A 144179-nucleotide genomic window follows, 5' to 3' on the forward strand; every position below is an offset into this window, starting at 1 on the left:
AGGTGAATATTTCATTATAACTTAATACATACATAATTTGAAAAAGAAAATTCTTTGCAGCAGCTAAAAACTTTTTTCTCCCCAGAATTAAAGATTATACTTCTTTTTTGCTCTTAATTTTATCTAGATCATATTAAAGCTTTGCAAAAATTTTTCTGAATAGTACACTTAGGTGATAGAAATGGGCAAATAACTCTTTATTTACTAAAACATCTTTGAAACATACCCTCACATAGTTTTTGGTGTAATCTGGCAAGATTTTTTAACTGAAAATAAGGAAAAGAATATACGCAGATTTTCTTCTTTCAGAAATTATTTTATTCCAAAATAAGAAGAGTTGCCAGTATAAGAAAAAAATTTTGTCATTTATGTTAGAAGGCTATAAAGCATATTCAAAGTACATGAAATAATTTCTGTCATAAAAATGAGATGTTTTATATGTATTAGTATTGCTGCATCTTGGCTATACAATATGTAAGCAAAATACCATCATGTATTAATATAAATCCAAGGATGAGCCTATTATTTTAGAAACTAAGTATGTATCTTGAGATGAACGTTTTAAATATTCTAGCTCTGTCACCTCTACCCTAACTTAAGTATTTTACCTACAGCATTTAAATTCTTCTTACATCAGTCAGATAGATCTGCATCTATTCCATCTTCCTACATTGTCTTTGCGTTAAGGAGGGAAAAGAAAAAGAACCGCATTTCTAGATTCCCCCTGCTTTATCTCAATATAATAATAATTGGATTTTATTTCTGTTAACTAGTTAGAGTAATATAATAATAAAAAGGTTATTTTTATTTCTTTAGAAAGACTATGGAAAATAGTAAGCAGGTAACTAGTAACTAGGTATTATCCTGTCCCCTTATCTGGATATTTAGATATCTGTGGTAAATGTTCTCCGTATTTAGCGTAGTTTAGTATTGGTTATTAATTGTTTTTAGGCATTGAACTCTCAGTCAAAATTAATACCTGATTTAGGCTGAAAACACTTAGAATCATCTTAGTAGTTTAGCACTTTAGCCTGGAGTCAGAGTACTGAATTTATTTTCAAGTTACATAGAATTCTACGTAGATCAAATATTATTCTACTCATTGAAAAGCATACCGTGGAAGCCCTTTAGATGGAATGATCCGAAGGCTCACCTTCAGTACTCAGAGCTGAAAATGACTCGGGAGCAGGTTCCAGAAGGTATATTTGAGGGTAAGTCCCAAGTTCTTTAAAATATTTTGTGTGTTTTACAAGGGAGTGAAAAGGGAACGTTTATATTCTGGGAAACCTCTTTTGATCACTGTGTTTTGCATATATGAATATAGTTGATATTTTTGGCCACCAACTCTTCCTGCCCCCTGTGCTGGTCTTCAGGCAGTGAGAGTCTAGTACTTCATTACAACGCCATTTGATTACGGTTCATGGATGCCTGAAGATGTCCTGGTTAAACATACAATAGCAGAGACTTTCCAAGGTTGAAGTGTGAACAGAAATATAGACAAACCGAAGATATAAATTGTGTTGCTAAGAAGTTAAATTATAAGGCCTAAGAAAAATGCCTGTAGAGGAATCTCCAAAGAGCTAAGTATTTCTGTAGAAGAGAAAGGAGGTCAAATAAATAAGGCAATACTCTTGCAAACTTTGGATAACTTTTTTTGGTCCCTGTTTATCTTCACTTGGTTTTTGTTACTTTTATCATAGATTTTTTTATAAATACATGTGCTGAAAAGAGTCATAAGTGAAATGGGATGGAAGTTTTATTTCTTCAGGCTTTTTGAGGACTTTAGAGTGCCATTATTGTGTTTAGTATGTTGATAATTTTGTGCAACATAAAGTGCACTTTTAAAATAAGCAGTTGAGGGGCGCCGGGGTGGTGCAGTTGGTTGAGTGTCTGACTCTTGATTTCGGCTCAGGTCTTGATCTTAGTGTTGTGAGATGGAGCCCCATGTAGGGCTCCAGGCTCAGTGCAGGGCCTGCTTGGGAGACTCTCTCTTCCTCTCCCTCTCAAATAAATAAATCTTTAAAAAAAAAGAATAACACAAACATTTGAAAAATTAGTAGATATATTTTTGGACCTTTGTAATTTCTTCTTAAGAAAAGCACGTGTGTGTCTGTGTCTGTCTGTCTGCCGTAGCCTAGGTTGCTGTACCAGAAGATTGTAGACCGGGCGGCTGAAACAACAAACTTTCCTCATACCTCTATAGCATGGGAAGTCCCACGATTGAGGTGCCAGCAGATTTGATGTCTGGTGAGAGCCCTCTTTCTGGTTTGCAGACAGCTGACTTCTTGCTGTGTCTTCGCATGGGCAGGAGAGAGATCATCTTTTCTCAGTCTCTCTCATAAGGGCACTGATCTGGTTCATGAGGGCTCCACCTTGCCTAATTACCTTCCAAAGGGCTCCACTTGCAAATACCATTACACTGGGAACTAGGGCTTTAATATGTGAATTTGGGAAGACACATTTTCAGTCTACAGCAGTGTGTAAAATAGCAGGTTGTACATTTTCAATTTAGATGTGGAATAACTCCCATTTTTTCTTGACTTTAATTGAAGTTAGAAAGTTAAGTGAAGGAAGCACAGTTCACTCTGCTCTTCCCTTAAATTCATCTGTTAGGATTAATGTGACGTGTGTCTACCTTTGGTATGTTAGTGATAGAGACTGTTAAGCCCTGCAGATACTTGCAGGAACAAGGAAATAGTCTGAATTTCGGCCAGCTGGATAGATAACTCTTAGCGACTATTGCCCCAAAGGTAGGCCTGGCGAACTTTTTCACTGGGTGAACTTCTCTGAAACTTAATGTATTAATCAAGAGGACCTGTGAACAAATTGGGAAATAGGATGGTCTTTGAAGTCCATGATAAGACATTTAAACCCGTGGTTGATGTTTAACAAAATACTAAATTGTAATGAATCTAATCCGAATTTTATAGATAGAAGGTATCTTCTAATGCTTCTTAAATAATTTTAGATTTTGCTAGCTTAGAGAACCACATTAATATTTTTCATCCAGGCTACTAAGCATAATTTCAGGGAGTTACAGTTTCGGGCTTTTTTTCTAGATGTGTGATGAGCCTTTTGTGCTCAGAAGAGGTATCCTCAGAGACAGTTACAGAACGTGTTTTATTTTGTCAAGAATAACTAGTCCAGCACTGCTCACCTCTTCCCTCTTTTTTGCCCCTCCCTCCAATTGCAGGGCTACGTATTGAGCTTTCTGTTAAGTGCTCTTTGTAAGCAGCCTTTACAACCAAGGATGTAAGCAAGGATGTATGTTAAAGGAGTGAGCATAATTCCTTATAATTTCAGTGTCCGAGTCAGGCCTGTCCAATAGGACTGTCTGTGTTGCTGGGTGCGGTCTATCTCCACTGTCCACTATGGCAGCACAAGTGGCTACCAAATATTTCAAATGTGGCTAGTGATACAAAGGAACAGAGTTTTAAATTTTACTTAATTTTAATTACTTTAAATTTTAAAAGCTACACATGACTCATGATGGTCTTATCTATGAAGAGAATAATGTTAGCATGTATTTAGTCTGAAAATAGTAAACTTTGAAATCATGTGTATGAGTTCTTCTGATGAACTTTTATGGATACAATTTAAGTATATACAAATATTGGTGTAATTTTATCGAGTAAATCATTGTCGATTTCTTTTTTCACTATTTGTATTTTGAGGAAGATAAATTTAAGTTGCTTTATAATTGCATTATTTCCTCAGGTAACTCTTGTCCTTAAATGTGAGGGCCCTGTTAATAACAAATCGCATTTCATTTTGTTAGTGTAATCATCTGCAGCTTTCAGAATGAATACATCCAACTTTAAATCTTACTCTCTCAAAGAATAGATTTATGGTACGTGACCAAGGACATGTGGAGAACTGCCAGACCCGCAGACAGTAGACACCATGTGCGCTAGAAGGTTCCCTGAAGAAGTGCCTTTGGTCGCAGGCCTCTAGAGTTGTCCAGCATTTCCAGTCTATTCCAGCACACATTCGACATCCTGCCAGAGCAAATGTAGATTGCAGATTTGGGCAAAAAACCCCAGAAAACAAAGAGCGCAATGAGCATTATTAGTACAGCCAGTTTAAAATGATGAGGTGTTAACCACATTTGTATAAATAACAGTTTCTCTAACCCCTGAATCATTATCCTGCATTTGAAATGCAATCGGTTCATAAACATCAAAGCAAGAACACCAAATTTGTATGGGGTCAGGACCAACTGGGGCTCTGAATGGAGAGACAGCTGAGAGCTGTGTCCTTAACGCGTGGGTGGCCTTGCAGCTGTTGATTCACCCTCAGGCTACTAGACAGTTGCCTTTTTGCGCTTGCAGAACCAGACTTCAATCTGAGGTAAAAATGTATCCCCTCCCATGGAATGGACATAAACAATAGATTGACATCAGCTCTCAAAACATCAGCGGGGCAGCCAGACACAGCAGTCACCCTGAAATTCTGCGTATTACTAAGCATAACATCAGGGGTGTTTCTACATAATATTTGTCTTTGTACAATAACACTGGGCTCTCTTAAATGTATTACAAATATGAAAGCTCATAGTTGAAAAGATTCAAGGTGATATTTTCCTTCTCTGCAAACACTAGGAATAGCTAGATTGTGTGACCCACAACTGCCATATTTTGGTTCTTCCCCGGACTCCCAAATAACACTTGATGATAGCTGAAGTTATGTATCACTCACATATAAATGAGGCATAGGCATACGCTTATTCATATAGTAAGAATTGGAATAGTGTACCCGCAGTGTCTGTCTAGCCCAGCGCCTGCTGTGTGGTAGGGAGGGTCTCAGGAAAGGTTCTCTGTTACGCGTTTGGAGGACCAGGTGCTGTGCGTGTAGCTTGTCATTCATTTCTGATCTATGTAATTATAAATGTTTCTCCCCACAAAAGTTTACCGTCTGCAGATGGTAGATACATATTGAGACCCAGTAACCCTACTTCTAGAAACCCTCCTCAGGAAAAGACCCTGATTACAAAAATGCTGTGTGAACAGTGTTATATCATAGCATTGTTTTTAATGGCAAGAAATTTTGGACAAACTACAGCTTCACTGATAAGAGATCATTTACATAAACTTTGGTACTTCTCCTTTTCTGTTGCCATTTAGAATGATGGCTGTGAAGACCAATGAAAACACATGTCAATAACATAATATGTTAACTGAAAAGGTAAAATTTAAAAAATGGATAGGATAAGTAAGTTTTTTAAATGCCAAAAAATTCATCAGACGAGTATAAGAATACATTCTTTATTAAAGAAGATAATTTTGACAGTTTGCAAGACAAGTCTCACACTGAGTAAAAAGATCCTGACGTTTACTGAGATATTAAAACATTTCTTGCCTACTTAGACTGTTCCAGAACTCAGACTCTAAATACTGTCTTACCTAGGACACTCTAAGGGGTTGATACGGAGAAGTGCCGAGGTAACTATATCAAGAGTCCTGTTTGCTAGAATCCTACTTTTTCTTTTTTTATTTTATTTTATTTTTTTAAAGATTTTATTTATTTATTTAACAGAGAGAGAGAGCATAAGTAGAGCAGTAGGCAGAGGGAAAGGGAGAAGCAGGCTCCGCACTGAGCAGAGAGCCCAATGTGGGGCTCGATGCCAGGACCCTGGGATCATGACCTGAACCGAGGGCAGATGCTTCACCGACTGAGCCACCCAGGTGTGCCCTACTTTTAAAAATTTTAATAGTTAACCTTGCTTTGAACATTGAACATGAAAAATTTGACTCTTTCTCCCTTGTGTCACTTTGTGTCTCTCAATTAATAGAAATTTATTTTGAAATGAGAATATTTCCTTGATTTATTTTTAAAATGTTGCCTTTTCATGCTCAATCATTTTATTTTGATAGTCCAATCCATCATTCAAGTTTAGGTTGAAACAGAACAAGTAATAATAACAATAAACAATTTATACAGTAATTATTATGTGCCAGATACTATTTAAGTGTTTTATAATGCCCTTAGCTCACACAGTCTTCCTGTAACCCCATGAAGTAGGTGCTGTTATTGTCCCTAATAAACAGTTGAGGGAACACGCAGTAGAGTCAATAACTTGCCAAGGTCACACGGCTAATACAGTCAAGTCCAAGCTTGAATCAACAGAGCTGCTATACACAACAATAATTCCCTACGTTTTAGGTGATATTAATGTCTTACAGAAAATGAGATTCTAAAAAAAAAAAGAAAATGAGATTCTAGAAATTGAACTTTGCTCTGGAAAAATAAATGGACATGTTCTATTTTTTGAGTCTCTTTTACTTAGGACATAAACCTAGGGCCTGGGGAAGGTAAAGGGGACAACATGTATCAAAAGGTGACAATCTTCCTGGCAGTGGCAAGTTAAGAGTTTCAAGTAGCCTGTCTTCTCGAGCTTCGTTTTGGTTGCTGCTCTCTGTTCGTTATACCAGGTACCGTTGGAGAATCTATTTTAGGTTTCAGATCTAGCTGTAATTAAAATGTTTTAATTACCTGGTTTCTGCTGAAATGCATCTGCGTTACTACTGGAGTGGGATCCTATAGTTTTGTCTCTTAGAACACAGCTCTGTTGCTCCCATTATTTAGTGACGTTTCTATGGTTGATAAAAATATAAGTGCTGACATTTTTGCTATTAAGAATTTAGATATTTAAATTATGCTTTATACATGAAGACTAGATTTTAGCTTAGGATGTTACTGGCTAGGAGATAACTAGAATTATGGAAGTTCCATTGTTACTGACCCAAGATCTTTCCTGAGAATGCGTATTTTCAGTAGTCAAATTGTAGCTTTCATTTTACGCAGTAGTTTTTGTTATATAGTGCTCTTCCTCTGGAAATGAAACAACAAATCAATGGGAAATATTCTTGAGGTGACACTGTTGATTAGTTTTTTTTAAAGATTTTACGGCAAAATGATAATCGTATGATTGTTTAATAAGCTGTGGTGAGAATCCTCAGAAAATTGAGCACCTTTGTTTTCTACAAATAGGAAGTTGTGAGAAATACCACTGTTCTCCTCTAGGTGGCATGATTTAGGCTATCATTGAATTAACTGACACAATTTTTTTTCCCCTTTAACCAGATGAGTGCCTAGTCTCTGAACAATCAATACGACTGTGGCATTGATTAGATTTAATTTTTACAACTCTTCAAATAACTAGGTTGACCTTGTCATTGTTGTTTAATAACCTTAATAACGTTAAAAGACAAAGATCTCTGAAAGAAGCAAAATCCAAAATCTTATCTGTACTGACCAGGCAACCAAAATCCTGTTTGTGTATTGCTGAAGTCTTTCTTGGGTCATAGCACACACCCATTTTATTTAATTACACACCCATTTTAATTTATTAATTGGTTGGTTGGTTGGTTTAGGGTAAATAGCCTGCCATTGATAGAAACTGTAAAAATAACTGCCTTTGTAAAGGGGCAGTAGGTATAACTGAAAAAATCTAAGGAGAAAGCAGAAATTGTAGGAATTTTGATCACAGCAGTGTTCAAGGTAACAGGAAAACAACCCTTTCAGTTGAGTGAAGTTCTGGTTTTGTGAAGCTATTACTAATTAAACAGGGAGGATAACACATAAAAAAGTCAGCATTAGGTGACCCATAAGCACGGGGTGACATTCTTTTTTCTGTACACCAAAATGAGAAGAAGACAGGATTCATTCTTAGTTTTCAAATTCTTTTATCCATTGTTCATTTTCCAAAATTTAAAAACAAATTTATGCACAGGATACATGAAATGCTTGTTAATCCCTATTATTAATATCTTTTATCTTCTTCCTTTCCATGTGAGAGACTGGCTTTCATGGAGCTCAAAAGAATCTTGACCAAGTACCTCTTAAAGCCTTCAGTTTTGGGGTGATGCATGTTTATAACAATGCTAGAGCTGTACAAGGAAGCATTTTCAAATTTTAGCTCTGATAATTAGAATGAAGCACAGACAAAGGGGAAAAAAAAGCTTGGAGAGATGCAAAATATATCACTATGGTAACCTAGAACAGGTGAATGTCTGACATTACCGATTCAGATTTTAAAGTGGCTTCCATTTTAAAACAGGGTGACTATCTGGGACAGTCCCGGTTTCCCCCTTATGTCTTATAATGTATTTATGACTACCATCCTCTTCAGTCTTGAAAGTGCTCAGGTTTGTGTAATAAATTATATGGTCATCCTAGTTGTAAGAGCTTACTTTTCTAAGACTTAAACATCAGGAAAAGTTTGGCCATGAGTCTCCACTTTTATACTTTGCTTTTTAAAATATCTATTAAGTATACTTTGCTTTTTAAAATATGTATTTACTAGTTTTTCCTTCTAACATAAAAAGCTACACCCAGCTTTTCTTTTAATGTGCAATTACTATCCTCTCTTGTTTTCATTTTTTAATTGCAGGGTAATTGAGGCAACAGAAAGGCAAGGTTGTTCAAACTATAGGTTGGTAACTTTGCTAATGAAAATGTACACATTCAGAATTTCACACAGTGATACCCTCTGAGATGGTGACAAATTCATTAAAAGAATACGTATGTTAAAAAATGAAAATTTCGCTTTACATTGTGATAGTCATTTTTAAAAATTATCAGCATATAATCATATCTTTATCATTTGCCTTCTCTTTTTCCCTACTCATCTTTTATTTGTATTTTTGCTTTGTTGAAATACTTCTCTCTCTGCCTTTCTCCCCAGCAACCTAATTTTGGCTTCTTGCTTTGTGTAGTGTGTCTGGACTGCTGCGGTGCTGGAGTAAGGGAAGTAGTAGAGACTGTGTCAGGGCCAGGAGCAAACACATACCCTGACTAAGGAAGATCCTGCTGCTGGCTTCCCTTTATCAACATTAGCATTTTATGAAGCATGTATCCATTTTATACTCGATGACAACTGTCCCCATATGTTCATTTATTTATATCAGTCACTAAATGCTATTTTGGTGGATGACTTTCACCAGAGGCAAGAAACCAGATTTCAGTAGACCCTGGGGCTGACAAAGCCCAGGCCACTGAGAGACTGCTTCCCAAAGAAAGACTTCCTCCCCTTGGAACTCTCAAAGCAGAAAAGTAGTGATATGTAGAGATGTTAAGTGCCCCAAAGCCACAGGCAGTAATCCATCAGCTAATCATAATTCCAAAGGGTAAGACAAATGTTCCCACAGAGTATCATTAAAGTGTGAGTTTATCTCTGCTATGCTCTGTTTTTCTCTAGTCCTTATCTCTCGAGTTGATCCCTTTATCTCTTACCACCTCTGATCTTCTCTTTAAGCATTCTCCTCCCTGCCCATTGTCCCCTCCTTATCACTTCTGTCTTAGATTAACCTACAGATACAAAATGGAGATAGTAATTGGATTATTTTTCAGGGGGAAATCACTAACCTTTCCATTTCATTATTCTACAGCAGAAGTTTGTTTAGCTATAGAAATGCATACAGAACGTGAGACAAAAATTTTTATAGACCAAACAGTGTTTTTGAATTACATCAAATATAAAATTAGAAGAACCTAAAAGGCTTTAATGTATTTTCACATTAAAGGGTTATTTTGCATTTAGCAAGTGTCACTAATTCTATAGATTCCTTTTTCCTACCTCTTGGTTTTTATTGCTTGAAACCCTTGTGGGAAGCTTTCAAAGTTGTTGCAAATGAAGTTATTCTTTTTTTAGAGTCAGGAAGGACCTATTACATCATCAACTCTTGCCTAGGATCCACAGGGTAAAACCCCGGACAGGGATGAGTAGTTTTGATATCAGACATTTGTTTAGCATCTTGTAGGAATTCCACATGACTTAAGTGAATAGACCCATTAACGAACAGAGAAGGGCTGGTGGTTGAAACAGCTGCACCCTCTGCCTCTCTGATCTGGAAAACAAAGAAGTCCATTTTAGGGTGTTAAATAAGAGACCTTAATCTTGAATTTCTACTGAACTGGGCTTCTGCCATTTAGAGTTCTGTTCACCAGAAGTATATGTTCTTGTCCTTTCTTCCTACAATTCATGGGAGCAAAATACCAGACTGTTTAACGTAACTGAGTGGGAATGTATGTATAAAAACTGCTAGGAGGCATAACCATGAAGCAAAGTCTTACTCTCATCTTCCCTGGCTTTTTCATATCTGAGAAAGAGTAGAGGCCACATGTGTCTTTTTACACAATCTCTGACAAAAATGAAGACGTGAAAGGGTATAAAAATGGTGGGTAACATTTAATGAGCACATATTAACTGCCAGGTTTGTTGGAAGTGTTTTGTGTACCTTGTGTAATTCAGTCGTCAATAATCTTGTTGGTACTGTGTGTTATCCCCTTTTCACAGATGAAGAAACTAACACAGTATTTGAGTAACTTGGCCAGGATCACAAAACCAGAAAGTGACCGAAATTTGAACCCAAGAAAACTTGACCCTGGAGTCTGTCCTTTAAACACTATGTTCTCCTGCCTCCTTGAGGTAGTCAAGATGGTTTATATAGGTTAAGTACCTTTTCAAGGTAATCAAGATGGCCTATCTGAGTTAAATACCCTTTTACCGTGAAGACTGTCTGAAGTCCCTCCCACATAATAAGATCTCAGTAAATTTAGCAAATATTTACTTCTTGAATATAGAGATGGAAAGGCTCCAAATGAGTTATTTAATAGAAGAAAGGACCCCAGGGAGGCATCTCTTATGGTCTTAACCTGTTTACATCTTCAAAGTGTTCCTACCTGAGAGGTAGAAAGGGATGCTCCACTCCTGCTAGCCCTGAGTTCTATACTTGCCCACGCCACATTTCACCACCTCCTCCCCCGTCCTACCTTCCTGGGCTTTGGGGAAATTAGAAGTAGTCTCTTATGAATAGGCCAGGCTATGTAAGGGGTTGTTAAGTTAGCAATAAGTGTTCAACAAACTAAGTATTATGGACATAAGTGTGTATGTTTATGTTGGGAAGGGTTGTCAGAAGAGTTTAAATTGCTTACATTGTTTTCCTAGAAGTGATGTAGATGGACTTTGGCTAATCTCTCCATACTCTAATCTGAATCCACTTAACCTCAGGTGAGTTTGTGTCTATACCAAGAAGGTACACCTCATGATGGAGGTAACCAGCCATACTCCAAAGCAACGTCTTTAGTTACTAGCTTTAGTATGCAAGCCCTGTTCTACATTCTAGAATTGCCCCAGGTATACGAATGTTCACTTTTCCCCCTTGCTGTAGAGCTGATTTTTGGAGTTCTCAAACTAAACTCGAAGGGGTAGCAGTTTGATGAGTTTGGGGAAAAACTAGCCCCACAGTAGCTCCTCTTAATTGTATTTTGCTTTGGCTATTAGAATGGCAGCTGGTTGTCCAAGTCTTTTCAAGCCACTTCAGTTTGAAACTGGCCTCAAGGAAAGGAAACTGATAATGCTGATTTATCCATAACTTTCAGAAGTATTCAGAAGTGGATTGGAACAATCTCTTTATTTCAGAGTTTTCCAATGTGCCCTAATTGATAAAGAATTCCATGTTCAAGGGAATTCAGAATATGCTAGAGCTGAACAGTTTTTTGTTTTTTTTTCCCTGCAAGATTTTCAGAGCCTTTAACGTGATGATGGGAATTGTGAATCTGCAAGAAGCAACAGGGACCCATTATCTCCCAAACTTACTTCACTATGGCCTCCGTGTTTGTCAGACATGTTCTGGTTCCAGTTTACATAGGGCATCTTAGAAGTCCACAGGATCCACATTGGATCCTGACTGTAAAGTGCAGCTCTACCACTTATTATGGAAAAGAAACATCTGAACTAGGGGATAATATAGAGGCTTTGAGTTTGGGGGAAAACTCAACAGAATTTCCACTTTAAATCATCTGTCCAGTCAGTATGGCCATAGTCATGATGAAATGAAAATGTTGACTTTGAGTAACCTTTAAAAGTAAAATAAAAGACAAAGGGGAAAGTGAACGGTGGCAAGAATCATTCTTGGACTCATCTAATTGAGACTAGGTTGAAATAGAAAATGTCAAGTAATGTGTAGTGCATAACAGTAGACATCACTTTAAAATTCCAGCTTCCTGGGTATATGCTATGGAAAGAATGAAGTTGGTTGCTAATGTCTAGATGGGGAAGAAGGTGAGGAAGAGAAAGCCATATGAAGAAGTGGCATAGGCAGCAAATTAAGAAGGTATTCATTAATTCATTCAAACAGCGAAACAAGTAAGTGTACTTCGTTCTCTAGATAAAAAGGATGGGGCTCTGTTTTCATGTTTTCATGCAGTTCACAGTCAAATGTGAACTTAACAAACCATAGTAAGATAAGCTTTAAGATAGAGGTACTAGCCTAATGTTACGGGATCTCAGAAAATGATTCCACTAAAAAGGTAGGAGGTGAATCTTAGATTGCAAGCATGTCTCAGGGCTGGGGGGATCCTGAGTAAACTACTTGACGCTCATTCACATGAGAGAGAAAGAGAGTACAATACAGAAGGGAAGACTTTCTAGAGCAAGTGATTCAGTTTGGGAGGCTGTGAGTGAGCCACACTAAGTAAAAACGGGAGGCTTGATAGCTTGTCCTTCAACAGACGGGTCCAAAATGACTATATAAAGTAAATACCATAAATCACTGTTGTCAGGGCGCACACTCCACGTCCTCCCTCCCTTCCCCACAGCCGTCCTCATTTCCACACCCCCTCAACGGTTCAGGGAGAGCTCGTGGTCTAAGTAAACGAGAGGACTTCTGACTGTAATCCTAGCACGTCACTTTGTTGAAGGCAAACACGTGGTTCAGAGAGAACTTATAAATCTCTCCTCCCGGGCAAGATCGTGATGTTATCTGGTGGCAGCAGAAGGTTCGCTCCGAGGGGAGCTCCAGAACCTCCCGACGAGAGAGAAAGAGGGGAGAGAAAGGCAGACAGGAGAGGTAGCGAGAGGCAGAAAAAGGAATACAGAGAAGAGCAGGAATGCAAGTGACGGAGACACGGGGAAAGGGATGGAGAACATAGTATAACGGTCTAGGGAGCCATTCGGGAGCGAAGTGAGGGGTTGCCCGGCTGCACAAAGTGCAGAAAGGCAAAGGAGAGGGTCTGTTGCAGGGTGCCAAGTGCCCACCTACCCACCGCGAGAAAGTCCGAGTAGAAGAGAAACCAGGAGAGGGTGGGAAAGGGTGGGAGTCCAAGGTACCCCGTTGCAGCCCCCGTAGGAATAACACTCCCTAGGCAGCGCGTCCCCGGGGCTGAAGGCAACGGCGGCAGCTGGTCGTCTGTTGCCGGGTTGGCGTCTGGAGCGAGAGCAGAAGGAGGAGCAGGAGAAGGAGGGAGGTGGAGGCTGGACGCGTCTGCGAGCGGCGGCACAACGTGGAGTAGCCGGGCGGGTCGGCGCGCGCCGGCCGGGGTGTCGGCCACCGCGCGCAGCTCCGGGAGCAGGATCGTCGCCGCCTCTGCCGCCGCTGCCGCGGCCCGCGCAGGACCCGACCGAGTCCCGAGCGCCCTGCGGAGCGCAGCCACCTCCCCGCGGCGCGCCGGGCTCGCCCCCAGCGCGCGCACACGCGCGCGCGCACACACACTCGCTCACACACTCACACGCTCACACACGTGTGCCCTCTCGGCTCCGGAGCCGCGGCTGCTCCTGCTCTCAGCGCCGCAGTGGAAGGCAGGGCCGAACCGCTCCTTCTTTAAATACCTAAATTACCGCCCGGCCAGCCTCGGCGGCCCCCCGCACAGCGCTCCCGGCGCCCCTCCCGCCAGCTCGCCAGCTGCCAGCCCCGGGACCTTTTCATCTCTTCCCTTTTGGCTGGAGGAGCCGAGTTCAGATCCGCCACTCCGCACCCGAAACTGACACACTGAACTCCGTTTCCTCCTCTTAAATTTATTCCTGCCTAATAGCCACTCGTCTCTTTTTTTCCCCCCATCTCGTCGCTCCAAGAAAACTTTTTCTTACTCCCCATAGTTAGGGTTCCCCCTGCCCATCGTGTATTAATATTTCCACTTTTGGAACGACTTGCATTTTCTTTTTAAAGGAATTCAAGCAAGATACCTTTTTCTATTGGACGTTGACTCTCGATTGTTTGCAAAAGTTTCGCATTAAAAAAAAAATCTACCTGATCTGTACTTGAGAGTTGTTGGGGATTTTTTCTTAGTTTTTTTTTACCTTTTTTTTTTTTTTTTAACTTTTTCCACCTTTAAAAAAAATGCACTACTGTGTGCTGAGCGCTTTTCTGTTCCTGCATCTGGTCACGGCCGCGCTCAGCCTGTCTACCTGCAGCACGCTCGATATGGACCAGTTCATGCGCAAGAGGATCGAGGCGATCCGCGGGCAGATTCTGAGCAAGCTGAAGCTCACCAGCCCCCCAGAAGACTATCCCGAACCCGAGGAAGTCCCCCCGGAGGTGATTTCCATCTACAACAGCACCAGGGACTTGCTCCAGGAGAAGGCGAGCCGGAGGGCGGCCGCTTGCGAGCGCGAGAGGAGCGACGAGGAGTACTACGCCAAGGAGGTTTACAAAATAGACATGCCGCCCTTCTTCCCCTCGGAAAGTAAGTACTCTTTTTTCGTTTCCATTCCCTGAGGCTTAGCGCTGCCCGAGGCTCTCGGAGCCGCCACGACTCCAGGGACGGCCCTTCCCGCTCCGGGTCCGGGTCTGCGTTCCCCCTCTCCGGTCCTCCGTCCCACCCACCTCTTTGCCAGTTGTGTGCCTGAGAACGCTAGACTTGCAGTTGGCGACTTTCGACTTGATTTTCTCCATGTCTCCCTTCCCCCAACGCCTCGGTCCCGTACGAGGCGTTAATGCTCTCCTGGCCCCTGAAAGTCTCTTCCCGGCCACCAGCCAGGACTCAGCCCCCCACCTCTGTCAAACGAGAGGCGCTCCCTAGGGCCGAGTTAAACCGGGACGTCTCGGTGGGCTTGTTTTCTTTGCTGCGGGCGGCGTGGAGCCCGCCGAATTGGCGCACGAAGGGTTAAAAAAAAGTGGCTCAAAGCTAGCCTCTCCGGAAGGCGCCCCTTTCCGGGGCCGACCTATCAGCGGGTTCCCCAAGCCTTCCCTATTGTCTCTAAGGCCCCTAAAAATGTCAGCATCGCCAAGACAAAACCCGATTTGGAGACCCCTCGAAAAATACCTCGGAACCCTCAATTTTTGCATCTCTTGCCACAGCTGGGTGTTTACACTCCCCAAAGGCGAGATCTTGTCACCACGTCCCCCTTTGATTTCACCTGGAGTGGTAGAAAGGGCAACGTCGTTTCTGACGATGTTAAAAAGTGTTTTACTTCGCGTTATTTTTCAGAATTCCCTCAGACCTGTCTTCTTAAGATCGCTGGTGGAGCAGATCATTCTTCTACGGGTTTACCGTATCTTTCTTACTCTTGAGCCCTCGGCTCCCCGAGCTTTCTTAGGCTTCCTTGCAGTTATTTCCGTGCTTTCCTAAATCTCACAGAGTAGAAGACAGCCCGGTTTTGTTTTTTTTTTTTTGAACTGGCTAATCTGAGGGCAGCGTCCTCAAAACCAGCTGGCATACAGTAGCAGCGGGAGTGAAGTGATTGATCGTGCAGTTCCTCTGGGGGGAAGGGAAGAGGACAGTTAGCTGAGAATGATTTCCAAGTTCTTAAGGGGGGAAAAAAAAAGAAAGAAAGAAAGAAAGAAAGAGAGAGAGAGAGAGAGAGAGAGAGAGAGAGAAAGAAAGAGAGAGAAAGAAAGAAAGAAAGAAAGAAGAAGCAGCAGCATCCAGTGATACCTGAGAGGGTTAAATACCAGGAAGAAGAAGAAGAAAAAAAGCTTCAACATTTGCTATTCCAAATCCCAAGTCATAAACTTTTCATTGGTTGCCCATTTCTCTCCTCCCCTTTCCATGCCCTATATACTTGCTGGCTGCCTTCACAGAGTCTCTGTGTCTTGCCTAAATAGATAATATGGCCATCTTAGTAGTTTTATCCTAGAGGTTCTAATTGCAGGGTGGTGCTCTTCTTTTTTAATATTTATTTTTAGTTTGACAAATCCTAGTTCTGTGACTTGCCATGTCTTGTACTTGACAGTGTTAGAATGTCAGCCCCTGAATCTCCCGCCAGTCTTCCTGGCCACCTTTCTTTTTGCTGCACCTTCTCTGTCCACAAGCAGAGCAGATGTGGGAGATCCTGGCAAGCAGGATGGTTTCATTATTGTAATTAGGCACCGTCCACAACAGGGGTGATAAATACACACAGCCCTGGTTATTCCCCTTGGGAAGTAAAGTTTTCTCCCTGGGGTGGAGCCAAGAAGACATTAGGAAAGCAAGTTCACTGTAATTGGTCCAGAATGATTGAGACCAAACAGAGAGTTGAGTCAGTTTGCTTTCTCAAGCACGTGTATCCGTTCTACTGGTATTTGGGCAGGCGAGCAAGTAAAGTAGGTTATATAGAAGCTGAACCATGTTTACGTGCAGAGGAAGTTCAAATGAATTGCCAGTACTTTTATAACAGACAGGAGGTCTGATCTCTTCCTCATCATTAGACAGGTGTGGAGAGAGCTAGTTACCCAAGAGGGCATTGATTCTTTGTTCTTTCCAGCACACCTGAGTCCAAAGAGCCCAGATGATCCAACCCGGGATAATGATCATCCCCAAACCGGAAACATTCTCAGAATGTTAGGATTTCAGAGGATGATATTTAAGATCAGTGTGTGGATTCTCTACTCCATCCCACCTCCAGCCACCAAATAGATTAAAAGATCTGATCAGTGCTGTATAAAAGAAGTATGCTCTCCGTTTTCATACAAAGAATACCGGCTTCTATGGAAGTTTAGGGGCAGAAAAGCATAGTAAGAGCAGGTTGGGTACTACTGTGCAAGAACTGTGGATAATTTTATAGAAAGTAGGTTAACTGATTTTCCAGCACTTTCTAGTTATACTGGAATATAGTGAACCCTTCCAAAAAAAAGGAAGAAAGAAGAAATCACTCCACCATATTTTTAAAGAGCAAACTGAAAGTACAGCATTGGCTTATATACCAGCTTTCCCTCTTTAGGACTTTTCCGCCCAACTTTTAACTCAGGCATCTCTGAAGTGGCTGAAGGGAGGGAGTGTGCCTGTCATTTCTTGCAGTGAATCTGGCAAGGGTCATAAGCCTCAGAGATGAAGGCATGGGAAAGATCACTGGTTCATTTTTTACCACCAGCTTATTAGTGTTCAGGGAGTGACTTCAGCTCAAATATTACAAATATGCTCTAATTATACTCAATGAGCTATATATCATTACAGATCGCTGATAGCCCTTTGTGGGACATTTTATACAGTTCAGACTACATATTTTTAGCAATGTGGAGATTTAAAAGTAAAAATATAAGAGATATTGTATATGCCCTTAGGCATATTTTGTTTTAAATATTATCCTTGGCCCGGTATACTGTATAAATACAGTAAATATGAATAGAACTGGCCAGGTGCCAATCTTGCAGGATGAATTTTAGTCAAGAAGGTATTTATGGGATATAAATAATACTGTGTCAACATTTAAAGAAGGGGTCTGATTAGTTTTGAATTTATTCCTATTGATCTTTTCACATGCTGTTAGTTTAAGGCTCAAAGTGGAGTTATGCTAAGGTTTACTGATAGCTTACCCAGTGGGAATTAGTGGACGCCCTAGTCCTTTTGACAAGCCATCTGAAGTTCAGGGTACATCTGTTTGAAAGACACTGCACAAAGCTTGAGAAATCTCGAGAGTGATTCCATTCACTAAAGTGAGAATCCCGATGATGGACAGTTAATATCTGTAGAGGCTTGGACAATCAAAAAAAAGAAAGAAAGAAGGAGACAAAGTTTCATTTTCTATCTTTCCTCTCACTTGTTTTCATTATAACAAACCAGGCAGTGTTGGGGTTCTAACAGGTGGTGATTTTGCCCTCGCCCCCACCTCCCAGGGAACCTGTGGCGATGTCTGGCTGTCATGTCTGGTAGGGAAGGCGTGCCACTGGCATGTCGTGGGGAGAGGCCAGGGACGGGTGCTACCCATCCTCGAATGTACGGGACAGTTACCCTCCACTCATCACTACCAGCATACACATCAAAGAATTGTCAGTAATGTGCATGTTGAGAAACCCTGTAACCCTGGTATCTATTTTAGGTTACCAAATTATTGCGAGGAGTATCATTTTAAAAGTAATACCCTAAGAATCAAATATCTGTATGATCAAAAGGAGATTAAAATGAGAGCATTGGATAGAAAGATAATCGGAAAGTTATCTTCATTAGATGGGAGTATGAATTGGACCATTTTGTGTGGTGTATACTTTATTATTGTGATTTTCAAGCACCTACATTGGAGACCTCAAAACTTCCCATTCATTTATTTAGCCTAGTAATGATGTTGTTGCCCCACCCATCAGTAACTTCAGTCAGCAGCAATGTGATGTTAGTCAGAACAGAGAAAAAAGAAGTGAGGAATTGTCTTGGATTTTCCTTGCAAGGAAAATAAGCAGTTCATGTAAACAAGGAGTGGGGTCTCCAACCTAGACAACTGAAGAAAGTAAATAATTGTATTGGTTTATTCTATCATATTGAATTAGATGAACCAAAATATACAGCCTGAAACATCACAATGAGGTCTCCTTTGTAATTGTTTCACACGACTATTAAACCTTTAATAGCTAGCAATCTCCTTTTGTATTTCCCCTGTAATTTTGCAAGTGAAATCATGGAATGTAGAATGAGTACCAATAGCCCTATGGTTTTTAGGGAATTCGACTTAAGATTCTATTCATGGACATGTCCTTCCGTATACAGACTGCTGGACTATTGGCCAGTTGCCCAATGAAGGAAAATATTAGGAATTGCTGGAACATAGTAGTATTTTTGCTTTATATCCAGGGATTTTATTTTTTAAGATTCTCTGTTTGAGGATGTGTGAGAAAAAAAGAGAAAGAGAAAAATCAGAGACAATCAGATTTGACCCCTTGACTTCTACAATGATTGAGTTATTAATACACAACAGACCAAACTTCAACTTCTGCAGTTTTATTATATCATTGCTTGTACTAACTCTAGTGCCTAACTGTGGTTCCAGTAAACTTGGGTCACATTCTTCTTTCAGTATTTCCTCTCCTTTCCTTCTTATACTTTTCAAAGACTAGGAGAAGGATACTGTTTATAACTGAAGCAGTTGGGCAGGCTTTGTTGCCAAGTGAGAGCAGCTCAATGCAAGCCTCTCCTGAGGAGTCCCCCTCCGGCGGAGCCTGGGCGTTGTGCGGCTAGAGGGGCAGGTGGGGACCCCTTGACCTGGCCCAGGGACCTGGAGCCCTCTGTGTCTCCACAGCGACCCCTGGGGTCTACTCACGGAGCTGCACTCTGTCAATTCCGACTTTTCCCTGGTGAGAAGACGCTGATGTAACCTAGTCGCAGCATCTTTCATATAAAGATATGAAAGAATGACAGATCATTTTTCCTAGAGGAAACGGAGACGCGAAAAAAAGGGCTAATGACTCACTGTTGATCCCACATCAAATCTGGGTTAGCACCGAGGAGGTCACTGACTCTTAGGCCTTCGCCCAGAGATGACAACACACTGCAGGCTGCATTTTTAGAAGGTTAGGGAAACAAGAGTGGAGGAGCCCAGCCCTGGGCGACCGTGCGCGCGACCACCGACCACCGGGTGGGACTCAGTCCGACTCCGCCCTCCCCGGCCGCCCCTCCCCCGCCCCCCTTTCTGGTCTGGGCGGTAAGGTGGAGACTGCGTGCAGGAGCTCTGAGAACAGCCGGTTCAGCGGTCTTGATGCCGCATTTCCGGCCCTGCCGGATCCGGAGAGAGGCTCTGGAGTGGCCAGATGTGCTCGCTCTCCGCAGGCAGCCCTTGTGCTGCGGGCGCTGTTCTCCTCTGCGGATTCGGAGCAGCTTGATGCGATGTGCCTCTGGCCCAGATACACATGTTTCCATTGTCATTGTGAAACCATATGGCGTGCTTTTTTTTTTTTTAATATTCTTTAAACAAAGATAGTTTTAAACCTAGGAATTCAGTGTTCTCCAGGTATTTTAAATTCAATAGCATGCTAAGGATTCTTCGATGGGTTTGGTTAGGCTGAAAGCTGGCCTCGGTCATTTGTTGAGAAAGCCGCCTCGCGCTGCAAGCGCGGCGGGGTTTTGTTTGGTCATTTGTTTTCTTTCCTAACCTCTGATACCCGCAAGTGGGTGTGGAGCTGGCCCGCACCGTGACCTCCACCTTGCGCCCCGGTGACCTCCACCTTGTGCCCTGGTCGGTTGGGTGGCCTTGGCTCTGCATCAGACTCCGGCTTGACCTCTTCCCCCACAGTCTCCGAATTGCCTTTTCTTCACTGTTCTAGAATATCTGCACGCATGGCAGTTCGCCTCACTGAACCCGGCTTCATCCAGTTCACTTAAAGATGGGGAAGGTACCTGTTTCCTAGGGTTGTAAAGGATCGAGGATGACAGGAGTAAAGAAGCACCTGGCTCTGCATGTGGCACTCGGTAGGCCATCTTGGCAGCTGTTATTCACTGAATCTCAAGCAGCACTGATTTTAAGATGCGCCATTATTTTGTGTGCCACTAAATAAGGAATATCAGTGATAATTATAACATGCCATCGATTGTAAGACACATTAAAGAGAGGTGATTTAGAGATAGTAGAATGGGATTAAAAGTGATGCTCTGAGAACCACGACTACCGGCCTGGAGTCAGAAGGCACTTCATTCTTTTCTCTGGAGGTGCTACTCAGTGGATCTATTTCCCTTGCTCCCTTGGACTGGTCTTTAGGAGACCTTTGCCACTTAGGGGACTGGAAGCATAGACTGGAAGGGCTGGCCACCCACCATGTCTAGTCCTGTCTGCTCATATAAGAAGACCTTGGGAATTCAGACTTCTTAGGTAAGATTTCAGGTTTCTTAGACAACATCCAAGACCTGTCTGGCCCCTCCTTGTTCAGCCCCACCTCCTGCTAAATCCCACTCGTGCGACACTCCAGCCACATCACCTTCTTTACCTTTATCCAAATGGCTCATTTATTTTTGTGCCTCCAGGCCTTTGTCTCTGCTGTTTCTTCCATTGAAGATCCATCTTTTAACACCTTTAAACATCCTTTGAGGTTTCGTCAGATGCCAAAACCTTTGGTTTTCCCAGTCATGTGAATCAGTTCATCCTCTGCATTCCCCCAAGACTGATACTCATCTCTAAAGCAGCCTCTTTTCTTCTGCTGTCGGTAAAATCTAGCCGTGCTCCAGCTGTCTTCTTCGCTGGTTTGTAAATTGCCTCGGAACAGGAGCGGACTGTCATAGAAACTAGTGCATTGTATTTGCTCATACATACCTCATAACTGAATGAGCGCTTCCCTTTAGAGAATAAGAGGGAACCACCGGACGAAGGCTCTGTGGTTCCTAAGCATCAGGACCAGGAGCTGTAGAGAGATGACATCGACTCACCTTCGTTATCAGGGAGAATGTACCTGGTGGATCATATCGCTGTGGTTACAGCAACACTGGGTTTCTCACACCCCTCCATTTCCTGTTTCCAGTTTAACAGACAATGAAGAGAGTCACGGTGAGGATAATGATGGCAGCTAACCTTCGCTAGGTACTGACTGTGTCAAGCATAGTCTTAAATATTATCCCTGCTTGTCTTCATTGATCCTCAGAAGCAACCCTGTAGAGGCCACACTAGCACTTTCCCTGTGACATGTGAGGACATGGACACAGCTATTTCAATCGGGGATGGCTTATTGAAGGTAAGGCTCTTAGTTACCACAAATAATCGAGGCCCTAAAATAGAGACCAGGAAACGGAGAGCACGAGTCTCCTTGTCCTCTGGCAAAATGCTGTAGTGCATCCATGTAAGAATGGTGTCGCTCCTCTCCTACCAGGAGTTACACCCTTACGCTCTGAATTCTTTCCCTCAGAAGGCGATATACCTCTGAAGGCTTGGATACCACCCTGGGTCTCTTTCCCTGCCTTGAACACAGGCAACTTTCCTCACTCTATTTGGTTGGTACAAAAATTTTGATTTATCAGATCCCTGGTTTGGTCGTTAACTGCAACCATTTCTTCACAAGAGTTTTGATAAGTTTGCTTGATGGGGGATTCCTCCTATCTCTTTCAGACAATTAATTTATTTGGGAAGGCAGGCTGGTAGTGGCGCAATGAGCATGGGCTTTGGACGCAATAAGGAAAAGAAGGAGTATAAATAAAACAGAATGGCACCAAAAGAGTCTCAGAGACTGAAGGGGAAGACGTAGCACCAAAGACAAGAAACCCTGCTCCAGGCCTATGGCGGTTGTTCAAAAGTGGTTTTGTTTTAGTTAGTAGAGAGGATCTATATTTCAGCGATATTAAAACATGCATATGACTCACACAACAGTCACCTTTTTATCTTTCTCGGTTATAAGGTTTGAAATCCAGCAAAGGAAGGAGGGGATGTTGTTCCTAACAGGCTAACGTGCAGAGGGTGCTTCTGGGTAATGTGCTTCTGGGCCTGGCTCAGCCCTTCTCACAGGTTTTCTGTCCCCGCCCCCCCCCCCCCAACCTCCTCCAGTGAGAGTCTGTGGAGAAAGAAGCCAGGCCATTTGGAGTTAAGGCTGAGCCAGGTCAGGCAGCCAAAGTTAGACTGTGGTGGACCTCATTTCACCTCCATAACCAAGCACTGGCCACAACAGTTTGTTAGCTGTCAGGTGATTCATTTTAAAAAAAGACCTTAGCAACAAAATGACATGAGGGAGTAGAAGTCTCAAAGAGGAAGATGGATGACAGGAAGAGGAGAACGTGGTCAAGTGTCACCGCAAAGGATCTGAGGAGGAAATGAAAACGTGGGAGGTGATAGCGGAGAGGAGAGGCCGCACCAGGCCCTGGGTGGTTGTTAACAGTGCAAGACGTTCTCTGTGTGAGGTAGCGTCCAGCTTTCCTGGGGCGGCCGAGTGAGGCCATTCACTGGTGTGAGAAAACATCGCTCTCCAAGAGGAGTTGAGTTTACTGGATTTCGCATCTGTTAGAAGGAGGGAAAGCCTCCTGGTGCTGAGAAAGCGATTATTTGTGGGCCAGGACCATCCCTTCATTCTCTCAAATGAGCCCTTGGATATGTTACTGCCTGACAAGTTGGAAACGTGGGGCTTAGATACTCCTTTAACCACAAGGATTTGAGGAACTCAGGCAAATGGAAAATGCTTTCTGGAGGTTGTGAAGCTCAAACCTTCTGAAAATAGTCTGAATGCATTTCAGAGCTCCCCAGGCAGCTGTTTGCCCTTCTGCTGGCATGTTCCCCACGTTTCACGGGGAGAGTGCCCCTCTTCCTTCAGGCCCTGCTTGCTGCCTACGTGTGGGGGATTGGGAAGCAGGCTATTCCTGGAGGGAACACACTGGGTTTCTGAAAGAAGAGCCTTAGGGCCGCTATTTGAGACTATGACTGCTTTTTTTTGGAGATGTTGTTTGTTTCAGGAAATACTGTAGCATCTTTCCAGTCTCCTGAAAGAAAAAGAAAAATGTTGTGACTTAGACCTTGGCTCTGTTCATTTGGCTTTCTCTATCTAACCCACACCACACTGACAAATACCACATCTGTCTTGACAAGCTAGTTCACAAATAACTACTCATTCATAACTTGAAGCTGTTGTAAGAGTCCTTATTTGTTACTTCATCTTGGTGAGCGGGAATGCAAAGTTTGCTTTTTGAGAAAGACACTGAAATGACCGCAGGTCCAGTGGCCTTTGCAGATCTATATGGAAGCACCATCTAGAAGAGAACACTGTGCATTTTTTTCGTGTCTTTTGAGAGCACGAAAATATTGATGGTTGTCAAAACCTAAGTGGGAATTTTTGGGAAAGTATCATTTAATGTTTCAGTTTTGGATACATTTCAGTGTTAATAATTAAATGCTTTTTTAGACAAAGTTCATCAGCGGTTATTCTCTCTATACCAGATGCAGCAGGGACTCTTGTCATTCCTTCCATTCCTTCCACCTGGGGGTTTGGTTCTTCTTTGGTCATTTATTTTCCTATCCATTGGCTTAATCTCATTTTCACTTCTGCTTTGACATCTTAATGACCATACCATAGAAGTTGTTGCTCTTTGCTTTATAATAAACTCTTGCAAGTAAGATGCTGGCTGACCAAGCCCCCAAAAAAGTGGATGACTTACTCAGATTCCACTTCAGAAGGAGGGGGAAAAAAAAAATCACAGGTGGAGGACTTTTTTTTTTTTTCTTTCAGAAGATAGGTGATTTGCTAAAGAAATTGTCCCCTCTGAGGTCTGTTTGGACTTTCTGAGGGGAAATGTTTCCACATCCAAGCTCATACCTTGGCATTTGGGGCTCTGGATGTTAATGAGAAAGGAACAGAGGTAGGAGCGAGCGGAGTTCCTGGCTTTAGCCGGAAGTAGCTAAGCAGAACCAGAGCTCAATTTTGGCCGGCTCTTCAGGTTCTGAAGCATCCGTTCTCACCTTTAGATATGTCTGCTAAAAAATCATGGTGACTTGAATAGTAAGTTAGTAAGTTAGTCATTCATTTGTACCTCCTTGCAGTAGAAAACCTTTGGCTGTTAAGGGCGTTAATGGTCAGACCTATGAACTCAATCCTGAGCTGCTGCTGTTTCACCCACTAAACTTGTGCTTTTCTCCCCCATAGAATGAGGTGACTGGTGCTAGTGTGTCTTAGAGAGAGATATTTCAGAAGAATTCCAGTGTCACAAAATATCACCATCAGCAATGAAACTATGTGTAGAGAGTCATGTCTAATTTCATTAATTCTTGGCACTAGTGTCCAGGTTCTAGAAGGGAGATCTTGAGCCAAGCTGACCCCGAGTCATTATGTATTTGGGATCACCAGCTTGCCTGTTCTCAGTAACATTTGCTGGGAATTCTCCAAGTAAAGTAGAAACTCACTGGAGTATGTGTTGGGAGGAAATGATAGGACCCCCTGATGGACCTGCTACCATCCCGAGAGAAATGTCTGTAGGGAAGGTTTGGAGGGATTAAGGAAGGGGACTAATCCGACACAGAGTTTACTGGAGCATTTGTAATGGCATTTAATTATGTTTACGATATTGTAGCAGCGAGAAAGACTTTCTCTCTATCTTATAGACACTTTCACATTACACAAAACCCCTGCTTACTCCGAACAATCCACCTGGTTGGATAGTCTTGAGGTCAAGTGAGATTTTGTAAAAGGCCTTTTTAAAAAATATTTTATTTTATTTTATTTAAATCCAGTTAATTAGCATATAGTGTCTTATTAGTTTCAGATGTAGAGTTCAGTGATTCATCAGTTGCATATAACACTCAGTGCTCATTCCATCACATGCCCTCCTTAATGTCCATCACCCCGTTACCCCAGCCCCCTACCACCTACCCTCCGGCAACCCTCAGTTTGTTCCCTAGTTAAGAGTCTCTTATGCTTTGTCTCATTCTCTGATTTCATCTTAATAAAAGGCCTTTTTGAAGCTGTAAGTCACAAAAGCCTATACCAAAGCTTCTCAAATTTTACCATGCAAAGGAATTCCCTATATCATCAGTAGTGCTTATTATAAATGCAGATTCCCAAATCTTTGTCTCCTACCCTCCATCCCGATTATGATTCAGTAGTTTTCAGGTGGGCCTTGATGAGAAGGCCAGGTGATTCTTTGGCAGGAATTCAGAAAGACACTCTGGAAACACTGTGCATTTTTGTTTTGTTTCCTTGCTTTATTTCTTAGCTGTGTTATCCCAGGCAAAGTGAACCTCAGAACTTATATAGTTAATATCATAGTCTTTTAGACATTTTGTAAGTGACCCATGCAAAGTTTTAGTTCCAGGAGCATTTCTGTCTTATGACTTTTGTGACTGATAGCCCTCCATGATCAGTTAGTGAATGCCCAAGTACTTTCTAAAAAGGATTATTTCTCTAAAACTAATTGTCTTGGATTTTCATAGGTTTTCACATTTTATCAAGCATTTCACATATACCAAAGCCTCACTGATCTAAAAAAGTGTATTCCTACCACAATGCCACTTGACTCCTGTAGATTGTTGAAATTGATTTTTGAAAACACCACGGATTGCTTTTCTTTGGTCTAAATAATCACTGTAGCATCACTTATCTCTACCCAATTCATGGTCTTTACTTCCGAGGCCCTGGATCAGCATCAGAGCGCGCTGTCTTTTTTGGCATTGCTTAACAACAAACAGACAAACAAAACCAAAAAAGAAAGTAAGGAAAGAATGGATTTTAATACTACAGCTTTATGGCATAGTAAAAGTAAACCAAAGGGGCATACTTGAGGACTGCTTGCTGGAAATTGCAAATGACAGTAGTTACCTTGCTGTGGTCCCACCCAGACTTCCTTTGACCTGGGTGACCCGGAGCAATTTCAGGGATCTGGATTCTGTTACTAGAACTGTCCCTCTTCTGCACCACAACATCCACTGGCCTGAAGAAGGTGCTGTTTCCCAGGAAAAGGAGTTAAATCCCCCCAAGAACAGCACGGGGCCATAGTCTGAAGAAAAAGTATTGCTAACCAAGCGACTTCTTCTGCGTATTCTGCCTTTCCCTGGTTACATTCTTTGAGATTTTTATTTAAGATAACTTTCAGCATCTCTTGTTAGAGGTCAGATATGAATGAGAAGATTTTGTTTGACTTGCTAATCTTGTGACAAACAGTTTATACCCAGTGTAGCTTCCTGTCTTTGCTGACTGGTTCTTTGAGGGAATTTTCTCCGGGTTAAGGCTGTGGAGAGCCTCTAAAAATAAACAACATGGTTGCTTCTTGGTGAGAACATATGTGAGCAGATGGCAGCTGGTAACGGCATATGGTGGCAACATGAGAGCAGCATGTTGCAGAAAACTACGAGGGGACCTTCCTCGTCCATGCCTCTGCGGGCCATCCAGTGCCCCATAATCCCAATGACACAGAGTTCTGACTGGGAGGTGTGTCCCACAGAAGCATGAAAGCATGTCACGGGGGGCTTGTTAGTGGGCTGAATGTTGGAGACGGTAAGTCACAGGGTATGGAAAAGGGCTTCCTTGTCCATTTTCAAATCAAGAGATAAAAGGCACAGATATGGAAAAAAAAAATTTGAGAGAGGATTCCACAAGGCCCTTTGTCTTTTGTCAAAAGCAGTTCTCAAGTCTGGTCTGCAGAGTGACAAGGCTACTTCTGGAAGACATGCCCTAGGTGAACGGCAGGTACCTGGATGTTAAATCCACGTAAAGAGCTAGGAAAGAAGTGTATTCACCCCCGGCCTGGAAGCCAGTCAGGGATTCGTCTATCAAAGAAGTTACATAACTAATATTATTACCTCCCTAGATCACCTTCTATTTGCCAGTGTCTTAAATATGTTGTCTCATCGTGATCTTCTAAGAACCCTCAGAGGGAGCATGATGTTTGCTTCATTTAGAGAAACTGAGGCTTGGGTGAATCCCGGCACTTGCTCAAAGATTCACAGGAAACCGGTGACAGAGCAGGGGTTTCAACCTACATCTTCTTATGCAAAAATCCTATATCTGTCACTGACTCGACCCCAGATAAAACACTCAGCAGTGTTTTCTCTTCCATTGGAGGTATTTTTTGGTGTATATTTTTTTTTTTATAAGAATATGGCGGGCAATATACCAGATGTCGTTGCTGTTACTTCAAAGAAATAAAAATTCAAAATTTCACGATGTCATAACTATCATGGAAGATAATGTTTAATCCATCCTGAGCAGCCCTAGATTTTTAAACTGTAGCTGGGCAGCACCAAACTTGTATTTTTGACTTATTTAAGGACTTTTCATCTGCAGGTTAGAAATGATGATGTGTGTTTTAAGGAAACTGAAATCTAGGCCAACCAAACGAAACATTGAGTTTTATTCATAATAGGTAGGCTGTCTTTTGTCAAAGGAGGTCAAAGCCTTTCCTGTTCATCTTTGACATAAGTCACAGTATTTATTTTACCATTTCCGTGTATAAACTGTACATTGTGATTTTGACGCTAGACCGTGTTAAAGGGAAAACGGAATTTAGGAGCCTGACTGCTGGTTAAGGGATGCCAAGAGATCTGGGACCAGAATCCCTCCTGGATCCTTGGTCCCCAAGTAGCGGGGACCTTATATGTGTGGGGGAATAAGTACATTCAGAGAGCCCTCTTGGACTTTGAATCTTTGTATAGCTCTGTACAAGGCATCGCCTCAGTAAAATAGCTAATGACTGTGCTTTTTAAAACTCCTAGCTGTCTGCCCAGTTGTTACAACACCCTCTGGCTCAGTGGGCAGCTTGTGCTCCAGACAGTCCCAGGTGCTCTGTGGGTACCTTGGTGAGTACACTTGTCTGCTTTATACCTCATTTGACATAGTGATATCAAGTCCATCTTTAGTGTCTGTCTCCTGTGGGGGAACTTGTCAGAGGCCAAAGAGAGTTCTGGAATGCAGCCTTGTAGCTGAACAGTCACAAAGATGCCCCCGATGTTTAGTCTGTAAATGATGACTCGATGGCCATATGTGCAAGAATGGGTTGTGGGTACATGAGAGCTGTGCTCCGGGGGTGACACAGTGGTCTGAAATACAGATCTGCTGACTCCCATGGACGATGCTCTCTGGAGGGTTGAGCAGTATGGCCAGAATATCGGGGGTCCTTTTTGGGTGTCTCTTTTATATCTGTGTTCTTATGCCTGGCATACAGTAGTTGCTCAATTAATGTTTCTTGTACTGAACTGAAGGGGAAGAAGGAGCTTTTCTTTCTGTGGAAGTTCTGGAGGGAGGCCTGTGGGGAAGTTGCCATTATTTGTGACCTTCCTATTGTCATTTCTGGGTTGCATGAGAATGGATTGTCATGGATCAAGCCTTTGGCTGACTCGCCCTGGGAGCTTGCCACTGAGCCCTGACCCTCAGAGTAAGTGCACACCCCTCAGAGCCAGTGCCACGTGTCCGGCCGTGGAGCACTGAAGCCCGAGGTCTCAGTGCTTTCTGATTTGGAACATTAATCAATTCAGTCAGCTTTTATTGAGAGCCTACTGTATGCTGGGCAGTGAGATCCCAGCAAAGAATAGGACTTAGGTGATCCTGATAGTTAAGAACTCAGGGGCCCCGTTGTCCCTGATCCATGTTCAGGAAGAACATTGTGAAATAGACTCACAATCCTGGCATTGGTTCACTCACATTTTTGAGACCCCAAGAAGGTTTGTATTATACTGATGCGAAGTGTGGGCAGGGGTCCCAGATAGGGACAAAAGAAATGTTTTTGTTACCTTAGTAGAGATCTGGTTCACTGGTGTATCCTGCTCTGCAGTTTACCATGCCTAACCTTGCTTCTTAGGAATCAAGGAATGAAGGATTAAAGTAGTTTATTTACAGTGGGTTACACTGGGTTTCCTCAAAAAAGAACGGATTCTATTGAGACTATACGTTTATTTTCATGTACAAAAGTGGCTAGAAGCTGCCATGTGAATAAAGAGTAAAAGGTTTAATCCATGCTTTTAAATTTCCCTTTCGTGAGACAGATTATATTTTGTTTTCAACCTCTACATTTGTATTTTATTTCACTATCTAAACCAAGGATTTAATTGTGTGATGTTTTTCCCACTAGCTTTTTGGAAAAGAAAAGGGAAGGGAATAAGAGAAGGAAAACATTTGTTGAATCCCTCCTCTGTCCCTGGCACTTAGAGATGCAACGTCCTGATCCTCCCCCCCCCCCTCCGTGTTAGTGGGTTGGGGAGGGCCGGGATGACCATCCCCACGTGTCAGGAAACTGTGGCTTGGAGAGGAAAATACCTTGTCCTCGGTCATAGCACTCGCGGGGGGCAGAGCCAGAATCCGAATTCAGGTCTGGCCTCGCTGCCCTCCGCCAGACCACAGAGCCCCCAGACTTTCTAGCCTTCCTTTTGCTTTCCCTTGGCCATCCTGTCCCATTAATTTTTATAATTGTCTTAGTGACTACTTTGGATTAATTTCCTTTTCATCTTTTCTTCCCATAGTAAACAAGTTGAGAGGCCTACCCTGGTTCTCTGTGTGGTTTTTCTTCTCAGACACTCCTCGCTTGGGGTTATTTTCGGTCATTTAATGGCTGCAGGCCTCCTTCTTTCTTTGGTGAAAACACACTGGAAACCCACCCTGCTCTTCAGTGAGTCTGGGAAAATCAGGAGTGTCTCCGAGGGTGTGGAAGGGAGATAGGCACAAACTCCACGGAGATTCTGGGTAGTGGGAGGCCTCCACCCCACCCAGCTTCCAGGCCTGTGCGAAAACCCTGCGGACCCCTTTCAGACCTTTCACAGAAGACTGCTGAGCAGTGGGGCTCTGCATTTTTTTTTTTTTTTTTTTTGTCTCTGTTCTTAGAAATAGTAATTGAGTAAAAATGTAAGTGAGTGGATGCCAGGGGGCAAGTGTCCAGGGTCAGGGTGAATTTCTCCATCCTGAGTGTGATTCTGAGCACTCGTTAAGTGGAGGCCGGCCTGTGCCAAGCAGCTCGAGGGCCATCCCTGTCACCTTGTGTGACCCGCCTCTCCATTCCAAGGAGATGTTGGGAGCGGCTGGAGGGAGCACAGGGCCCGTGGCGCCTCTCGCTGTTCTCACTCTCTAACCTGGGTGTAGTTGATAACTCCGTGTTCTGACACCCCTGATTGGACTGGCTGCTCGGATGCGGCATCAGCTTTCACTAAAATTCTCTGGAGGAAGAAATGGTCCTTGCTCCGCACAGCCCATGTGGCTGCTGAATCATTTTTCTCTTTTTCAATTCGTTAGCCCCCCAAATCTTGGGTAAGATAACGTTAGCCTGCCTGAAGCTTTTCCTGCTGAGATCTGAGACTCCAGAAGGTCAGCAACGGAGACAGTCTCTCTGTGAATAAATGGATTAAAAGTTGTGAAGGCGAATTCAGGCGGGTTTTGGTTTTGGTTTCGTCTTTTTTCAAGTCTTTATTGAGTAAGAAGCTTGGAAGTAGCTCTGTGGAGGTTGAAAGGCGGTGTTTCTCCAGACATGGCCTGCATGTGTGTCTCCTGACATGTCCTAAAGAGCAGATTCCCCGGCCCTGGCCCAGAGCCACAGAGTCCGAGTGGCCGGGGTGGGTGGAGCGGACGCTCGTGCACCTGCAAGCGGGACCTTGCTAGCGTCTGCGGCCCCTCAAGGCAGTGGAAACTCTGATTATGCAGGTCTGTTTACTCGGTCTTCTAGCACGGAAGGATCCAGATGAAGCAGGGCCTCTGTGTGGTCAACTGGTTCTGCAAGTGTGGGACCCTTCACCCACAGCACAGCAGAGTCTTGGCCCCGTGCTGTCCTTTTTCCCAAGTGCATACAGAGATCAAGGTAGACCTGTTGTCTGCAGGATCACACGTATCCCCTGCTCGCTGTCCACCGTGGGGCGGGCAGTGAGCGTGTAAGCAAACAAATTAGTCACATGGGGTAATGGAGGCTGAGTTTGGAAATTATGCCTGGGAGTGAATTCTTCCACTCAGGTGCCTTCGGCTGGGCCGCTGTGAGTGGGAAGGGGATTTTGAAAACTAATGGATGATGTGTAAGTGACATGTATAATGTATAAGTCGATGTGTAAGATTTAATTCCTTGAGGTTGTGTTTGGTTGAAGCACTGCCGACCTCTTCATGGCCTGAATCCTGTTCTCAGACATTCCGCGGGGTAAGGATCTGGCCGACAATGGAATGTAAACTCTGCTCTCTCGGCCAGACTCAGCTTTGAGTAACAGCGGTTTTCTGCTTCCAAATGATGTTTTTCTCAGGTGCAAATCTGATCAGCTTTTAAAAAGAAAAGTTAATAATGAACTGCTTGGCGCATGTGCAGTGCTGTGCCGCCTGCTATCCTGATGTTATTTTGGTTATTTTGGAACCATGCGTATTTTGAATCCAGCCCCACGGTGTGGATATTCTATATACTGTAGGATTTTCGCCGTCAGACTATTTAGAGAAATATCCAGTTCTGCATGGTCTGTATCTCTCACCCTCCCACTCGGCTACCGAAGTATGAAAAGAATGATGGGTAGTGTCAATTCTACTTCCCCCAAAGCCTTTAATGACAAGATCTCTACATTAATTACAAATATAGATTTAGTTTTAAGATAAATGGCAAATGCATGCAGAGATGGTGGGAGGACACAGGTAAAAACAGGACGTTCTCAGGATACATTAGTTCATTCAGCGGGATTTCCTGCATGTTTGCTCTGCGTCAGGCACCGGTCTAGGCACTAGTGATGCCATCAGTGAATAAAACAGCAAAAAAACCTTGGTCCTTAGATCCATGCGTTAGAAGAAGATAAAGAATTCATTTTAAAAAGTAAATAAGGGGCGCCTGGGTGGCACAGCGGTTGAGCGTCTGCTTTCGGCTCAGGGCGTGGTCCCAACGTTATGGGATCGAGTCCCACATCGGGCTCCTCCGCTGTGAGCCTGCTTCTTCCTCTCCCACTCCCCCTGCTTGTGTTCCCTCTCTCGCTGGCTGTCTCTATCTCTGTCAAATAAATAAATAAAATCTTTTAAAAGAAAAAAAGTAAATAAGAATGACAGAATTTGAAAATGTTAGAGGGGAAAACAGAGCAGGGGTGGGGATGGAGAGGGGAGTTGCAATTTAAAGGAGCCGGACGTGGGAGGGTGCAGGAAGAGGGTGGCATCTCAGCAGAGGCTTGAAGGAGGTCAGGGAGGAGCCTGGGGCTCTCTGGGAAAGAACATTTTTGGCAGAGGGAACAGCTGGTGCTGCTCCTGACATGTTCAAGGATTATCAGGAGTGTCCTAGGAGATGAGATTAGGGAGAGAGCATGTCGGACGGGTCAGGTAGCGCCTTGTAGGCCAACATAAAGTCTGTGGCTTTTCCTCTGAATGAGATAGGAGGAAGGGTGGGTTTACTCAAGGTCGTTCTGGTGGCTGGTAAGGTGAGACTAGTACACTGGGTGACTCATGGCGGAGTGAGAAGTCCAGTGAGGAGGTCTTTGTAATGGCATTTTGCAGCTGCCTATCCAGGTGAAACTTCGCTCTCTCAAGAATTTCAAATACTGCTGAGTTCTTTCTTTGTTAATCATTTGATAGACAAGCTCCAGTAGGTTCTGTATATAGAATAGTGGTTTTTGAAAGTTTTTAAAATTCATATTCCTGAGTTATTGTTGACTCACCCCTTTTCCTTTCTAGAAGGGAGCTATCTGTGTTTTTAAAATAACTCCCGGGGTTTCCCATCTGTGCGGACAGGTGTCCTTGCTGTAATGCCTTCTCACAGCGTCTTTGACTTGGTAGGCAGGGACACGTGCCACTAAGCTCACTGGTGACCATGTGTTGGCCTAGGAGAATGACAGACTACCTTTCCCTGTGGAAACTAGAAAGTTGGGCTTCAAAGAGTATTTGGATCTGTCCAGATGTGCCTAGTGCCTTTGCCTAAGCTTTGAAATGAAGTTAGAAGCCAGGGAATTTGTAAAACTATGTCTCTTATTCGTCGGGAAGCATTTCTGTTGGACCAGAGTTTGCTTTCTAACTTTTAAGTTTTGAACAGGAAGACTGGAATGTGGATTTTAGTCCTTCCTTCATCCGTACAAGAAATACCTATCGAGTCTACTGCGTGCTGGGTGTTGTGCTGGGTCAGCCAATAGATGGAGGAATGGAGTGCAGACCCTGTCTTCAGGGAGCCTGCAGCGAAGTGAGGAAGTCAGGCAGACCAAACCAACCAAACAAAACCAAAAAGCCAATACCATGTAGTTGATTCTAAGTGAGAGTCTTGACAGGTTAGAAGAATTGTTGAACTTGTCCTGGAGAGGTGAAGGAGGCCTTCCTGGGGGAGGTGGTATCTGCTCCTTGAAAGCCAGCCTTTGCCATTGCAGTTTGCCCGTCCTTAAGCAGCCAGAGGAAGCTGCTTATGCTTTCCGGAAGGAGAAGATTTGTCCTTTGCGTTGTTTCCTTCCTCTCTGATCTTGCATGACTACCATCATGAGGAATCGTGAAACAGCAGAGGCACTTAGTGTGGTCTTTGAAAAAATTGATGTATTCCTTCAGGAGACCCACTCTGAAATACTGAGGCTGGAGGGTAAGATCTTTATGTCGAGTATTTGTTATTCAGAGTTGTTACATTCAGAAGCCATAATTTGTCTGTTGCATGTAAAATCCATTATACTGGGAAGGGCCCTGGTGTAATGGGACCCTGTGGAATATGGCATTATTTTACAAGCTCAAGGTCACTATCTAGAGCTTTTTTCTTCCTCTCAATGGCATACCACAAAAATTCATCTCTCACTCCTATTCTATGGGTTTGTGGGGTGGCTGTGGCTTCGTTCCATGACATCCTCATTCTGGGACCCAGGTAAAGGAGCAGCCTCTAACCCGGGCATGCTGATTTCATGGCCAGACCATGAGATGTGGCAGTTTTCCCGGCCCACATTCCATCGGCCACACCTGGTTTCAATAGGACAGGAAGGGAGAACAAAGGTGGGGGTCAGGTGGCAATGGGCCCAGGAGAGAGGAACAGACATTTTGCACAGAGGACACAGTTTACCGCAGTGTATGTGGCAGAGTTGGGGAAGGCAGAAAGACTTCATCCATGTTAAACACTTTCTATGTCGTGTGTTTGATATGGCTGGGTCTACTCTGTTGCTTTGTTGATGGAATTACGGGGAGCTTTATAATGGATATTTACTGAATAATTAGTAGGCTGACTTTATAACAGATGTAAATGTCATTCTCCATTTCTTATATTTGACTGGCTTCTCCAACAGAGACAAGTTTATCTGGTGTAAATGGCACAGTTGGTAGTACTGGGTTTCTGAAGGAAGTCCTGACACGTTACGTGAAATTTATGTCTGTCACGGACACTCTGAATCTCAGGCTTACCCCCAGACACATAGCGACATCCCTTAGCCTTAGGGTCTCCGATTGCCACCAGGGTCCTGACATGCCCAGCCATATCTGATAGATGTCTCCAGGAACAACCACGCTAAGTTCCAGGACAGTAGAGGTCTGCAGATGCTTCACTGTTTGCTGCAGGGAGCGTGAGTTTCCTATTTCTTCTGTCTCTTGTGTGAGTTCTATGCCAGTTTAACAAGCTAAGCATCACGTGCCACGTAGTTCCCTAGAATCCTATCTAACCTGAACCTTGGTCTCCTGACAGTGACGTGCCAGGTAGGCTGCTTAGACTCATGCTCCTTCCTGCTGTGTTCAGGGAGCAAATGGAGAGAAGCCCTGCTGGCGTGGGGCATCCCCTGTGGGACTCTCCACGCAGTGACAGCCACCCGTCCGTGCTGATGGCTCCTGAGCGGGCTCGGTGGCTTGGTCTCGCGAGCTCGCAGTCATCTCCACGGCCTCTTGCTTAGTATCCTTAGTAGCTGCCGATGCTGAGCTTTTCCATCCTGCCCTTGAGGTCAGTGGTGGGAAGGAGCAGAAAAAATGAAAGCATTGTTTTGCACATGGCTGGACATCTGTGTTTCTGAATCGGCCTGCTGTGTGCATGATGCAACTGCTGGAGCTGTTCTGCTGAATGTGAACTTTGTCCACTGACTGGAGTCAAAATTGGTTTTGGATCCTCTGAAATCTAAATGGTCAGACCACGTTTTTCTAATATGCAGTTGGATCGGACCTTAGCTCTGAAGTGGAGCTGACTCGTTTGTGTTTACGCGGCAGCCCGGCTTGCTTCTCTGTTTTCCTGGTCCGTGTTGCTTGTTTTCCCAGGGCTGCGACTTACCTCGTCCACTGCCCGCATTCAGGAGAGCAGGAGGGCAGCTCCCTGTGGGACTGCGGCCACGGAGCCTTCAGGGCTTGTTGACTTGAGTGTAAGTGTTAGGGAGAGAGACTTTTCAGAGACGGATCAGGGGAAGCACCAAGAACAGCTAACTTACAGGTACGCTGGCACGGCGGCAGGGACTTGGACTCGGGCTGCAGATACCGCCGTGCTCAGACCCCTTATTGGAAGCGTGGGCACTTTGGTGGGCTCTGGGGCCGAGATTCTCAATCCCACTGTGCATCGAGCTGCCTGGGGGGGCATTTAACATGCTGGGGTCCACCTCCAGAATTTCGACTCAGTTGGTGGGGAGCAAGGAAGGAGGGCGGGTGGCATCTTTCGTTTTCAAAAAAGCCCCAGGTGATTCTCATGTTCGGCTCGAGTTGAGAACCTCTGTTTTGGGGGTTTCCATAGCTTTTGTTAAAACTATGATTTTCTGTCCAGCTATCCTTATTATAATATGAGCGAACTTCTGTATGAAGAAAAGGTATATATTTGAGCGGGGGTGTTGGGAGAGATGGGATTCTGTCTTCAGTAATAATAAATTAAAAATACGGATAATGCTAGTCAACCGTTATTGAATAGTTATATTAGGCACTGTGCTAATCTCTATAGTAGGCTTATAAGATAAATATAATTATTATTCACTGTTTCATAGATGAGGAAACCATCTTACCAACATCCTGTAATTTCCCCATGGTCATGTAGCTCATAAGTAGGAGAGCCAGAACTTGAACTTGAAGTCTGTCTGACTTCAGAGCTCATCCTACCAGTCGGACCTCTAAGATGATAAACTTAAACATGAAATTTTGGATGAAGGGATGAGATGTCAGAAGAGAATGCACTGAGAATAATATGTATCTGTATTATTAGGAAATCATTCTATTCTGAAAAAAGAAAAAAAATGGTATGTTTGGATGTCTTTCTTTTTTTCTCTTAAATACAGTATCTCGCTCCCCAAAACCCAGGAAAGTTCAAGGCAGGCAGCAGAACCCAAGGGCTTGCACAGGGATGTGGGAAGGAGGCAGCGACTTCTGAGTTTAGCTCGTCTGTGTTCTGTGTTCCCCATTTGAGGAATGGAAATGGTTTCTTATGTGAACCGACACAAAGCGTGGTGCCTCCTTGCAGTTTATTCTCTTGTTCAAACTGTGTAGTCACTGGAGCGTGTAATACAAAATCCAGGTGTTTCTCATTTTGTTCCCTGGATAGGAACAACCTTTTTGTTGTTGTTGTTTGTGTCTCTGCAAGCTGGTATATCTGAGTACTTACTCCAACTACTGCATTAGTCCTTTAATGCCTGTTAAAAGTCCAGAACCGTCCCAGGCTAAGGCCCTAGAAGTTCCACCGCCCGTTCCTGGCAGTCCTATCTATCCCCGTACATATGAAAGAATGTTGCAGATCGAGGCACCCGGTAAATATTTGTTAAATGAGGGCGTGAATGAATTTTGCAAATACGGGCCATGATTGAAATAGTGCCTTGCATGTTGCTAAGGATTTTTTGGGAACTGAGAAAGGTCTTAGTTAATTGGTAAGCTCCCAGTTTCTGCCTGGGGCCACATCGTCTGTTCGCCAACTCCTAATTGCCTACCTGGGAGACCTTTCTGTACGCAAAACATAACCGTATTAATAGGCTTTCAAAAAACCCCAGGTCACCAACCTCTACTTATCTCTCTTAGCCTTGATGAAAGGATCCTGACTTTTTCTTCGCTCGAAGTAGCATTTTTCATATTATAAGCTAGAAACAGTGCAGAGTCCCCAGAGCACACGAGGAGCAGGAAGGGAAGCTCCTTGCCAGCCCGTGTGAAAGAGGAGAAGCCCCACTTTGATGCAGTCTGGCCACGGAGAGTCTTACGGGGACACCTGGATAGCTCCCTGCTCCCTCTGTGAGTTCAAACGACTGTCACTGGAGTTACAAAGGGACAGTAAGGCCTGTGTTCTTGGGTCCTTAGCCAGACAGCCCAAGTCTTTTTAGGGCTCTCCTTGTCCCAATCTGATTTCTGCTTGAGACTTGAACACATGCAGGCTGCCCTGGAACGGCTTTGAAACTACTCTCAGGGTAGTGGAGGAAAGTTGCATCAGCACTGCAGCCTTTAAGCAGGGTTTGTTTTCTTTCTTTTTTTTCCTTTTTTTTTTCTTTCTTTCTTTCGTTCTTTTTCTTTCTTTCTTCTTTTTTTTTATTGCTAAATATCCAACAGGCTGAATGGAGGAAATTCAAGTCTAACCCTGGAGGGACCCCTGTTTAGTCATCTGTCTAGACAGACGGGTTCATATAATGGGCCTCTCTGTTTCTTTTGCTTTGTTATAACAGACGGTGGTCCCTTCCTTTAAAGTTGTGAAGATGTCAGCCTTTGGTTTTTTGATCCTAACCTGCTGTTGATAAGCCAAGAAAGTGACTCACACATGAGCCAAAGATGACTCTGGAGTGTGACACTCAGTCTATGATATAATAGAAAGAAAATACAGGCTTTGCCCAAAGGAGCCCCAGATAAAATCCTGATTGTAACACCGGGCAAGTCAGCTACCTTCCCTGAACCTCATCTTTCTCTTCTCTAAAATGAGAACTAATTAGGGGCACCTGGGTGGCTCAGTCGGTGAAGCGTCTGATTTCAGCTCAGGTCATGATCTCAGGGTCCTGGGATGGAGCCCAACCTCCTTGCTCAGAGCAGAGTCTGCTTCTCCCTCTCCCTTTGCCCCTCCCCCATCCCTCCCTCCTGCCTGGGCTTGCAGTCTAATGCTCTCTCTCAAGTAAATAAATAAAATCTTTAAAACCAAAATGAGAACTAATTTTAAAAAATCTCCTGCTTAACGGTCCTTTCCAAAAAAGAAATTAATACATACAAATGCCTGGCACATGGCAGGGGCTAAATAAACCATCATCCATCCATCCATCCATCCATTCGTTCATTTCAGGGTGATCGGTCAAGTCTTTAACTTTCTAGCTTTTGTATACGGAGAATTATAGGGAAACCGGAAATTCTGGCCCATGTGTTTAATATCAAATTTCCATACATCAACAAAAGCAAGTGACTTTTTTTTAAAGCCCAGGAGAACATTTAAAAAGTACTACCAATTTTTGTAAGAGGAAACAATATCAGAGATATTGTTTAAAAATCGATGGAAGAGTGTAAGGCAGAATGACGTTTTTTGTCTTCTCTGGAGGGCTTGAAACTCTCAGAACTGGCCTAAAAGGACTATGTGTGTTGGTAACTATTGCTGCAACTAAGTGGGTCCCTCTGCCTCCCATGATCTGTCTCTTTAATCCCTGCCTGGCTTGTCCCTGGAAATCCTGATGTGGAAAATTTTTTTATTCAGTTTAATTCAGTAAGTATTTACTGAGCACATATTGCCTCCAGGGTGTGGTGTCTGAACCACACAGGTGGATAAGAAATGAGATAAGTAGGCATGGGTCCCTCCTGGAAGAGGCCATGTAGACAGCTCAGAGAAAGGCGCTGGGATCACACAACCCGGATATAGTCGAGGTGGCGCGATTTCTCGTTCCATATGTGGGATTGGCCATGTTTCCTTTTTAAGCCTCAGTTTCTTATCTTCCACCAAAATGGAATAATCCTGGTAGGTACAGGACAGATGCTAATGCCCCTCGAAGCAAGTCACGTTGCTTTGGTTGTTTTAATTGTTTTATCGTTACGGGTATATAGTCCCTGCCCTCAAGTAGCTTATAGCCTACCTTGGAGACAGATTTGTAAACGAACAATCCTGTACAAAGGAGAATCATAGAAAATTGCCAAATGATATTTACGAGCAAAAGACAAAGGGAGCACCAAGGCATGGTGGTTGTGGAACGAAACCACCTTTTAAGAGAAGCGATCCATAACGTGCACCGAACAGTGTGTGCACCTGAGCCGTGAATGACCATGGCCTTCCAGTGAAAAGGGAAATAGAAAAATCAGCCTATTCTCGAGCTGCTAAAGGACAGAAGCAAAGGATGTCTCTGTTGATAGCAAAGCTTTTCAGGTTTCATAGTACAGTTCGTGACATTCTCCGACACTGAAATTCCATTAGAACCCAGTGCTATACGTGGCTTGGGATACGGTATGTCTGAGTCATGTCTCTTTCAATACAACTGCAATCAATAAAAACCCCAGTAAAATGTGGTTAACCACAAGGACATCCCTCCCCACCAACCCCACCCCCAAATCAGCACTGTGATTCATTCAATTCAGTGCTCCTCCCCCTCATATACTTTATATGGAGAGAGACTCATGCTTCTCAAGTACAGAGAACAGAACTCCTGTTCTGGTGCTGGGTGCCTGCCCCTTTATGGTATAGCTTGCCCCCACTGACCACCCCCACCCCCGGGGAAGCCCAGTCCTCTGCTGCACCTTGAGTGGCCCTGGCCAAGGAGAAATTCTGCCCCAGGTCCTGGGGATGCAAGGTCGATGCCTTCAAAGGTTGTAGTCGGAGGCCCCAGAGGGTCTTCCTTTATAAAAATTCTTTCCGTCTCTCTCACTGCTATGACTGGCTTCTTCCTGTACCTTCTGTAAAGGGAATCCTGAGAGGAGGCCCCTCTGTTAGCCACCATGTCCTTAGTTCTAATTCATTATGCATGTTGTAGTGCTTTTTCCTTCTTTTTCTGACCCAGAAGGGACCTAAGGGAACAGCCAGCGTTGTGGATGCAAGGGAGGGGGGAAGGGGGGGAAGGGTGAGAGAGAAACAGGTGTAGAAAGGGCACCAAGGTAGCCCTCACCTGCTTGGTGTCTGGGCCTGCGGCCATCACCCAGTGAAGTGGCACCTTCCAGGGCCCGCGAGCCAGAGGGGTGTCTGCCAGCAGGCTCTAGCTGTCATCCCAGCTGTCCTTGAAACATGACCTCCTGTCACCCACAGGGGAAGTGGGGCCTCACTATTACCTTTAATTGTAAAAGCAGACCAGGAGAGTATGCTGCATTTCTGTGCTTCTTAGGAAAATGTGGCCCCTTTCTTTGTTCCTACCTGCCTGTCCAAGTCTCGCTCCCAAATGCTTTCTCAAAGTTCGTCTGGGAGGAGCTTTCCTTGAAAAGTTCTGAGGTTAGCTCTCTGGAAGACAAGAGGAAGCTCATTGAAAATGGTATTTTTTTTTTCTGTTCTTGTGACCGAAAGAAGTTCCATCCTGACATTTGAATTGGTTGAGTCCTAATTTAAATCACTGGCTGCAAGATAATCTAATTTTACCACGTTCCTCTCTATGTGCTCTGAGTTCGTGGAGAAAGGTGGGCCTGAATAAGTCCAATTACATTTCGCTTCTATGGAAGGAACAAGTCACCCTTTGCTAAGGACCGTCACCTACTGTCTTGTATTTACACTTGGTATTTGGTCCATAACAACAGTAATATTTATTACTTATACTTGTGTAGTGCTTCTTAGACTCTAGGGACTTTTCTAGGCACTACAGAGGTATTGGTTCATTTGATCCTGGCAATAATAGGTATTGTTACTGCCTTTATTTCACATATGAGGAAATCCAGGCACAGAGAGAGATTAACTCGCTTGCCCAAGATCCGTGGCTCTTCAAAGGTGGAGCCAGGACACACAGGCCCACATAGCTGTCATCCCCCTTCACTGGAAGCTCAGGTCAGTCACCGGTTCTGTGACACAAACACAGCAGGGTGACAGACACAAACTCTGGAATGAAAATTGCTTAGGTTCTGTTTGTTTGGGGAAAGGCAGTCCACTCTGGCCTAAAGTACACACATCGTTTGCACAGATTAGAAACCTATGTGGCGTGCAGATAGGTCGTGCTCCTCAGGTTCCATACAGAAGAGAGCCATCAGCATGCCAGGTTCTCTTCAGATGGCTTTAAAAAAAAAAAGAACCCCTTTGATTAGCAAACAGTACAAATGTTTATAGACCTGGAGGATTTTTAATATCTTTATTTGAATTGCACAAAGCAGCCAAATGTAGTTTGGCCCTGGGCTGCAGCATATATGTGTCTGGGTGCCAAGAAGCAATTGCACTCCGCCTGAGATGCCAAGCATTCCAGACCTGTTACCTTGTAAGTGTAATATTTACCAGATTTTTGCTTCATCTGGAGAGGAAGAGCCGAGCTGAGCAGAGTGGAGGTGGGCCGGGCCGCTGGGAAGGGAGCTCAGCGTTCGGCAGAATCTCTGAATGAGTAGGTAGCTGGGAAGGTGAACAAGCATTCGCCAGAAGCGGCCCTTTAGCTGGCACCCGGGGATCTGGGAGGAAGGAGCCGTGGCCAGCACGTCGGGGTGCTCGCCCTGTGTCAGGCGCGATGCTCGCTGCTCTGGCCTTCACCGTGCCGTTACCCTCCCAGCGCTCGGAGGGAGACGCTGTGTCATCGCCATTGTACAGATGGGGAAAGTGGGGTGTCAAGGCTTAAGTGGTTTTCCCCAGGTTCTGTTCCAAGGTCGGGCTGTGATTTTACTTTCGTGAGACTGGTATGGAGCGAGGGAGGGGGGCAGCCGAGCGGGGCCCCACGGGCCAGAGCGCTCCCCGTCTCCTCCCTTGACTCTCACTTCCTCTGACCCTCACAATCACACTGCTCTGGGGGAGGGGGCTAGTCACATCTTCCAAACGAGGAAACTGAGGCGCACTAGACGAGGAGCTTTTCCCGAGGCCCGCTTGCCCGCGGCAAAGCCAGGAGTCGACTGTGAGCTCTGCTGAATCACAGGCCTGACGTCGCCGTGTGTGGAAGCGGGAGTCTTCACCGGGCCCCCCGGGCCAGGATGACAAACAAAACCGAGCCCTGGTGCTGCGGGCAAGCACGGCTGTCTGTGATGGTCCTGAAAGAGAAGGGGCTTGAGGCCGAGCTCGGGACAGCCCGCCCGAGCCCCGTGTGTCGATAAACAGAGCTCGTAAATGAGATAGGTTATTAGGAGTGTGCGTGTGTGTGCGTGTGCACCGGGGGGAGTTGCGGGCTGGAGCAGGGCAGCATTATTCTCAGACTGAAGAGAGCCGCAGTTGGCAGAGAAGTCCGTGTATCATGTCCTGTGCTTTAGTTTCGTTATCACTTCCTCTGATGAGTAAATGGTGACAAGCAAACGGAGGTAGAGAAAGCTGACTCTAGTTCTTTCTGCCCTTAGCAGAGGGGGGCTGCCCTTAGAGCCCCCAGCAGCGCTGTAATTTGGCAGAGGAGGGAGGCGGTCAATGTTTGTGTGTAAATGAAGCCATGGCGAGGAGGGGGGGAGCAGCCCCCCAACTTCACCCCCACTCTGAAGTGCTCAGGGCTGTCTTCCAACAAGGCTGGAAATATAAACAGAAGAGCCTTCTTGCCCCGAGGCCCCTTGCAAGAACCTCCGTTCTGCCACCATGCCTGTTGCTGTGGGGGATTATGCTTTGGTTGAATCTCATTCAAAAAGAAGTATTTTTAGCTGAAGATGGAAAATTATAAAAGCAAAGGTATGACATATACAGCTCTCTGGTGAGCGTTGTCTGGGGAAGAACCGTCATCCCCAGCACGGAGAAAGTGTGCTCAGAGACACACACCGAGCTTTAAGAAGGGCACCCCTTCCTCAAGGTGCTTTGCTGATGCAGGGCTCATATGGGGACGGGCTGGAAGCGCCTGGTTTCACTTCCAAATTCAAGTAGGGAGTCATGTTTTTTCTCTGTGGAAGTTCAGATTTTTGTTTTTTTTTCCCTTTACTGGCTTCCAGTGCCAGTGTGCCCTGCTGGGCATCGGACACAGGAAACTGAATCCTTCATTTGAAATCTAAAAGCAGAAGAGGGTAGAGCAACTTGTCTGTAGCGAAACAGCCAGTGGTAAAGGAGTCAGGATGAGGGAAGCGAGGACTAGGGTTACCAAGCCATGTTCCCCAAACCAGGCTGAGACCATCTGCAAAGGCCACCTCTAGTCCCCTGGGGAGCTCGTGTGGTTGTGGGTATTCCTTTCCAAGCACTGGTGGTGGGTGCAGGTATGACGCGCTGTTTCTCTTTTGGTCACTCACTCGGTTTTTGAAAAATAAATGTTTATGGGGCTGAGGAGGTTTTTCTATGACACAAACCTGCTGTAAATTGCTTTTCGAGTTTTCTTGGAAGTAATTGTTTTTTTTTTTTTAATTAAACATTAGATGATAAAGAAGGGCTACAGGGAAGAATAAAAAGCAAAAGGAAAGGCAAGCCTCAACCAGGAGGAAAGAAAACTATGACAGAGTCCTAAACTTTTGGGTTCTGCCCTTGGATATTACAGGAAAGCTACAGAACTGGGTTTATGGTGTAAACAGAGGTTTAATTGGAACACTGTGAGCACAAATGAACCCACGTTTAGACAGAATCTGAAATCCCTGTTTTTTTCAGTATAATCCTCCTGGGATTTGTAAACCATTTTTAGGAGGTTCCAAAATGCAAGACTGGAAAGCATGTGTCTTTTTGAGAAAGGTATCATCTATTGTAAATAGAAATCGACATTAAGAAAAACACAAGAACTTTTGAAATGCACTAACAAGGGTGTTAATTTCGTCGGGGGGGTCCCCTTTCTTTTTGAAGGGAAAGCAGGTGGCTTGGGGGAAGGGGAGTCGCTGGCTCCTTTGGGCTTCATAGGCAACTGGGAGTTCCTTGCATAAACGGCTCATCCCTTTAACTAGGATGTTTGGTAACTTTTTTACTGAAGAACTTTAACAAAACTACATGTCCGAGGACTCACAAAATCTGATGATATGTTCCATGAGTCAGGTTTCAAGGAGTTAGAAATTGCAACAAAATTAACCACAAGCTTCTGAAGAAGTTTCCATGAAAGGCATTTTCAAGTAAGAAATGTTGCCTTTGGATTTCCCCACCTAAAAAGGTAGAGAGTCAACACATACTGACAAAAAAGTACCACATTCTGGAGCCTCCCGAAAATTGTGAAATGACCAAGAATGCCTACCCTCCACCCTTTCCTTCATTTTGGCATCAGAGTTTTTGTCACACATGGCAGATTTTGTGGTGGTGTAAGAGTTCTGTAGAGATGAGATCTGGAGAAAGTTTATTTAAATAATATAAGGTAATTCACTGGGGATTCCCCCCCCTTCCAAAACATCTTAATTCATTAAGAAAAAAAAGAAAAAAGGGATTAAATATCATTGGGTACTTTTCTTATTTTTAATGACTGTATCTTATCATTCATTAGTTTATAGGATTCAAAGTTATAATCTTTCTCATGTAGATAATTAATGTCACTGTGTGTTTTAGAACAGAATTAGAATAACCCGAGATGGAAAAGCATTGCAGGGATGTGGGCTATTTGAAAAGCCAAGAAAAGCAAGTACATTAGATACGCCCTTACGAGTTATGAACACGACGTGTGTCGTCTGGGCTGATGTTACCCTTTGAAGTGATGTACTACCCGCAGTCCATCGTAAGACACTTTGGCTCCACCCCTGATGACCTGTGCGACCAGTGACCTAGTATGTAATCTGCCTAAGCCTTAGTCTCCTCATCTGCAAAATGGAATTGAAAATAGGATCTACCTCGTGGATTCCTCGAGAGGCTCAGAGGAGAGAAGCCGGGGAAGGCTCGTAGGTGCTGGCGTTATTATTGGTGCCTTCCATGTTGAGAGGCTGACTTTCCAGGCAGTGGATTGACCATGTGTTTGCTTCACCTTCTTCCTCCTTAAGCTCAGGGGCCATGGCTAGGGTCTGGTCAAAAAGGGACAGAAGGAAAAAACTCAGATCTGTTGAGAATGTTGGTTACATTGACCTGTGACCTGCGAGGGTGACCTGTGAGGCTACTCAGTGAAACTGGGAGAACAGACAAGGGTTGGCTGCAGGTGTGTCGGGCTGCCCAGGTGCATGCCAAGGCAAGTATCATGGGATGGAGGTCATGGGGGTCATGTATAACCATTCCGAGGGTGGCTTGAGTTCTCTGCCTTGAAATCTGCATGAACCCTTCCCAAGTTTGAGGTGATGCAGTGAGTGGGAAGAGCACCTGTCAGGAGTCAGGATTTGGGTTTGATAATGGCTCATTAGTACTCTGGTTACAAGCTCTGAGCCTCAGTTTCCTTTTCTGCCAAGTGAGGGATCTACCTGAAAAGTTATTTCCAGGGGATTAGATAAGGTAATGTAAGCAAATGCTTGTTATCTTTGATGACTTCCTGGGGTGCGTGGGTAGCCTGGTTCTTCTTCTTCAAGGACAGTTGAGAAAGTTTAAGTACAGCTGTGCCACCTTATCCTTGTTCATCGCTTCGCATTGAACAAAAGGCTTTCACAAACATCATCATATTTGAGCCTGACTGGGGCCCCGTGAAGCAGTCACGAGTTGACAAGGCACAGGGAGGTTGTGGGTTCTTCCCCAAGGCAACACAGCTTCAGGGACAAATGGGAATTCTTACTAAGAAGTGATAGTCCTTGGTAGAAGCCGTCCATCCCCTTACCCATCAGGCTTGGGAGTTTTTCCTGACGGGTTTTAATAAAACCACATGTCAAGAGTAAGAGCAGCCTCCTCACTTCACTACGACGGACAGCATCAAATCACAGGCTAGCAAATCACACACCGGACGTGTCGTCCGGTAGCCACATCTTATAGTGACTCCTTCAAAACCTCAGTGAGGCTTTTTATAAGTTCAGTCTCTGAACTCCTGGTGTGTGTGCTCCTTCTCCCTCTGTCCTCTTTAGGAAAATGGAAGGTTCAAACCACTAGAACCAGACTTGTCTGATAAGCTTCAGCACCGTGTCTAGGTCACCACGGTGGTGGCATTTTGAAGGGCATCTAGTTCTGTCCTCTCTCCTTGAATCTGTCGCAAGAGTGCTCCCAGGTTACCAGTTTCTTCTGTGGATAGCTCTGACCCAGAGAAGGCTTAACTGAGCGCGGGCTGTTCTGGGACTTTCCATCCCCTGGTCCTTAAAGTACTACAGAACAAACCTCTATCAGAAGGGGATGTGGGGCTATGGAAAGAGTGAGGACTTGGGAACAGAGAGACGCGGTTTACGCTTTCCAGCCCTTTTCTTTGCTGTCTGCATAAGTGACTTGCCTGCTGTAAACCTCAGTCCTTTCACGTGTACACTGGGAGCTGTAAGGAGAGGGACCGATCTAGCCCAGAGTAGACACTTGACCGCACTCTATGAGATGCCACTAGGTTTAAAAATGAGATTATGTTGAAGAAAGTGCTTTGAAAGTTGTATGTGAATGTGGGTACTTTTAATAATACAATCACTCGAGGTCTCCTTTTGCACTTGGTTTATATGTGAGTAATGCAGTGGGTCAGCAAATCCGGTGGGTCCAAGACTGGTTTTCTAAGACATGTCCTACTGAATCAGGCTCACGTGTGCCTACTGGTTTCTGATTCTAGTAGTTGTAAATTGAGTAACAGAGGCAGATCCAAGGACTGTGCTCTGTGTGTGTGTGTGTGTGTGTGTGTGTGTGTGTGTGTGTGTTTAATTCTGTAAGGCAGAGGAAAGGGTGGCTCCCATCCCCAGGGTTTCAGGCACTCTGCCGTTGTGACATATGGGAACTTTTCTTTGTTCCTGGGTAGAAGAGTCTTACTGACATCAGTCTCTGTGGGTAGGTGCAGCTTTCCCCATCCCACTCCCAGCAGTCATTCGTAATACAACCTCACACTTACTGAGTACCCATGATGTTCATATTCGTTATTTTATCTAACCCTCAGTAGCAATTCTCAGAGGCAAGAGTCGGCATGATCACATTTTATTTTTTTAAAGATTTTATTTATTTATTTATTTATTTGAAAAAGAGAGAGCATGAACGGTGGGGAGGGACAGAGGGAGAAGGAGAAGCAGACTCCCTGCTGAGCAGGGAGCCTGACTCGGGGCCCTATCCCAGGACCCCGAGACCATGACCTAAGCTGAAGGCAGATACTTAACCGAGTGAGCCACCCAGGTACCCCAGCATTATCACATTTTAAACACAGAAATGAGTCTGAGTCCTCGCTCCCATGCTGCCCACACTGATCAGGTAAACCTGTTAAGAGGTGACTGTAATACATATGGTACCTAAGTGCCTTTGGGGCACAAAGAAGGGAGAAACCGACTGTGCTCTGGAAGAGCTGGAAATTTTTCTGAAAAGAGGATGAGTAGAAGGTTGCCAGATGTGGCAGGGGCAGGGGTGTGGTGGTGCGTTGGTACCTGGCAAGTCTGGAAAGAACAGGGTGCACTTAGGCAGACTCCACTGTGGCAGGAGCAGGGCGGCAGGGGTGGAGGGAGATGGCAGAGTGCCCACGAAGCTGGAAAGGTAGGTTGGGGTCACAGCGTACAAAGCAGGACACCTTATGAAGTTGTTTCTTTGAGATGTTTGAAAGTTATTGTGAAGACTTCACTGGTTGGAGGTTAAGAGCTAGGAGATAAGAACGGAAGTGGCCACAGGGGAAGGAAAGGAAAAATAAAAGAAGGTAAAATCAGAGAGGGAGACAATCATAAGAGACTCAGCTGTAGGAAACAAGCTGAGGGTTGCTGGAGGGGAGCGGGATGGGGGGCTGGGGTAATTGGGTGATGGGCATTAAGGAGGGCACATGATGTAATGAGCACTGAGTGTTATATGCAACTGATGAATCACTAAATTCTACCCCCGAGACTAATAATACACTATATGTCAACTAAATTGAACTTAAATAAAAAGTTTTAAAAAATAGTAAAAAAAAAAAAAAAAAAAAAAGAATGGAAGTGGGCTTGCTTAGCACCATGCCACCTAACCTGCTAGAAAAGGCAGCCAAGTTATAGCAGAGTCCATACTTTCTAACCTGAAGCCCAGAAACCTCAGTGGGAGCCGGGGACTCTCCCAGCCTTAGATGGACGCATGGAGTCCAAGGCCAACCTTGTCTTGGGCGTGAGGCAACGGAGGCCTGGAGAGGGCGCTGACCCGCCACATTGAGGACATCTGCGTCTGCAGGGAAACTGTTCCTTCTGCTGTCTTCAGGCTCACTGCTGAAAAGCCCCTCCTGCATCGTGCACCTTAAACCCCTTCATGGCCTCAGTGGCCATAGCCCGAGACCCGTTTCCACTTGACCTTTTCGCTTCCCTTTACCCACCCTGGACTTCACGAGAAAAGGTGGTGTGGTTGACGGCTGGGGGAATAGCACTGACTCCGGGCTGGCTGGCTCTCGCTCTGTAAAGTGCTTTCAGAGTCCTGGGATTCTTCAAGATATTTGAGGGTGCCGAACCTGCCATGAAGTTCACGTCTCTGTCTGTGTTACCCAGCCCCTTATGACCCGCCTGATCCATGTGACTCTTCATAGAAATGGATGGAGCCTGCAAGGCCCACTGAGAGCAGAACCCTGCCTGTGTCTTCCGCGAGATTAGAATCTATAGTTAGAGGACTCAGTGCACCCACAGAGCAGTGGGTGTGGGATTAGACACAGGGTATAATTATAGCAGCGCTCTGGAGAAGCCATGTTGGCCTCTTTGAGCCCCGCCCCCCCCCAGCTTCCTTCCTACAATAGAAGCATAATATACGGTCAGTTGGTTGAAAAAAAAAAAAAGCGAAGGGATCAGCCAGAGTTTGTGGAAGTCCATCTATGTTTGGGCTGCACCGAGTGCCTGTCCGAACAGAATGACCTCAGTGAGGCCATCTTGGAGGGGAAGAGAGGTCACAGCTACGGCTGGTCCTCCACATCCAGAGGGAGAATTGACAAGTGCTGGAAACTCCCAGGCCATGGTGGACCCTGAACGCTGCACAATGGTTTTGTCATTGAGGCTGGTGGTCAAAAGCGCCTCTGAATCCTCGTTATGCCCACGGAGGCAGCTGCCTGTGGTCCAGTGTCTCCCTCCCCCACCTCGGAAGACAGCGGAGGGTTCTAAAGACATCCTGTATCTCCCGCTGAAACTGGGGAGCCTGGCTCTCTCCCTGCTTCTCTCTCTCTGTCTCTCATTTCTAGGTCATTCCTAAAGTACCAGTCACAGAGTTCATAGTAGATCCCTGTCCCCGAGGTGGCTGCCTGAAATGACCATCAATCCCTTTCTCCATTTGGCCCGTCTCTACACTGTCGCCCTCAGGCCGCTGTGCTCGTAGAGGAAGGCATTTCTGCTCGTGGCAGAACAAATAGCTATTCCCAGTAACGATGAAGAGAAACCCCTCACCCCAGAGTCTCGGAGCAGCTGAAAGGACAGTGTGTTTATTTCCACGTTGCTGTATCACTTCAAGTGGGAGTATCACGGAGGTCTCAAAATCATCTTCTCGGCCTGCTGTCCCTCTTTAGTATCCGTGGCTCCTTTATATCGTATGGGGGGGGGGGCAGTTCCTGAGCCTGGTGTCAGGAGATGAGCATTAGATTAGCACTAAGAAGCCCAGAGAACCCTTTAAGTAACACCATTCAGTCTCTTCGTTGTGGTTTCCTCAGCGGTATAATGGGGATAATGTTACCTTGTTTGTAGGCTATTTGGCTCCAGTGATGTAATATATGTGAAAGGGTATCGTGAAACACCAAGTCCTGCGTGGATGTGATTAGCATTCATTGTCATCACGTGACTTAGCTTTTTGAGAAAAGAACGCACTTCCTCCTGCTTTGTGATAGTGAGCACCTATTAATGTGCTCGGTGGTCCTGTCCTGGGTCTGGAGCTAGGACATAGCAGTGGGAAGGCAACAGATCCAGACCCTGTGCTCATGGAAGTTACAAAGGCCCCTCCCCCGATATAGAGCCTGTCCTCACAGTGCCCATCCTCCCAGTGTCTGTGCTCCCAGTACTGTGCTCCCAATGTCTGTCCTTCTCATGCCCGTCCTCCCAGTGCCCATCCTCTTGGTGTCTATGGTCCCAGTGCTACTGCTCCCAACATCTGCCCTTCTCATGCCCATCTTCCCAGTGTCTGTCCTCCTAGTGCTTGTGCTCCTGGGGCTAGTCCAGTGTGTGCCCTGGTCAGGAACTCACCAATGAGCTCATTGGAGAGACAGATGTCTGCAGACCTCTTGCTGGGATCTCTGATCTAGGGCTGCAGAGACGCAATGACACAGCTCACTCCCCACTAAAGAGAATTCTCGAGGTGTTTAAGAGCTCTTGGAACGAATCACCGAGTTTCCCCTGTCCAAGCTCCTCTGACAGTGACTGTCCCCAAGCCAGTGCCCCGCAGGTGCTCCGCCGCACAATGCATACGCTCTGCGTCGGTGGCCTCTCATTCACTTGGACACACAAAAGCTAAGTTAATGTCTTCAGATGAGATTAGGGAAGTGGCTGTTTTCTCACCTTTCTGACACAGGGAAGCCTTTCAGATATGTTGTCTAGCCTTTTAAAATGGTCTAATGAAACAGCTGAAATGAATAGAATATTATATGTCAATTATATCTTAATTTAAAAAAGCAGCCTAGTGAAATCAATGCAAAACCACAAGAAATAGGCATCCAAAAAAGCATTACCTCGCTCACTGTCACATGGCAAAAGTTATTCCACTGATTTAAGGTATACCGGGCTCTATGCCTGTCAGCCCTCTGCTGCCTTTGTGTAAATTCCCATCTCTTGACCTTCCCGTGCTGCTTAGTTTGTTCTGCTTCTGTACCCGGGAAGATACCACTCTGCTTCTCTGGGACTTCTGTTTGCTTTTATCCTAACACGTTTACGAAGCACCGGCTTTTGCTTTTATCCTAACACGTTTACGAAGCACCGGCTTTCTTCAAAGAGCTCCTCTTTAAAGGGGACTCTGTAAATGCTTTCGAGGCAGTGGAGGAGAGCCCCTGCCTGGGACAAAGTAAAAGCATCTGTCCTGTGTCGTGTGCACGCTGGCCCGGGAGAGCATAGTGCTTCCGAAGACAAAGCTTCAGGAACCACCTGAGTTTTGACCCCTTGTCAGAACGACTTCCAAAGGCGTCTGAGGAAAAAACTAGAGAGAGCCGTAGACAGAGCTTACACCTTCCTAAAGAGGAGAAACTCTTTTTTTTTGCTTAAGAATTCTTTGTCTATCCTCAAAATCTCAGCGCCTTCAATCATTGCGGGGGTACACGAGAAAGGGGGACCGGTTGGACTCACTCTTTGTACGTCCTGGCTGCTGTTGTCCTGTCAGTTTTCTATCCCAGCGTCCCTAAGAGCAGATGAAATTTCACCCATTTTACAGCCTCTCTACACCCAACTCATGAGATTGATGCTAAGCCGTCCGGCTTGCTTTCAGATACTTAAATAAAACTAACCATATTCGAACATCTTAAAGGACTCAGCTGTGGTCTAGTTCCGCCATGAAGATTCTTACTTTAAACATTGTTTTTTCTCCTCTCACAAATGGTGGCCCCACCTTGAACGAAAGTTGCTTAGCACCCAAATGAACGTGATTTCTTAAAACAAGCATAACACCCTCGGCTCCATTCCAGAACACGTTCACGCCACAGTTAATCTGGATTCCTATAATTCCTGTATGGTCCCATATCTTAATTGCCCATAGCTGTGTTGCCAGTACAAACAGGATGGGGGAAGAGTACACACCCTTACTGAATACATCTACCAACCCCAGGAAACCACCATCCTTTGAAATGCGAATATTCTTTGCGAAGTACCGAAATGACCATCTACTGAAATGCTAGTAAGAATACCTGCTAACTAAAAATTCCTTCAAAGCAATTCTTACTCCCTACCATCTTTATATTTAAAATTCAGGACTAGTATTCAGTGCAAAGAACAATGCAGACCTTCCATTCAGCTTTTCAAGGAAGCGAATTTGTAAACTGACCCGCAGAGTGTTGATTCATAGAGGATAGGCATTCTGGGATGAGGTGGGTTCCGGAAGCTTCCTCAACCTTGTCCAGTTGGCCATTTTCCTTGATGATTCGCAGTAGGACACAGCTGGCCTGCTGATCTGCTTTAGAAAGGGTGCCACTGGGCAAACAGCAGCCTCACGGTGGCACAAGTATGTAACTGTGCGCAGCGCCAGGGGCCCCTTCCCATGGACGTGGCTGTCCCCATGGAGATGAGGCATGTGGTGGTGCCTGCCAGAGTGGAAACAGCTCAGAGGAAGAAGGTCTAGTATGGCTTCAGGTCTGTGTTCCTCCAAACAAACTTTAGAAACTTGGTTCATGTTCTGTGAGTCTAGGGGATTGAATGAAATGTGTACCAAGGGGCTTTCTGATTTTCAGATTCTGTCCTTTGCAATATTATTTAACAAATGAATGCCCAGGCTTTCAAATCCATCCATCTTAGCATATCTGAAATGAGGAATGATGTCAAATAAGTAGAGGCATTTGAATAGGGGTTGATCATTGTAAAATCTGCACCCTAAAAAGCCTCAAGGTATAAGACGTAAGATAGTAGCGTCTGTAAGATAGTTTGTATGGAAAAGACCTCAGACTTGAAATGTAGTATGCATTCAAAAGACATAGAAAATATGAGTGCAAGGGTGACAAAAGAGAGGGTGAGAATAACTTACTGTCCGGATGCATTAATAAAAGTGTAAGTCCTAAAGTAAGGGAGGTGACAGTGCTACTCCCTTCTGCCTGGGGAATTATGTTCAGACTCGAGGGTCTGATTTTAAGATTGGAGCAAAGAGGATAACGTGAAAGTAAAAGGCTTTCATGAAAATAATGAAAGGAAGTAAGGATGTTTACTTAGGAAAGAAATCGGGGTGGGGAGACATAAGAACTGGCTTCCAAATTTCTGAGCGGGGTCAAGCAGAAGGAGACAAGTCATCCTGTGTTGCAGAACTGGACGGAGTGGGAAGGGCTGCAAGCAGGCCAATCTCAGCGAAGCATAAAGAAGAGCTTTTGTGCAACTGAACCTGAATTTTGAGTTCTCTGTCACTGAGGAGTTCTGGGAGAGACAATTGGGTCTTCTCTTGTTGTAGAGAAGACTGCAATAAGAGGAATTAGATGCCAGTAACCCTGAGAGAGCCCCGGATAGGTGCCAGGCAACGCCTTGATGTGCTCTCAACTCCAAGCACAATGTAGAGTTTCGGAGAGATGGAATGTGGGCTCTATTTGCTCTGCTCTCAAACTGGATAATCCAGACCATCTATTCCTCTTGGTCTTTACTCACTCCCAAGTCATGTATTTAATACGTTCATAATAATAGCCCCTGCCACTTGGTGAGGTTGGTAAATAGCTTGCAACCCTAGCAGGGTGTGCCTTGCTGCTTATTAGCTTAGCTTTAGGGCAGAGCAACAACAGATCAGCACAGTGCCTCCAAGTAATTAGGCAATTGCCTGACAAAGAAGTTAGGCCACAAGCGAGAAGCTTACAGCCAACGCAGGGAAAAGCTCACAGTACCAGACACGCATTGGCCGTTATATGCATCACCGCCATCATTTCAGAGAGATTAGAGGAAGATTTTCAGACTAGTAAAGAGCCACTATGCCCATTAAGCAAGTTGAAAATCCACACCAATCATTCTAGAGCTGCAGGGAAAGTGCAGTAGTTTCTGGAAAGGGGGATTGTTGGAAGTTCGGGGATAAGAATGCTCTCTTTGCAGAGGTGAGCAAAAATGTCTAAGATGGTGCATTTGAAGCTTATTTTGCCAATGTTTGGTGTAATCCTGGGAAGATTCTGCTCCTCGGTTTCTCAATCTATAATAAGAGATTAAAAATGAAGTGTACTTCTAGTCCATTAGTCCATTAAGAGATTAAGGATGACATCCTAAATTTCCATGTTTAACTTGTCAGCAAAGTCAACGCGTATTGCCTTTTTTTCTACTGACCTTGTTGGGAGCCATTGCTCCCAATTCCAGAATAGTTGTATGGATAACTAGTCGTGGGGTCATCGGCCTCTTTAAATGCCATTAGTGGACCCAAATCATGACTGTTTTGCCCCATTAGATACCATAGAGAGACTAAAGTACAAATTGAAGAGAGCAAGAGCAGAGAGAGAAAATGGAGCAAAGGAAGGAGAGAATACAGGAATGGGGAGAGGGAGAGAAAGACAGAAACCCAAGCCAAGAGAGCTTTCTGTGCTTTCAAGAATGAGACAGTGGCAGAGAAGACTGCCTTCAACTTGTTCCAACCATGAGAAGACCCTGCCACTGGGAGGCCGTTGGAAAGGGAGATGCCGCGTTCATGGGGCACCTGGCCATAGAGGAGGGTCCGGGAGCCCTCACCATGCTCACCGTCTGTGACCCTTTCTCAGTTAACCACTGGCCTCTCAGCAGCCGCGCTTGGCCTGCTCCTTTCCCCAACCACAGATTGTGCTGCTAAAACCCAGCCCGCCCTCCACACATCGCCGACCTAGCCCTGAGCGTGATGAGCGAGACACGTTAGAGGAATTGAAACAGATGAGGTGTTTCCATGTAGGTGGGGTTTTATGAGCCCGATGGAAATTTGGGAGCAGACACTAGAAACCCCGTGTCTGTCACAGTTCAAGAAAGCCAACCGCCAGGGGCCAGCCCCACTGTTATTCACCGCGTGTGCTGTGTGCAGAAAGGGGCCCAGACACTCAGGCTGACACTAGGCACAGTCTCAAATAGCAGCGAGACGAAGGCCAAGTCACATAAGCTGATGTTGACACAATTAGCCTCGCAGATGCCAACAGCATGTCAAGTTCGACACTGTCCCCGACTCGGAGACGCCCCCCTTTTCAATGGCAGATGCTCCGGTGCCGTGTGACATTTAATAGGAGGGATGGCCAGAGAGAACATCAGAAACCACTGCTGATGCGCTGTTTATTTCCCAGTCATTTTGGGTTAAATTGCTGTGACTTGAATGTCAGCAGTGTTTGGGATGTGGTAGTGAAATAAAATCCATAGCCCATGTGCCAAGACAAATTTCAGAAAACCCCAAAACACAATTGTCTTGGTTTCTTGCTGGCTGTGTCTCCGCACACACGAATAGAAGCTAGTTTACTGCCCTCCAACCATTCAGTGGGTTGCTTGTCTTGCCACAGTCTGGGGGCTGTCTAATGAACCCCAAACTGCTTCCCTCAGAGCTGGGGATGGCAGGAACGAGGGGCTGCTACCCTCATTAGGCGTGTCAGAAGTCCATGTCAATTACCACAGAGCTGCAGGAAAAGTGGTCATTTCTGGAACAGGAGATGAGAAGTTAGCTCTGTTCATTCGAGGAGCGTGGGGTAGGAGCCAGGGATGCCACTGGGACGAGAGCCACCAGGCACATCTGTGTGGGGGGCGCAGGGTTCTGGACCATACTGATGTTGGCAAAGTGCATCTCATGGGGAAACATCCACACTGAGCAAGCCCCAGATCTCCAAACTGAGGTCATTCTTTCCAGAAGTATCAGCAAAAATACTTGATCTCGCATTTACTCTCTTGAGCATTAAGGCAAGGTCAAGCTGATCCCAAGTTGAGAAGGAGCCACTTCTTTGTGTTGCGTTGTGTGACAGGGCCCAATGCCTGGGTCAGTGTTTCTGCCCTGGGTACTATTCATGCCTTCTGTTCAAGGGGCTCCTTTGTGCAGAAGGCAGGCATTATAGTGAAAAACCAGAGCTTTTGGTTGAAGGACCAAGCTCACCTGACCTTAGCCAAGAGCTAGTTCACTCTCCTTGCTCTTAATTTCCTTATCTGTGAAATGGGGACAAAAACCACCCTCTGAGCAGAAATGAAGTCTGTGAAGCTACTATAAAATGGGAGGGGGTCATGAAGTAGAATTCTGAGTCTGCAGTGACACCAGGCCATTCTTTCTCAGGATGTGGATGGTGGACGGACCTTTTTTATTCTTCCCTGGCTAGTTCATGTTGCCGAGGAACTGGAAGGGAAGCCTCGCCAACTTTGTTGTGGTTGGCCTGGAGTCTAGGGCAGATGCTATCAGACCTGAGTGTAAAACAGAATCATCTGAAATTCACGCAGTAGGTCTGGGATGGAGTCAGGTGATAAGTATATTAATAACCCCCCCCTCCCCGCCCCCAGGTAATTCCCACGCAGGTGGTGAGTGACAACCATCTAATATGGGATTTAGGGGATAAGACCATTTTTGGGAGGTTTCATGAATGGAGAGCATCAAAACAAGAAAGATGAGCTATGAGTGAGCTGGCCCCCTAGTTCTACCTGCCACAAGATTCGGGACACCTCATTGCATCTTTCATCTTGAAATTACATGAATTCTTCCAGCGAAGTGAGCACTCCCAACCTTGAAGCACAGTGTATTTTTTTAAACTCTTCTAAATTATTAGAAAAATTGTTTATATGTTTATCCAAAATATGACTCTTTGGCCCTTTTGGAAAGTGAGAACTTCCCATATGCAAGCCCCTGAAATATTTGGAGTCTCTCTGGTGTCTCGGAGTTGTCTCCTTCTTCAAACCAAGTGTTACCAGTTCCTTTTTTTTTTTTTTTTTTAAAGATTTTATTTATTTATTTGACAGAGATAGAGACAGCCACTGAGAGAGGGAACACAAGCAGGGGGAGTGGGAGAGGAAGAAGCAGGCTCATAGCGGAGGAGCCTGATGTGGGGCTCGATCCCAGAACGCCGGGATCACGCCTTGAGCCGAAGGCAGACGCTTAACCGCTGTGCCACCCAGGCGCCCCTATCAGTTCCTTTTTAAGGGATTGGATTCTGAGGAACTTAAAAAAGTCACTCTCAGTCCAATTAATTAAACAGTCTCTGGGGCTGGGACCCCGGCATTCATATTTGCAAAGTTCTTTACTTTGAAATGTGGAGTCAAGGGAGACAATTAGTGCAAATCATGGGGGAATTCTATTTTTCCATTATCAGAGTCTCGTGTTTCTGTAATTTCATCTTTTCTCTCTCCAACTCTTTTTTTCTATGTATAATGCCTGATCAAAAGTTTAGATGCTTCCAATAATAACTTTCTTTCTTAAAAAAAAAGTTTAGATACTCCTCTGTGTTTTTTTTTTTTTTAATCATTCCTGACTATTTATTGAATGACTGCTATGTTCTGTGTACTTTCCTAGATACTTTGGATACGTCATTGAACAAAACAAAGATTCCTCTGTGGAGTTTATATTCTAGCAGCAGGAGATGGACAATAAAAAAACCAATAGACTAAATAATTAGTATTTTCAATTTTAGTAGTATGTTAGAGAAGTTGATCAGTGCTTTCAAAAAAAAAAAAAAAAGTCTATCGTAGGTGGTTGGACTATGGTCTAGGGCGGATGCTATCAGACCTGAGTGTAAAACAGAATCATCTGAAATTCACCCAGTAGGTCGGGGATGGAGCCAGGTGATAAGTATATTAATAAGCTCCTTTGTCTGTCTTTCTGTGTGGATTTCTTTTCTTCTGTATTTATTTCAGTGGCTCTTAAGCTTTAGGGAATGTACGAGTCACCCAAGGGGTTCGATGAAATGCAGATGACCATTATCCACACCCACGCTTTGGGAACCCCTGCTATGAAGTGTCCACGCATCCACTAATCACCAGGAGCCTGGACTACTTTGTAAGGCTTGTGCAACCTTTCCCCAAGGAGGGAGACTAACTTGTATCGAAGGTTCAGGTGAATGGTGAGTGCCTCAGGCAAGTAGACAAACCTAGTAGAAAATAAGCAACAGATGGATGCGTGAAGCATTGCCTTCCTAAAGGCTGAGCTCTGGACATTCTTGGGGGTATTTCTTTCAGGCCCCCAATCCGCATTCTTCGTCAGAGCTCATCACATACTGGTGATGTTGTCAGACTTTGCTCAGGTTTTGGTTTTTGCTGCCTTTTTGGTAAGTAGTCCTACTATGAGCGTCGTAGTGGGAGGTGGAATAGCTTGACAGAGTCTGGGGAGAAGAAGGAATTCTCTTGGCCCCTTTCTGAGGCAGAATGCTGAAGGCCGGTGGTGGGGAGTCTGCGAGAACTTTGGTTGACTCACAGGTAGAGTCGTTTATAAACTGCCCCAGTACACCTAGCTGCTTCTGCTCCTTCTTGTCTCCTCTTCAAATTAAGTTAGTCAGGCCGTAGAAGAGTCTTGTCTCCCTGAGGATATTCAAGGAAGGCCCGAGGACCACTTGGCAGCCTTTCTGCAGAATGAGAAGGGGGACAGGAAGGGACCTTTCTGAAGGGAAATTAGTGCTAGACCAGTGCTCCAATGTTCCATCTGCTTAGTTATGCAATCCTGACCACACGAGTCAATGCGTATTTTATAAGGAATTATTTAGATCATTGCGTAGGTGGAGAAACAGGCTCAGAAAAGCCAAATTATGTCCCTGTTGCCATACAGCTAGCACCGGATGATTTGGGATTAAAATTCAGATGGCCTTGAAGGTCCCGCGTGGCATTAAGATCCCACAGATTTCACTGTGGTGGGGCTAGCTATAAAATGTGTGGGATGCTTTTCCAAAGGAGAATGTGGGGCCTCTTGTTTAAAAAGCAGGGAACATATACTGTCGAAGATTCTAAAATATAGAACTTTTTCCTTGGTTCCATGATCCCTTTCTCTCTCTCCACTCTCTTGACCTGGTGCAGTGTTTTCATGTGCTCTTTGATGTCATGCCCTTTTGGGTACAGGGACACTTCCAGAGCGGGAGCAGATTCACAGTCCCCGGGGCCCTGCCCTCTACCCTGGGACCGTGCAGCTGGGTGCCCCTTGCTTCCAGCCACCAGACTGACACCACGTTGAGCCTGGCATCTCCCTTCCCATGGGACCACCACTCCGACCCATAGGATTGCAAACTCTGCAGTGGGCTTGGCACCCAGATCAAGAGTGGGCAAGAGTTGCCCTCTGAATGCGTTGCAACACTGCGAGCCTCGGGTGGAAAGAGCTGCCCCCCTGCCCTGCCCTGAGATGGCTCAGTGGTGTGTGCCTGACCCTTACTCCCCCAGGTGAGGCTGCGGGCACCAGAGGGTGAGGGTTAGGGGGCTGAGGACCAATCTTAGGAAGGCCCGCAGGTAACGAGAGATGGACTAGCTCACAAGCCAAGGCTTTATGGCCCCTGCACACATTTCATTCGTCCCATCGGGCTTCCCTTCTAAAGCCTAAAACTCAAAGATGAGATTATGAAGGATTTCAAGATGGTGACCATAGAGCATTAAACTCAAATATGAGACTTTTTTGTGTAACTGCTCTGATCAGACGTCCATGCAGCCAGCCCTGGGCTGCGGAGAACCAGAGAACTGTATGGAAAGATTCCTGGACCAGAGGTGTTTGCTTAGGGAGAAGATAATATGCATTGAGCTATTATTAAATTACTGGAACAGGTAACAGGTCAGTATACAATGTTTATGAAAGTAGCTTATGATTAAGTGCTAAAATTAGGCTTCTGTTCACTGTTACTTCAGAAAGTGATAGCTAGTTAGAATTCCTCATTTTTTTCTCCCTCTTGTCCATTCCCCCAGATTCGATTCAGCAGGGAGGCGTGGCCAGGGTTAAGGAGAGGGAAACACGACCCACTTGATGTCATTCTGGAATCTCCCATGTGCAAGATTTTCCCTGGGAGGCAGGCCCATGGGAGAGAGCACGGGAGGAGGCGCGGAATCAGCCTGGTGGTCTGATCCAATGGCTTGCAGGAAAATCGATTTGAATGAACCCCAAAAAAAAAAAAAAAAGTGGGTCAGAAATGGCGAGGCAGTAGCCAACCAGGATGTGAGTGTGGGTGAGTTGGCAAAGGTCAGGCCCGAGTACCCGACCACCTGGCCATGGAGTGGGAGCTGGGATCGGACTTTAGGGAGAACTCCCATTCCAACGGGGGAAATGAGTTCTTGGAGAAGGCAGAGGAAAAAGCTCCATCCCTCCAGGGCTGAGTGGGTGGATCAGGGCTGCCCAAGCCATTAAGTACCTGCCCTGCCGCTTTGGCGCCCTGAGCCCAGGGAGCGAGCCTGCCGTGTCTGTCCCCGGCCGGGTGTCGATGGGCCGCTGTCGGCTCTCCGCACACCGTGCATCCAACAGCTTTTATGAGGTAAGGGTAGGGTCACAGCCCAGGCCAGAGCAATTTGCTGTGACTCTTTTTTTTTTCCCCCAAATGCAGAAACATTTGCCAAGTCACTCAAGTCCCTCAGCCAGGCAGGGGGCTGGTGACCCATAGCAGATGACAGCAGGGGACAGCTGCAACCGGCCCTTGGAAGCGGTCGTCAGTTCTTTCTGGTCAACAGTCTTTATTGAGTGATCTCCTGCTCCCGGGGGCTGCAGCAGGGGTGGGGGGAGGCTGCGGCTTCCTCCGGGCCCGGCCCCTTCCCTGCGGTTACCAGACCAGAGCAGAGTTGCCGGTAGGGGCTGCGCCGTGGTCCTTCCCCCTCGTGCCTGAGCTCCTTCTGCTTCTAAAGCAAACCACCCCCCAAACACAGATCTGTGTTATCAGGCATTGAAATAGAAGGAGCGGAACGGGTTGTAAGAGCCCGAGGGGAGGAGGGCTGTTCGCCAGGGCACAGGGAGCAGCTGCACTTCACGATCAAGCTACTCCTGTAAATATTTGCAAACGCCCCTTCAAAGCTCAAAAGCCTAGGACAGGATCATTGGACAATTTGCTTAGAAGAAGAAGAAACAAAATTGACCTCATGGTCCGAAGCAGCCATAAAAAGAAAGAGTGAGTTTGGGCAGAAGACCAGAAAGGGGGAAAAAAATCGCTCAAAGTTTAATAAACACAAAAGAGAATAAAAATAAATCTCAAGAGCACTTATTTACAAACCCGATGGAAGGATAAGATTGGGGCGGGTGGGTGTGAAAGATGGGTGTTTGGGGAAGGGAGGACTGGCCTGCGGGGGTTCCGCTGAATGAGGAGGGGAAAGCCCTTGCGAGCTGTTTACTCGGCCTCCTCACAGGAAACGCACGAATGAGCTTTGCGCTTTCAGGATGCTCTTTCAAAGCATGTTTGAAGCTTCTACTGTCTAATGGGGAGGCCATGTGAAGACGAACGCAGCCACTAGGCCTGTGGAAGGTTCTGGCCAAACTCGGGGGTGTAGAAAGCCAGAGAGCCTGGCTCCAGCCTTGCCCAGCTTCTCTGCCTGGGCATCTGGCCTGTTTGCAGCTGAGCTGGTCAGGCCAGGACCCACTTGTCCAATCACCCGGGGTGGGCGCGTTCCAGAGGAGAGAAAGTTCGATTTCTTCCCAGCAGCCCAGCAGCGACCTTTTCAAATTGCTGTGCGTGGGGGGCTCCCAAAATCCTGGCTGCCTGTACGTGCGTCTCTCTGCCTGAAAACCACCGACTCATTCACAGCCGTAATGCGCTGGGCCCTCGCCGTGTCTGCATGAATGCTTTCTTTTCTCTGACACCTGGATGCTTTAGATTTTTGGGGGTTTTTATTTTGTTTGTTTGTTTGTTTCGGAGACGCCTGGCTCACGAGCTACAAAGCTTCCATTCACACAGTCGTTTGTGAAGCCGTCACGGTGCGGAGCGTGGCTGGGAATTCCCGGCTTCCTCGTACGCGGCTTTCTGAGAGTCGCAGGACAGGGGGAGAGGGACGGGGGAAGGCCCCCTCGAGGGAAAAAAGGGCCGAGCTCTTAAGACCAGCGAATGGTGGTGTGTGGCTAGCATTTTTTTTTCAGTCTAATCGTCAGGGCACGGGTTTCCCAAGAAATCACGAAAGGTATTTCTTTCTATTTTAAGATCGGCAGGATGGCTCGTTTATTTAATAAGAAGGTAGTCTTGCCAAGAGCCAGATGGCCGGTCTTTCAAGACTCCCACTGATGACTGACTATGCAAACAGTGGATCGTTGGTGAAGTCCATGTGTGCAGGGCCCTGTCCTAGGGAGGTAGGGGGTGGGGCGGGGGGAAGGAAGACCTGGCAAATCTGGTCTCTGCCCTCAAGATTCTTAAAATTTCATGGGGGGGAAACAAAATAAACAAACATAATGCAGGAGTAATAAAAACACTTGTAAAAAGCCATAAACAACTGTGAATGATTATGTTGTAATGAAGCTACATAGTTGAGAAGAGGGTAGAAAGTTCTGGAGCGACCAGATTTGGACAGAGCATTCCGCAAGAATGAAAGAGAGTTTGCAGAAGATGTGGGAGGAGAATTGTAGAAACATCTGGGACAAGTTCAATAAACCGGTGCCCTATAGGAAGCCCGCGGCTGGGATTAGGACCTGCTTCGGTTTCGTTGGCATAGTTCATTGCTTATCCAAAGGCAGCGGCAGATGACTGCAGAACCCAGCAAACCTCTAGCAACCCATGAACTTGAAATTGTTGTGGACTCTCTGCCTGTCTGTGTTTTACAGGGTTTAGAACAGAAGGAGTTGGGGCTCTTTCCGTTCATTGGCTAGGATAACCAGTATGTGGGTATAGTTGGTTTTTTCTTAATTCAAATTTTCTCACCCTAACTTAATGAGAGGGTGTATTTGGTCATAAATGTGTGTGAAAAACCAAAATATTGAAGCCAAAAAAGATGCAATAAATGAACCTGGATAGAGTAGAGTATTCGGATGCCAAAACTTCAAGGAAAAAAAATACATGGGCAAACTGCTTGCCATTAGGAGCTATTTTCTTGGCACATCTGATTAAAGCGTGTGCAAGCCCGACAGCTCTCTCCAGGCATCAACTGTCACAAACTTGTTCCAATTCTTAACCGTCTAGGATTTTCCACTGCTCTGTCAACTTTCAAAGGATAGGGTTAACTGCATGCCCTCAAATGGAGTTGGAAGTGGTTTGTTAATCTCTATTAATCTGCTACTCCTGTAATCCAATGCACATGTTTATTTATTTTCCCCCCCTCTGGTTAAATGGTTAATGGTATTAAATTGGCCCTTGGAAACGATAATCGTTCTGTAGATATTTCCCTTATGTTTTCTTGAGACTGTCTCGTGCTGCACGGTCTTTTTGAGAGAACAATGGATTTTATCATTTTCAATGATTGCCTTAACTTTTTACAGATGCCATCCCGCCCACTTTCTACAGACCCTACTTCAGAATTGTCCGATTTGACGTCTCGGCGATGGAGAAGAATGCATCCAATTTGGTGAAAGCAGAGTTCAGAGTCTTTCGTTTACAGAACCCGAAAGCCAGGGTGCCGGAACAACGGATCGAACTGTATCAGGTAACTTTTGTGGAGGTTGTGTTGGTGGACAGTCAGTTTGAAGTCTTCGGGTGAAATCCTTTCTGCCGTCGTAGATTTTCTGAGCCGATAGAAGCCATTCTGCACGGTCACAATCATGAGGGACGCTCTCATTTGCTATTACTCTGCCATCGGTAGCTCCTTCCTCAGTCAGGAAGGAAGAACCTTTAGAAGAAAGTGGTGAAGGTCTGAGCACGTTTCTCCGGTGGCGTAAATGGCTGGAGTACCCACCCTTGGGGGGGATGGCATCCAGAAGGCCACCCCCCCAATCTGGAAAGCCAGACAATGTCGGCCTTCCTATTGTCTTCTCTCTGCCTGGAGTTTTCACTCCTTTTCTTCCTCTCTTTGCTATCTCCTGCCTCTTCGCGAGCCTCGTTCTCTCTCCTTTCCTTTTTCTGCTTCTACCCACTCTGTCCAGCAAGCCCCCCGCCCCCGTTGCCTGTCTGCCCCTGCCCTGCGTTATCTTGGGCCGCCCTGACACCTCTTTCATCTCCCAAAGTATAGTTGCTGGGCAGCTGTGTTACAAGATGATGCTTGATGATGGTGACGATGAAGTGCCAAGTCATTGACTTTTCAGAAAGGTTCTTAAAAGCATCTCAAGTGGATCACAGGGCAGTAGGTCAGCCTTATGTAGACGCTGCGGGAAATGCAGAATCTCGGGCCCCATCCCAGACCCACTGAGTCAGAACGCACAACATGGAGAGCAGAATCTATGTTCTTCATGGGACCTTTGGGGGATTCGTATGCACTTGAAAGCACTGCTTTGAAAAGCCCCGAGTCTGAGGAGGGAGGCAGCCCTGTGCGCGGGTGCCTTGCCTGTGGGTCATAGGAGCGGTGTGTGTAGAGAGCAGAGTTGGAGAGATGTCACCAGGGAGTTGACTTCTGAGCAGGGCCTTGAGAAGTATCTGTTCAGACAGGAGGAAGGACGATCATTCTGGACACAGGGGCAACCTGTGCAAAAACAGAGCCTTGAAGGGGCCTGTGGAGGGCACCTCGTGGGTGGTGCGCAGGAGGGACTGGAGGTGAGGGGAGGCTGGGAGAAGCTGGCCCTCCAGGGAGAGCATGTGGAGGGAGACCAAAAAGGGCCAAGAACACACCAGAGAACCACGGTGCTAAGGAAGAGGCCCGGACGACTCTATGACTGAAAAGGGGCCTTACTTGAGGAAAAGAAAGGAATTGACATCAGTATGCAGAAACTTCTAGTTGTTCTGGATTCTAAACATTTGGAAACGTCCGTAATTTGGATGAGAATTTTCTTTGTATTTATTATGAGAATGGGGGTTACTAGACTAACAAATGTTGTGTATAGATTGCAGAGAATAGGTTTTAAAAGTTCTAAAAAGAGTCTCAAGTACTAGTTTACTTGTGTGTTCATGAAAAATAATTCTCATTAAAATGAATCCCCAAGGACCTCTTCTTGGAGAACTTCAAATCTCAGTGCATGTTCTGAGAGCCCTGTGAGGGCAGCCATTGCTTCCGGTCACCCAGGATGGTGTCCGAGTGGGCTTCCTGGGTACCAGAGACTTTGTTAAGTGTGTTGTAAGTATTGTCGCCGTGAATACTTACAACTGTACTGTGAAGCTGGCATGATGAGGTATTCTTTTCTTTTCCAGAAATTACTGAAATATAACTGTAATATTACATGGTGTTAGTTTAAGGTGTACAACATAGTGATTTGATGTATGTATATATTGCAAAATGTTTACCACGATAAGTTCAGTTAACACCCATCACTTCACATAGTTACACATTTCTTTTCTCTGTGGTGAGAACTTTTAAGATGTGCTCTCTGAGCAACTGTCAAGTATATGCTACAGTATTGTGAGCTACTGTCACCATGCTGTACATTACACCCCCAGGACTTATCTATCCTATTACTGGAAGTTTGTACCTTTTTGACCGCATTCACCCACTGAAGGTATTCTTTCTATTACTGTATTCTTCCTCCTTTTCACAGAGAAAGATGCTGAGTCAAAGAGAAAGTTAGTCACTTGGCCAGGATCACACAGCTGGGAAGTGGCAGGGTGGCCATTACCAATCCAGCTGTGTCTCCAGGTGCATGCTCCTCACCACATCCTGTTCTTTCCCTTCCTCTTTGCCTCAGTATCAGCCAGAATAGAAGAAAAATAAGAGACACTAGGCCAGCCAGAGGGTGGATTGATATCTGGGGGGAAAGCAAAGACTGGGTTCTCTGAAAAAGAAGCTAGATCAAAGATACATAATTCAAAGTAATTAAAAAAATAATAAAAACCAAAACATGTTCCATGTTCTCCTTTTTCTTCTTTTTCAATTAAATTGCTTTGATGTGTCTCTTTGTATGGACGATAGCGTCATGGATTGTTCTCACTGGCTCCGTTTCAGTTGTCTGACTTCAGTAAATTGAAGGCAAGATCTCTTACGTCTTGTTGCCTCTAACAAGCTGCCAAGTCACTGTTATTCTTAGGCCACTGATCCTGTGCCCTGGGGGGTGGCCTCTCTAGCAGAATTACTGATCACTTGACTTACTCTCGGAGGCCCTCTCATCACTGGGAAGGGGAGTGTCCCTCGAGGGCCTTTAGTGACTTCTTCCTTAGTGACTTCTTCGTGGCTGTGTACCTTCTTGGATGTAACTGCCACACCCGCTGTCCCATTCAGGAGCAGCAAGATCTGCAGAGATTGGAGTCCCCAGTTGGAAAAGGTACAGCCCAAGATGGGAGCATATTGTATGAAGTGGGTGATCGTGGGCTGGTTCACTGTCACTGAACATAGGAACCCGGAAGAAGAGAATTTTAGAGGGAAAGTAAACAACTCCTTATCGGTCGGGAGCTCAATGAGGCAGCAATCTCCCCTCCTGACACACGACTAGGAAGTAAGTCAGAGGCCCCCGACCAGAAGACACAAAGCACGCACACAGCTGAGTTAGCAGAAAGGTAGCCTTTGGCCCTTTATTCGCTTGTGACCAGGTTGGTCATCTCTAGGACCACGAGAAATTAGAAGCACTGAATTAGAAGGGGAGGGCTAGAGGTAGACACTTGGACAGAAGCAGATGATGCTTTAGACTCGAGATTTTTGCCTGCACATCTCGGTGATGCTAGCCCCCAAAACCAGGTCACAGAATGAACGCCAGGCTTGTTGTGGACACTTTTTCTAAATCTTACCCTGTTTGTAGCTAACCCAGCCCTTAGAGCTGTGGCACCCCACCTGGCTCCTGACGTCTGCTCTGGTGTCTTTATTTGGAGTCCCATTTTTGGCTTGTTCTCCGACTTTCCGCTTGCCTTCAGCAGCCATTTGGCGGTCTTTGCAGCCTTCAGGAATAAACTCCCTCTTCTAGCCCCAGGACGGAAATTGGTGCTTATGATAAGAGCCTTGAATTATGAAGGTGAGGTTAAATTATATTCAGGAAACTGAATATATACAATAGAATTTCAGAGAGTTTCATGTCCGAAATTGCTGAAAAATTATTTTTTGGGGAAAAAAAAAGGCTTGGTGCTTAAATGGGGAGATCTTTAGCTATTTGGAAATCCAGCTCCACTATTGAGAAGAACAAAGCCTCCAAAGCTTCTAGATGCCCTTTGATTACTGTATTACTTGACGTGCAATTGACATTCTACTCCTTAGAAGAAGGGTAGGATGACTGTGAATAGGTTCTCAGGCTGTTCAGATGGCTGAAAGGATAGTTTGTTAGAATTCCTCAGGGCATTGGTTTTAAGCGGGGCGGGGGGGGGGGGAGAACGTGTGTGTGTATATGTGTGTGCACGTGCAAGTTTGTGTGTGGGTGCAGTGTTCCCCCAAGTACGAAAGCCCCATGGGAGCTGCGATAAGGGCTTGTCACAGTCCCTTTCTGTAGATTCTGATTCTCCCTAGAGAAAAAAAGGAGCGCCTCTGGACAGGTGTGGTTTGCAAAGGCTCTCAGATGTTTGGATATGATCATTCTTCATTCTCCATTGGGAATCGCAGATTTCAGGCAGGGGTTGGGGGTCATTCTGTCCCATAAGATGTATGCAGGCACCCTTTCTAGAGTCAGAATACCAGGCTGGAAGGGACTAAGATGGCTTTTCTGTGAGTGAGTTTGGAGTTTGTCTTGCCCAGAGCCATACATCTGTTGATTCTGCTCGCCTGGGAGCGTTAGGACACCCGAGCTTCCACGGAAGTCACATTTAGCTTGGCAGGGGAACTTGGAGTTCTCACTGCTCTCCTCTCTACAGAATAGTCTGTCAGAACTTTGAAGAATGGTGTTAAAGCCTTACTGTCCTCCTGTTCTCTCTGACTTTTGTTATGTTGACAGACTCTAAATAGCATATACTGGTGTGATCATGGAGTGACTTCGAATACACACCAGTATTGGAGGGAATAGGAGAGCGATAAAGCCCTTTGATAGATGAGGACAGAGAAGAGGCTAAAAAAAGGATAAAAAGTGAACTTTTTCCGAATGGGAATGACCCTTACCATGTTTTTTAAAGCTTTATGCCAAAGGCAGCCTTTATCGGAACATGATCAGATAAAGCTTCAGTGCTCTGGGAATGCCTTCGAACCTACAATCTTTAGAATAGCTCTCAGCGCATTTGGAAATTTGAACATACCTTTCTTTGATTAACTTGCTCCTATATTTATGATTAAGATCATGCCGAGAGTTATGCGAGAGAAAGAGAATAGGGAAGAGAGATATTCTTCAAAATGAATATCACCAACATGAGCAAAGCACCTGCCATCTTGGACTAGGGTAAATTCCCAATTTTACAAGGGAAGAAATGAGGCCCCAAGAAATTAATAACTTATTTAAGGGCAGTCATGACTTCATGGCCCCACGAGACCACCAACCAATACTTACGTTAGCTGTACTGACTTCAGAGGACCTTGGAGCTTTCAGATATTTCTAGCTTCCTCTCACTAACTCATACCCTTTTCACACTAACTGCTCATTTCAAACGTTACCACCTCTAGGATAATAAGACTTGTACCCTTGTGACTGTTTTGACAATCTATTTGCTGAATAACAAGCTACCGCCAAGTTTCATGACCTCAAATAACAATCAGTTATTTGACACTGTGTCTCAAAAGTACTGTCTTTCCACTAATAGAGATATACCCAAGGTACTCTTAAAGCAAAAGCTGGAGGATCCAGAGAAATGCCTCAGAATTCATTTCTTCCAGAAAGGGAGTTGTGGCAATTGGGGGGGGGGGAGGCAGCCTGGCCATCTTGGTTGGACTCCTTGGGTGGAGCCATCTGTGTGAATCAAGAGATTCCTTTGAGCCCAACAATATTTACAGCAGGGATATCTGAATAAATCGGATTGAGATCAGAGCAGGTTTGGTTAATTAATATGCACAGCATTTTCTTTAATCACGTTGAAATTACTTTTATTGTGTTTCAATGTGTGCACTAACATCCTGGGATTTGATGACTCCGTCTGTGCTCTCTCTTCACCCTTTATGAGGCAACATGGTGGAGGGTTCAATGGCATGAGCATTGTGACCCACGTTTCCTTAATAATTCCCGATTAGCTTGGTGTTTATTGTAGGGGTGAAACTGCCAGATGGAGAGGGGCACTCGACATATGCTAGCTCGCTTCCTTCCATATCATCTCTTAGATTTTGGCTTCGGACTCTTTGATTCCTCGAAGAGGAAGAGCCCTCGACGGAATTACCTGCCAAAGTCCGTTGCCAGATTATTCTTAAGATTAATTTGTTAGCTTCAGACCATTAATAAAATCACATAAAATAACTCCTGGGGAGACAACGTGATATAATGGGTTCGTACACCATAAAGCATCAGGAGAAAACTGTCATCTTCTTGCACGGCGCTGGTATGAGGCCACTGGCGTTGCTGCCAGAGAGCTTGGTAGAATCCAGTCTGCTGATGAGTCCCTGTTGGTCAGTAGAAGATAAAAGTGGACATGAAATAAGCTCAAGTGGACTTCAGAGGAATTCTGAATTCTGTATATGTAATATATAGAATTTCTGCAAAAGACTTTAAACTATGCGCACCCCTGAGGCTTTGCCATGAAAGTTCAAGGTTGATGGCCTAGGCCTGCTTTTGAAGGGACTGTAATGCTACAGAATGAAGGGTGAGGCTCCTGTCACTGTAGGGAGCATGGCACTAACGGGGTTAATAAAAATTGACCCCTTTTCCGAACCCCCAACACATGCGTACACACACACACACACACACACACACACACACACACAGGGTTCAGCTTTCATTTCTCATATTGCCCAAGGGTGTGTAAAATAAAAAGAGGTCAGCCAAAAAAACTGACTGTCTGTTAAATTAGAATTGCAAAAAGTGCTCCTGAAAAAAAAAAAAAGTTATACTGTGCTCCTGTTGTACAGAGTTTTACAGCACACAACCCCCTAGTGCTGATCCTGACTCCAGCGCCACATCGGAGACGCCCAGTAGAGTAACCCACTTAAAAGAAAAGAAAAGCCATGAGGTATATATAATAAACACTTTGTTTGCACAAGGCTATTAATATCTCAGGTTTTTTGAAGCTGATCGAATAACAGCCTTGCCTCATAAGGAAATCGGATCATTATCATTTGCGTTAAGTTGTGACGTTACGAAGTGTCTGTTAACCTTGAGAGCAGACAGGACCCCAAAAGTCATGCGAACAGTGGTCCTTGCCCACTGTTTTCAAAGAAATGTTGATAGTCATGCAATAGGAACTAATAATTCCATGTTCTTCTTGTGGAATATGATTGTGTAATGATATTGATAATTATCACTAACACAGGTGCACACTCTTTCCTAGGCACTATTTTAAGAGTTTTATATAGATTGATTCGTGCAATCCTCTGAGGTGGGTTCTTATCTTCATTTTACAAACTGAGGCACAGAGAAGTTAAGTAACTTGCCCAGGCCACGCAGAGGCAGAATTCCAACCCGGGCTGTCTAGTCCCAGTGGCCACGCTCTGGACCACTTGCCCATACTAGCAGGAAGAACACAGGCTCTGGAGTGGGGCCAGTGTGAGTTCAAGGTGTGGTTTTGCCCTTCTCTGGAGAGTCTGAGGAAGTCACATCACCGAGCCAATTTCCACATCAGTAAAATGTGGGTAAAAACACCTACTCGGCCAGGACTTTGTAAAGCAAGGAGAGAATGCATGGAAACTGCTAGCACAACGTACTTCTACTCAGGGGTTGCTGTCATTATTATTACTATCGATTCCAAAGCATTGAGTTTGAACTTCGGTAAGAAACAGTCTCTTCAACTTATGATCTGCTCACAATCTCTTAAAAATGAAAACTCACCCCAGCCTCCATTGCTGCGGGGTCAGGATCTCAGGGGCTGCACCGGGAGTTCGCTTCTGAGCCTCCTGAAATACTATTTTCAGCTCAGATCTGCTCCTGGCTGTCTCACTCAGTCGCTGATGAGCAACTCCAGGCGGGAAAGAAGAGAATTTTTGCAGGGGTGGGCAGGGGGGGCTGGGTTCATCTTCTACCTCTTACTTATTAGCGTTTTGGTCTTATAAATCACTCACATATCTGAGCCCCAGTTTTTCATCATGGAATAGAGATACTGGCTCTTGTCTAATGAGTCATGGGGAGGAGAATGCATGTGAAGGGTCTGGCATGTTGGGTGCATAAGGAGTGCATTATTATGGGGGTTTTGCTTCTCATCCAGAACATGGTGTAAATTTCCCCTAGGGATGGCTTGTGATTATAAAACCACTCCGTGATTTTGTCAGTCATCTCTGGTCGGATGAGGGCTCATCCGACCGATTTCCTGTTATGGGTGGGGCAGAGCAGGGCTGTGGGGAGCCCCTGTGGTTTTAGCGCTCTGTGTTTGCTTTATCAAAACTCTCAGGGCACCAGCGGCGGGCTGGGGGCCAGGATGCGTCTTGCTTTTCTTCTCGAATGATGATAGAGTGACCCCAGTGGTGCCTTTTCCCTGATTCCCTGCCCCTGTGACTACCTCTCCCCGCTTCACCACCACATGGATAGGCCTGATATATATGCTTCTTGGATTGATTTTCATAAGGCTCCGTTTTAAAAAATACTGCTCACGTATGCCAGCTCTTCGACAACCTCCACCAGGGCAAAAAGCATTCTGAGGGAGGATGTATGTTTATTTCTTGATACCAACAGCGCACAGAATTTTTTTTGGAACTTCTCTTCTAGAACTGTGTTCAGAGCCTACAAATACATAATTGGGAATTCCTTCAATGGAAACAAAATCCAAACTTCTGAAAGGTGGTGTTAATTTTCAAAAACTGCCAAAGTTCTGGTGGAGAGGAAATTGAAAAGTAATTAATTTTCCTACGTGATAGCTGTTTTTAAAAGATAGATCTGAAATGCAGCCGCTTCTCCTTTCTGCTGCTGCTACTACCCTCGTCCAAAAGGTTTTTGCCTCTTGTTTTCTCAGTGGCCTCCTACCTGGTCCAGCTGTTGCCCCCTGGCCTGGCTGTTGCCCCCGGGCCCCCTTAGAGAGCGTGTGCAGTTAAGAGTGACTCCCGCTAAGATGTTGGTCAGATCTAAATCCCCTGTTCAAAGCCCTGTGATGGCTTCTCATCTCACTTCGCCAAGGAGCAAAAGTCCTTACTGTGCCTGGACCTGTTTCTCACTAGCCCTCCAGCCCCCCAGCCCCCAGGCTTTCTGCCCTCACTCAGGCGCCCCCCCATCACTGGTCTCCTCGCTACACCTCGAACACCTGCGTTCACTCCCTCCTAAACTGTGGCCACTGTACCCTCTTCCCGTATTCTCCTTCTTGCTCTCTTCCTTCCCTCAGGTGCTTCCTCGGATGTCACCCGCTTAGAGAGGCCTTCGTGGTCACCCGAACATCTCAGGCCCCCTCTTCCTAACATTTCCTACCTCCACCCTCCACTGCACGCTGCCCCTGCCCTCTCTTCATCGTTTTGCTGTACTGCCGCATCTCTTTCTGGTTTATAGTCTCCCCTCCCCCCCGGGGACAGATTCCTGGAACGGTGCTTGGTGCATAGTGAGTATTCAACAAATGTTTCCAGTGAATTGAAGAAACATTTCAAAATGAGATTCAAGTACAAGGAAATGTTGTGAAATAAGTGTGCAACATCATGAGGGGACTCTTTTGAGAAATACTTTTCCTTTATTTGGATTTGGAAATTCTTTTACATTTGTTTTAAAGATCTCTAACTATTGAGAAAGAAAGAAACATATATCTACCCATTTTTTTGTTAGTTATTCAGACCTAGTGTTGGTTCAGTGGATAATAATGATGTAGGTAAAAAAAAAAAAAAATTACGTAGAAGAGATTCGAGAAGCTGATATTCTTAGGTAACCCATAAACTCTCTCTGTTTGCAGAAAAACCAGGCTCATGACTTTATTTTTTGACTCATTGCTTTATAATCTCACCCCCTAAATTAAAGTTCTCAGCTGAATATAAGAAGGGACTTAAATCGTAATGTAGGCCATATGTGTAATTGGTAGCCAGGAAGTAGGAAAGGGTGTTGGAAGTGTGGTTTTCAAGTATGTGTGTGTTGGTGTCAGGTCAGACTGGAACTGGAAAGGGAGATTGATTAAGAAAATCAGAAGATACGGCCCCAGGGAGCTTGCAGTCTTGTTGGGGCGCTCCTTCCTCCCATAGCAGGAAACAACCAGAATTACCAAAATCCATAGTACTAGGCTGTGTGGTCCGGCCTCAAGGACGGGTGTGACTTGAGGTCTTGACTCAGTTTCCCTTCAGATGCTGTCGTTGAATGTTGTACTGCATACATCTCTTTCTTGCCTGTACTGATGGGACTTTTGCCCAGTTGAATCTTTTCCTCTCCTGTGTGATTTATAGATGATGGTCTTCTAAATGCTATTGAGCCTGGACATCTGAGAGACTTTCTGTTCACACAAAGGACTCCTTCATTCCTCAGACCTGTGGAAATGAATTTACTTGTTTATGCATATGTGCAGTCAGCACAAAGGCCCATCTGTAGAGGATGAAAAAAAAATGGAAGGAAACAATAGAGAATTATAAGGTGTTTTCATCACAGAGGAAAGGCTTTCCTCTGGGTGTGTGTGTGTGTGTGTGTGTGTGTGTGGCTTGAAGACATATCTGGTGACATTTCCATAAAGGTCATTAAAGATCTGTACATGCCATTCTTTATCATAATTGCACACAGATACATATAATACAGAAACTCTGTACCATAAAGAGACAGACTTAATATAGTGACATAATAATGTAGCTATCTGAGCCCCAGAGAGACTGTACTTTCATGTGCGTCTTTCTTTTGAAGCTGATCTGTACTCCCTGGGAGTCTACCGTGCAGGCTTTCTCGAAGCTCTTGTGAGGTATACATTACGACAGCCTCTTAGAGGGATGCAATTTCAAAGGAGCCAGGGCAATTACAAGACAGGGCGATGGGAGAAGCAAGATAAGTATTGGGTCTGTTGAGCCACTTCTGCAGGATAACCAGGCCGTGTGCCAGTGTGTTCAGCACCCCAGAGTGACCCAGCGTTGTTCAAGGAGGCTGCGGTTCAACAGGAACAGAAAGCTACACAGAGAGCCTCGGGAAGGAAAGCCATTTCGCCTACTTCTGATTCTCTGTGAAGCCCTGCTTTCTTTCTTTTTTTTTTTTTTAAAGATTTTATTTATTTATTCGACAGAGATAGAGACAGCCAGCGAGAGAGGGAACACAAGCAGGGGAGTGGGAGAGGAAGAAGCAGACTCATAGCAAAGGAGCCTGATGTGGGGCTCGATCCCATAACGCCAGGATCACACCCTGAGCCGAAGGCAGACGCTTAACCACTGTGCCACCCAGGCGCCCCGAAGCCCTACTTTCTGTTACTTGAAATTCCCTTTCTTGCTTTTTCTCCCTTATTTTCATTCCACAGTGACATATATTAAATAGAAAGGGTAAATGAAATACGGTATAAAGTTGCCTACACTGGTGATTCTTTCTGTCCTCCTTGTCATATACATATGTATGATAAATACGTACACACACATACATGTATACATCCAACACACACGCCTGCATAACCTCTGTGATGTGTGTGCATGAAATTCCAAATTTATAGTATAAAAGTTGGCTTGTTCAAGGGCTTATCTGTCAGTTGATGGTGTCTGTCTTTCTAATGAAGGCTGCTAGTCAACACGCATTTACTGAGAACGGACTATGCAAATTCAGTGGGAAAGACTTTGTGGAACAATAAGAGTCAGCACAGCCTTTGTTTTGAAGGACTTCATGGTCAGAGCATTTAGAACATACTCAATGCAGTGTAACCTACAAATACCTATTGTTATGGCTTGAATTGCGTTCCCTCAAAAAAAGATTGTGTTAAAGTCCTAATCCCTAGGACCTCAGAATGTGACCTTTCCCGAAAATAGAGTCATTGTAGATACAATTGGTTAAGTCAGAGGGAGGTCGTGCTGTAGTAAGGGGAAGACCCCTCATTCTGTATGGTCCGTGTCCTTATAAGAAGATGACCGTGTAAAGGCAGAGACACAGGGAGAATGCCACGTGAAGACAGAGGCAGAGATCGAAGTAGGTAACTTGCACCCAACGAATGCCAAAGATTACCATTGAAACAGCAGGTGCTGGGAGAGGTAAGGAAGGATCCCCCTTGGGAGGCTTCCCAGGAAACATGGCCCTTGATTCTGATTTCTTGCCCCCAAAACTGTGAGAGGACATTTCTGCTCTTTCAAGGCCCCTAGTTTGTGGTGTTTTGCTCAGGCAGCCCCTGGGAGTCTAACACACTTACGGGGCAAACTCTCCGAAGTTCAAGCTTCCGGTGCTTAGGATGGAGGAAGGAGCCCTGCAGAGAAAGGAAGATGCCATTTATTTGTTCTCTTTTGTAATGAGCCAGCACATGTCTGTGGTCTGGACTGGGTTCTCACGGTGCCCAGGGTCCTTGCCAGCCTTTCCAGATGGCAGTAGTTACCTCTGCACTTTGTGGGTCATTCTCTCCTTGCTCCTGGTCATGGCCTTCATCAGTGGCCTCATTGTGGCCTGTGAACACATGGCTTTCAGTTGTTGTTGGGAGGTCGCGTTCCCTTACTAGAGCGTGGACTCTTTTAAGAACAGGGACCAATTTATTGTGCTGGACAGAAGGGCAGTGCCTTGCTCACAGCAAGTGCTTAACTGCTGAACGAGACTGGGGGAAGTGAGCTACCAAATAAATTGGAACAGGTGAATAAATGAGGACTCAGGCATGTATAAGATGGCCAGCAATTACTCAACAAATGAATGAATAACTAAACCAATGAGCCGAGCATATAAAATAGTTCAGACCGTACAGGCTGGTTTTGGTTTTTGTCAGGTGGGCAAAGGGCACCTCCGCGGTCAGTGCAAGTGATACATTGGAGAATCACCTGGTCCTCCCGCAGAGACGCCGAGAAACACCCTCAGGAGTGTGTTCTGTTTGTCTGTTTGCGTGAGGGGAAAGGTTGATGTTAGCAAGATTTCAACCCAGAGAGACAAATCTCTAAAATGAAATCAATGAATATGTATTCTTTAAGCCTCCGGCGTCAGCAAACTAGAGTACAGGGATTATGGGGATGTAATAAGTTATAAGATGTAATAAGTTATAAGTTATATTTCCCTCTCTCTTTTAGGAGCTTGCTTTTCCCTTGGAAGAAATGGACATTTACGCACGGGCGGGATTACTCTTGAGGCCACTGTATGCGAGGGGCTAAATGCTTGGCACACACAGTGATTGCTGGGGGACCGAGACGGGCAAAGGGCTTTCAGAGTGAAAGTAACCATTTCATTGAAAAGCTGGGCTGAAGAATAGAAAGGTGGTTGTTATTGTTAAGTTTGTTTTTGTTTTTAAGTAAAAATTGGGAGAGTGGGAAAGGCATTTGGACAGGGATACTAGTCTACACACACAGATGGGACACGGAGTATACGTTTTAGGGATGGTGTTTAGATTAGTTTTCTAGGGATGAGAGGCAAGTTTAGGATGATAGATGGGTGGCAAGTTTGTCTTAAATACTAAACTACGGGATCTGGAGTTTATTCACTAGACAGTAGAAGCCTCTGGAAGATTTCGACCAGATAAGCAACGTAAATTATAATAATAATTCACATTTATTGAATGCCAGCAATGTGATAGATCCTTTCCCCCCTCATGTGTTACTTAATTCTCTTAACAACCATAGAAGGTGGGTTTTATTAACCCATTTCATACAGAAGAAAATCACAGCTTCAGTAAGTGCTAGTTTATGTTTGCCTGACTTCAGAGCCTATGAAACTTTTTGCTACATTAACGATTTCCAAAGGCACTTGGCAAGCCCTATGGGGTTCTTCAAAGAAACCTAAGGGACCACAGGATTGGATTGTCAGTTGGCAAAAATGGACAAGACTCCTGGACTAAACTGGGCCTCACACCTCACACCAGTGAAGTTATACTTTTTTCTGCTATATATAACATAACCATGGAGTGTTGATTAAAGAAACAGGGCCAACCAGGAAAGAAGGACCCACGGATCCAGCAACAGGTTATGGTTTTGGCCTTAGGTGACTTAATGCTGTTATCATCATCCTGATGAAGCACGTAGTTGCTGGTCCTATGTGGCTAAGAAGAATAGCGTGTGTGTTGAGTAGCAAACAGGATTCAGAGAGCTCCCGAGAGGCTAAAAACGAAGATGAGGCTCAAATAAGAAGTTCCAAATTAACAGAGATAACGTGTAATTTGCATTTACGTTCAAGAATGAATTGCATAAACATAGACTAGAGCTGTGGTTCGCAGAGTCGACCAGCAAGCTTGTACATCACCTAGGAATATGTTAGAAATGCAAATTCTTGGGCCCCAGTCTCATCCCTATGAGGTCAGAAAGTCTGGGGGCTTAGGGCTCAGCAGGCTGTGTTTTATTTCATAAGCCGTCCACATGTTTCTAATGCAGACTGAAGTTAGAGAACCATGCGGCTAGATAAACCAACCTTCCCTTCCCTTTTGCCTCCCTTCATTTCTTTCTCTTTATTCCATGTCATCCCAGAAAGGATTCGGGATGGAAAATCTGACTTAACAGTTTGTGTCAGGACAAAGGTTTTATTTTATAAGAAGTTTACTCTGACTCCATGGTGTGATGAGGCTGCTGCCAAAAGTAAATAGTTTGCATTAAAAATAGTGACCAGAACGAGGGAAGCAACAGCCGCTCTTTGCCACACGCGGCGCATTCTGTAATATTCCCTACATCCTGCTAGACGGCGTCTGAGGGTGTTGAGGAAGTAATTATAAGAGGAACATCGAAGGGGGCTTGACAAGGACGATGAAGTACCTCAAACCTGGTTCTGAAGGAAGCCGTTGAGAGAAGTCGCCTCTGTGACTGGGGCCTGACGTAGAAGAGAAAGAATTTTAGATCTTGTTCCAGAGAACAAAACACAATATGGGGAAGCTCTCTCTGTTGGGATGAAGGGGGCAGAATGTTAGTCCAGACTTTTCCTACAGGGCTGTGGTCACCCAGGTAAGTATCTCAGGCTTCGTTCCCTTTGGCTGCAGACTGTAGATGACGGGCCGTGATGTCCACCCCGCAGGGTTTTTGTGAAGACCAAAAAACAGGAACGTGTGCAAATATTTGAAAAACCAGAAATGATAGCACAAATATGAGGTAATGATATTATTATTAAGTAAGACTAGCTGGTGAAGACTTTAAATCCAAGAGAAGGCAGGATTACAACATACAAATTATTCAGAAGTGAGAGGGCCTTTCTCAAGAAGTCATGAGTCCGCTGTCACGGGAAGTCTTCAGACACAGACCAAGATGTCAATGAATGAATTGTATGGGTTGGAGCCGATGGCCTTCTAGTGCCTTTCTGACACTGATACTTCATGATAGGGAAGTTAAAGAATGTGGGGTCAGGCACATCTGAGAGAATGTGCTCGTGGCCAACAGAGTAAATGTTTAATTCAGCATCTGCTAATCACTCTGTGCCAGAAACTGCAAACATTTAAATGTTAAGTACATTAAAAACATTGAATGCATTTAAAAACAACAACTAGTTACCCGGGTGTTGGATTTTTCTCTACAGCCCTATTGTTAAATTTACCTTTGCATTAGAAGTAGGGGTTGAATTGGCCCCCTAGTTCTCCTGTAGGTCTGTTGATGTCTGAATATGCAAAGTAAAATGGAATTCTTAATGCTTTCTTATACCTCTTTGCAGTGTCTCATAGGAGAGGACTAGGTATCGCCCCTGGTGTCTAAGCCAAATCCTGAGTTGATTGACAACGCTACTCCTTTAAGACTAAGATTTCCTCTGGCTGTAATTTTGCATCTAGTCTTCTATTTCTTTCTTTCTTTCTCTCTCTCTCTTTTTTTTTTTGCCCTGAACTATTGGGTAACATCAGTGACTTTTGCCTCGATCCACTCCTGATTGGCTGCTTTCCAGTGGCAGAGAGATGAATGGATCCTTTTGTGTAGGGAGTTTTGTAATTCAGTGAAGAGTTTAGAGCCTTGCCAAAGGCAGTATGTGGGTATTTTGCACATATTATAGATAACGTGTGTATATCAATAATGTAACGAAGGTAGGTAGCATTCATACCACTGTGGGTGGCAGCTAAGCGAGAGGCAGCTAAATTTCATTTTCAATATATTAGAGGCTCTCCTTTCTAAGTCAATCAGAAACAGTTGTTGGTCTGTTATTTAAAGAAAAAAGTCAAGGCAGGGGATTATAGAAACAGGAGGGAGTGAGTGGGGGGGAATAAATATTTTAACTTAAAACATATATATGTATATGTATACACACACACACACACTTTACGTGCTGAGTGTTTTATAAAAGACCAAGGACTTTTCTTTGACTATGCCTCTGCCTACTGCCAATCCAGGTAGTATTTTTTGCATGAACCACATCCATTATGTATCATCTACAATTTCTAGTTTTTCATTTCTTTGAAGAAGAAAGAAGTTTCAGGATAATTTGTTGAACAACCTGAGAGCAGGATTCTTCTAGGGTTGTTTTTTGTTTGTTTTTTAATTAATTAATTAATTGATTGATTAGAAAGCAAATGGGGGGTGGGGAGGAGCAGAGGGAGAGGGAGAGAGAGAGAGAGAATCCCAAGCAGACTCCATGCTAAGCATGGAGCCTGACGCGGGGCTCGATTTTATAACCCTGAGATCATGACTTGAGCTGGAATCAAGAGTTGCATGCTTAACCAACTGAGCCACTGAGGCACCCCAGGATCCTTCTAGGTTTTTATGATATTCCTTTTGTTATTTCTTCTATAGCCGTCTCTCTGACATCTGAAATTAGGAAAAGACTTAGGTGTGGTAAAACATATATGAATTTAACCTTTTAACCATTGTTTAGGGATATAATTCAGTGGCATTAAGTACATTTACAGTGTCATACAACCACTACCTCTCACTATTTCCAGAAATTTCCCATCATTCCAAACAGAAACTCTGCACCCATTAGATAGTAACTCCCCGTTTTCCCTACTCACCGCCCCTGGTGACTTCTATTCTACTTTCTATCTCTATGAATTTGCCTATTCTAGGTGCCTCATGGAAGTGAAATCATATATTATTTGTCCTTTGGTATCTGGCTAATTTCACTTAGCATAATGTTTTCAAGATTCATCCGTGTTGTAATGTGTCAGAATTTTGTTCATTTTTATGGCTAAATAATAGTCTGTTATGTGTATATAGTACATTTTATTTATATTGTTTGTATATCTATTGATGAACACTAGGGTTGTTTTCACTTCTCAGCTATGGTGAGTAATGTTGCTGTGACCATTGGGGCGCAAGTATCTGTTTGAGTCCCTGCTTTCAGTTCTTTTGGTTATATACCTAGGAGTGGAATCACTGAATCGAATGGTAATTCTGTGTTTACCTTTTTGAGGAACCGCCAAACCATTTTTTTTTAAAGTGTTTTTAAAGCAACTTGTCTGTAGTGAAGAATTTCCAAAGCATTCAACTTGGTTTTCACAGAAGCAACAGCTCTCTTAACTTTGGCGTCTGTGTTTCATCATTTCTAGACCATTTGATTTCCCTGGATAATTACAATATCAAGTCCAACTATCATACACAGGTTTAGAAACATACACAGTTGATATTTGCTAAGCATACAACTCAATGGGTAAGACCAGAAGTTTTTGGAACATACTAGAGAGTAATTTTCCAGCAATGAACCCCAGCATAAGCCAATATATATTATAGAGCAAATGGAGAATACCTGTTAATCTGACTAGTTAAGTAGAAGCCAGTTAAGAGATCGTCTAGTATTCAGCTAAACTATCTTTGTCATGATATGCGATGTATAGAGGAATTTAGAAGCAACTCTGGTTCTAGAAAAAAACAACAGCTGCAGATCCACGACTGTTCACGTTCAATACACTTGTTGGGAGACTGGAGAAAGATGACAACAAAGGCTAAAATGGAGTGGGAAGTTGACTGATCTAGTCATTTTTGTATAAACTCTTGAATTTAAGGAAGTCCTAATTGATAATAGCAGTGGGTTGATTTTCTTCCCTTCCAGTTTAATTTTGTGTGGGTGATAAATGGAAGATAAACAGGGAATAGGGAGGCTGTGCCTATTCTTAGAAAGAAGATACCTTTCAAGTTAAGATTTCAGACTTTGAGATGTGATTAGAAGGTTTTCTAGCCAGTTCTGAAACAACACCACGAAGTTGTAGGAGGAGTACTTTCATAGAGCACCATTCATCCTAGTTAGTGACCCAAGTGATTAAAGGCTTGGGAAATTGCCCCTCTAAATATGGGCTAAAGGAACAGAGTTTATTTAGCTTAGAGAGAGAGAGTGGGCATGCTGAGGGGGACTTAATAATAGTCTCCAAGAATATGAGGGATAGTCTATGAGTGATGGAAAGCAGCTGTTTCCTGTTTCCACTGAGGACTTGGTAAGAACGAATGGAGTTCGGTTGCAACAAGTGAGTTTAAGAACTCCTTGGCCATAAAGTTTGAGACAGCAAACCCACAAGACCAAAGCCACCTCTCTCTGTTTCAGAATTGTGCAGCTAACTAGCTGTCATTCTTGGGTGGTTTAAATGGGCTTGTTCTTGAACTAGCAAAAAGACATAGAGGACCTATCAGTCAGGTGAGAATATGAAGTTGTCCACTGTCAGAACCTACTGGTGTTTTGTGGCTGAGGAAGCACTTACTAGAAGATGAGATTTAAGAAAGAAAAAAAGTTTTAGAATCTCTTTGCTCCCTTTTGGTCTGCTTTTAAAGCAAGATCATCTAGGATTACCCCTTCTCTCTGAGGTGAAGAATTTCCATAGATTTGCTGGTATGTGTTTTTTCTGCCCATTTGGTCAATACAGTCATTTTAAAAAAATTCTGTGTCTTCGCTGATATTTATATCAGAGATAGATATCATAGACATTTGATATATTTATATATATATATACACACACACAATATGTAATTAATACAACAATGAAAGCAATGTATTGTTCCAGACATTGTGTCGAAGTGTTAGGGATATGAAGATGAATGAGACATATATCGTTCTGATTAGGAGCAGGCAAATATAAAAACATTATGAAATAATGCCTCAGTATAGGAGGTCCACTAGGGGAAGAAATTTAAAATCAGAAAAATGCATGCTGGACTTGCTACTAATTTTTAAGCAGTGAGGCAGATGGAAATGCCTGAAAACTTCTCAACTGTTGTTTTATCCTAGCTTAGGTTAAATATTATACTATTTATTATAAATTGGATACCATTTATTATAGATTGGATATGTGGTGTCTTATTTGCCCAACTGGGAGTGTTTTCAAGGCAAGGTTTAATTTACAGAGGATTGGGCTGCTGTGAAGCTGTATCTTTAAAGTGATGAGTTTATGTCGGCATTAACTGTGTATACATTCCACACATTATATTTCCATCTTGTTCCAACATTTATTTTAATCTTATTAAAAAATCTTTACTTCTATCCCTGAATGTTTTTTTGTCATCTGGAAGGGGGTAGGGATGAAATGTGATTCAAATCTGACCCCCATAACTCTTTGGTCTTCAAAATCCAGCACTGAAGTGGGGAAATTAGGGGATTGCTTGGCATCCTCTCCCTGCGTGTTCACCATAAGGCACTGCGTGGGTTACCGAACCTCCCTGAGTCTCAGTTTTCTCAATCTACTTTACAGAAATGTTTGGAGGATGAAACGAAATGAAATAATGTGTGCCCAGCCCAGAGCCCAGTGTGCCCAGCCCTCAAACCGTGTTTACTTGCTTCTTTTAATTCACCAAGAACGTCTCTTGCCTGTGGTAGGATCATGATTGCCTCTGGATCGTCTTCACTTAGTGGGGTGTGTTGACCCTCAGGGGCAAGACGGTAGAGTAGGTTCTGTCTACAGTCCCTTGAGGGCCCCCCCAAAGTTCCATTGTGAGAATCTCTTCTTTTCTAAACTTAATCTTGCTAGACTTTAAAAAAAAAGTCTACCCTAATGCCAAATATTTTAGGAAGCATTTGTTGCTATTACCTGAAACAAGTCATGTATGCACATGGAAGAAAAGTGCCTTCTAAAATCAGCAGGATGATTATGCTTTTTTGTTTTGCAAGGTTGAAAGGAGAGTAAGTAAGTCTTCTAGATATTCAGATAGTCATTCAATAGACACTGATTAAATTGAGTGCTGTGCCTGGAAATGGTGTCAAACTGAAGACGTGATCACTGCCCTGGGGAAGCTTATGAACTTGTTGGAGACACCAACCCACATGCATGAAACAAGCCCAGAATAGTTAGACTCAACATCAGGAAGGGCAGTAAAAGCCCCTAAGTACTGAGGGAAGGCAAGATACAGTTTTGGGTAGGGATTTAATAGAGCTCTAGGAGACTTTTGAGATCTTGGTTTGACTGGTTCATAAAACACTATCATTTAGAGACAGAGTTTTTAAAAACCACCTAAAGTGTTCACTTCTTATAGAAACCCAAGAACATACTAATGCACTTGCTCTTTACATATTTGAACTAAATGAATCCTTCGAAAGTCTCAGTGTTCAGGCTGATTGGCTTTCAGAGTCTCAGTCACACTGTGCCAGACTGCTCCTGCCCCAATTCATTCTTTGTCTGCAGGAGATGGAATGTCTTTATCAATCATAACAAGTCACATGGAGAGTAAAAATCCCAGCTGGAGACTTACCTCAGAAGCTGAGGTGTGCCACATGTATTAATGTGGGTGGATTTAGGAACCAGGGTTAGGACCTTTTCCTCTTTATTAGAAGGAGATTTATAATTCGGGGCCTTTAGAGCGTGATCATGGGTCCAATCCTCTGGACTGGCCCGCTCCTCCTGTACCTCCCCACCTCCCAGCTCCCCAAATTAAAAAGCAGAACAACAAAACCATTAACCTAATAGCATAGAATTTATGGCTGAAATCTTACAAAGCTTATGTCAGCAAAGTAAAATAATGACTGTCACTTTCTCTTAGACACTTGGCTTTATGGTTCCTGTCACCTTTATCATAACACACAGCTGACTTAGGAGCTCTATTTTTCATGGCACGTGGCCTGGTGTCACGCTTTTACGCACACATGCTGTCAGAGGACGGTACATGGGTGCACCAGAGCGGAGCTCAGTTTAGATAATGAATTGCAATGCTGTTAATGGTTTTGGGTTAGTCATGCTGACCTTATGCCAACTGAGCTTGTTCCCTTTCTCTCTCCTTCTCTAGATTCTCAAATCCAAAGATTTAACGTCTCCAACCCAGCGCTACATTGACAGTAAAGTTGTCAAGACGAGAGCAGAAGGCGAATGGCTTTCCTTTGACGTGACTGACGCCGTCCATGAATGGCTCCACCATAAAGGTTACAGCCGCCCTCTGTCCTCGCCCCTAGATGCTCAGTGGCCCCACGTTACTGTAAGTTGATTGCAGAGTTAAGGCTATTGTCACACATCCATATGACCTCCTTGACTTCATGTTTTCCAGACAGAAACCTGGGATTTAAAATAAGTTTGCACTGTCCCTGCTGCACCTTTGTACCATCTAATAATTACATCATTCCCAATAAAAGCGAAGAGCTAGAAGCAAGATTTGCAGGTAATTGAAACTTGGTCATACGACGTGGGGGAGGGAAGGGCCTATATTGATAATCTCATGGGGGGTGAAGTCGGTTTGCATGTGAAAACGGGATTGTTTGGTGAGACCTGGGGAGCTGTAATTCTTTGGGTAAAGATAAGGTTGGAGAAAGATCTATATAAAGGCAGAAAGGATTGGGACCAAGCAATTGGGACCTGTTTACACTGCTCCATGCCCAGTGAAGACTTGGCAGTCCTAACTGACTCATTCATCAACTTTCCAAACTATTAGTCAGTTAAGCCCTTTATTCTTCATTTAAGCAAGACAACATTCCAGCTATGCTGATATGATAGCAGAAGATAGCGTACATTCAAGGGCATCCATTGATAATGCCCCAAGCGCAATGTCAGGAGGCCTACAACCGTATTTCACTTGGGAATCCCCTCATACCATACCCTCTTTACCTCACCTTGCATGTATCATTGCCCTTGGACTGTGGTCAAAGGCTTCTTCTGTAGTGACCTTCATAACCAACAGCCCTTCCTTGGACACTGAACTGCCTCCTGATAGGCGCCTCAGTGAGAAGCGTTCATTGTCGCCTGTGATTGTCTCCTCCACTGTTTCTAGCTGGTGCCCAGTATTTCCAGTGGCTTCCTGACTGGACTTTTAGAATAGTTTATAAAGACATAAGGAGGCTTTAGTTTTTCCCTGTTCCTGCTCATCTCTCAGTGATTAGCCAAAGGTCAAGGAGAATGAGGAGATGCCAAGGGTTGGAGTTGCTTCCCCGATTAGCTAACCAATTTGGACAATGTGAGGTAAGAGGGAAGCCGGCCGTGTGCTCGTGCCACAGTGACCCCATACCACCTCACCAGGGAGCTGACTCCCCTTCCCCAGCTACCGCCACCCGGGACCTCCATCCACTTGCAGAAGGCTACAGTGGCCCTTGCTCATGGAAAAATACTCCCGGAGGTCCAGAGATTTATTTCAGTCTCTAACCTAGCCATGATTCTCTAGAGTGTGGAGATTAAATGCTTAAACTGGCAGTCTCTTGAGCATGCTTTGGGGAGCTCGAGTTTCTAAATCTCAGAAGGAATCAGGAAAGTGTTGAGGATGCCATAAAATAAATGAAAAAGCCCTTTCTTCACAGCTTCCCCAAATAGCATTAGGTAAGGGTGACTTCTGTTTCACTTGAACCTAATTCACTGCAGTTTCGTGTAAGTCTCGGGTTGTGTTCATGAGGAAAGTCTTTTGAGTTGAGTAGTCTGAGGAAGAGAGGGAACTGGCGGGTGACAAGGCATGTTCTTTTGCTGTGCGTTCAGTCGCTGAGGGGCTGAACACAGCCTGCACTGAGGGTTGACTAAAATAAACTACCTAGGTTGCCCTTGGACTATGGTCAAAGGCTTCTTCTGTAGTGACCTTCATAACCAACAGCCCTGCCTTGGACACTGAACTGCCTCCTGACAGGCGCCTCAGTGAGAAGCGTTCATTGTCGCCTGCGATTGTCTCCTCATGCCATGTCTATTTCCGTGGGGAATGACGGTAGCCAGCTGATGATGCTGTTGTGAGGTCATCACGGCTGTTTGTGACAAGATACAAAGGAAAAAAGAATGGCTGGTTATATTTGATGAAGGTAAAGCTAAATGTTTGTTACCCAAATGCATTTTTTCAAGGTATTGATGGCACCTCCACATATACCAGTGGTGATCAGAAAACTATAAAGTCCACTAGGAAAAAAAACAGTGGGAAGACCCCACATCTCCTGCTAATGTTGTTGCCCTCCTACAGACTTGAGTCACAACAGTCCAACCGGCGGAAGAAGCGTGCTTTGGATGCAGCCTATTGTTTTAGGTAAAGGAAATAAAAATAAAACAAAGTACTTACATCTGTTACCTCTTACACTGCCTTTGTCTTTGTTTATAAGTTGACCTAAACTCCACTCATTGCTTAAGGCCAGGTATAGTACAAGATAGCCGCCATACTTCCTAACGGCATTCTTCCCAGAGGCTTCGAACGGGTTTTCTGTGTGGTATTCCTCAGCCCCTTGCAATGAACCAAGTATGATGTCAGAAAATTATTCCCCTGAAGTTTTTTCCCACATACCTCTGAAGCACTTTGGGGCTGAAGAAGAAAATGAGCTCCCTGCTCCCCCGAGCAAATATAAGGTTACTTGAGGGGTATGATGGCAGATCCTTAACTGGAAAGACTCACCATCTGTATGAAGCCTCACCCCCCACAGTACAGTGCCCATGGCCATACCCTTTTTCACAGAGATGAGAGAAATAGAAGAAGAATGCTATTTATTGTGTCATTAGCTGCAGAATCTGAGAGAGGTGAAAGCAACACAAATTTATTTCCTCCTCCTGTAAGAGTTCATGGAGGAGAGAGTGTGAGTGTTCTCCTGTGGTTTCTTATCAAGCCTCCTAAGAGGAAGTTTCTTTCCTTATTTGGGGAGCTATGGGACAGTGAGGGGTCCTCACTGATAAAGTGCTCCAAGAGTTCATGAGTCAAATGGCTTTTTTTTTGCTCGCCAGAGTCAGAGGTTGCACTGAGCGAGGCTCCACGTGTCTTGATCTCTGGCTCATTCCCGGGTCTAGCGACATGAGATGCAATAATGGATTCATTCTCAAAGGAAAAGGCCTCAGATGGTTCTTTGAAAATAGCTATTGTACTTCATTCGTTTTATATTTGAAAGGGCAATCGAGGCTGACTGGCAAAACTGCCCAGTGTTGGTTGGAAGGGGGGAATTGGTCTCTTCAGCCTCCCCTCTACTTCTATCTGGTCATTCAAGGAAAAGGTTTGATTTTCAAGGTCACAGCCAAGGGACTAGGGGTATAGAATTCCTAAGGGAAAGTAGTCCAGCAGGTCACCATGACATTCCATCGTGAAAGTCATTTGAGATTACTATAAAACCATTGAAACCTAGCCCATGATACTTGCTCATTGGATGCTGTTTGAATGAGTGAAGGAGTCATTTTTCTGGCTTGGAATGAGGGATGGGAGGAAATCAGCTGTAAAATCTCCACTGCTCTTTCTTCTAACAGAAATGTGCAGGATAATTGCTGCCTCCGTCCACTTTACATAGATTTCAAGAGGGATCTTGGGTGGAAATGGATACATGAACCTAAAGGGTACAATGCCAACTTCTGTGCTGGAGCGTGCCCATATTTATGGAGTTCGGACACTCAGCACAGTAGGGTAAGTATTTGCCTCTGTCTCTTCTGAGTTGCTGATGTGTACCTGCCGATAGTATGTCCAGTGAATTCTGATTAGCCTGGTGCCTGTTCAGCATCACACATGAATGGGTCCTGGAGAAATCCTCTTGAGTGGTGAAGAAGAATATGGGGAGTGGGTGAAATCAGAAATAACACTGATCAGTTTGAAGAGTAGGTTTTGCCTTCCCAATTCAATGATAAGCAATCAGAAGGCAGTTTTGGGAATTTTTTTCTTTATTTTATATTGTAAGCAATTGGTAGCTATTGAAAATCTTTTGGAAGCAATATATCACTTGGGGTCATGTACAGCTTGGATGTGAAGGGACCTAGGTCCCCATTTAAAAAAAGGGGCTGTCATCATCTACATCAAGGACTGTCACAGTGGAAAGAACTTTGAGGACCTGGGTTGATGCTTTGGCATAGTGACTCACTAGTGTATGGCAATTAAAAAGTCATTTGACTTCTCGAAATCTCAATACCTCAATTTCTTATCAGTAAAATGGAATGTTTATGTTAAAATGGTCTTTAAAATAACAATGCCAAACTCAAGAGCAGCTATAAAGAGCAAAAAGATGAAATAAGAGAAAATGATTTGAAAATTAGTATTTCCAAGTCTTTTTGAATATCTCTAAAGTACACAAGAATCTAAATATTTTGTCAGATTACTTCAGGGAGGTTAGAAAGCTAATTCAGAGGGCCAGTCCTGGATGGGAGGCCATGGGTTATAGCCCAGATCAGCAAAGACTTTTTCTGTGTCATAATGATGCTTGTCCTAATGCTTTTTCCTGGTACCTCATAATGTAGCATTTTAGAGATAGAAAGGACTTCATAAATTATCTTGTCCAAACATTTCACTTTACTTAAAGAAATTGGGGTCTAGATCGTGTAAATGACTTGGCCAGGATCAAGCAGTTGGTGACAAACCAAAACTTGGAATGCAGGCTTCCTTGTTTTATAACCAAGGACTCCGTTTGCTCTGTCTTACTGAGTCTAATTCCTGAAATGTGGCTACACATTGGGGTTATGCCTCTGTAAATCTCCTTATTAAAGAGGCATTAGAAAAATTGCCTTCACTGCAGGGTAGGAAAATGAGTCTATTGCCAAAAGGATCACATAATGTGCTCGGCTCAATTCAAGAGTTTGGGGGTTATCAATTATTTTAGACAATCTGTCTTATAAAATTCCTCTCTAATTCCTTTGAAAAATCACGTGCTAGTAGAACATGAAGTCTATTTATTTGTACATGCCTACATATGCTAGGCTTTAAATTGGCAACTAGGGCTCTCCTTCCTTCAGCTGTTTTCCCAACTCCCCTGTAGATTTTGGCACTCCAGGCTGACCATGTGCTTGGCCATGTGAGGAAAGCTTGCTCATGCCTGTCCCTTTGTCTGAGCTCTCTGGCCAGGCTGTTTCAACTGGGCCGTGGCAACAGTAGCTATAATGTGGGCAAGGCCCCAGTGCCAAATAGAAACATAATTCCCCTCCCCGATACACAGAGGGAGTGTGTGAAGGCTGAGACCGTGCTTGTTTTTCAAGGAGAGACGAAGAATAACTGTCATGGTCACAAATATGTGGTTTGGACGGCAACCCAAGAAGCCAGAGGTAGCTTAATAAAGTAGTCAGTGTTGCCACACTGAACAGATCTTCTGTCTTAGGCTGAAAAACTCGCAGTGAATCTCGAGGAAAAGGTCACTTGCTGTTTGACTAACACATTAATGGCATCCTTGGAAATGTCTCTTTATCATCACTGGGGAGCCTACATACTTCCATTGGTAAAAGTCCCAAACCCCCTTCGATATAAAACGGAGTTAAGGATATGGGACTAGCTCTAGAACTTTCTCTTCTTTCCACTCTGGGACTGGCTATCTGCCCTCCAACTTAAGCACGACCATTTACCACGTGAAATCTAATGGAGGGGTTGATTATTACTACTGTTGTTGTTTTAAGCAAAATGTAAGAAAGTGAATAATTAAAAATAGAGCTTGCTTTTAGTGTCATTCTTTTTTTTTAAGGATTTTTATTTATTTTTGAGAGAGGGAGAGCACGCACATGAGAGTGAGCACATGTGGGGGGGTGGGGCAGAGGGAGAAGCAGACTCCCTGGTGAGCAGGGAGCCGATGCGGGGCTCGATCCCGGGACCCCAGGATCATGACCTGAGCCAAAGGCAGACGCTTAACCCACTGAACCACGCAGGCGCCCTGGTGTCATTCTTAATTAGCTCTTAACTGCTTAATTCTTACTCATATTTAGGAAGCAATAATAAATGAAAATACTTGTATCTTTTTTCTTTTAAACGAAAATGTAGGTGACATTAAATTGGCCCACAAAGACACAGCACAGAGAGGGTTCACATGCAGACACGTTTCTTTCTATACCTAAGGGTAGATTAAAGCTCTGATGGGAGTTTTAATCAAGCCTGTAATTCTTCTACTTCGTGTATTCACTTCTTCACAGAACACAGCAGTCTCATTTTGCCTTCTTAGGGCTATGAGGTCAAAACAAAGTCCATAGAGTCTCTGAGCTTAAGGGAACTCCAACCTTGGTGGGAATTGGAAATAGACACTCGGTTACAAGGAAGTGTAGACACCGGAGCAAATACTAAGAGGACCAAGTTTTTCGAGGGCCTGGCAAGTGTGTGCGGCAATGCAGTGATCAAAGTCAAGAATTATTGGGGAAACTGTAAAATCTGTTGAATGAGCGATTTTGTGCAATCTGAGCTTTTACAAAATCATTTGTTTACGATGCATGAGGAAAGGATTCTGTAGGAAAATGATGAATTCAGTGATTACTAGGAACACATACCAAGTTGACCATAATTGGGGGTTAAGAGAAGGAAATTGTAAACCCCAACTACTTTAAATTGTCTCCTGAGTGCTGTGACGGATAAGGTAACACCATGGCGCTATGGAATGGTTCTTTTTAAAGTAATTGCGCCCCCCCCCCCTTTTCTGGGTCTTTTCCTACGTTCTCTTTCCTATGTCCTTTCAGGTTCTCAGCCTATATAATACCATAAATCCAGAAGCATCTGCTTCTCCTTGCTGCGTGTCCCAGGATTTAGAACCGCTAACCATTCTCTACTACATTGGCAAAACACCCAAGATTGAACAACTCTCTAATATGATCGTAAAGTCTTGCAAATGCAGCTAAGATTCTTGGAAAAGTGGCAAGATGATAATCCCATGGTGACAATGACCAGGAGGAGGAGGACAAGAACAATGACAATGTTTGTAACAAGAAAACGTAAGAGAGCCTCGCTTCAACAGTGTTAAAAAAAATTTGAAAAAAGCGGTACTAGTTCAAACACTTTGGAAGTCTGTGTTCTGTTTGTTAAAACTGGCATCTGAAACAAAAGAAAACAAAACAAATTGAAGGCTTTATTCTCCATTTCACCTACTCTGTAAGTGAGAGAGACAAGAAGCGAAACCTTTTTTTTTTTTTAAGAAAAAAATAAACACTGGAAGAATTTGTTAGTGTTAATTATGTGAAAGGAAAAAAACCAAACAGGAAAATCCCATTCAGTGGAGTTGCTGTACATACCGTTCCTATCCCATGCCTCACCTGATTTTTCTGTATTGCTATGCAATAGGCACCCTCCCCATTCTTACCGTTAGAGTTAACAGTGAGTTATTTATTGTGTGTTACTATATAATGAACATTTCATTGCCCTTGGAAAATAAAACAGGTGTATAAAGTGGAGACCAAATGCTTTGCCAGGAACTCATGGATGGCTTAAGGAACTTGAACTCAAACGAGCCAGAAAAAAAAGAGGTCATGTTAACGGGATGAAAACCCAAGCGAGTTATTATATGAGCAAGCAAGTCTACGTTAAGATAAAGACCCTGCAAACACATGCTATGTACCAGCTGCGTGAGGAAGCTTCTTGTAAGGTTCAAAACTGAAAAGCCTGTTAATAAAGGAAACTTTCCGTCAGAATAAGTCTGTAAGATTTTTTTTTCTTTTTAATTGTAAATGGCTCTTTGTCAGTTTAGTAAACCAGTGACATGTTGAAATGTTTTGATACGTGTCGGTCCAACTTCAGACCTTAAAGTATTGCTGTATAGGTTTTTCTTCATTTCCGTATATGTAACCATACCTACATTCTTATAATAGATGGGTAGAGAAGCCGCTATAATTGGAAACACATCCGCAGATCTCTTTCGCAAACTATTAAATCAGAACATTAACTACTTTACATGTAATGTGTAAATTTTTACCATATTTTTAATGTTCTGTAATAATGTCAACTATGATTTAGATTGGACTTAAATTGCGGCTCTTTTTAACGATCACTCAGACCTGTGTGTTCCCTTTAGCTGGCCAGGGCTTTGGAGGAAAGCCCCTATAGTTTGTCTTGCACTACAAATATGTGTTTTACAGTAATTTCTCCACTGTGCTTTGTGCATTGTCCAATATTATGACATAAGCTACCTGAGTCCACTTGTCCTTTCGTTTTTCTTTTATAAAAAGGATCGATTCAAGTTCAGTAGTCTTTCTTCATCTAAGCATCGTTACTAATCAATTCAGATGTTAACCAGCTTCTGTGTTAGGAAAATTGGGGACTATGATAGATGTATAGATCACTGAGCTGAAATATTTTCGTTTTAGCAAGGGCCTCAGGATCTGACTGAGACTCAGAATCTTCGTGGCTGAGTGAAGACAGCTTCCTCCAACTTGGTTTAATGGGTAGGTTCACAGAATTCTATGGTTCGTAGAGATCGGACAGTTCATAGGAGACGTCTTTTCCTTTAATCAGGTTTTTCGTGTTCAGGGGGAAATGGAAAGATTGACATTTTAGTTGATTTTTTTTTTTTAAGGGAGAAAAAAAAAAGCCCACTCAGCGTAGTCACTTAGTTGATTCACTAAAGTTGGGGTTTCCATACATGTTCTTGGATGGTTGTTAGAAGTACAAGCCAAATACGCCCATGATCAAGAAATTCTGTTTTTCCCTCTGAATGAGAGTTACCTAGATCTGAGGCTAGAATGTACCTTGCTTTCATAAATGAATGATTTGCCACATCGTTGCAGAGAAGGTAACGTTCCGTCAAGGTCGGTAGGAGGTGTCGGTTTGCCGGTTGTCCCTTCCTTGGCTTGAAGATAAAAAAATTAATAGGTAAAACGATGGCGTATTTGCAGTGTCACCTAGAGGCCAGCATGGTGAGGTGTGGGTCCAAGTGAAGTTGTTTGATTTAGTCCAGTTGTTTGACATTTCCTGACCGTTAGTTAAATGACAAATTGGATTCGCAGGTTTGAAAACTGGAAAAGCAAGAGAGGGGATGCCATGGTAGTAAACGACCCTTGTGTTGGGTATAACCCGATCCCAGAAATGAGTGTGTTGATTTTTTTCCTTCCGTTTTCTTTTAATTCTATGTAAATCACTTTTATTTCTGCAGGCATTTTCCTCTCAGATAGAATGAACTTTTGTTTTGTATTATTTTGTCTTTCCTCATGAATGCACTGATAATATTTTAAATGCTCTATTTTAAGATCTCTTGAATCTTTTTTTTTTTTTTTTTTTTTTTTTTTTTTTAGTTTGGGGGTTCTGTAAGGTCTTTATTTCCCATAAGTAAATATTGCCGTGGGTGGGGAGGGAGGTGGGCGGTAAGGGGAAGATGTTAGTATACGGGTGGGGGGTGGGGCGGTGGTTTTTATATGTTAAGCAGCAGTACAATTTTATGGTTGGCATGGTTTAAAAAAATGGAATATAAGAATAGCTGTTTTGTATTTTGATGACTGATTACGCTGTATTTTAAACATGATGTATGTCTGTTTTGTGGTGCTCTAGTGGTAAATAAATTATTTCAATTGTATGTCGATGCGTTTTTCCTATCACGGGATTATCACTGAGACTAGAGAACACCTCTACTGCCCTGAGAATCATCTCGAGCCGGGAAAGTCCTACATCTTTAAGATTGTGCTTTTATTCTCAAGGATATTCACTCCAGAAATGTCATGTTTTATAGCTCATGAGCCAGGATGTATCTACCAAGGGCTGAAGAAAGCCCTGTGCAGTCTTTTTATTCTCTTGTTTATTGCCATTTGGTAATTGTTTGAGATTTAGTTTCCATCCAGCTTGACTGTCTACCAGAAAAAATGCAGAGAGTTGTTTGAACCATGCCTTGGCTTTCTGGTTCTATGTTCTGCCAACCCCAGGGCCAAAAGAACTGGTCTAGACAGTATCCCCCGTAGCCCCATAACTTGGATGGTTGCTGAGCCAGCCAGATATAACAAGAGCCACGTGCTCTTCGGGATTGGTGCTGGGAGCAGCTACTTCTCTCCGTTCCTCCGGATCCCTGCACCGAAAAACCCCTATTCCCGCAAAGGGCTTTGGCCGTTTCCTTCAAGACCGGCCTTCACAAGTGAGTTGCCAGTCTCGTAATAAATGGAACTAATAAAAAAAGTCGTTGTGGCTCAATCTGGTTGTCTTGCTTTATCTGATGGAAAAACCAGTTTGTGCCCATTGTCGAAACCTCACATAGAAACAACCCATCAATGTAAGTGTTTCGGTGTAATGGAAAATGGTCCCTTTTCTACGATCATCTGTGTTTCATCGTCTATATTAACTCGCAGATAAAGGAAGTGTTTCACTCGCACACAGTGATTTCCTGCCTCTCTGCAAGGTGGCCAGTACCAGGCCTATCGCCCCAGCCCACATCACCTTCGAGTGATGAGTAAGGAAAGGAGGGTAGCAGGTAATGAAGAGAGTCACCTAATACCAACTTGGGCAAGTTTGTCAGCCAGTCTGAGCCTTGTTTCTTTATTTTGTAAAAGAGGAAGAGACTACATGCTTTGCAGGGGGTTGCACGTTTGTTTTTGTGTTCCTGGGGTTAAGTGAATCTACGTATGAGAAGTATTTCCCTTGGCGTTTGGCCCATAGTTGATGATCAGTAAACTGTAGTCTTAATATATTTCTCAACTCGTTCTGGTTTTGGCTTCTTGGCGATTCTATTCTAATGAGCTGTTTGTATTCAGACTGTAACCTGGGCCCGTACTTCCCGGTCTTGAGAGGGAATGTGTAAACCCTCGAGCCTCTTCTTCTCATAAACGGATCAAGCCATCAGTTATTTCTGAGAATATTCTCTAATTCTATTTGTTACACTTTTGGTTCCATGTCTGACAGGAAATTGTTTAAAACAGTGGGGTAGATATTCCTGTAAATCTTTGCTCATGTCTACCAACTAAACCAAAGTTCAAAGTAAAAGAGACAGAGTGGCTATAACTGAATGACCCACTTCCTAAGATGGTGATAGAACTGTGGTTTGCTGAGCTCCTACCAGCTCCTGTTAACCTATTTAACCTCACGTAATACCCTGTGATGTAGGTGGGGTTTTGGGGTTTTTTTTAATTTTGTTGTTTTGGAGTTTTTTGTCCTTGTTTTTGTTTTTTTAATATAGCTCCATTTTGCAGGGAAATAAGCAGGTGCAGAATGGTTAAATCATGTGTGCAAGATCCCTCGGTTTGTAAAGGAAGGGTCTAGAATTTCATTGTCCAGTACATTAGCTGCTAGGCGTATGTGGCTTTCGAGCAGTGGAAATATGTCTAATCTGAGCTGAGATATAACGAAGTGTAAAATGCACAGCAGTTTTCAAAGACCATACCCAAACAAGAATGTAAAATGTCTCATTCATTTTTTATCTTGATTACATGTCTGAATAATACTATTTTGGATATATGGGATTAAATAAAGTATATTATTAAAATTAATTGCACTTGTTTCTTTTACTTTTTTTTAAATATCATTACCATAAAATTTAAAATTACATATGTGGCTTACTTTTGTTACCTTCTGTTCTCTTTCTCCAGCATTTCTTTTGGTTCTTTCTTAGGATTTCCATCTCTCTGCTTACATTGCCCAGCTATCTGTTCTTGCATGCTGTCTACTTTATCCTTTAGAGCCCTTAGCATAGTAATCAAAATTGTTTTAAATTCCCGATCTGGTCATGTCAATATCCCTGCCCAGTCTGATTCTGATGTTTGCTGCCTCTCTTCAAATTGTGTTTTGCCTTTTAGTATGCCTTGTAATTTTTTTCTTGATAGCTAGACATGACGTACTGGTAAAGCTAGAGCCTTTGGTTAATTAGTTTCCCCTGAGGAGGGGGCCATGCTCAGAACAGAGTGCGTGGGTATATTTCAAAATGGCACCTTGCACCCTCTCCCCGCTGGATGTACTACCAGGTGCTTACTCTGGGAATGTGGTAGAGCTCCTGGAGGTAAATCTTCACAATATTGTGGGGGCTCCCCTGTGACTGGGTCCCTCCAGAGTTCTTAACTCTCAGAGTTGTTTGTACTGAGCCTTCTGCAATTCGTCAGTTATGCTTCTGGTTTTCCCACTCCAGCAATGGTTCCTGCACTGGTGCCTGCTTGTGAGTCTCTGGTCTTGGCAGCTGTGGTGGCCTGTATTTGCCTGCAGTTTTCTCCTCTCTCAGGGATCCAAGGAGACTTACTGATTTTTCAGCCTGTTCAGCGTTGTACTAGTTGTGAAGATGAAGTGGCCACTTCCCAGCTCTTTCTATGCAGAACCAGAAACCGGAAGTTCTCTCTCTTATTGGACAGCTCTAGTGTAGAATTTGGAAGCAGCTCTCTTTAGAAACAAAGGCTAAACTCTTCCCATAAGCTATTCGACCAGCTTTTGTTTTTGTAATTAACATACAGTGGAATAATACGAGGCCAGACCCTCTAAAACTGCTTTTGTGGGTCGTAATTTGTTGTATGTTGGCAATTCTCTTGGGTTCAACCTAACGGTTGGCACTGATTTACTAATATGGTCATGAAAATGCAAATATTATACAAGCCCCACCGACAAAACTCTTAAGAAAATCAGCGGTTACATACCAGCAAAGCCACTAGGTGGGACAGTACAACCCACTTCTAGGGTCGTTAGACTATTGTATTAAGTGTTTTCAGTCCATAGAAATCATCACTGATATACCTGTGACAACTTTTCTGCTGTGTTTAAGGGGGAAAACAAATCAAAACACTCATTGTGCTCATTTCAGTTACCAGTCTTGAGAAGACATTACTTTTCTATCTGTAAGTAAGTTGTGCTGAGCTTCCTTTGCTTAGAGGCCTTAGATGGAAACATCAAGGCTTTGGGTTCCAGAAACTCACAGAAGGGTGGACTTGTGTTTTTGTTATGTATATATTTTTTCTTACAAAATCAAAATTACAAATACGAAATTAGATTCAGAGCCTTAGAAAGGGCCCATAAAAATGGGCAAAGCCGGGACATTGTAAATTTTAAGAGCTTCACTGCAAACTTGCCTCTGGGCTTGAAGCTCACACATGCTTTTGTTTCTATCAAAGACTCTTACCTTGTAATTCTGGCTACAACTGAATTTCATCTCTTTATTGCTAATCTGCTAAAAATCGGTTTTAAATCAGTTTAAATCAGTTGCTCTGTTCTCTGTCCTCCCCTTGTCTCTGCAACTGCATTTTATGTGCTGAAAAAAGGAAAATAAGACCCTGGTTTCACTAATATTCCAGGTCAGAGACAATAAAGGAAATGTTATTTTTATACCTCTTTTGAAACATCAAACTAGATCCTGTGAGAGTGGAGAATTGTTAAGATGCATATTTGACCATTGTATCAATAGCTATGAGTAATTTATTAAAGTTATTATCTGAAATTATAAAAAGAATGCTTTTCAATGACCTTCTTTAAATGAAAGAACTGCTTTACTTTTTTTTCCTGATGGTGTCTTTATTTCCCTGAAATACTTTGAGTTGGTTTCTTTATTTCAAGCAAGTAATGGCTGTTTGGAGAAGAGATGAGTGTGTTCCTGTCGTTGGGCTGAGACCTAGTGAAGGGAACAGAATGTACTGAGGGAGACTCTGTACTGTGTGATCAAGACTAGGGAAATCAGTCAGCCTAAGAGAACAGACGTAATTAAAGAGCAAGGCAAGAAATTAGTGGGAAAGAAAAAGGCCCAATATAATCTCTCAGGCTTTTCTCCCAAAGTGGGATTTTCTCTCCTATAGGTGCCAACCCAACTGAAAGAACACAGATGTGTTACTCAGGTGACATCATAAAGGTCTGGCCAGCCCCAGAGATGGAAACCCTCTCCTCAGGCCCAAATCTCCATTCTGAATCATATAGAAAATTCCAAATCTCAGGATGTTGGGAGCAAACAAGCTAAGAAGTTATGTAATCCAATACTGTTCTAAAGGCAATGTGAAGTCATGCAGTTTGGCTTGTCCTCAAATATGGGTGTAACACTAATTTCTTCATTTGAAACAAAATTAAATTAAACAGTACAGAAAACTGAGAACTTTAAATCAAGTGGTGGTGGTTCATTTTGCGACGTATCAAATGTCGCATCATCGTGTGTACGTCTTCCCCTCGCTCATATCCTGGTGTTCCGATAAACCACTGGCCACATTCGGATTCCTACAGAGGTGAGGTAGATAGAAGCTTCTGTGGCAGGCGTGATGGAGCCCCAGGGAGGTCTGGCAATCCCTCTGAGTACTGCCTACTTGTTACAGCCTCTGATGGTCAACAATGAGGAATTATTCCCATACGATTTTTCCCTAAGTGTGTGTGTGTGTGTGTGTGTGTGTGTGTGTGTGTGTGTGTGTGTATTTCAATATTGTCAGTGGTGTGGCACAAGAACCAATTGCAACCCAGAGGTGCTTGGATTGATTTTGATTTATTTACTCTTGATCAGGGATCTGGAACAGTGGTATCAGGGTATACTTTGGGGCACAATGGAAGGGGCAGGGGAGGGGACATGGGAAAAGGGACAGGAAGGGAAGTGAGGGACCCTGAGCACCAACTTCATGAGCAGCTTACATTTAGTCCAAGAGTTTGATGTGTGTGTGTGTGATACCAAAGCAACCGAACAAATGCAGTGAGAAATACAGAACAAATTGGTCAACTGGGCTTAAATTCAAGCAGAAGATTCAAAGGAGAAATCCCACGGTGCTCTTGTCTTTCACTGGGAGTCTTTAAAAGCCAACCTGCTGCTTGCATAAATGATGTGACTGGAAGAAGTGGCCCTTTGTTCTCTGTCTCTGTCCTGCTGCCCTGGGTTTTGGGAATAGTCACATCCCACCCCCAGGGTTCTCCCTCAGAACAGTGAGCCCTCCCAATCCTGTGTTTCCTATTTTGGACCAGTCCTTATTTATCTTGTGTTCCAGCATCTAGTACACAGTTTAGCTCCTAGAAACTTGACAAATGTTTGTTAAATTGAGGAAAGTCCTAGAATAGGGTTGGAGCCCCAGCTCTGCCCCTGAGGTACTATCTGGGACGCCAAGAAATCAGCCTTCTCAGTACATCCTTCTTCAATAAAACAAAAGCATTGAATTAGGTGATTTATAAAGTACTTTGTAATTTTTTTCCCCTGATTTGTAGGTTGCTCTCCTGTGTGTTTCTATGATTGGTACCAGAGAGCAGGAAGCATCATTCATTTGACAGATAATTACCGAGCTTATCCTGCATGCCAGATTCTAAGTTTTACGTTCATAAAAGTGAACAAAACAGGCCATGTCAGTAAACTATGCCCTCAGCAAATTCTGTTTGAGCAGGGATTTCACTCCAGTGAAAACCTGAAAGATGCTAGAATGTGCTCTCACACGGCACCTTCCCTGTTGCCAGCACTGAGACGTGGTTTCCATCTCTGAAGGAGGCAGAATCAGTAGCCACTTCTTTGGCTTGATTTGATAGGTATAGGAGAAAGAAGAGCCCCTACTTCCCGAAATGCTTTCTCCATCAGAGCCTGTCAATGGGCAAAGCCAATCAGAGAAAAGGCTGGAATATAAACCCCTGTGTGAGATAACCCAACACTGCAAATTCATTCGAGAGAATTGATAAACAGCTTTTCATAATGAAGGATGACTGAACAATGTTATCTCTGCAGATGGAGGACCAGCAAACAGGGCTTCTGATGTTTATTCCACTACCTATAATCCTTGAAAGTCAGTGGTAACTAGTTCTGCATCCCAGGAGCTCATAGTTTCGAATGAACCAAATTTTCATTGTCATTAGTTTTGTTGCCCGCCATGCCATCATCTACCAAATCACTACGACTTACAAGCGCGTGTGTCTTGATTTATATTCCCCATGGGTCACTTATTCCATCTAATCCCAGTTCCAGGGATTCTGAGCCAGGAGCAGTTTTGCCCCCTTGCCCCTGGGACATTTGACAAGATCTGGAGACATTTTGGTTGTTACAATTCAGAAAGTCCTCCTTGCTTCTGGTGGGGAAAGGCCAAGGATACAACCAAACATCCTACGATGGATGGGATGGCCTCGCTCCATAAAGAATTCGATGGCCAAAGAATGTCAATATTGCTGTAATTGAGAAACTCTGATCTCAACAAAAACTTCCTCAACATTTGTTAGTTATCAAGGGTTTCATGAGGCAATGAAGAATTCTTAAACAGTGTGTAATAACTGTGATGAGTTTCTAAAATGACCCTCTCGCTGCACAGTAGCCAAAGTGAGAATATTTCTAAAATTTACTCCAACCAGAGGGCCTCTTAAAGCAGATTGTGTGTTAATTTGTGTCTATTATAAAGGCCCCAATGACAACTGCGTTTGGATTTATCATTCCCCATGTGCTCAGAAGTCTTCGGTCTCTGGGAAAGCAGGCTTTAATGGTTTCTTTTCTGCATTCATATTGGTAGTATTTTCCTCAAAGTCTTTAAAAAATTTTGTTTTGGGATCTGTACTTGAAAACAAAGGAAAAGGAATTGTATTGTCATCTTTATTAATAAGAATATTTATTGGAGGCGTATACAGCTGTCCTTCTCTATGACCAAATTGCTCAAATCCTTAAGGAAGGCCACATCTGGACCCCTCAATTTCCGCTATTATAAAAAGACAAACAGGTCTGTCTGTCTCTTATCTTGTTCCCTTGAAAACATTCTTCACAGTTCGGCAAGAAGATCTTTCTCAAGCAATGATCAAATATGTCAGCCCCTGCTTAAAACCCTTCAAAGTGTTGCCATTGCATATAGGGCAAATTTAAAATCCTTAACATGGTAGATGTTCATTTTAAGGCTAAGTATTCAGACGAGAAGAAAGGAATTTTATGTTTCTGTGACTGAATCCACTTAACTTATAAGCCTCTCATTTTGTTCAGGTAGCAGAACAATTAAGCCTGCCAAGTAAAGAGAACTATATTGCTTCATCTTAAAAGCTGTTTCTTTTGGCTAATTATTCAGCATTGGATTTGCTCTGCCCACTCCTCTTCTTTCCCTGGTCCCCAAGTATCATGTGGGTCCTGGAGGAGGCTTATGGGATCTGCAGGAGGCACGTATTTGGACTGTGGTACTCTTTCCTCTTCACTGATCCCCAGAGTGTATCATAACCCATCTTGGACATGGCCTTCTGTATCAGAGGAGGTCAAACAAGAAAATAAAACCACTGGTGTTTGCAGTAGAAATTTGGTATGCAGAACTGGTTGCCCAGGGGAAGGAAGAGATGAGGAACTACATAGGGCCCTTCAAGGCAGCCCAAAGGTTAGCAGCAGCAGAAAGTTAGCATCACCCCTACGCCAGAGGCACAGGTGAGGAAGCAGTGTTACCAGAGCTCAGGCTGCATCCGAGTGGCCTCTCTCTGTTGGGGGCTGGTGCTTTGAAGTGCACACAACCTTTACTGGAAATGTTGTCTGAGGCAAAGTAGGATAGAATTTCCCTAGATTCTTTCTTCCCCTTGCCCTCTGTCCTGTCAGCATCTCCCGTGGTTAAACTCGGTAGGAAGCCAGGTGAGATGGGAATCAGAGAAATGCAACCTGTAAGGATTAGCTTCCCCATGTCAGAGGACAGAGAAAAGGAACAGTGAGGAATGGATTTCAGGGAAAACAGGCCCAGACCCACCATGCCCTCTGTGCTTGCTTTATGTGCTCCTGAGGTCAGAGGACCTGTCGTGTCCTTCTTGTTGTCAGGAAGACACGCTTTACGTTGTTCACATCCCAATCCCCTGTCTCCTGTGGTTGGCTGACTCTCTCATTTCTGTGCCTTTTTCAGAGGGGTTGGAAGCTCTTGCCTGTTTTTCTTGACTCACGCTGAGTTCATAGAACTCTCTGATGCTACCCTAGCTTCATCCTTTCAAACATCTCCTTCAGCCATTGTTTTTCCACAGTTCAGCTCCCATGTTTGCCCCATGAGGCTTACTGTCTGGAAAGTGGGGACAGGGATGCTCCTCAAACCTGACCAAGGTCATGGGATCATGGTCCTCTTGTCATCTTCCACACCCTAATCAAGTTGCCTCTGATCTCCTTCCTACTTAGTTGTGAAACTCTTACCTCCTTCAGGGAAAGAAAGCATATTCTTCCTGCCTTACATTGGACATTGAGTTTATAGGTCTTCAGATCAAGACAAAGAGTACTCAGGATGATGTACCCAAGGATTTTCACCTGAGCTTCATCCATATTTAGATCTTATTTAAATGACAAAATCCTGGACTTCAGGCTTAAGGCATGAGACGTGGAAGTTTTGAAGGAGGGGTTGAGTGTATGTGGCATTTGGGGAGGGATGTGAATCATTGTAGTCAGAGGGCAGACTCTGGTGGATTATATTTTTTTAAAATGGCTGCCACCATATATCCCATCCCACATGCCCATTTTACATCATGAAATGGATACTCTTCCCATTCCTTATGGGGTACATGTCTTGTCCCCCTGGATCTGGCTGGGCTTGGGACTGTAATGGAAGTGATACTACATGATATCCAAGCCTTGATCATAAAAGGTAACAGCTTTTATCTGGTTCTCGTCAGACGCTTGTTCTTGGAAACTGGTTACCATGCTGTAAGGAAATCCAAACCACATGGACAGACCATGTTTGAGTGTTCCAGCCAACAGCCTCAGCTGAGAGCCTAGCTGACAGTCAACAGCAACTGTCACATATATGAGTGAAGAAGGCTTCAGATATTTCCAGAGTCATTGACTTCTTCTGCACAAAGAACCTCAGGCAAATACTACTCAGCTGAGCTCAGTCAATACCCAGAACCATGAAAGGTAATAAAGATAATTACTGCCATTTTAATCCATCAATTAAGGTGATTACAGTAATGATAACAGTAACAATCACTATTTTTGTCTTTGAAATTAAGAAGTTAGCTGCAGGACTTTTAAGTTATTGATACAACAAAGAGCTTCTGTAAGTAAAAAGAAAAAATTAACTAGATGATTTGCATGGATCCTTTTTATTAAAAAAATACTTTTTTAGTGAGTTCAGTCATTCAACAATGTCTCATATTACCAGAAACTGTATAAACTGCTGGAGATTCAGAGATGATAAATTCGCAATCTCCAGCCACAACGTTCTCACAGACTCCGGAAAGAGATCTATAAATAACTAAAATACAAGCTGAAAGTCAAAAGTGATCAAATCATTAAATATTTATTGAGCACCTATGATATGATAAGCACTCTACAGGGATTGGGAATATAGTGGTATGGGTAAGACAGACACCTGGAAATTGTATTAGTGGGTTATAATAATGTATGTGTGAGACGCATTGGAGGTTCATTGAGCTTTTTAGCAACAAACAACAGAAAAATGACTGGCAAAATTATTGGGTTGAACCACATGAAATTGGCTTTTTTGTAGGTCAAAAAAAGATTGACTATTGATAATTTCATATGTTGCTCAAAAAACAGGATTCACGGGGCACCTAGGTGGCTCAGTTGGAAGTGTCTGACTCTTGATTTCGGCTCAGGTCATGATCTCAGGATTGTGAGATCAAGTCCCAAGTTGGGCTCCTCGCTGGACATGCTTAAGATTCTCTCTCTCCCTCTCCCTCTGCCCCACCCCTCTATAAAAACAACAACATCAACAACAACAACAACAACAAGGTTTCAGGGAGACCCATCTTGGGGATTAGCAGGGACCAAGGAAGCTCTGGAAGAACTGGAAGAACTGGAAGAAGGAAGAAGAAACCAACTTTCTGCTGTGGGAACAGCCAGTGGAGGTGCTGCTGAGCTACCCACTGCTGCCACAGAGGCTGCAGAGCTCCCTCATGCTCTCTTCATCCGTGCTTCCCTCCCTCAAGATGCGAAGTCCCGGAAGATGGCATCTGATTGGCTGAGCTTAGGTCATGGGCCAATTCCTTTGCTAGAACATGGGAATTTAGAAGAAAAATCTGGTTCCCTTGGCTTCTATGATGGGGTAGCAAAAGGGAGTTACCCTCCCAGCAAGACTCCTTATACTAGGAAAACATAATTACGCAGGAGAAATGCTACGTTTATTAGGAAGGTAGATGGAGGCTGGGCCACCAAATATTGGCTGATGTTTTTGTGTTCGTTTCCTAAGGCTCCCGTAACAAAGCTCCACAAACTAACTGGGAGGCTTAACAACATAAATTCATTCCCTCACAGTTCTGGAGGCTAGGAGGTCAAAATCAAAGAGTGTTCGCAGGCTTGGTTCATTCTGGGGGCTGCAAGGGAAGGATCTATTCTAAGCAGGCCTCTCTCCTTGGTTTACGGACGGCCATCTTTTTTCTGTGTCTTTTACCATCATCTTTCCTCCAGCGTGTTTATCTCTGGGTCCAAATTTCCCCTTTTAACAAAGACACCAGTCATGTTGGATTAAGGCCCACCCTAATGATCTCATTTTAACTTAATTAGTTCTGTAAAGACCTTGTCTCCAAGTAAGGTCACATTCTGAGATACTGGGAATTAGGATTCCCACGGATCTTTTTTGAGGGGACACAATTCAACCTACAGCCATTTAACTCAGAAGTATGAGGAAAAGACTACTTATTCCTGGGAACGTTCAAGGGATAATAAAGTATATACAAAATGGGCTCCACCAATCCGCTAATGGCTGGATATTTCGGCCAAAAATAGAGAAAGATTTGGACCAATTAGACCAAACTCTGTTATTCAGTCCTCTTTGTAAGACAGTTTGAAAAATCTACAATTGTGGGGTAGAGCAAAACTGTCACACTCCCCTGTGCACAGGCACTCCACCTGCCCCCAGTGGTCCCAAGCCAGGGCACACAACGGTGGCACCCAGAGAGCTTTTAAAATTAAAGATCCCTAGGTGCAAACCTGACCTACGGACTCAGATCACTTTGGGCAAGGGAAAGGGAATTTTATAGTTAAAAAAAAAATCTTCCAGGTAATGATGCAGCATCTAATGCCAGCTTCTGTCAATTACTGTCTAGCCCAGGGGATTCGATTTATGAAAAAGTGTTCGTGAAAACGGAACCATTTCAGGAGACACAGTTTCTAGACCATGCAAATATTTGAAAGACTATCAGTCTGAAAGTAAGTATCAATAATGTCAGGTGGTGACAGACTCACACTCACTTCTCTGGGGATCTCGATTGTTTCTGCCCCATTCTCTACTCTGCTTGCTTATCTCCCCGGCCTTCCAAGAGCAACGTTGTCCTTCTCTAAAAAAAGAAGCATCTTTATCTCCATTCCATTGCACAGTGAGAGTAGGGTTAGGTCTCTTGGGAAAATGTCAAATATCAAACATGAAATGTTTAGAAGACCATAGTTTGTCATTTCCCAAAAAAGATGTATTCCAGGACGAAAAGGAGAATTGTTTCTTCACGTGATGGTGGCTGCAAGAGGTTGAAATGGAAGTTTGGCAAGTGGGGTGGTCTGCGATCCATCATCTCAACTAGACATTTCCTGTGGGTCTGAGTTTTTCTATGGGAACTTTCTGGAGAGTTTCTCTTGTAGAGAGTCCTTCCCTGGTGGCAGCTCTTGATTGTCTCTCTCCAATGGATACAGAGTTCTGGCTTTGCTACTAGTCTCCATTCAACTCACTCTCTCATGACAAAAAGAGCAACTTGATTTTGCTCATTTTTCAGAAACTTAAGTCAGTCAACTAGTAGATTCGTTTTAGGTAGCCAAAATAACTAGGTTCTGTATTTTCAGCAATGCTTTGGTGTCTGTCTAGGTGCCTTTAATCAGGTATATTTCTTTTTTTTTTTTTTAAAGATTTTATTTATTTATTCGACAGAGATAGAGACAGCCAGCGAGAGAGGGAACACAAGCAGGGGGAGTGGGAGAGGAAGAAGCAGGCTCATAGCGGAGGAGCCTGATGTGGGGCTCGATCCCATAACGCCGGGATCACGCCCTGAGCCAAAGGCAGATGCTTAACCGCTGTGCCACCCAGGCGCCCCTAATGAGATATATTTCTAAGGTAAGAGGAATAGCATCTGGGCTTATGACATGGGAAATGAATGTTTTCCCGACTACGTGGTAGTATTTGGTTCAAGCATCTGGTTTTCTCGCCCAGCACCTGTCTGCCAGGTGCAGAGGGAAATAGAGTGAATAAGCAAAGCACTGATTTGTCTGCATGGCCCGATATTTACCGCTTAATTGGTTCACAGGAACCAGATTGCCACAGTTTATTTCTAAAGAAAACAGACACTGCAAGAGAATGTGAGTGCTTGACCTTCAGAGCCCTGAGATAATATTGGCAAAAATGCCAACTCACAGTGCCTGGCACCTCACAGATGCTCCCTCAGCGTCGGTGTTACTTCTCCATCTCCCTAATCACATAGTATCCTGAGCTCATGGCGTCTCTCGTGGTGGCAAATCTCCCCCTGAAGACAGCTTCCACGCTTTCCTCCAACTTGTTCCAGTGAGGTGTGCCTGGCAGCTCTTACCTGCCCATCAGGCAACACTTGGGTAAGCCGCTGACCAATTAGGAGGCTCACCCCAAAGCAAAGCCCAGGCCCATCGATGCCTCATCTGTCTTCACAGCTCTCCAGTTACCCGCTTCTTTTGGAAAGCTGCCCTTGGCGACGACTGTGCCGGAGCGCCTCCGAGCGCAGTCGGCCATTGTCTGATGTCCTGAGAGGGAAGAGGAAGTCTGCTTTTTTAGGGGCCCCAGGGAGGGAGCAGCGTCCTGACACGTGTGGAGACTCCGGCCTCCTGGCCACTTGCTCAGCTGGTAAAGGTTGTCCACCCCTTCCCATGGCAGAACACAATTGCTTTTAAGGAATGTTTGGATAAAACATTTTCCAGGCCACATTTCTTCCTCTGCAGGACTATGTTATATGTGACAACATTCCAATTTTGAGGCACGACTTGTGCCAATCCACACAGGCAATTAGAGCTGACACATTCCATGGGCTATTGGTCAAGTCCTCAGTAGACCAGAAAGAAAACCCACAAAGAAAAACTTTACCAATAAAGGGAACCAATTGGAGTCATGCACGGAGCCTCAGAGCAGAAATTTCTTCCTCAACTTGTACGCTGGGCTCTTTTACCGGGTCACCATTTCTCCTGCCTAAATCCCTCCCCCTCCCCACCCCCCAGGCTGAGTGTGTTGGGTCCTCTGTGACGTGGCTGGTACTTGGACATGACCACCTGAAGTTGAACCTGCAAAACTCGGGGACTGTTCCTCAAGAGCTGAGGACTTTAGAACTTTAAGTCACCTCCAATACTCTCACAATGAGCCCCAAAGCAGCCCTCACCCCACGGAAGTACGCTGTAGGTGGTGTGAAAAGGACCTCCCTATTCCCACCCCCCGTGACTAGACAGTCACTATCAGAAACACCAGTAAGCACACAAATTACAAAGTAAATCCACACCCCCCTTGGAAACTTGTGATGTCATTTCCTAACTATGGGTCTTGTTAACTCTTACTCACAAGTCTCATATACAAAGAAAATGCTATCTTGAGCTCTCAGTGATCTTTTGCAACATAAACCAGCTGTTCAAAAAGGAAGCCTGTTCCATGGATGGTTTTGGAACTTTCTGTATTTCTAGGGGCCTGGTTCTGATCACTGAGCTGTTTTTATCCTCTTGGTATCTATGCAGCTTTAATTACAGAGATGCATTAATAGAGCTGTTTGGATTAATAGAAAATCTAAATGTGAGATGTCATTTAAAAATGCAACATTAATGTTTTCAAGTAGCTGGAGCTTGGCGACTCTGGGAGGAGCAAAGTGTTATATAAAGAGACTTGGGGACTCAATACAAGGACAATACAGATGAGACAGGGAAGAAGTGTCTTTAGTTGTTGTCAGCTTGGGGTACATAGCTTATGAAGAGCTTTCAACTATTCTTAAGCATGTTTAATAAGCTCAGTGCAATCTTGTTTTCAATTTATTTTTTTCAAGTTTTATAAAAAAATTGGTTTTCATATCATAATCAATGTACTATATTCCCCCTATTTTTATGCTTATGTTCTCTTCTCCAGGGGAACAAATTTCATGCATGATCTCTGTTAAAAGAACCAGACTGAGCCCAAGATGGAATCCCTCATGCTAAGCCCCATATCAGCAAACCAAAACTTACCCACCTTTCTATGCTTGGATTTCCCAGAAAAGGAAAGCTTAGGTTAACCAATCAGTGCTTGCCTGCACAAGTTACCTAACAGGGTTCTTCGCTTCATATAAGAAAAGTAATTTTACAATAAGAACCTGTTTGCTTTTGCCCAGAATAACTTCCTTGTTCCTGCTCACTTTGCTCTATAAAAGCTTCTGGAACTATACAACTTTTTTGGAGCTTTGTTCTGTCTGCTGTCCAATGGGGTGCTGCCTGATTCGTGAATCACTGCATAAAGCCAATAAGATCTTTAAATTTCACTCAGCTGAATTTTGTTCTTTAACATCTATCAAGAACCTCTAAGTAGGAATTATATATAGCAGTGAAATGAAATAGTATATTAAAACACACAGACTTATGATAAAGCAACTAAAAGCTGCAAAATCAAGGATAATCTGTTGTATGGCGGTGATTTAAGTTTGTTTTGACAGATAGTATTCAATTTTAAAAGCAAGTAATTATGTACTTGGAGAGCGTGAAGAGAAGACATAAGATGATTGCCAGAAACATCTGTGTTCTGGTAAATATTTAAAATATAATCCCTACTATGTTCTTTTTGGTCCCACATGTAAAAGACCATACAATAATTCCTCTTAAAGTCAACTGCTAATAGAATACAAGTCTTTCCTGATATAATGGGAGGCTTTCTTTAATGAGATGATGAGAGAATATGAGGAATGAATGATCTATTCTTATTCTGTCTGCCAGTGAGCTCAGAGCTCAATTTTATAATCAATCACAGGAGTTTGCACAGGTTGCCAGACAGAATTTCCCCTCCTTCTCCTCTGCTCTCAATTACTGAACCCCTATCTGCTGTCTCTCTTTTTGCTGCAGCCCACCAGTTCTGAAGACTGGTCTTTATGATGACCCTATGATTGCTTCTGTTGTAGTCCCCATTTTTCAGATGAGGAGTGTGGGATGATGAGAAGTCAAATAGATGGGCCAAAGTCACCTAGGGCTCAAGTGGAGGAGCTAATATTAAAGCAGGCAACTGTCTCCAAACCTACGCTCTTAAGCCCTGTGCAATCCAGCCGAGAAATGGACCCATATGCTCATCATTTTTATGCTTGAGAGGTGGGGTACGAGTTCTTACCTCTCCGTGTAGTGAACAGAGAGACAATCTTCTAATCTTCATGTAGTAGACACATACAACTATTGTACTGACAAATCATTCTGATTTGAAAAGCAGAATCATCAAACAGCACCAAAAACCTCAGGCTAATGAACACTGCCTGTTTCACAGAACTCGGTAAGGGTTAGATGTCACGTGCAAGGCCCTCACTTGGTAAAGTAATACAACAGGTTTGCTGGAATTGTTGTCCAGTGCAGGCCCTTGACTTTTTTTTTTTCTTTTTTTTTTCTTTGCTGACTTTCTGAAGAGCCCTGAGGTGGAGAGGACGCTCTGAAAGGAAAGCGTGTGGAGCTTACTTAGGCAGTTGGCCAAAATGGCGGCTTGGCCCGCGCTGCAGCAATGACACGAGAGGGAAGTGGATCTAGGATGTTTGGGGATAGGGTCCAGTCTTTCTAAGTCCCTCGTGTTGAGCCATCGGTCTAGTTCCCTTTTGTCTGTTGCCTGTCATCCGAAAAGGATCTTACTTCTGAAAACCTTTGCTTCATTAAAATAAGCCCCTGTCTCGTCTTGCTGAAAAGCGGTTTCTGACTCTCCCCGTCTCCCCTGGAAGCCCCCCGGGCAAGACAGGAGTGACTGCAGTTTGCGGTACCACGGCGGCAAAGGTGACCTTGTCTGTACGTTGCACAGGTCCTTCCGGGCCACAGAAATGGGATTTCAAACCAGACCCAGTAAAGGCCAGTTGAGGAGCTTCACAAAATCGGAGCAGCGTGTTCAGCCTCATACATAGTTTTGAGATGACTCACGACCAAATGCTTCCTAAAAGAGACTCATTAAGTTACGGTAACATTTTAGAATGGTATTTATAGTGCCAATAGAAAATGGGAGGGGCGAGTTATTTGGCCATGGCCTCTCTCTGTGCACTACCACCCCAGCGATTTCTCTCTTATTCAGTTTTCAAATCTTCTTTGTCCCCTGACCAAAGGCAGAGCCTGCCAGAGGCTGCCTTCTGATGCCCAGGGGGCTCGGCCACGGTCGGCCTCCCTGGGACTCAAGTGTCCGCATTGTATCTGTCCTCCCGAGCCCTCGCCCCAGCCCCTCAAGCTGGACCCTCCGGTCTACTAATGTTCCTTCCAACAGTTCTGTTCTCTGTTTATGAACAATTCAGATGTACTGTCCTGAAATGAGTGGAAATGCCAGAGGTTATTTGTTCTGGTTTCCTTCCACTGTGTATGCTCCGTTTCCGTGGCTGTCTGTTGGTTACCTAGGATATGGACAGGGGAGGCAATGGATTGGCTGGGAGCTTGGATGGATTCCCTGGGAGGCTGTGGAGCAGGCTTAGTGGTCAGTAGGATGCCCTAATTGAGTGCCTGATTAACCACTCAATGACCCCTTGTGGGCTGAGCCCTCAGTGTCTTCTCCAGGGCTCCTGGAGTTCCGCATGCATACCCCTATTTTGACTTGCCCCCAACTGGTTGTATCGATTTACGTAGGCTATGGAATCCTCTAAAGCTAGGATCCTATATTATTCTGTGTTATACCCAGCACAGCTCAAATCACACAAAAGATGCTTGATCTATGGAGGTCAAGTGTATGCTGAAATGAACACGCGTTCTGTTTCTTTGGTGTCTGAAATAAACTCAGCATTTTATATTGCATGAATGGTTTTGTTGAAAAATTAAAACTGACATTTATCAACTACCTATTGTGGCAGGACCCTTTTAGATGTACTAACTTCTTTAACCTTCACAGCAATTCTATGATAAAATAGGTATCATTGTCTATAATTCAGACGTGGTATTACCGAATTCAGGGAGAGTCAGTAATTTTGCGTGAACCCTCTCTCCTAGTAAGTAGTGAAACAAGGATTTGGGCTTCTGGGTGCTTTACTGTTTGCACGGCTTCATAATGCTCCGGACTCCGTTGCCGGCTGTATGGAGGCTTTCACTGTGCCAATGAAACAGGGAAAATGTGCTTTTATGCGAGTCACTCAAAGAGTTGATACTGGAAGATAACTTTTTTAAATAAATAAAGATATTTATTAAAATAAAATTTTAAAATGCTTTTTAGTATGGAAAATTTCAGACATCACAAAAGTAGCACGAATAGTCCCGTAAGCCCTCCTGTACAAGGGTTCCTCTACCTCTAGCTATCAGCGTTTTCTCTACATCTCCACTCACTTTCTTCTTCCCCTCACCGGACTATGTTGAAACAAATCCCAGATACTGTATCAGTTGACTAAGATTATGAAAATCATTAGCATAATGATATTCCTTCCCTAGAACATAAACAGACTCAGACAATTTGGGCCAAGCCAACTAGAAAAGTTGATTCCGTCGAGGTGCCAGGACACATACAGCTGCGGTTCTTTCCCAAAGAATCAGGCAAACAGTTCCCATTATCCTCCGATCCCATTAGTCCTTTAGGGGATGACTTGTGTCCTAGATTAGTGGAAAACAAAAGATCCGTTAACGTGTAGTCTGTATTGCAGAGAGATTCACAGTTTGGGAATAAGCATGTGATTCTGCACGTTCCCTATGAAATCTCCAAAGAGTGCTCTGAATCAGCACAGATGAGTTAAACTTTCAAGTGCTATTACTTTTTTTTCCACTGCGGATTTTATGTGGCATATCACGTAAGAGAGCTTTTCCCATTCTTTTCAATGGTCCCTCCGTCCACGTCTCAGAGACTGGTTGTTGGTAGGAACTACAAGGAAGGATCCCATCCACAGCGTTTTCCCATTACACCCTCAAGCGTTCAAGACTGGTTTGTAGGAATAACTAACATTTTTTTTTAAAAAGATTTTATTTACTTATTTGAGAGAGAGAGAGGAATAACTAATATTTAAATGTGATAGAAAAACTCACAGCTACCCCGGCGTTTTGAAGACAAATTTTAGGAGAAAGCCTTAGTAAAAATGGTCTTTCGTCCGCAGGAAACAACAGTTCAATATTTCTACTCTTCATCATGGTTTGGGTTATGATCAGAACTAGAGATTGTGGCAGTGGGATTTTATGAAGAGGTCCGAGGTGTGTGTACGTGTGTGTGTGTGTTTGCACGTGTCCATCCAGTGCACTGGACCAAGGGGAGATCAGACTGAAGGTGACAGGAGGGCCGGGGGGCATGTCCACTAGGATGAGAACCATTTTGGTATCTGTAGCTTTACACGCTTTGGAATCTCAGGTCTAAAAATAACCCCCGTTTGGAACCCGTGTTGTTTATCTGTATCCTGGGTTTTCCCATTCTTAAAAATACCCTGACATGCATATAAAGACTGCGTTCCAAAGGTTAAGGCTCCTTAATCCTGAAGGGAGTGGTGAGTAAATTCCTTATATATCAATCTAAGAATAGGTCTGGGAGCTATTCTAGTGTATGTCATAATATGAGTGCTTTCTTCTTTTTTTAAAGGAAGCAAATAGTAATGGATGGAAAAGGAGAGGTTTAAAAGGAAGAGATGAATTTCTTTGGACAAGATAAAAATCATCCCTAACATTTATCTAGAGCTTGAAAGAATCATTGCACAGAAATCATTGCTTAGAAATCAGAGTGGAGGGGAAAAAGAAATTGTATGAGAACACTTCCCCACTGTGGCATTTCCAATTGAAGCCTACCCAGAAACCCTGGAAATCAGAGGAAAGTGAGCACTTTTTTTTTTTTTTAAGTGAAGGCTTCCTTTCCACTCTGATTTTCTTTGACCCGAGAGTTTCTGATCGTTTCTTCTGCAGGCAGAGATAACAGGCCTCGCCATGTCCAGCCTGCCTTCTCTACACAGAATCCTGTTCATCTTTCTGGTTCTGACAGAATGTCTGGCAACCAGACTTTCTGAATCAGCGTTGTTTCTGCCCTGCTGCTCCCGAGGTGCTCGTGTCCAGGCAAAGAGTGAAATAGAAAGAATGGACGCTGACTTAACCAGTCGGTTGAGGTTCCAGAAAGATCCTGGCTTCCTCTCCCCTCTGATTGCCCTTTTCCGCGGCTCTGGACGTGCTTTCCACGCACGCGGATTGCCTCTGACCGACCCCCCAACTGTATTTCCTCAAGCAGCTGGTTTTGGGTGAGTTAAAAACAAGCAAAATTTTAAGACGGTGTTCAGCTCTGCAAGTTGGAAAGGTCAACTGGGTTTTTGTGTTTTTTTTTAAAGGACGGATCCCGCACGACTCAAGGCGCCTTCTGGCTTCCTGCTGGAAAGATTACAAAATGAATCCAGGAGACAATGAGCCGGCCCAAGACTTCATGGAATAGTCACAGGCCTGCTCTAGTCTCAGGTGTCCCTTGGCGAGGGGGCCTTTCCCAGGTTCCCCTCCAGGGTCACCAGCACAGTCGCGAATTTCTTGCTCGGAGCTGGCTCGTTCTATGAAGCATTTCAGGAACACCAGCGGCTGCCGATGATGGAGACTTTTGCTCCTATGTAGCCCTGATGGAAAGAAAGCTCCCTGGAAAGGGATTATAGCATGGACTGTAATGACTTTGCTTAGCGTGGTTGTTATTCTGAAATGTGTCCTGGGGTCGTAACATATTTCAGCACTCAGTTTAGATTTCACATTCTCAAGCAAAATCATGTCTAGTAAGGAGGGAGAAGCTCTCGTTCTGCCCCTAGAAGCTCTCGTTCTGATGTCATGCCTACAGTCCTATCCGTTCCTAGAGGTTATTTAAATGTGTCCTGAGATAATGAGTCGCCTGTAGCCAACCCTTCCTTTTATTTGAGGCGTTTTTTTTTTTTTTTAAGATGAATCATATATCAAAAAAAAATCACCAATTCAGAATAAAGGCAGGGACATTTTAAACATTTTTGAAACATCAGTTTAAGGGTAAAAAGGAAATTTCATAACTACAGTTATGTATTATGCTATATCCAGTCCCAGGCCCACGTCTCTTAGATTTCCCCCACTATTGCTGCCTCCCTGATGTTACCTGTTTGCATCCTTGTGTTGTAGGCTCCCATTCGGGATCTGCAGCCTTAACCTCTCCCCTGGGCACTGGTCACCCATCTCTAAGGGTCAGTCGAATAATTCATCTAGGTGAGTGGCTACCTTAACCCCATGGTTCTCAACAGAGGAGCTTTTGAACTCCAAGGGCAATTCAGCAACACGTGGCGATTTTGGGTTGTCACACTTGGTGGGAGGATGCTACTGGCCAGTTGGACAGAGGCCAGAGATGATGCCATATACCTTAAAATGCATGGCGAAGGTCCCCATGCAGCGTCAACAGTGCCTAGACTGAGAAACCTGCCTTCACCTTTGATCAATGTACAGTTTTCCTCCTAAATTCCACTTTTCCAGAAACTCTCTCTGAACCACTCTTTTCTCCCTGCTTTGAACTCCCCTATAGACATTTGGCACTAAGCCATGCACTGCACTGCCATGTTCTTTAGAATTTGTGTGTGGATAGCTCATCTCCCTAATTGGACGTGAGGTTTCCTGACAGCAGGGCTCATCTCCTCTTCCTTTTGTGCCGTTAACTGTACCCACCCCAGTGCTCTGCACTTAGCGTTTCCGCAATACATTCCAGATAAATGAGCATATCTTCAGTGGATGATTGAATCCTGAAGCTTGAAGTTGATACATTGGGATGATGGCAAGGATTCTCCAAGAAACTTAGGGAGGAGGTAAAAAAAAAAAAAAAAACCCAAACAAAAAAAACCCCAAAAAAGACTCTTTTAGAAATTAAGAGAAATTAAATAAGCATATAATGGAAGTGGACGGCATACTCTCTGGTGTCCACAGAAGTAGCCATTTGATAATTGGTTCATAATAATCTTAACATGTTTAAATAAAGACATGAAGCATAGAAGAAAAGGCATAACAGAGTTAATGATTTATGTTAAGTCTTAGTTGGAGGATTCAAATGACTGAATTTGGGAGACATAGATATCTGTATAGTGTTTCCTGTGAGATGATGGGAGTTTCATTAAACCTTATCTTTGCTTAGATGACATGATCCTCAAGACATTCCCCACCCATTTGTTTCAGCTCCATGCCAACCAAGCAACATTCAGATTAATAATCCAGCCTCCTAACTACTCAGTACATAGAAAGGGAGGTCTTAGATGGGAGGGACAAGCATTCAGGACACTGGACACAGATATCACCCATAATAAATGAGTAAGTTGACCTTTGGTTTATACATTAATCTCCTGTGAACTGAGTGTGTGAGTCTCTCCCCAAGATTTTGACTACGTCTGGGATTATTGATAAGGTCCAGTTGCTGACTGAAAAGGCAGGGGGCCGGCTCCGGTCTGTGACTCATTCACCAAAACCATGCCATGTTGGAAACTGCTCGACCAATAGCTAGCTGGCTTCTCCCCTGTGACATTCCTATTTTGCCTCAAGCCTTTCTTTCCAGCTCCAACATATCTTAACATTGCAAGATGTCAAGTCCCATTCCCGATTCTGGAATTATCACTTTTTTTTCTTTTTTTTTTTACCCCTAAAGCCCCTTGAAAATTCCATTTATACTTTATTTAGAAATATTCTGATTGGAAAAAATAAAACAAAAAAACCCCACATGCGGCTTCTTTTTAATAAAGGAAACTAAGTGGGAAGGTCAAATTGCTCTTAGAACTTTTTATAGGCCTGGCAGCACTGGAAACATTTCATCATTAAAGAACGTGTGACAAGTCACTGGGACCATTTACTGAGGGTTTCTCGGGGACAGACCAAGAATAGCAAAAGGGATCTTTTCTAAAAGGCTCCATGATTTGACTCGGTTTTCCTGAGAACAGCTAGGACTAATTAGAAGGAACTTGCAGCTTGTATTCGTTACATTTGACTATTTGTTAACAAGCTCTTGTGTGCAAAACAAAGATTGATTTCAACTTGATTCATCCCTCCAGTCCTCTTTCCATGCCTGCCTCCATCTTTTCACTGAAATGCAAGCATTTCTTGTTGAATGCCATTAATTAACAGAGGAAGTTGGGATGAAAATATCTTGAATGCTCCACCTAATTATAATCCCAGTCATGAATGCTGGAGAAAATGTGGCGTCTTAATAAAAAGAAAACAGTCTAGAACAATATTATGCAGTTTATAAATTCCACGGAACCACTGAACAAATAAACAATGCTACTGAATCACACAACAAATCATCTCACAATTAGGCCACACAAGACCAGCTGCTCTACAAAGGAGCCCGTGAGCCAAAGAGGAAAACTTGGAAGATAAATATTGCCATATGTGAAGAGGGAAAAAAAAAATCCCGACAAACCTTAATTGCACGGAGCATCGTTTTCCAGTGCTATTTGCCGTGGGAATAAAGGATTTCGTGTTGTGACCCATGACTGTTGTAAGCATCTTCTTTGGTACGGGGTGTAGAATTTCCGATCACACTGGTGGCCATGTGAGCCCGGATACATGTGAAATGTGCCTCCTTATTCCATCCCTACTTCCCTTCCCTCACCTTGCTGTCATCTCTTCCCACTCCACATACAAAATCCATTCTCCACGAATCTATGTGGGGTGGCCACTTTATACCTTAGCTGGAGAAAACCATTTCATGCAGGTGGCCTCCCAGAACTCTGAGCTGGTGGATATCCCCAGGGCACAGACGCATTTCCGCATGCGGTGGAGTCTAGCAAGAAAGCTCCCTCAATTGGATGAGCCATTCCCGAGCCAAGCCGTAATGGCGTCTTTAACTTAGCTGCAATTCTTAGATTACCCTTGCATTTGACGGTAATTACAGTTCTTGGATCATACTTGTCACCGCGTACCTCCCCCCTTTTTCTAAAGGCTTGGCAGGGACTGCACTTTCAACCTCATTTCTCATTTATGTCAAATAGTAGCCAAGGCGGGACCATCACCCCAGGAAAGAACGAGACAAATTCCCACGGTGCCAACATTCGCAGTCCTCGGCCCCCGTGGTGAAGCCCAGAGAGTAAAAGTTGTCCAAAGACTAGAAGGAAAATTCTTGTTCAAATTTCTAGGGGTGTTTCATTCTGCTTTTAATTGTAGGCATTGGAAATGCAATACTCGGAGAGCTCTTTGGAAGAAAATCACTTTATCTTATTATTATTTGTAAAATGTTGATAAACTAACAGCTCTTTATTCATAGATGCCCCATTTGTCAGCTTACATGGAGTCTTCCTTGGGTCCGTGATGGGTGAAGTAGTAATATTGACATCAAAATTGCACTTTTACCGTGTTGTGTTTGCACTCTGTTTCCCAAGATAAGATAGTATCCTCCCTCTTGCTTCACAAAGGAAGTGCTTCTCTTTGCTTTTACCTTCTCCCTCTTTGTGGAATCAGGAATGAAATCTGCCTGAATCAAATTAGAACCTCCCAATGGGACAACCAAGCTTATGAGTTGGTTATAGTTTATAACATTTGTCCAAAAGGGATGCAAAATGTTTCGAGGTTGATGGTGGAATAATGTTAGCATTTTTGAGCAATTATCATAGTTTGTATAATGTTCTTTTTTAGAAAACCTGAGAAGAAAATTAAAGAGTTTAGAGGAGGCTGAATACTTTGTTTTGGGGGCTGGGGGTGCATCATCAACAGCAACAACAAAAAATTGGAAGCCCCTATTTACTTAAAAAGACATTTAGAATTTAAATCATATAGGGGTGCCTGGGTGGCTCAGTCGGTTGAGCATCTGACGCTTGATTGGGGCTCAGGTCATGATCTCCGGATCATGAGATTAAGCCCCAGGTCAGGTTCCACGCTCAGCGTGGAGTCTGCTTGAGAGTCTTTTCCTCTGCCCCACTCTCCTCTGAACTAAATAAATAAATCTTAAAAGAAAACATTAAAAAAAAGAATTTAAATTATATATAATTTGGGAGATCTTTTCTCCTGTATACTTACTGCTTACAGGTCATTATCTCCAAGAGTGTAAATCAAGCATACTCTATCATCATTTCCCCAGGGGTTGCCTGGGTATAGCTCTTCCGTTAAATCCGCTTTGTATTTGAAATCAGCAGTGTTAACACAAATAATGTCTGCAGCGATGTTGAAAAGAATGATGGTTACCTGATGTTTCCTGCTATACCAAATAATGTGCCTCCTGTTTGTTATGAATTCCAGTAACAGTATGACACAATAGTTACGGTCATGGAGACACATGTACTTGGGTCACAAAGTTATATGTGCTGAGAAATGCTCCATTATTAAATGGAAGTGTATAAATGAGATCAGATTACAGCAGTTTCTGAAGGCAGAAGTAAGTTGCATGGGCAAAAGCAGAGGTCCTCATGGGACATCCTCTTGCTATAATGCTTCTTCCTTCTCAGCACAGGCATATAGCCTCATGGGGGTTCCCTATTATCAGTTGACTGAGGAAAGAATCATCTATGCCTGGTTTATGGATAGTTCTAGATGACATGCTGGCTCTAACCCCAAAGAAAATTGTTACAGCCCTATAGCTCCACTCTGGGGTGACCCTAAAGACAGGAGTAGGGAAAAGTCTATCGGTGTGCAAAACTTTAAGCAATGTGATTAAAAGTTGTTCATTTTGCTTAGAAAGAAAGGGCTAGAGTTGTAGATGTACAGTGATTCATGGGGTGTTTTATTGGTTTCCCTAGATGGTCAGAGATTTTGGAAGGATCACAATTGGAAAATGAGTGACAAAAAGGTCTGGGGAAGCAGTATGTGGATGGATCTCTGAATGCGCATCCAAAAGCAAACTAAGCGAAGGAGTATTTTAATGACCAGGTATACAAGATGACCTGCCTTACTGACGGCAGCCAATTCCTCTCCCTAAGTGTCCCTGTCCTTGCTTAATAGGTTCTTTGAACAAAATGGACGTAGAAGCAGTAGTGGAGATTATGCGTGTGCACAGCAAGCTAGTCTTATACTCACTAAGGCTGGTTCGGCTTCAGCCACAGCTGAAGATCTGTCCTGCCAGGAGCAGAGAACAGCACTGAGCTCCTAACATGGCACCACTCCCTGGGGGGTTTAAGCAGACATCTGGTGGCAAGTTGATTGCATTGGGTCATTTCCTTCATGTAAGATGACAGCACCAGCATTTTGTTCTTGTTGAAATAGACATTTACTCTAGATGTAGATTTCGCCTTACCTTCCTGTAGTTCTGCTAACACTACCATCTATGGATTTACAGAATGCCGTGATCACCACGCAACATTGCTTTCGACAAAGGACTTCATTCTATGGGAAATTAAATCCTGCAGTGGCCTCATACTCATGCAATTCAGTGGTCTTCCTCGGTTCTTCATCACTCTGAAGCATCCGGCCTTGTAAAATGGTAGCATGGCTTTTTGAAGACTTGTTACAGTGCTCACTGGATGTAAATAGTATGGATGACTGAAGTCATAGCCTCCAAGATGCTTTATCTGCTCAAAACTAGTGAGCAATAGATGGTCCTCTTTGTCTCATAGATAGATTTATCTATTACATAGATAGAGGTAGAAATGTTGAATGGTTTCTCTTACTCTCACCCCTAGTGATAAATCAGTGGAATTTTTTCTTCATGTCCATGCTCTGTTGATCTAGAGGTCTTAGTCCTCAAAAGAGTGGAAAGAGCAATGGTTTCATTAAACCGGAAGCTGAGGCCCTGGAGAGGTTTGTGTGCGGTACCGTGGCGGTGGGTATGGCTCTGCTGCGGGTCACACGCAGCATTGGAGCTGGAGACTTGGAGGCAGTGAGAGGCTCACATTGTTTCCAGTTGATCCTCATGGATTCCAGCTTATCCTCATGGATTTAGTTTGTCCTTACTTTCCCCTATTTTGTGTCTATCTTTCCTTTCCTGAAACCCTGTCCTTCTGACTTCAGGCCTAGCAGTACATAAACTGTTTAGCCTATGATCCTGTAAAGTCAAATATGTATCTGTTGCCTGGGGATTTTGCTTCTTGGATTGAGCTCTAACTAACTGATTAAGTTGGAATCCAATATATGCCCCCAGCTCTGAATGTGATCTTAGGCAAAGCTCACTGTGCAGGTTTTCTCATCTGTAAAATGCGGATAACACTAACTATCATTTGCATGGTTGGGAAAATTTTATGAGCTAAGAGCTGAGCATTCTGTAAGACATAGGAAGCACTCAGTAAATGGCCACCACTACCCACAAAACTTGACTTAACTCCAGATGATTTTACACAGTGTCAGGGAGTTTGGAGGTTGGAAAAGATTTTTATGTCATCTAAACCAGTAGTTTGTCTTAAGAAGATCAAACTTCCCAGTCTTTTTAGGGTAGAAATCTTACCCTTGCTTATTTAATGTCACTATACCCAGTGTTATTCATAAGCTATATTCTGGAGAGAATTCCTTCAATGTTTATTATTGCTGAGAGAAGGGTTTTAAAACTAAATATTAGATTTTACAATTCAAATGAATGCTATCCTTCAAAGTAGTCTTTCTGGATCTATTTTTTCTTTCTTTCTTTCTTTCTTTCTTTCTTTCTTTCTTTCTTTCTTTCTTTCTTTCGTAAATGAAGGAAGTTGGAAAAATTTATCTTCAAAGTCCCTTCTAATTCTAGAATGTTATAAAGATTAGTCAACTGGGAGGCTATTCATTTATCCTGGAAGATTTCTTTTCTTCTGGGGAATAGGAGTAGGTATTTCTGCTTGGACATTGTCTTCACAATTGGTTTTTTGGGATCAATCCAGAGAGAAAGTCTCATTGCATTAGTTTGTGACTCAAACTAAGCTTGTGTTATGAACCTTGGCATCAAAGGATTTGGGGCTCTTTCCAAAAGGCAAATAATTGTGTAAGGAAGATGTCTGCCATTTGAGATATTCTGATAGAAAGTTCAAAAATGGGATTAGAAGAATCTTTGGGGTAGTATCAATACCATCTTGGAATATTATTAGCATTTGACTATTAACTTGGGCAAACCAGAGGAAGCAAAGACTTCCCTGTATGCCCCGGATGGAGTTTATGAGGAGTTAGGAAGTTCAGGGTTAAACCTTGGTCCCAGTATTTACTAGCTTTTCCCTCAGGAAGGCGCTTTATTTGTGGAAGTCTTAAGAGCTTTATCTATAATATGGGAACGACATACTTACATAGACTTCTAGAATTATTGTGAAGCACAAATAAGGTGGTAGGCATGAGACACACTTGAAAGCACCCAAGACTGTAAAGCAGAGGTTGGCAAGCTCTGGCTCCTAGATCAGGTTTAGTCCGTGGCCTGATTTTGCATAACCGGTGAGACAGGAATGACACAGATGAATGTGTATCCCACTTTGCTGATAGGGAACATCAACTCCGAACCCCAACTATGAAAATTGTTACCCCCCCAAAATAATTTTTTCTTCTTATTAGTAGGTCTGTATTACAAAAAAAGTATACTCAATTGTATTATTATTACATTTTGAGTTTTATTAATAAAAATTCTGTGGAAGATTTGTCTTCTTTTTTGTTATATAAATACCTACACAATATCCTCTATTTGGTGTCCACAGAGCCTAAAATATTTCCTATCTGAGCTTCCAGAAAAAACTTGTAGATCCCTGCTATAGAATGTCATGCAAAGGACTTTGCATTATTAATAATAAGCAGAGTTATTGCTCACAAGCGAAGGTTGCCATAAATTATTCATTTTCTTTCCTAGTTATATTACATTTCTTTGTTTATACTTGAATGTGCATGACACAACACTTTCTAACAAATAGCAAAGAGAGAGAGAGAGAGAGAAATCTCTTACCTAGCTGAATTATAATCTTAATTTTAAAATCTGAATTGCAAAATGGCAAACTTCCGAATTCGTGAAAATGTGTAGGGGGAAAAAAAGAAAATTCAATCATAAAAAAGAATCTTTAGAACCAAACCAAGAGTGGAGAGGCTGGCTTGTCTTATGTTCCCCAAAGCCCTTGGACGGCTTCTGTGATTGCTGGACTCAGGGGGGCCCTCAGAGGAAGAGATGGGTGCTGAGAAAATGCACCAGGGGCCTTCGTGCAGGCAGGCAGGTATGAGAGTAGGAGCTTCCTTACCTGCCTCACATGGAAAGCCTGGAAGTTCCGGTTACGACACTAATAACATCTTTATGGGTAGGAAAATCTTAAAAATGAAGCCAAGTTGGTTCTGTATGAGAATGATTTCAGATGTGGATGTCTTTAGGAGAAAGACAAAACACCAAAGTAATCCTCATGGGCCACGGCTCTCCTTGTGTGTTTTCATGACACATGTCAGGATCTTCATTCCAGAAAAAAAATAAATAAATAAAAGAATAGGGAGAGGAGGGAAGGGCGAACGATTTTCAAAACGTATACCGCCCGTTCTTACTGTCGTTTCAAATACTTGTCTCGCATAAAGCCCGGAGTGCCTTTGTTAGAGGTCAATTAGGCAACTTCGAGTATTGCAAAGGTGGTGTTTCTCTCCTGTGAGGGGAAGTCAGGGGGAGTTGAAAGAGAGAATAACCTTTACCTCATAATTTTCCTTCCCCTCTTCTCTGTGAAAGCCACATTCGTCTCTCAGTGAAGGTACTTGGAGAAACTTGCTAAAATTTTCCCTCATGCTTGAAATTTACTTACCCTGGGTAACAGGAAATGTGGAGTCTTGTGATGTAGATTGTTATACCAGATGGTAATCTGAGCACACGCTATTTCTGTAGATCAGCCGTGTGTGAGTCATGCATCGGGGCTGACCTCAGCCACTGGGAAATTGGGTTCCATACCACTGTTGTTAATAAATAATAATCATCATCGTAACGGCACTGATTATGCATCCTTTGGATGCACGCTTATGAGGCTCTTGCCTTCACATGACATTAAATATGGAATCGTTTTCTTTTTCTAAATAGTACTTTGTTACCCACCTGGCCATATGGCGAGATTGTTGGTTCTTAACTGGCAAGGGCAAACACAACATTAAACTCCATTCAATTAGGTGATTAAAATGTCTGCCCCTTGTGTTGTCCTGTTCATTGACTGCCTTGATTACATTGTTCTTCCTTTCCAGCAAGTTTCTGTCTTACTCAGGGTGTCCTCTTCCAGGCTCTGTGATTGGAGTTATCCATTTAAGGCTGAAGATGAACTTGGGTGGAGGGATCTACGCTCTTTTACCTTCCCTACTTTTTAACCTTAACTGGCTACTTCAGCCATGGAAAATGTTTTCGTATTTATTATAATTTCGAGAATTTGCTTGTTGCAAATAAGCCAGGCAGGAAAGGGCTGCATGGGATAAACTCTTCCAGGTCCGGAAGTATGTTTTCTTTGCTTCCCACCTTCTGTGCACTCAGCCTTTCTGCTTTTAGTCCTCCGCTGCCTTCCTTCCCTTCTGCCTCCTTTTCTGGCACTTGTCCCTTTCAAGGGCCTAGAACTCTGCTTTGCCCATAAAGGCCAGCATCCTTTTGGCTTTGGAGCTGTCTGCGGGCATTTTCCAATGTGGCACTTGGCTGTCCCTTGCTTGAAGCCCACCCCCCCCGCCCCCACCCCGACGCTCTGTCCTCTCCTTGGCATCTGATGCCCCTCTCCGGCATCTCTGACTCCCCCTCACATTTCACAGCACCTGGATAAATGTGTCTCTTCTTTCTTTTCTTCCTCTTCCTTCCCAGCTGTTGTTTACTTCTAAATTTGGTCAGATATTGGGCCTCGGGGAAGTGCAAAGCTGAGATTCACGCTCTCTGACATTTCCTTCACTCGGCCTTGTTGTTCTTGGGTTCCTTTCGTTCTGCCACGTTCTTGCTCAAACTTTCTTCTGGCAGGAGGCGATCAGGAAGGCCCTCCTTCCTTCTTCCTGCCTCTTTTTCTCAGGATGCCTTCAGGACTGGAGCTGGTACCAGCTCTGTCTACACGGGCAACTCCATGGGGTCATTCCGCATTTCTGATTATTTCCTGACTGTCTCTTTGAGAGAAATGCCATCCTCTCTTTTTCGCTTGGTTCCTTTTACTCCAAGGTAACATTTCTGACCGAACATTGTTAGGGTAAGAACTCTAAGGTCTAATGCTAATGAGTTTAGATGCATTTTTTCCCGCTTTGCTTCTGATTGTGACCAGAGTCATTCATTTCTTGGCTAAATTTGGATCAGAAAACAGAAAGAGCCAGTTCATAAGGGGTTTTAATCTGCGTGGGGCTCTCCTGGCACATCGTAGTGACTAACATGCAAGAGAAGCAAGTTTCCATGGGAAATAGGAGGCATTGGTTTGCCTCTTTCAGGGGGCAGTTAGAGAGTGAACTGTCGCTGAAATTGTGCTGCCCTAATTTTAGGTAATTTGGGGGTTTTTTGGTTTGTTTTATTTACCTTACTCAGGGAGGCATAGAGCTACGAGGTCTCTAGGAGTCTTTGGAGTGAGGTCCTTTATTATCAAGCACTTTCTAGGCATAGCCTCCCCCAAGGGCCAAAGTTGTGTCTTGGCAATTCACCCGCCCTGTCTCCTGCTCTCAGGAGTTCCTCGTACCTCAGAGGAGGCAACTCTTCACAGTCTACGAAGGTCTCGGCAGGGACTCCTCTGAGACCTTCTCGGCTCCTGGCTGGGAGGGACCATCTCCCCTCAGTCAGGACAGACAACAGGCTTCAGATCAATGGAACGAGATCAACGTAGGACGGAGCTCCAAGCCCAGTGACTGTAACATCTGACAAGTAGCAGCAGCTCTCCTTGCCTTAGATTCCTCGTGGATTACATGGGGATATTAGAGCACCCATCTCATAACGTGGCTGCGGGGATAAAATGAGAGAATCCTGTGAAGTACCTGGCACCAGTAGATGGCAGCTATTTTTATCTATGATCCAGTAGGTAGAACATTTCTGTGCTCTTCCCAGCCTGAAATGGAGATGCCTTTACATCATCGTTCATGGCTATTCTTAATTACTCTTGTCATTTGACTTCTAAGTGCCCATCGCAAGCTTTCTATCAAGCCAGATGCCTGTAAAACAATATGAATAGCAATTATATAAAAAGTCTCTGCAGAGCTCTAGGATCGTGAATTTTTAGATCCTCATAGATCAAGGCCACTGAAAAGCAGAGCATTTTGAGTCTAGGATGGGCATTAAAACTAACCACTGCCTCCCTCCTGCCATAAAATGCTAAGCCCTTAGAATCATACAGGATACCTAGATTGTAACATACAGGTGGAATGTAAGAGGTCAAGACCGGGGTTAGGAGATGTACGTTTCAGAATGGGTGCTTCCAGCTCTGAAGTCCTATGATCCGTGATGGTGAGCTCCTTGGCTAGATTATATAAACTCCTTGAAGGCCTTTTGATTTCTGGAGGCAGGTGGGTGGGGGTTAAAATTGACAGTGATCTGAGATAGCATCAATTCCTATATTGCTTTCTGGGCTTATCTGGAAGTTCCACTCCTCTCCGAGAAGTTACTAGTCTCCCCAAAAAAATGGGCCTTACTGTAATCTGTCCATGCAGCAAGCATCTGTCTTCGCTTCACAGATCTCTTGTACGAAGCTCACACTTCATATAAGGGACTAGCATGCTGATTTCAAAATGACATCATAATCTAGTTAAGGAGATAAACGGTTTAACCTTGAAACAGGACGCGCACCGATTATAAAGCCATTTATGAACATACACCGCACTTGTTCCCCTCAGCTCCCTAACACACACACGGTAAATACTCAAGGCTGAGCTGTTTTGCTCTTTTCTGAAGCTTTTTTCCCCAATCACTTACTAAAGTGGTAGACATGATCTCTGTAAGAGGCTGTAGGAAATAAGAATTAGAAAATTCTTGAATTAATAGTGCTTATTATAAAGGATAATGAACGTTAGTTTAAGATTCTGTGACTACAGATATCAACGGGAGGGCTAATCAACATGATGGTTCTAATAGAAAATGCCAAGAATCCAAAGACACTTGTGTGATGAGTCATTGCCATTCAGTTTCTTCCACAAATGGTCTTAACCTAAGCAGGACTCTTAAATCAACAAATGGTAGTTGCTAGAAAGGCATTTTTCAAATTAGCAATGAAGTATTAATTATTTTTCAGTTTCTATTGGCAGTTTTTTAACCCATAGCATGAAATGTGGAGTCTGAAGAATGTAGAGTCCTCATCCAACGTGTAAACTCACTCCACATTGTCCATCAACGTCCAGCCTCTTTCACACACCAGCACCGTGCACTAAAAATAGAATGTGAACTAAAAATGAAGCCATATACGTAATTTTAAATTTTCTAATGATTTCCTTAAAAAAGTAAAAAGAAATAGGTGAAATTAATTTTAATAGTACGTTTTATTTAGCCAAATATGTCCCAAATACAATCAGTTCAGCAGGTAATCGTACAAACATTGCAGAGATAACTTACATTCAAGTGTTTCATACCAAGTCTTCAAAAATTCAGTGTGTTTGACAAAGCACATCTTAACTTGGATGAGGCCAACCTTCAGTGTTCAACAGTCCCATGCAATTAGTGGCTACCATATTGGACAGCATAGATCTATATAAGTCACAGAGGAAAAAAATCACTTCAGTACCCTCCAGCTCTCCTCTAGAAAGCCATTACATTTTTCAACAGTGTAGGTATCAGAAATTTCTTCTTTGTTTTGCACTGAAATCTGCATGTTTTTAATTTCTACCCTTAGTCTCTGTTCTACCTTCTCAATCATACTTTTAGTACCACGGAAATGTCACGTTGGCTTTCAGGAGTGGCAGTATGTCATGACGTAATTCTGGTTGTTTTCAAGTTTCCTCTTAAACCAGAATTCCCATTTTTTACTTTTGAAATTGGATTTTTTTAGATCAGCGACAGAATTTTCTATCTAAAGTTGTTACATTTCGCCTTACTAGTTGGCCTATTATTCCTGACTGACAAAATCTCTTTTGGAACAGAGTTCTACCAACTAACTAATCAGGTGTTCCTTTCTGGTTCATGTTGTCCTTATAAGGAATCAGCATGTCAGCAGCATCCTCACTGAATTCAGTGAGAAATAAGTTAATTTAGGGCAGCCATGACTTGCTGTGAGAATCTTCTTTCCCGGTTAGGTGGCCTCCGTGGCCACCTCCCTTAGGTTACAGTCACTTCAAGTTATAAAGTCACCAACCAGCTGGTCATTTGGGTTCACATTTCTTCATCTTCCCCACCAGGACATCATGACTCACCTTGTCAAATGTCCTTCCCAGACGGTCAAAGTTCTCAGCTGTCAGAACAGGAAATAAGTTAATACTTCTTGCTTAATTCAGTGAACCCAGAGTGAGCTTGGTCCAGAACCACATTTTTCTCTCTCCGGGCTTCTGTCACCTTTCATGTTCCTCAGAGTTCTTCAAAATAATTGACAATGCCTCATGGTTCTCATCTTTGGGTTTCCTCATCCCAGGGATCTTCTATAAAATAAGTAGTTGGTCTTTCTTCATTGTTTTTCAGCATTCACTCTTTTTTAAATTTTTAAACATTCTGGCATAGGTTACATGAGTATTAATTTTTAAGGTTAACTTATTGGAGTAAGCGAGAGAGAATTTTCCTATCAGGGCAATTTCTGAAGTCAGAAGGGTCTCATAATTAGGGTGATGAGAAGATATTTACTTCTTGGATCAGAGAAGAGGGAGAACAATTTTTGCCATAGAAAGCATGATTTCCAAGGGTCTACTGATCTCACTTTATTTTTCCTTTATCTTTTCCCCCTACTGATTCACTTTTTTTGGCAGTACTGCTTGTTCCTCCATTCTCTTCTTGTTATTCCAATTCACTGCTTCTCTTTAAATTAAAGGGATAGGCATTATTTTCTTTTCCAGTAATATAAATGATAGATCTGAAGGTTTTGTTTTGTTTTGGAAGAACAGGAAAGCAACCAATCAGAAGTCTGGTGGAAGAATATATATTTCTCCAGCTCCTTATAAAGTCATGTTCTATGAATGGCCCAAATTTGGGTCATGTTGTCAGCTCATCATTGACTATATCATATTTTAATGTTCTGTTTCTAGATGTGGCTTATTGACTATTCTGTGAATTGCTGGATGTTAGGGGTTATATCTTATTAGTCTCTGTGTTATTGACACCTTATGTTTAAAAGTCTTTCCATGAATACCATGCTGTGCATGAATGAATGACTGAATGAATGAATGACTGAATGAATCACTTATATGACACTTAAATACAACTTCTACCTGAGTGCTTCCTGTTCTGAAATACTACTTTACATTCAACCCATTACTTTGTTTGATAGCTTTAATAATAAAAAGCTTTTCTTTTGTATTTAGCTAAAGCTGACCCTCAGAGCTACCATTTTCCCATACAAAGCACCTTTCCCATGTATTTATTCTACATATTAAACTGAAGGCTTCAGGCCTGATGAAGATAGCAATTTTGTTTTCAACAGGAAGTACTGTGCTTATTCCTTTGCTTGTTCAACCATCTTCATTCCAGTGGCATTCCAGTGGCAAGCTTCTGGCATGCCAACCACACAGGTCATTTAGGGAGAAATCCAAATTCCATTTAGACACATTTTGAACTCCTCTAAATATTGTACTTTCTCAGGCTTCCAGGGAGCCAGTGTTTATCACTGGATGAGTACAGTTACAGAGAGATCAAGGACTTAGTTTATTCTGGGTCACATCCATTATAATGGCCTAGTTTAGGCCAAAGAGTCCTCTTGTTCCCAACCACTTTCCTTCGTCTTAGAGTGAAATTTTCGGCAACGTTGCCCTCCTTCCCAGGATGAACCCATCGTGAAGCCCAGGCTGGGACTGCTCTTTCTTTATTCCAGATCAGCAGTGCTTACTTACTCCCATAGCTCTTCCTCTCCCCTCGACCCATTGCCAGATAATACAGTATGAAGAACCCAGGATCTGACACTCGTATTTGGCTCAGGGCTGGTTTGTGAATCACATGTCACAACAGAACTTTAAATCGTGTGTCCAACACAAAGAAAGATGACGCCAGTGCTTTGAAATGTCTTTTAACACAAAATATGTCAATGCTCCCCGGCCCCCCAGCCCTGCTCCCTTCTTTCTTCTGCATTTTTTGGAGATGTTTAGAAGTCATGTCATCTTTGTTTGTGAAATACAATTTTAGGATGAAGGTATGTCAATATTGTGAACGTGCACTAAATACTGCGAGAAACATGAGACCATGATTATGTCGGCTTTGATCACACCGATTCCCCTAATTAAAAATTCCACCGAGGAGAGTGCTGTGGAATCATGTAAACCCTGTGAATTACCTAATAATGATAGAAATATTCAGAGCATTAGTGATTAATGAACAGATGTGAAGAGGCAATGCAAACTTATGGGAAACCATTTCTAATGGTGATGTCAGCAAGGAACAATTTGCAGACATAATTACTAAAAAATTATCAGAGACTTCCTTGTCAAGTATTTTGTATGTTTATAAAGCTGTTGGTGACTCATTTTAGAAGTCTGGGAGACTTATTTGATTTGGAATCAGGATTTTATTATAGCTTAGCTGTTATGTAATAGTTTACTCAGACTGATGGGGAGATATTCTTCCATGTCAACATAACTTGTATGTGTGCAGTGAGATTTCCTTGTAGTTATTTCAGCAATTCATATCTGAATGCTTTCCCATATTTTCATGCTTGAGTATATTCTCAGTTTGTAAAGTGGGACTCTAGAGCGGTCATGAGATTAATTATTCAATAGATTACCACTGGCTTAGGGCATTGGAACAAAGTTGCTTTAGATTGTGAAGTTGGTAATGCCATGCGACGTGACTCTTCCTGGCATGCCATAAACTCAGTATATGGGTTTTTTTGTCTTACACATGTCATGCTACTTAGCACTGTAAGCCAAAGTCTTCTATGGCTTTGCTAAGGTCGGTACCATAATTAGTCAAGCTCTACACACATGCCCTCAAAATTCCAATGTTTGAGTGCAAAGTCATCTGGGTACATCCAGTTTTTAGGTTGGCTGGGAAACTATTGTTTGATCAACACCTCTAGTTGCTAACTAGAAAGAAGCATTTCATTTGGAGTTTCCAAAACACTAATAGCAACCAGATAGACATTATGTCTGTCCTTTGCCTCAAATTTTAATGATGTTGTTGTCTCCAGAACAACTCCAAAAGAAACATAGCCTGAAAAATGTGGTGCTTTCCAAGAAAGGTTGGGTGTTATCTTTGCTCTAAAGGGGACAGCGTGGAGAAATAAAGAAATGGAATGAGCAGGGAGGGCTCCTGTATTCTGTTCCTGGCTCTTCAACTGCCTAGCTGCTACTGTACCATTGATAATTTTTCTGGTTTCTCTTTCTATAAGTTTCTTTATCTGTTGACTCACAGAAGCAGAATTTAACCATGCAGCTACATAATTAGTCTGAATATTTGCCCACATGGGCTTATACATAGACATGGGATCTTATTTAAACACTTGTAAATGGATTTATTTTATTACTTGATACCTATCTGATAGTCCTTTCCGCCTCTGCAATGTATATTAACATAGAGAGGAGCAAGGAAGGAAGAACAGGAGAGTGAAAAAGAGGAATTTGAAACAACTGAAAAGCACTGGACTTGCTCCTTTGGGTAAAGGAAGGCCAATAATATATTTTGGATGATAGCTGCATAATTCTTCAACAGGAACACAGAAATGCCTCTGTTTTGTAGTAATGAATAATGAAGAACATTTTATGATCCAGAAAAGTCACAGAAAGTCACTGCATAAAGGCACCACTTCCTTTTGGCCAGTTTTGCATTTACAATAAACAAAGCTTCTATTTTAATTCCTGAAACACACATTGTCACGCAAGATGGTCCCAAGAGGAAGGAAGTGCGCTTCCTTTTGGCATCTTCTGGAAGTTCTCTAAAGCAACGATGTGACTTTGCCATTTCGTGGGGGGTGTCCATACACCCACGTACTAGCTGGTGGGATAAGGCTGAATAAGAACAGGGACCTGCAAATACTTCCTCCTCTGGTCCAGTCTATTTTCAAGGCTCGTCTCTGGCTTCTTCCATATTCTCAAGTCCGGTCCGCTGGGACACTAGTCTGTGTAATTGCTCATGCTCTGCTCTCTACCTCTGTCAGTCAGACCCCCGTGCCTGGTCTAATCTTCACCTCACATTTCATCCTCTTGAATCCTACTCACCTGCTAACTTTCTTAACCCTACTAACTTGCCATGTTTCCTCCCCCCTCTGAATTTGAAGAACTTCACGCTTGACTTTTTCTCTTGCCCTGTTCTATTCTCAGGGGGCCTGGAGCAGAAAGTGTCTGGCATTGTCAGCATTGAACTTGAAGGCTCGTAAAGGAATGAATGACTGATATGTACCTTGCATGTCTCTCGTGGTTCCCAGGGACAAAGTCTATGACATGTTCATCTATATCCCCTATGGTGTCCAGCAAGTTCCGTGCACACACAGGTGCTTAATCACCAAATGAATTGATCTGTGCCTTCTGGCTTTCCTTGAGTGCAGGAAGCTCTGAGTTTGTTGTAACTTAAGCTAAAGTTACGATGACAGGCTTTGGATCATGGATTATCTAACGTTGGTAACTGATGCTGTACAGGCTGTCTGAAATACTAGGATATCACCATGCTAATGTTTCCGGCTTTCTAAAACCATGTTATGACAGAACTTTCTGTAGTCTCTGGATTTGACCATTTAATTTTGTGGATAAGAAAACAGGGTGGGGGAGGTGCCTGCTGTCATCATTACCACGGTTAGAACAGGCTCTGGGTGGCAAGTCTTCGTACTCTGAGTTCAGGGCTCATTTCCTATAACTTGCTGCCTTGACTTTTCCAGAACAGGAAGATAGGTTAAAAAATTATCCTAGTAAGTCTCTGACTAGATTGAAGTACTTGTTTGTATCTGGCTTGGGAAGATTGGGAGCAATGTGCAGCAAAAGAAGTTTCCTTTTTACTTAGCTGCAACTCTTCAAGAGCCCTTAATTCGATGTCACTGGCATTAAAGTGGATATTTGCATCTGAAAGCGTGTCCCTGATTCTTCAAGGTACTTCAAAGGTCACATTTCACTACTAAACTACACTTCCTTCAAAATATACTTTTAGGTGCCAGAGATTCCTTCTAGCTGAGTAATGAACATTTCTTTAGTATTAAATAATCAGTCATCGGAGGTTAGAAAGGATCTTAAGACTATCAACTCCACTGATCTGATTTTATATTCAAGGAAACTGAAGTTTAGAGAAGTCCTAACTTTCTAAAGCTCCTTCTCCCCAGCGCCCCCCCAACCCCGCTACCCCTAGCAGTAAGGACCAGGAATAGAAGTCTTTCCAAGACATCATGTAGCTATCATCATCTCTGTGTAAAGGCTGAAGAAAATTAAGGAACCCCGAGACTTGCCCTCAGGAGGCTATATGATAATGCTACAGCTATTGGGAAATTCATTTGTTCATGATCATTGAAGAGCTATTTCCAAAGTTAAACAAGCCAGATTCAGGCACTGACTTGACCTGGATGATTCAAGGATGAGTGTTAGAGACATCAAGGAGGGTGGTGACGGAAGAGCAGGTCGTTGTTAAAATAACCCCATGCTTGGTCACGGCCACAGCCTCTAGCCAGTGAGCTCAGAGATGTCTGGCACCTTCTTTCCCTGAGTATCTCCAGCATTTAGGACACTGGTCTAGCTCATATTAGTGCATGTGTGTTGAATGAATAAATGGCCTGATAAGATAGTGGTGGCTAGCCAAGTCTAGATCTTTGTTAAAAAAGAAAGAAAGAAAAGGAACAAAACAAGAATAGCACAATAAAAAAGACCTCAACCATATCTCTAGTACTGGGTTATAAACATTTAAGGCATCAGTAAAGGCTTTGTTAACTAAAGCTGGCTTGAGAAACTGGACTCCAGTGACTGAGGTATGAACAACAAGGGAAGATAAATAAATTGTGCAGCAGAAACCACAAAAGCAATGTGCGAGAGGTCAGAGATGACGTGAAGCTGGCCCCTCCGTGTTTGCTCATTCATTTATTCATTCATCCGTCAAACACCTGCCTACGTGCCAGTTGGTGGGTTACAAAAACGTCAAGGCAATTGCCTTTAAGGAGCTCAGGAATCTACTCCAAGTGTTCCCCTTCTTAACCCTAATTTGTATGTTCTATAGTATAAAACAAGATGAGAAAATGCTGAATGGGAACTATTTTAAAGGAAATTTGGCGTTATTCTTCATGTGTTCTTAATAGCAGTTTGATGGGGTTACTTAATTTTTCATTTTGTCTCCATATCTGGGAATTTGAAAATGATTCTGGAATTTCCTCCAAACAAGATAGCTTTCCTTCAAAGGTATTTGTGCATCTCAGGAATGTAGCTAGAGTTGTGGCTGCCCTTCCAGCAGGTCTGCCGTCATAAACCCTGCAGAAATTCTCGCTGTGGTTGGGCACGGGCCGGGCTTTCAGTCCACACACATCTGCTGTGTGCCTGCATCACCCACAGATTAGTGAAGAAAAACCACCAGCACGATGTTTTGGGAATGAGATATCATTCTATTTGGAGTGCCTTACTATTTCTAAAAATGCCCATATCAAGCAACTCTGAATGAGTACCCAAAATGTAGATAGAGTAAGAGAGGAATGCGTTTTATCTAAAATCAAACCAATTATCAGAAAATTGCTACCCTGTGCTTGGTGTTCTAAATCTAATATATATATTTTTAACATTTCATTGTTGGTGACCTCTGTAGAAAAGCTAAGATCCTTAGGAAATTTTGATTATGTCCACAGTGACCATGTGCCAAAATTATGATGATAATGAAAGATCCTGAGCAGGGACGATCATCAAAATGTTTAACCACTAGAATGACATCAAACGATCAGAATAGTGACCACAGACAACTGCTGTGTTTGCGGTAGAGATTGGTTCGATATTAGCTCTGCTTCTGTGTTGCATTCACTGAGCGGTCACATGGAAATGACAGCTGAAATGTCCCTGTGTACCTTGTACAGGTAGAGATCAACATTACCTGAAACCACTAAAGTGTACTAATGTTCGCTATAGAGATGGTTATCAATTTCAAATGCAAGTGTATTTATTCTTTGTCTCACTTCATCATTTTTTCCTTCCCTAACAGATTATTTCTATTAGGATGAAAGCATATTGTATTTTATCTTCCTACTTAAAAATCCAAGCAAACACGCATTCTTCAGGCTCTACTCTCCTGTATCTACCCTGTTCTATTTCTTTTCCTTGGAGCAAAATTCCTGGAAAGAGTTTTTTCACATTCAGGAAACATCTTCTTTTCCTTCTTTCACTTGCTCTTACATCCTGTCAATCAAGCCTTCTTCCGTCTTCTGGAAAGCCCACTGTCAAGTCACCAAGAACACGCTTAGCGCCGGAACTGACCGGCACCTCTCAGACCTCTTCCAGGTGGATGGTAATAGCATTTAGTGCACTTGGCCTCACTGTCTTTATTGAGATGCTTTCCTTACTTGGCTTCTTGACATCACTGTCTCGTGTTCCTCCCACCCCAGTGGCCAACCCCTCTCAAGATTTGCTGGATCCTTCACTTCTGCGCTTTGGAATGTTGGAAGACTGCAGGTTTTGGTCCTTGGACCGCTTCTGTTTTCAAACTGTATATACTCTCTGTGTGATCGCAGTCCCCAGACTTCAAGGACTACCTGGTACACCAATCTCCCCATCGAGGAGATTTCCCTGACCACGATCTCAGCAGCAGCAGTCACGGTCAGTCTTTAGATCCTTGTCCTACTCTGTTTCTCTTCCTTACACTTACTCCCACGTGATATTCAATAGATAGCCAGCAAATCCTTATTGATGGTGTACTGTCTTCTCTCTTCCACCAGAATGTAGCTCCAGGAGGGTAGAAATGATCTGGGTCACGAATGTCTCTTTAAGGCTAAAATAGGGCCTAGCACAGAGGATGCGCTTGATATATTTGGTTGAATAAATAATGAATATGTACAAACTGAAACTAAAAACACCAATAAGGGAAATCTGTTTCATACTGTGTAATTTATGAAATGTAATCCTTTTTTTATTTGCAATGACAGCTTATGTCAAGGGTTGGTCGGCCTGCCATGGGTCAAATCCAGCCATTTCCGTTTGTCTACATGTTGTCTGTGGCTGCTGTCACATTGCAACAGCGAAGTGAGAGAGACAGAGATGGTGCATGGCCTGCAAAGCTGAAAATATTTGCTATCTGGGCCTTTCTAGAAAATGTTTGCTGACTCCTGGTTTAGCGACATTAGGGAGGTAGATTCATGTAAAGGGTAGGACTGTAGCTCTTCTACCAGTGTCCCGGGTTCAAACCGCAATTCCCCTTCTGCCCATCTATGGTCTTGGGTAAGTCGCCTGGCCTGTCTGTGCCTCAGTTTTCTCAAATGTGAAATGGACATTAATACCAGTACCAGACACATAGGGTAGTTAGGAAAAGAAAATGAGTTAATGCATGTAAAGTACCTAAAATCTTCCAGGAACACACTTATTATAACATTATGGTGTGGTAAGAAAGCAATTGCAACTGATTTGAAAGACAAACACATCTATTTTTTTTAAAAGATTTTATTTATTTATTTGACAGAGAGAGAGACAGCCAGCGAGAGAGGGAACACAAGCAGGGGAGTGGGAGAGAAAGAAGCAGGCTCATAGCGGAGGAGCCTGATGTGGGGCTTGATCCCAGAGCACCAGGATCATGCCCTGAGCTGAAGGCAGACGCTTAACAACTGCGCCACGCAGGCGCCCCTGAAAGACAAACACATCTAAGTGTAGGGATGTGTGCTTCATTTATCCCCAGAAATAAAGCACAGATGACTAAATACATTTCCCTTCCTCACTGGCTCATTCTCTTGAGTCTTGGGTGAGTTGGTAGGAACAGATATATTTTCCTTCGGTTGCAGATGGAAAAATTTACATGCAGACTGTGTCTTTGCTAAACTAATCTTTGTGGGATCCACACACAAAGAAGATAAATTGGTGTTGTGTTGTCTACTCTCTGTTTTGATGGAATTCAGGAGGAAAACTCAGTTGAAATCAGTCACATGGGCATTTCTGTGGGTGTTTATATGAAGATTTGTCTGATGACTTTATACTATCAGGTAGGTCATGTTGGTGGCATCTTAGGATCCTTGCAAATTTCATCTTTTGGTCTTCATACTTGGAAAATTCTATGTAATTTGTCCTGCTCTTCTGGGTCTGGTCAATTTCTTCCTCTTCTGGGTTGACTTCCTGGCTCTCCCAGCTTCCCAAGTGCAAAGAGCTCTCCATTCTTTGAATGTCTGTCACCCATTCTCTTGGTCTCTAACAGAAGATATCTGTTAACTTCTTTTTTTAACCATGTAAAAAACATCCTATTTTCACAAACTAGAGTTCTTTTTGATGGAGGCGAGGATTGAGTCTTACCTTCTTGGTGAGCTCAGCTCATAGAAGAGAGTCCTATACAAAGTATCTGCTCAGCAATGGCAATTCTTAATGTGGCTGCTGAGGACCTGCAGGGTGCCACAGCCCCTCCAGTGCCTTCTCACTGAGTGTACTCCAGCCACCATAGTCTTTCAAAATCCCCTCCCACCTGCCATGCTCTGTTCCGCCGCATGCTACTCCTTGTATCCAAACCACTCTTTTTCCATATTTGCCTGGTTGGCTACTACTCACCTTCCAGGTATTAGTTCAACAGTCACTGCTGCAAGGAAGCTTCTGGAACAGTCCTTCTCACCCTTGACCAGGACCAAGTTCTCATTGGTCTACATCTTCCTTCGTGGTCTGCATCACCGTTTATATTCATACATGGCGTTTTTATGAGGTCGTCTGGCTAATGTCTTTCTCTTCTACTAGAGTGGGCTCTCTGTAAAGAGAAATGAATCTGTTATGTCACATTTTATCCCCAGCAACTAGTGCAGTGATTGATTCGTACTTTTTGAATGAATGAGTAGTGAATAACTGACAAAAATGAAAAAGATAAAGGGATGATTACATACCTGTTTAGTGTCTAAATGTATCCAATAAATTTTGTTGAGTGTTCTCTCTGTCTCAGCACTGTGCTAAGTACTGGGATGCAGCAGAGAACAAGGCAGTTGTGGGCAGAAGTGAGTTTCAAATGGGCAACTTTCCAATCTGTATCCATTCTCAGTCCAAGGGACACTAGGGTCTCAATGTGAACCTGGCTCCTCTTTCCAGATGGAGGGAAAGTGACTAATTGTGTCTCCAATTTCCTAACATAGTATCCCAATATGGTTATAACTGAGAAGATATTGAATCCACAAAACTGAGGTGCCAGACTCAGCAACCCTCAAAGTTACTGTGGCCAATTAGTAGCTCTGTAAGCAAGATTTTCTGCCGTTTTCAAATTGGTTTATATCTTTCTTCCCTCCACTTTGCCAATAAATCCAATATCAAATGCCAGCCACCTTGTCACCCTCTTCCCACTCTCCACATTTTGCTAATTCTTTGCCTTCATATATTATTAATGATGAGTTTTATTTGCTTAATGCTCCCTGTTTAATTTTGTGTATACAGTATTCTTAATTTTTCCCTCTCAAACTATTATTTTATTAAAACATGAACAATTCAGACTAACAGCTATTAAATAATGGCAATTCACTTGATTGCCATTTCTGTTTTTGTGTGTGATTGCATTATCATTACAGATGAAGGAGGGAAGCCTCATAGCATCTGGACCCACATCTGTTCATTCCAAGTGTGATGTCCAGAAGAGCTCCATTGCAGACGGGTGCCAATATTTGATAACAAAGTCTCATAAGGCACAGGAGTTGTGGGGACCATCAGGTCTAATCTTCATATACTGCAGTTGAGAAAACAGACTTGTTGAGATCACATGATGTGACTTCTGAGGCTGAGACAAGATCCCAGGTCCCCTAATTCCCATTCCGGGGGCTCCTTCCACTTTTTTCATGCTCTCGGACTCCTTTTCATAATCCTCATGAAGCAACAGATTGTCCCCTTTCTAGCAAGAGTAGAACTTTGACCAAAAAGAAAAAGTCCCATGCAATGTCCCTCTGTGCTTTTGGCCACAAGGCTCTTTTCGTGTCATTTGGAGAAAGAAGATCACATTCAGGTTTCTCCTTTGTGGCATTTAGGAATTATTTCTCTGTGAGAACCAAGCCCTCAGAGGAGCTGTTGATAGCCTGGCGTATTGTGATTGATGGATATCGATTTCCATTTCCATATCTCTGATCTCTGATATCGTCCATTTGGAGATATGCCTCCAAACTCATGAGGTTGGCTAAGGGAGGGAAAGACATTCATCAGCCCAGCTCGCTACTAAATAGCCATTATATTCTCCGGACTAAGGTGTTCTTGTTTTGCTGAGCTTTTTCTCAGGTTGCGGTCCCCCTCCCAATCTGAGGCACTGCCAGCTCATTGGCTTTACCACTTGAGCATGACCCATAGCAAGTTCAGAGTTTCGTTAGCGGCCTATGGACTTCCTGGCACAGAGCAAATGCGACCTTCCTGAATGGGGCGTAGGGAAAGCCGACACCTGCTCTGCCTTGCTATTCTCCTCTCCAGCACCCTGGGGATAACTGCTCTGCAAAACAGGAGCTGGTCTGTGCTCGCTGCCAACTGGAAAACCCTGATTAGAATAATGCCCAGCAGGTTTCCGCTTTCTCTTCTCCTTTCCCTAGCCTTTCCCACCCTTACACAGACTAGGGGATGGCTGCTGCTAAGGGCCAAAACAACAAGACCTGAGTGCTTTTAATTGTTATTTTTACAATTAAATTAACGGCTTTTAATTGTTATTTCAAAGACGGGGAGCCAGCATCCATGGGAAGGAAAACTCAAGACACTGGGAAGGCTATTGTAGCCTGACTGAACCTAATGGATGAGAAGGATTTTATTCAAAAGATGAATGAACGAAGGATGAATGAAATGTATGGACAAATTTATATTCGGGATGAAACATTCTCTGTTTAATTAATATTGGCCATATCGGGCGATGAATGAGTATGTTCAGGACCCCAGGCGCAGTGAAAGGTTTAGAAAGCGGTGGGGACCGTTTCAGATAGGATCTGAAGTAGGGGCTAGGCAGGGCTTCAATTATTTTACTATCTTCAATTTTGCTTATTAACGTAGATGGGAGAGCTCCTCCCCCACCCCCAACCAATGTCTCCGTTCTCTTTCCCTTTCCTTCCTCTTACAGTCTCTTCTTTCTTCTGAGGCTTGAGTGGATCCTGAATTGAGGATGAAGAACGAGCATTACAGCTCTCATGTTGAGTCCACTGACGGTAGCTCCTGAACAACCCCCCCCCACTGATGAGACAGGATCCTTACCAATTTGGGTCTGTAATACGTGTCAATGACAAAGCTTTATGAATCCTAGCCAAAGAAGTAAAGGTATATTAGATGGAATGTTATATTGTTCTGTGTATAGTTTCTGTTTCTCCCCTTTTTGTTGTGGTGGTGTTGTTGAAAAGAGAAAAACTATCCGTTAAAACCCAATTTGATGGGGTTTAGTTAGAATAGAACGGAAGGGAGAAATGGAGGCTTTCAGATGTTTGGAGATATTGCAGGACCCAGGAGCTTTAAAAGCAAGTTTCCCTAACCCTATGAGAGAGAGAGAGAGGGAAAGAGAAAGAGAGAGAGAGAGAGAATCTCATTAGTCCTTTGAAGGATCTCAGTACGGAAGAAGTCCTGCTCAGTGTGAATCAGTTCAAGTCAACATAAGTGATGACTTATGCTCTGAGCATTTGGGGGAGGCTGGGACTCCACACCGCCCTGCTGGGAGCCTCGGGAGGCTAGTGCTCACGGTGACTGCCTGTTGAGGTAGTTACGGGCTGAGACTGTGGATGGAGGAATGGTGATGACACATATAAGTCACTAAAATTTGTCTTCTGAAATGAGTCTGGAGTGTGGCAGTGCAGGAAGCTATGAATTACTAAGTGGATTTCCCCTGTTGCAATCTTTAGAGAGGACGAAAACACTGTGTCCTCAGTAGATCTTCCAACTTGTGGAGCACTGATGATATTGGATTCAAAAGAAAGAAAAAAAATGTGTGTATATATATATATAATACCAATGTGTGTGTATGTGTATGTCTTTGTGTGTGTATAAATTTCTTTGGTCAACCTTATTAATGAAATTGATGTAGCCATATTTTGCCCTCCCCCAAATCCATGTATGTATACTACAATTAATAAGGGCATAATTTCCTTTGTAAAAACAATTGCTTTCCTTCACAAAATGATTCTTTATAAGGCTGTAAATGAATAAAGTAAGAAGTTCCCATAGTTTCTTTAAAATAGGAATTGCTATAGTAATAATAATAATAATAATAATAATAATAATAATAAGCATTTATGAACCTTGTCTCTTGTGCCAGGAGCTGAGCTAAGAGCTTTTTTTGAAATATCTCATTAAATCTTCCAATCACCCTAAAAGGTGAGGTACTATCATTATCTCCTACTTTTCAGATATTGAGGCTTAGAAAGTTGAGTAGCTTGTCCAAAGTCACATCATTGATAAGAGGTGCAGCTGGGATTTGATCCTAGACAGTCTAATGCTAGAGCCTGTAGTCACGTGTTCCCAGTTGTGTATTTTGGGGTACCATAGCTCTTATGTGAAGCAACACATCAGCTTGGGACGAAACAATGCACCCAACTAAGGTGTGACTAGAAATAAAAATATTGACCCTTGGTTTGGCTCCAAGTGTCATTTATTTTGACCCAGTGTTTTCCCTTCCATCATTAGGGATTTTTTTTTCTTTCTTTTTTCTTTTTAATTAAGGAAAATCTGATATCAAATAAATTCACCGAATTCTTGCTGTGTAACCATGTGGCAAATGCTAGTTCTGGGCATGGAAAGACAGGCAAAGCATTAAAAGATAGACTGTAGAGAAACTGCCAGTCTAGATTTTTCTCTGTATAAGAAAGCACAGTTCCCTTGATACAGAATGGACTATGCAGGGAGCAAAGCGTTTGACTATTGGGCAAGAAACTGTGTTAAGTTTGAGGTGATGAATCACTCTTCATGCACAGATCTTATGGAAATAAGGCCAATTCTGGCATTTCATGATGTTGCCCAAAGATAATCCAGTTGCATCCGAGTGCTTGGAAAATCCATTGGATCCCTGTCCCCTCCCCCACACTCTCTCTGCAAACACATCTCATATAGAGACACCCATGCATGAGTGATGGAGTTGGAGAGATGACTGGTAGTTATTCAGTTAATAAAATACAAAATTGCTTTCCTAGAAACACCAGTGAAACAAAGGAACACGGAGAGAGAAATCCTGGTCCTACCAGCAGGATGAATGGGTGTGAGAAAATGCAAGGGAGAATTCTTGTATAAACATGACTAAGGTTAAAGATCGCTGCCGCTGAGTGAGGCTAAAATATGGACACGATGAACGTGCCAGGCTGGGCGAGCAGGGTGCTATCTATCAGGGCAAGTGAGGAGTGGGTGGGAGAGGGGTCCATGGCCTGTGTTTATCTATTAGCTGAAGTTTTGATCTCGAGGCTGGGAAAGCCATGTCCAGAAATAAATGTTTAGGGCATGACATTCTTTCCATGTTAGGACATTGCATTCTTGCTATTTGGTGGCAAATGACTGAACAGCGAGCTTGGTCCCATTTATGATCTAATTCCATAGACATGAAACCCCGGGCATCTGGTTCAGAGCATTCCAGGAAAGAGTTAAAGCTGAATATCGCTGCCTCACTCTTCTTCCTTTTTGGTGAATGACAGCCTGGGGCGCTGGACTGACTGCCTCCTGGAGGTGCTTTCTCTCCTTTTCTGTGGGTTTTGTTTTCTGCCTCTGCAGCACGGCTCTCTCTCGCCCTTCCTCTTGCCCTTGGCATGAAAGCTCTCCTACTGAAAGTATACCTCCTCTCTGCAGACTACAGAGGAGAGGGTAAAAGAAATGGAAAATCGCTCCCACTTTGTAAAAGCGGAGAGCCAGTGAGGGTGTGGGTGTGTCTGGGTGTGCACGATCCGTGGAGGAAGTGTCTGAGGGGGTCCAGCTGGGAGAACTTGCAGCAATAACTCTCTAACCAACTGAACAAAGCTTCCAATAATACATGGTGACATTTACACAAATAGTTGTGGTTATGCTTTCCATTTCTTCTTATAGGAAACAAGTAAGGTTTTTAAATGCTTTGGTGATGTGATCAGTAGACAGTAGTGGGAAAGAATTTCCCTGAAACTTGACTTGCAATCAAAATAAGGAAGGAAGATCTGAAAGAACTGAGAATATTTCAGCTAATCAGGATATGGCACTTTCCGACATCTGGATGTCCAAACAAGTGTTTTGAATTCAACGCTATTAACATGTGTCACTTTAATGAATATTTTCCTTTGGAGTCGATTGGGTGGTTACATTTTTGGCAATGATCTCGTGGTCTGTTGCCTACATTACCTGACCCACAGTCCATTTTCCTTGTGTTGGCTGTGGGGAAGAAAAAAAGTGGAAAATATCTCAGAACCTGGAAAACAGTACTGAGAATGTGACTCATCTTTTAATTGAAGCTCTTCAAATAGAAGCTCTCTAAGGATTGTCTTCTCACTGTGACATCATGTGGAACAAAAGAAGTAAGTTCTTTTGTATCAAAAAGATAGGGAAAAAATTCCACAGAATGAGATAGGACTTTATCTTTTTAAGCCTGAAAAAGAGGGTCAGGTCTCTGCACACTCATCCTTTCGACTTTTAACAAAACCAACTAGAGACAAGCAACTTCTTTAGATCAGAATGTGTTTTTAAGAAGTCAATATGAACTATCCTAATTGTTCATTTACAAAGGCTCACACAGGAGTATCATTTCATTCTCTGAAAAGTCTTTTTAGGCCTCTTCTCTTTGCAGACCCTTTAAACACATGGTGTTTTCTGTAAGGGAGAGTTCTTGGCTAACTCAGAGGGCCTTTATGAGGAGTGAAGGGGAAGGAGAAGGGCAGGCCTAGGCTGGATGCTGTGTGTGTATGTATGAGTATATGTTAATTTGTGTCTCTTTGTGCGTGTGCGTGTGCCTGTGTGTTTCCCACTAGGCTCTTTGAGATAGTTATCAGAATGCGTAAAGGCATAGGCTTTGGAATCACAGACCAAGGGGTCGATCCAGAAGTCATAATTCTCTAGCTATGCCACCTCCAGTGAACGGAGGTCACGGTAGACCCGTCTCACACGGTGGCGGAGAGAGCATGGCTGAAGTGATTTGCACAGGGCCGGTTACAAAAAGCCCTCAATAGAAACCTTAGATGCCAGTGACTGGATATCTCTCCCCTTCATAGTTCCTGGAGGAATTGTGTCTTTTGTTTTTAAGTAAAGTGGGTGTTCCATCTGTATTGTGGATTCTCTGACTCATAGCAGCGTGTGGATTCTTGAGACAGAGAAGCTGTCCACTCACTCTGTTGGAAGAGGCATAGCCACCCCCCCCCTTCGCCCCATTCCCATCCGGAGGCCCCAGGCACACACAGTGCACAGCTCTGCGAACTTTCACACTGGAGTCGTGTGTGTGGAGAGCGGGATCCCACCTCCCCACACACAACCCAGTCCAGGATGCTGAGAATCCTCCACGGATGGGAAGGAAGGGAGCCAAACCTATAGAACGCAATGGACTCCAAGTCCAGGGGATCTTCTTGTTTTAAACTGACTTTGAATTCCATTGAGCAGCTGTGTACATTCCCAGGTTTTGCACTGAGCATGAGAGAGAAACCGAGAAAGCCCATTGCCTTTCCTTTGGAGAGTCTGATACCATACTGGTTTGGTGAAATACTTTCTTGTGGGTTACTCCCCCTGGCACTCCAGACGGTCACTTTCCAGCTACCACTCATATTTTCACATTCCATGTTTCCTAAACTCTCTTTGTAGAGACATATCCTATTTGGAAAGCTGGTTGGTTAGTTATGGTTTTAGAACTGTGTACTTATGCGTTCAACAAATATTCACTGAGTGTCCCCTGGGCGGCTGGCACTGTGCTCTGTACGAGGAAGAGAAAGTCACTGAAGACACTGTCTCTAATTTCACAATGCTCACAGCACAGCCGAGGATAAAGACAAGTACGTTAGTGACCCAGTGTGATGTGGTAAGTGCTGTGATGACTGCGGGAGCACAGGATTATGGGATGGCAGGCAGTGAGAGGAGAGATTAAGCAATGTGTCCAGGGTCACAGAGTTTGTAAAGGGTGGAGACAGGATTCAAGCTCGATTTCTATGGTTGAGAGACATGTGTGCTTACTTACCTACTAAGATATGCCTTTTTTTTTTAAGGTTTTATTTATGCATTTGACAGAGAAAAGGAGAAAGAGTGCTCACAAGCAAGGGGAGAGGCAGGCAGGGGGGTGAGAGAGAAGCAGACTTCCCGTTGAGTGGGAAGCCTGATGCAGGGCTTGATCCCAGGACCCTGGGATCATGACCTGAGCTGAAGGCAGATGCTTAACTGACTGAGCCACCCAACAGTCCCTAAAGATACATCTCTTTGAAAGGGGAACCCTCTTACACTGTTGGTGGGAGTGCAAGCTGGTCAGCCACTTTTGAAAAGAGTGTGGAGGTCCCTCAAAAAGTTAAAATAGAGCTACCCTATGACCCAGCAATTGCACTACTGAGTATTTACCTCAAAGATACAGACACAGTGAAGAGAAGTGCCACACGCCCCCAATGTTCATAGCAGCATTGTCCACAATAGCCAAACTGTGGAAGGATCCGACATGCCCTTCAACAGACTAATGGATAAAGAAGATGTGGTCCATATATACAATGGAATATTACTCAGCCATCAGAAAGAACGATTACCCAACATTTGCAGCAACATGGATGGGACTGGAGGAGATTATGCTAAGTGAAATAAGTCAAGCAGAGAAAGACAATTATCATATGGTTTCACTCATTTGTGGAACATAAGGAATAGCAGGGAGATCGGTAGGAGAAGGAAGGGAAGAATGAAGGGGGGGGTAAACAGAAGGGGGAATGAACCACGAGAGACTATGGACTCTGGGAAACAAACTGAGGGTTTTAGAGGGGAGGGGGGAG

The 144179-nt window shown here is 43.6% G+C and overlaps 1 protein-coding gene across 3 annotated transcripts; it reads left to right on the forward strand.

Moving 5' to 3' along the window:
* The first annotated feature begins 13464 nt into the window (after positions 1–13464).
* TGFB2 (transforming growth factor beta 2) lies at positions 13465–94927 on the forward strand. Of its 3 annotated transcripts, XM_026517318.4 has the most exons (8): positions 13488–14463; positions 28061–28144; positions 62971–63134; positions 83670–83802; positions 83925–84035; positions 85685–85862; positions 87056–87209; positions 90215–94927. In XM_026517318.4, the coding sequence occupies exons 1-8, from the start codon at positions 14118–14120 to the stop codon at positions 90371–90373; spliced, it is 1329 nt and encodes a 442-aa protein (XP_026373103.1). In that variant the 5' UTR covers positions 13488–14117; the 3' UTR covers positions 90374–94927. The 3 variants fall into 3 exon arrangements, with proteins under 3 accessions (XP_044246590.1, XP_026373103.1, XP_026373101.1); XM_044390655.3 differs by lacking the exon at positions 90215–94927 and having other exon boundaries at positions 13465–14463; positions 85800–85862; positions 87056–87178; XM_026517316.4 differs by lacking the exon at positions 28061–28144 and having other exon boundaries at positions 13502–14463.
* Positions 94928–144179: the final 49252 nt, after the last annotated feature.

Source organism: Ursus arctos, unplaced genomic scaffold (genome assembly GCF_023065955.2).
Source record: "Ursus arctos isolate Adak ecotype North America unplaced genomic scaffold, UrsArc2.0 scaffold_2, whole genome shotgun sequence".
In the NCBI taxonomy this organism is placed as follows: Eukaryota; Metazoa; Chordata; class Mammalia; order Carnivora; family Ursidae; genus Ursus; species Ursus arctos.

What these genes read in the sequence shown, in the direction of transcription:
- TGFB2 (XM_026517318.4), top strand. Translation starts at nt 14,118, where the DNA reads ATGCACTACTGTGTGCTGAGCGCTTTTCTGTTCCTGCATCTGGTCACG. An exon ending in GCCCTTCTTCCCCTCGGAAA is followed by an intron (nt 14,464 to 28,060) that starts GTAAGTACTCTT and finishes TAAAACTCCTAG; the next exon opens with CTGTCTGCCCAGTTGTTACA. An exon ending in AACGGATCGAACTGTATCAG is followed by an intron (nt 63,135 to 83,669) that starts GTAACTTTTGTG and finishes CTCCTTCTCTAG; the next exon opens with ATTCTCAAATCCAAAGATTT.